The sequence below is a fragment of the Equus asinus genome, chromosome 25 (assembly GCF_041296235.1).
Source record: "Equus asinus isolate D_3611 breed Donkey chromosome 25, EquAss-T2T_v2, whole genome shotgun sequence".
Lineage (NCBI taxonomy): Eukaryota > Metazoa > Chordata > Mammalia > Perissodactyla > Equidae > Equus > Equus asinus.
The window spans coordinates 22,757,501-22,895,999 of record NC_091814.1 but is presented as its reverse complement, the minus strand read 5'-3'; the positions used below and the strand labels follow the sequence as shown (position 1 = coordinate 22,895,999).

The window sequence follows — 138,499 nt, the reverse complement described above, 5'->3', positions numbered from 1 at the left end:
TCTGGGGAGAAGTCAGGCCAAGAAACAGAGATTTGAGAGTACTTGGCATATAACTAACATTTATTGGGTGCTTACTATGTGCCAGGCACTATCTAAATAGTTTATGAATATTTTCTTAGTTATACTCTTAACATCCATATGGGGTTGGCACTGTATTATTACTTCCATTTTAAAGATGAGGAAACAGACAAAATTTCCCCAAGGTCACTCAGCTGGTGAAGGTAAAGCCAGAAGAAAAACCCAGGCAGGCTGACTGCAGAGCCCAAGCTCATTACTGCTACGCTATGCTACCCAGTACATGATGGTATTTAAAGCCCTGGGGCTGGATAAGGTCACCCAGGGACGGTGTGCAGATAAGAGAAAAGGGCACTGAAGTCTTGCAGAATTTAGTTATGTCCCTTCAGCATTCACAGTCCCCTCTGTCTGCATCTGTACTTCAGACAAGATGCTAATTTATCAATTGGATCTGTCTCATCAGGAATGTGCCTGTACAAATGACCAACCCCAGTGTCCAAGCTAGATCAACCAGCTCTTATAAATTAATAAAGTAGCATTCTTATTTATAATTGCTCCCTTATATGTATGGCTGGTTTGAGTGCATCCCCAGAACATTATTTCCCTTTGATTAATTGATAAAAATAGAATGTCCGGACCCGGAGTGACCTTCCAAGTCACTAGCACTCTGTGGGGTCCCACCTGAAGCACCCAGCAGGCTTCCCTGGGCATCTCTTTAGCCACAGTATGTGTCATACCAGGAATTCTGGAAAGTAGGGTTTCCATGTGGCTTGTTGAAAATTCCAGGGGAAATGAAATTCTGAACTGAACATGTTTAACTCAGAATCTCTCTCGAATACTACACGCTGTTTCAGGAGCTATTTACAAGCTTTGGCATGGCAGAGACGCTGCTCTCAGGAAGACCCATGGCAGCTGGGGAATAGCAGGGACCAGGTATGGGCTCTGTGGTCTAGACACGAGGGATTTCCACAAAGCCCTTCCTCGCCTGAGTTTTGAACAACTCATGTGTATAACAGCAGAGCACAGAGGATGCTCCCTTTCTGCCAACTCTCCCTTTCTATTTTATTTTTAGAATGAAAGATTCGTTTATAAGTTTTATCTCAGTTGCTAGCACTGACTTTAATAAAATACCACTCTCTCAGTTCTTCAGGAAACCTATTGCCAACTTCCCAAGGTCCAATGATTTTGATACTCACTTCTTAGCAATTACTTGAATACAGCGTCCTCATTGAAGAGAAAGAGGTTCTTTCTGGTCAAAAAGGTTTTGTGCCCACCCTTTCAAGCAGAAGTTTCCCATGAAGCTGAAATGACATTTTTTCAAGGAAACCTTGCCTGACAGTCCCTCTTGGTTAAGTTCCTTCTATAAGGCCCCATAGCCTCCAAATTCCCTCATTATTTTGATCGCATTTGAAATTATGTGATCCATAACTGTTTGTGAACAAAGACTACATCTATATTATTCATTGCCATATCACCAATACCTAGTATAGTTCCAGGTACATAGAAGGTGCTCAACAAATGTTTGTTGAATGACTAAACGAGTGGAAAACACTGGACACAGACAAGGCAGCTTCCAATAACATCAACTACATGATCATTATGATCTTGAAGGTTGCATAATGATCTTAACAACTTTAGCAAGGAAACCCGAGAACGTATTTCTAAATTATTGACATATGATAATAGTTTACTTTCATTTTATACCCACAGCATTTTATACCCACATTCTATACCACAACAATTAATGTAAGTACTGAAGTACTTTAAGGCATCTTATCTGAAATTCTCAAAACTTGGTAAAACTCCTGAATTTCCTCTGTTCTGTTGGTCATGTCAGCAAGAAATGTATGGCCAAAGGTCATTTATATTGTAAGCTGCTTCTGTAATTTCTGTGACCTTTAGTGATAAAGTCTCACCAGCCTGGCTTTTTTATGTCATTATAAAATGTCTCATTGGATAAGTTAAGAGGGCCATTGAACTGGTTTTGCATAAACTCTTCACCTAAAGGCCATCTCACAACATATTATTTAAGAGTCACATAAATGATAGTTTGATACAGATGGTGCAGAGGTACCGTGTTAGCACATAGGCACAGGCAGAAGACAAGCATTCCTTAACGACAGGGGGTTTTTTCCTTTTCAGCTTTATTATGATACAACAGACAAAATTTTATATATTTAAAGCATACAACATGATGATTTAACATATGTATACTCTGTGAAATGATCACCACGATCGAGTTAATTCACTCGTTCATCATCTCACAGAGTTAACATTTTGCATGTGTATCTGTGTGTGTGGGGAGAATGCTTAAGGTCAACTCTCTTCGCAAACGTTAAGTACACAACAAAATGTTACTAACTACAGTCATCACACTGTACATCAGACCCCAAAGCTTATTCATCTTACAATGGAAAGCTTGCACCCTTCAATAACACTCTTCACTGCCGTAAAAACTCTCCCAGCCAACCTCACCCACATTCATATATGAGAAAAGAAAACATTAACAGGAACTTAAAAGGAGTGAAAACCACAACCGGGGCAAGCCACGTATCTCTTGACACATTTAAGTCCATCATGCAAATTTTCTCCTGTCGCGGTGGTGACAGACCACCAGAACCTCCTCTTCCTCTTCAGTTGGCTTTATCAGATTTCCAGGCTTCACAGTGACACACGTTAAGGGATCCAGGAGAAACAGCATACACTTTCACTTTTTTAATTTTTTTGCTGAATTGCAAGTGCCTACACTGTTACTTTTATTACTAGATCTGTGCCTAGAACTAAGGTCATGCTTAGTTTGACATACTAAGCATAAGTATGACACATAGCACTGTATAAGTTTAAGGTGTACAGCATAATGATTTGATCTACATATACTGTGAAGTGATTACCACAATAATTTTAGTTAGCATCCATCATTTCACATAGGTACAAGAAGCAGGCTGCCCTCTCAGTGCCATCAGCAGCGTGTCAGTCTCATATAGGTACAAGAGGAAAAGAAAAAAGAAAAAATGCTTTCCTTGTGATAAGAACTTTTAAGATCCACTCTCTTAGCAACTTTCAAATATACCATACAGCAGTGTTGACTATAGTCATCATGTTGTACCTTACATCCCTAGTACTTATTTATCTTATAACTAGAAGTTTGTACCTTTTCACCAGACAACTTTTCAGAATAGTTTTAGGTTCACGCAAGGTTGAGCAGAAAGTACAGAGTTCCCATTTGCACCCCACCCCTAACACACGAATAGCCTCCCCAAGTATCATCATCCCCCGCCACAGTGGTACATCTTTTACAATGGATGAACCTACATTGACACATCATTGTCACCCAAAGTCCATAGTTTACATTAGGTTTTACTCTTGGTGTTGTACGTTCTATGGATCTGGACAAATTTATGATGACATGAATCTATAATTACAGTATCATACAGAGTAGTTTCACTACCCTAAAAAATCCTAAAAATCCACACTTTCATTTTTAACCACATATTCGCCCTAGGTGAAGCAGCTGCATGGGCTAAGGATGCCCAAAAGCAAGCAGCAGGGACAGGACAAAACTGAAAAGCTCATACTCCTAATTTTTTACAACCAAAGTGGTCCCCCTTACAGGATATCAGAATATAGATGGTTCTTTTTGAGCAGTGACATCAGTTTGCCTATCAAGCTCAACACACTCACCAAGTGCCATCTGAAGTCTCTCTCTGCCGATGGTACTTACCAGCTCTAGATAATAGCTTACTTCTTTGGGTGGCCTACAACAGGTGACAAAATAATGAAATTTCCCAGTTTCACTAGCCAAAATCCCATGAACTCCTAGAGGAGGGGACAATGTTTGTATCCCACTGCATAGCACAGTGTCCCCCAAAAGCTTGCTGAGATGAAATGAGAGAAGTCAAGGCCTTGCCCAGATTTCCCAACTCTAAACCAGTACCTTCTCCCATTGTTCCATACATACTTAAGTTTGGCATTTGTTGTTATGAGTTCCTAGGATATCATGTCTGCCCTGTCCTTTGTAATAAGGGAAATGGACTCTATTCCCAGCTTACAGAGAAACCGGGGAGCTGGACAGGAATGAATGCTCCCCAAGATCTTTCTACTCTGTGGATGGTCATCTACTACATCTCTAGCAAGTTCCATGATCGTTTGTGCACTAACGCTGTCATAGTTCTCCAAAGGCTGACTTCCTCCCCCCCAGCCTTTCCAGTAATTGGAAGAAAATTTCTATCACATGCTTAAACTAACATATAAAAACCCAGGGGATATTTTAAGCAGCTGGTTTTCAGTTCTGCAGAAGCCACTGAACCGACCCCAAAAAAAGAATTAATAAAGATTCTCTAAGAACTGGGTCTAAAGATTCTGATGTCTCCTCACCAAGGGCCCCAGCCCCAGGTTTTTCCTTGGCTACACATCAAAGGTAAAGGCTGGAAAATCATCACATCTGGGCAGCAATGTCAAGAAGTCCCAGGCATGATCCTGACAATCCACCAGGCTGAGTCCCTGTCTTCAGTGGTATGGGCAGTGCTTCCATGGAAAACACACCCTTTCAGTCAACCCCCCTAAATAGTAAACAACTAAATACCCTCAGTTTCATGGCGAATGGTTGGGATTATGAGTTTTGCTTTCAGCAAAGCCCAAGAGAAAATATGATTCCATAAATCCAGTACTGAGACCTGGCCTTAAATCTATGAATTCCTGGGCCAAGGTTAGAGGAGGTCCATGAGGTTACATACAGACTCCAAAAGGGTCCACAAAGGTTGGCTCAGTGAGGGCGGGAACATATCCACTGTCTTTACCAACCAAGGCACTTCAGTACCAGGCTGGGAACATCAAAGGCACTGAATAAAGGCTTATTATACTGAAAGGTATTTATTATATTTGGCCATTAAGAGCAACAATAATTTCAGAAGCATGCTAGAGTAGAAATTTGATCACACTAAGCGAAAGTTGGCTGTGAGGTAAACTGAAAACAGCAAGTGAAGCTGTAAGCATAGTCACAATAAAGGACAGTCATGAGAACGGGGAATGCAGTTTCAAAGGGAGTTTTTTAAATTTATTTTCACAAGAAAGACTTGAGTGAAGTATCTGATCCCTTTGATATGCCCTTATTGTATTGCTTTTTGTTGTTGTTGTTGTCAATGCCGTTGAGTGGATTCCAACTCCTAGCCACCCTGTGTTCAGCAGAGTGGACCCTGCCTGGTGTTTTGCTCCATCCTCTCACCTTCTGGCTCTGTATCAGACAATGCTCCGCTGCTATTCATAGGACTTTCATGGCCAATTTCTTCAGAAGCGGGTGGCCAGGTCCTGCTTCCTAGTCTGTCTTAGTCTGGAAGCTCCACTGAAACCTGTCTACCACCATGGGTGACCTTGCTGGTATCTGAAATACTGGTGGCATAGCTTTCAGCATCACAGCAACATGCAGCTGCCACAGTATGACAACCAACAGATGGGTTGTAGGGTTCCCTCACCAAGAAACGTTTAACCACTAGACCACCAGGGCTGGCAGCTATACTGTTAGCTTCCTTTAATTCATTGTTCTTTCAATAGTTTTTTTTTTATTGAGCACCAACTACAGGTGAGGAACTCGTATAGATACTGGGAATGTTTAGGTGAACAAAACAGATAAAGCCCCTCCCTTCAAGGAGATTGTGTTATCCCTCTTGATTCTTAAACAAATTCTTTAATTTCTTGAAGGAAAGCTCCCTGAGCTCCTTGGAATTCAGCCAGGGCTCATCTGTGCTCTGCCTGTGAACACACCATGCAGCTTTCATCAGGTTATTTGGTCTGTCACCTCCTGTAGACTGGATCTTCCTCCAGGACAAGAACCTAGTCTCTTGTCTTCGCATCCTCAGAGCCTGGCAAAGTAGGGGGCTGGGGAGAGCAAGACTAAATCCAGCAAATGAGTCAACTCCATCCAGGAAAGCTGACATTTGCTTATTTGTTTGTCTTTAACCTTAGAAGCCTGTTTTTGTGCTAAGCATTTTGCCCAAAGTCACAGAGAAGCTTGGGTTTGGGTAGAGCTGAGCCAAGGGCCCTGATCTCGTGAAGATTCTGGTGCTTGATTACAAGCACAATACCAATGGAACATTTTCATTTTAAATAAATGACTATTGCTAGAGTATTCTTTTGTGCAGAGCCTGAAAGATAAGAGAGATAATGGTAGAAATAAGAAGATACTCAGAAACAAAAGATATGCTTCACGAATTTTTCTTAATGAAATGTGATGAGCTGTCACTGTTGAAATCAGCTATTCCCTGAAATTCCTATGGATCTACCCAGAAAGTAATTTTTCCTTCCTCTTTACCCTGAAAATCACCCTAGGGAACAGCTAAGTGAGTCCTCACATTCCTGTTTCTCTCTTCTCAGAATCAGGGTTCAGAATAAGCAGTTTCCTTTTTCATTCACCCTGAGGAACGAACAGTGGAGTAACGATGAGCTCACACTGCCCCCTACCAGCCCAGCCACCTCCTAACAAGCAGCACATATCCACTCTTTCCTGACTCTCTTCTGCTCCTCCTCCTGTAAAAAAAGAAAAACAACAGAATGCCCCCACAAAAGTCAAATGTCTTTATTTTATATAAAAAAAATTTTTACAGTTTTAGTTCCTATGTTTAAGAAAAAAAATCCCTAAAATTGCCATAATGTTTAGATCCACTGCAAACTGTAAAAACAAGCTTTTTATATATTAAAAAAAAATTTACATTTTACAATTTTCTACATGCATGCACAAGGTCTCAGCTCTGTAACCCAAAAAAAAAGAAAAAAAAATCTAGATCCAACAGTGGAAAATTCTACATTTACAATCTCACTTGGAGGGACTCAAAAAGCCCCTTCCTTTCGCACATAGAAGACATCACAACAATCACACACCAGACTGAATCCATCAGCAGACGCTGCCCCGTGGGGAGAGCAGAGGAAACAGATGACAGACAGACGGACAGACATGACGGAGGGGCGAGGGAGCTCGTCCAGGCCCAAGAGAGAAAGAGAGAAGCACAAACTCTAGGAAATGGATATTTCAGATGAGAGGGTTCCAGGATCCCAACATCTCAACACAGGTACTGTATCAGGGTTTACAACAGGAATACTGGGATGGGATGGGGAAGGAAAAACTAAGGGCTGAAATGGACGGGGATGGGGAAAAAAAAATGAGAGACTGAAAGAAAATACAGTCACAGGCACATAACGATGTTTTGATCAACGATGGACCACATAAATGACGGTAGTCCCATAAGATTAGTACCATATAGCCTAGGTGCGTAGGAGGCTATACCATCTAGGTTTGTGTAAGTACATACCTAATGGCGCATTTCTCAGAACGTATCCCTGTCATTAAGCAACACATGACTGTAAACGAGAATAAACAGAGAGCGTGAAGAGTAGTTTAAGAGAAAGGGACCAATGGGGATGGTGGCAGAGAGGCGAGGTAGGTGAAGGACTGAGGCACAGCGTCCTGGTGTGGAGGGAAGGACAAGCGGTCCAAGGCGATGAAAAGAAAGGCCTAGGAGGTATGGCAGGGATGAACTAGGATGCCATGTAGTTATAGAAAAAAGAACCCTGGAGAGACCCACCCACAGCATCCCCTAAGGTGGTATGGGGGATCAGTGGGGACAATAGGTGGGCACACCCCCACAAGGGAAGAATGAGGAAATCCCGCACGTGATGGGACAGGCCTAGTGGAGGACACAGCTCAGAGGGACTGAGTCAGCTGCACGCCCCACAGCAGTTCACAGCATGAAGACAACTTCCCATATAGGAGAAGCAAAAGACAAACACAGCCATACACTTGACGATCCATCCTGACATTTTAAAAAATAATAATAATAATAATCAAAGAAGACAAAGATACCACAGTTCTGACGCAAAGGACCAAAACACTACCATTCTCAGTCACAGCCCTTAGTGCTTAGAGAGAGAGTTTGGGGGGAAAGAATTTCTTTTTGTTTTAAGAAAAAGGAATGAAAAAATCACAGTGATTAAAAACATGGCAGGTTCTTAAAATAAACACTCCCCCGTCCCTAACCTAGGGCAGCAACTAAGATCCGAAATACTTTCCCTCTCCCCGCCCCAATTCGTTCCTCAAACCACACCACGCCCCACTCCTGCCCACAAAGGCAATCACCCCAATCACCATCCAGGCCCTCTTCTCCAGGATAGTGAGGTATTTAGAAATGTGACCCTGAAGGGACTCCTCTGAAACCAGGTCTTTGAAGAGAAGAAAAGATACCTTCCCGGGACCCCAGGACAGGATGTATTTCACTCAGGCCTATCCAAAACCCACAGCCCCAGCCCAAGGCTGATCTCCAGGTCCTGCCTAAGTCAGCCCCACAACCCACCCCTGTGGGACAAGGTAAACACTGGCTGAAGAGCCCTTCTCTAGTAAGTGGTGGGTGGACAGATGTGCTTTTTCAGAAAGGACAGAAGGAAAAACCCCAACCACTAGGCTCCATCATGCCCAGGCTGCCACTATACAGACAGGACGCCTCCCTGGTAAGAGATCAATGGAGATCATATCTCAGGGGGCACTCCACAAGGCAAGAGCCAGTGAATTTTTCAGGAGAAAGATCGGCCTACAAAGCGGCATTGTGAATTGTTTAGAGGACTGGGCCAGAGGCAAGCTCCAGCCCAGCCAGCAGAACCATCCTCCACGTGGATCCTGGCTGGAGGTATATTCCCCTTGGTTAAAATTACATAATTTAAAGGTGTCTGATCAAAAGGCTCAAATTTACAGTGAAAATATGTATTAGAGGGTCAGCAAATTTTGCTCAAAACGAGACTTAAACTCTTGAGAATTCATATCGGGTGCAAAGACTACAGAAGCTAAATAGGTGAGGGGCTAAGTACCTACAAAAGGCAGCGATCCTGGTCCCTCACCTGGTACAGAGGGAGACCAGAGCCCAGAGAACCAGGCAGGGAATGAAGACGAGGGGATCCTGGCCAGCCAAGGAAAAGAGACCCCTGAGGCAAAGAAGTGGACTTAAGGCAGGGGATGAGGAGGAGCTGCTGGCTCCCCCCCAAAAAGAGATGAGGCAACAGGTCTCCGGAGCTGAGAGAAGAGACAGCGGGACTGGGGGTGGCTGCTGAAAGAAAGAAAAACGTTTGTCTAAGACAACAATGGAGGTTAGGTCAGGGTCTGCAAGCCACTAAATCTGTACAGGAGTCTACATGCCATCCTTCACTGGGAAGGGAAACCTCCCCCACCAAGGCGGGAATGAAGGTGTGGGCAGGTTCAGAGGGTAGGGGTCACTGATGTTCACAGGGGTCTCTCCTGCCCTTCCCTCAGAGGCTGCCTAGGAAGACCCAGTGGCAGAAAGGTACTGTCCCTGAAGGCCCAGGAAAAGTGGTCAGAGAGGGTTTCCGCCTCAGTTTGCCTGCGGTCACATGAGACCATAAAAATAGAAACAGAGAGATGTCAGGCTTAAAGGATGGGATCTTCCCTTGCTCTGAATTTATGAGGATGGGGGAAGAAGGCTCTAACAGCTAGAAACAAATAACCCTAACAGGGAGACCCGTGACTCTGGGACTGTGTGGGAGGACACAGGAGTGCTGTCCCAGAACTCAGGGTTTGTTACGGGTAGGGTGAGTGGGCAAAAGGGGCGGATTCACCCGCTGTCTGGAGGCCGCGGCAAGCTGCTGCGCTGGAGGATTTTGGCACCGTGGCTCTCTGGAGTCACATCTGTGCCTCCCAGAGACAGCCAGTCGGGGGCCATTGGAGAGAACTGCTACAAGAACTGGGGTTCGTGAGTGGGGGCTCAGGAGGGCCCTGTGCCCTTTCAGAAGGACTGTCACCAGGGCAAAAAGGGAGAGAGGCACTGATTCCTGCAGGACCTGGAGTGATTACAAAAGTGAGGGGGTTCCGGGAAAAAGAGAGGGAACTTCCCAGGTACTATTGATGGCAGGACAGTCTCTCCCGGTTCCCGTGGGCTCAATAAGGAAGAGGGGAGGAGTCAGGGAGGGGGATAAGTTAATTCAAGTAAAAAAACCAAGAGCAAGAGGAAGAAGGGCGGCAGGAATGTGGCCTGGGAGCCAAGCTCCCACCCACCACCCTCAGGAGCCCCCCGCGTCTCCCACTGCCCCTGCTGTTGCACAGTCACACCGAGGTCTCGGACTGCAGCCTCATGACAAACTTGTGTGACTTGGGATCCACAAATTCCTCAGAGAGTTTGAAGAAGGGGACCTTCTTGGTGCTGACCACCAGGCTGAAGTCCTGGCGTTTTAAGAGGAAAACGATACCATCCTTGAGCCCGTTGGTCACCGGCTCCTCGCTCACCAGTGTCCACTGTTTGGCCAGCCAGCGTTCCTTGTGGTACTGGATGGTGGGTCCGGCTGCCAGGTATCGCTCCAGGAAGGCCTGGGGAGGGGAGAAGGGGCTGTGTAGGCATCTCTCCCACCCACGTGCCATCCTTCATCCTCCAGGGGCACCACTTCCAAAGACAACCAAGATGTCTGCATACGATCTTAGAATGTCAGAGCAGGAAGGGGCCTGAGATCATCTGCCTCCAACACTTGTTTTATAAATGAGGAAGCGAGAGCCCCCAGAGGTGAGGTGGCTCAGCAGGGCTGGGACTGGAGCAGGCTCTCCTGACCCCTCATCCTCTGCTCTTCCTCCTGCGCCATGCGGTGACCGGGGCTAGCCCCCCTCTTTCTTCCTTCCTCTCCATACAGCTTATACGGTTAGCGCAGAGCAGGTCTGCACCAGCAGAAAGCTAGAGGAGTCATGGTTCAAGAGCAACATCTTCAGTCCTTCAGTCACCAAGGATGGCTCAGGGGAAGCAATTCTAGGAAGCTGGCGATAGAGTTGAGGGAGGATAATGACTCGAAAAGAGCACAGAGCAAAGAACACCTGGTGGAGGTGAAGGGGGTAAAAGGTGGGACTTGGGATCTGGAAATTCTAGAGATGAGAAATAGGTCTCAGCCATTCCCAAAATAGTCCTGAAGCTCCCCGTTCTCCACACCACCTAAGAACATGCAGAGATGGGGTGGATGGGTTAGGGATGAGAGAAGAGACTACAGGGAATTGGAGAGGAGACAGAGGGATGGATGGAGGGTAAGGACAGAAGTAAGAGAATTTGGGAGAAGGAAGGTGAAAAGAAGGGGCCAGACCTGGGGAAAGAGGAAGGATGCTAGGAGCAGAGCGAGCCTACCTTGGGCGTCATGTCATGCGTGATGCAGAATTCAAGGTGCTGCAGGATGCTCTCCATGGTATGGTAAGGCTGCTGCTTGGTGGTCCGGAGGTACTTCTGCATGGCCCGGGCCATGGATGCGAAGATGGCCTGGGCTGCCTCCCGGGGGTCCATTACCTCCCTGGGGTTCTTCTGCTCCTCCTCCTGCAGCCGCTTAATGTGAGTGAAGGCCTCCTCCACCGCCACCACAAGCCTGCAGGACAGGAGAGGTCTGGACTAGGCACCCACTTCTCCTCTCCCCCTGGCTCTGGCCCTCCAGCAGCCTGAGTGAGGTCAGGCCTTTGTGCTCTCCCGAAAGCAATACAAACCCATCTGGAGCCAACGGCTGGGCTTTGGGGGCTGTGTGCATGTGTCTACTCACACGTGCATGTGTGAGTGTGCGTGTGTGTGGAGGGGGGGCGCCTTCCCCCACTAGGGACAGGAAACAGCTATAGAGCTCGGTGAGCCAAGTCCAGGGACTCACAGAGAACAATCCAGCGTCAAACCCAGAGAGACAGCTAGGAACTGTGCTATGGGAAAGACAAGCACTACGTCAAACCCTAGGAAAAGCCTTCTGAAATAAGACCCCCAAATCACACTTCACCAGGTGGACAGTTAATAGATATAACTACATGAAATGACAGATTTCTACTCAACCCTGACAGCATGGGCAACATTAACTAACATCTGTTGGGGGAAGGGAGGAATATGCAAAGAATCTGCTACAAATCAAGAAGAAAAAGGCAAGAACACTATAGAAAAATGGGCAAAGGAGGTGAACACACAATTCACAAGAGGCCTGAAAGGCTGAAAAATATATGAAGTCGTCACTTGCTAGTAATTAGAGAGAGAAATAAAATGTTAATAAGATACTACTTATCCATCAAAATGGGAAAAATTGGGAAGGTGACTATAATCCAAATACTGGTTAGGACGGTAGGAGCACTCTATGAACTACTATGCAGTGATAAGATGTAACACGCTGGATGGGGACAGACAACATGCGCGAACCTCAAAAACATAAGAGTTAAGGAAGAAGCAGGAAAAAGCAGCCAGTTCATATTAAAAGCACAGAGACACACAAACCAACACCACATCTGGAAAGCCAGGAACCTGGGAACTTCGAGGAGCTTAGGATGGGATTCTGGGCTAAGTAAATGTGTGGATCTGCGTATGTCTACAGTTTCTCTGTTTATTCTTTTGCTCTCCCCTCGGCCCCCGAGTGTCTCAGCAAAGTTCCTTTTGAAAAGATTCTTTTGTCTCAGGTGAACCAAGGGACTCCCAGTTACAATCAAGGTATGGGGGAAGGAAAAGGTCCCCTATGGGCCAAGAATGGTGGTAATAGCACAGGAGATCCAAAGACCCTTCGGTAGGGCAGAAGGTAAAGGGGGTCGGGGACATCTCTGGTATCCTTCCCATCAGGAAGTTGTCTCATCATTTCTGAGACCACTGGAGACATGCTAGAATGTCACAGAAATGGGGTCGTGATCTCTGATCTACTGCAGGAGGCGCCAGCCTCGTATAAGAACAGAGAGGGCTGCCTTCCTCCCTGGAAGCCCGGAGATGGTGTGGGAGGAGGGGCAGAGGGCAGGGTGGACGGTTGAGTCCCAAGGCCCTCTCCTCCCCCTCCGTGGAAATCCCGACAGACCAAGGTGGGACGTGGCAGCAGCAGTCACCAAGAAAGATTCTTCGGGCAGGACTGAAGTTCGCATAATAATGTGAACGGGAGAAAGGAAGGCGTGAGAACAGCATTTAAGAATTTACCAAAATACGGGCACTAGAACCTCATTTTCTGCAGGTAAAATTGTACCATCTGCTGAGCAAGCCTCACAGATCTACTGGTAGGACGTCCACCTCCACCAGACTTCCATCCCCTGGTTATTCAATAATCAGTACCTTTTGAAGATACAATTAAAGTGCCAAGTCAGTTGACTTTAAAATAAGGAGATTATCCTGGCAGGCCTCATCTCATCACATGAGTCCTCTAAAAGCAGTTTCTCCGGCTGGTGGCAGAAGTCAGAGAGACCTGCTCCTGCTGGCCTCAAGGAAAAAGCGAACTGCCGTGTGTGAACTGCCAGTGGGACCAGGTGACAAGGAACTGATTCTGCCAACAACCAGTGAGCTTGGATGGAAGTCACCTTGATTTCTCCCCATTAGACCTGGAGGGTCTAGCTCCAACCTGCGCCCAACCCACAGGACTGTGAGATAATAGACATGTGTTGTCCTATAGCACTGAGTTTATGCTCATCTTTACAGCAGCAACAGAAAACAAATGCACACCCCCACCCATATCATCACTGCTCGTCTACTGCCAGCAGTTACAGAAGCCCATTGGCCTTGCTCTCCGCAGCCTATCTACACCCAACAGCACCCCCGCCAGGCACACCCCTCCTCCCCCAGGGACCCACCTGGCCCTCCGCTTGCGCACCCTCCGCTCGTGCTCAGCCTCCTCGTAGTAGTACTCGTTGTGGCTGTTGTCCCGCCTCCGAGCCGCTGCTGCAATCACAGCCCGTGACTGGCCCGTGGAGTTGTTGGTGCTGTTTTCTGCACAGGAGCAGGAGAGAGACGGGATGGTCACTTCGGGGCATGGCCTCGCTTCCCACTCCAGGAAGTCTGGAGACAGCAACCTGACATGAGCAGAGGAAGCTGTGCCCACCCCGCAACAATACCTCCCATTCCCAACCCTCCTGGCCGTTTCTGGGGGAGGCCCAAAGGAAAGCAACAAGGAGGACACCAGAGTGCAGGAGTCCCACAGATGGTCCACCCAGCGCAGGAGGCTCTGGAGCTCACAGAGCCGAGGGCTTAGGACCAGAGATGCTGACACAGAGGAGCCAGATTGGGGGACACAACATAGCATAAAGGGAGAGCAAGTAGAATCAGCAGCTAAGACCAGCCACCTGGAGTCAAGGAAAATGACAGAACAGAAGGGGCTGGGACATGGGCCGGGGAAAGGAGAAAGCGAGGGAAGGAGGGTGAGAAACAGGGAGGGGGTAACTTGGAGTCCTGCTTGGGAAGACACCAGGAGGGCGGAGGAGCAGGGCCGCTCACCCTCTCCGAGGGAATACACCTTGAAGCCAGACACTTTCTTGGCCAGGACGGACTTGGGCAGGTTGAGGAGGGCAGGGTTGTAGACAGGGAAGTCATGGTAATACTTCTCCAGGATCCACACTGCCACGCGCTGGATGCTGTGGGGGAGACGGCAGGAGGGGGAGGGAGAAGGGACAGACAAGGGGCGCAGGGGAAGGGACACATCAGGGCAGGTTGGCAGGGCAGGAAAGGACACAGGACGGGGACAAGCTGCTTCCAAGTACCCTGGCTCAGGGCCTGAGCTCTACTTACCAGGCTCCCAAGCCTTCCCCAGCGCTGGGCCTGCTAGTGCTTCCCTGCCGTGCTGAAGCCCAGGGGAGAAGGGCACTGGGCCTGGGTCCCCAGCCGAGGGTCACCTCATCCCCTCCAGCATCCCCCCAAGATTCCCCAGAGGACCAGGAGGAGTTACCGATACTCTCTGTGGCCTGGGGGGTGGGGCATCCTGCCCACAAGTTTAGAGGGACTGAAGAACTCTCCCCATTATCTCTTCCTCTAGGGGTCCCTCCTTTGGCCATTTCATCTCAGTGACCACTCACTGAGTGCTCACAGAGGCTGTGCCTCAAAGAAAGAGCTGGAAAAGTGATTCCAAAAAGCACCTGTTCACATCCTTCTCCTCTTTGGTCTGTCGCTCTCTAAGATCCGGCTCTCTAACTGTCTCATCATCTGTTCACTCCTAACTCATAACTCCCACCTCATCTTGCCCCAGGATCCTACGCACACCCTCCCATCAAGTAGCAAATGCTGCTGAAAACCTGCTCTGTGCAAAGTACTCAACTCCTTCCCACACAGCCCTCCTAGCCCGTTACCTCCAGGTTCAGCATCCAGCCCTCCTGCCCTGCAGCGCCCCCAGCCTCCTCCCCATGCCCGTTCAGCCTGCTCGCACGCACTCATACCTGAGATGACCGACGTTGTAGAAGCGGCTGGCCCCATCGGTGGAGCGCACGACCTTGAGCGTGAACTGAGGCTGCAGCTGGCGCAGCTCCAGCAGGACCACAGCCAGGTAGTGCACGAAGAGCAGGGCATCCACCAGCGACACGGCAAACTGCACCACGCCCTGGTAGCTGCGCTCCCGGGCATCCAGGATGCGCACGCCGTAGAAGAGCCAGTAGGAGACGACAAGCAGGAAGACGAGCACCATGAGCAGGGCGCGCAGCACGAAGACGCGGGGCAGGGAGGCCTTGGGCCGGCGGAAGAACAGGGCCCAGCTGCCCAGCAGCAAGATGAGCAGCTTGAAGGCCACAGAGATGAAGAGGCCCTCACAGGCTGTCCCGCACGGCTCCAGCTCCTCCCGCCACAGCAGTGGGGGCAGCAGCAGGAAAGCCAGCGGCGTGAGGAAAGACAGCAACGCCAGCGTGGCCCCCGCCGCCACCCCCAGGTGACGGGAGCAGTCCAGCGGGACACTGTCCTCCATGTCCTTGGCGATGCGCGTGAGGTCATCGTGGGAGATGCTGTGCTCTGAGGTGCCCGTGACTACCGTTGTCGTCTCCCCCCAGTTGTCATCCTACAGCAGGAGGGGCCACAGCAGTGAGGGGAAAGGACATGACGAGGAGGAGGGGAAACAAGAGAAAGGACAAGGGAAGACAGAAAGGAAAGCATGGGAGAGGGGAGGAGAAGAGGGGGTAATCAACAAACATGCAGCCATCAAAATATCCCTGAGCTCCACTGTGTCCCCAAGCCTGGCATCTGCAGGGACGGGACGTCTGAGACCTGGGCCATGGGGAGCTTCACACCAGTCAGCAAAACAGGAAAAAAAATGCATGTGCACAGAGAACCCTCAGGGCAGAGGGCACAAGATAGATGCCAAGGGAGCTGCTCAGGCAGTGACTGGGATCTGAGGTCGGACTCGCCAGGCAAAGCAGGCAGGCTTCCAGGGAACACAAGCTGACCCTTACGGGCAGGGGACATGAAGAAGAGACTGAATCAGGGGTTCCCGGCCACAGCCAGGAATTAGAATCACCTAGGGCACTTGGAAAATAATACCAATGCCCAGATCCCACCCAAGAAAGTGTCAACCTTCTTTTAAAAAAAGCTCCCCAGAGGATTCCAATGTTCCTCCAAAATTGAGAATCACTGAACTAAATGATCTCTAAGGCCTGGCTATGTAACCTGTAATCTATGGACCAGCAGTGTGGACATCACCTGGGAGTTTGTTAGAAATGCAGAATTGCAGACCCCACCCCACATCTACTAATCTAGAATCTGCATTTTAACAAGATCCCCAAGAATTGCTCAAACATTAGAATTCTAGAAGTACTGCCCTAAGCTCCTTCCAGCTTTCAGAGCATCCCATGATTTCAGTAGAAGCTAGAAGGGGAGCACCCTGGGGCAAGAATGATGTGAGCTGAAGCTCCCAGAGGACTGTGAGAGAGGGGGATCTGTGAGCAGGAGCTGAGCAAGGCAGGTGAGGCTGAGAACAGCCAGGTGGAGCTTGAGCAGGCCACCTGCAATGCCATGCTAGCAGCAAGCGTCTATCCTCCAGGCACCGAGAGCCACTCAAGGCTTCTGATTAAGGGAGTGACCTGACAACAGCAGGGTGGGGAAGAGAGGAGGACACCAGGAGGAAGGGAGGGCGACAGGGTAAATGATTAGTGCAGGGTGTGCAAGATATGGTGCAGGCTTAGGGCCACTCTAGGCCGGCTCTGCTTGGCCATCTAAATGCTCACAGCTCAGGGGCTGCCTGTTCCTAGAGGCAAGAGGGTGGACAGGCTGAGGTCCCCAGGTGGCCTTCACAGTGTGGTCCATTCAAGCTGTTTCTCTGCAGAGGCTGGAGGCCATGCCACAGAGGAGTCCCCAAACCACCAGTGGCTGTCAGTGCCCACACCCTTAACTCCTGAACAGCCTGGGGATATGGAGTCACATTCTGACACCCAGGGATTTAGGCTACAGGATGAAGACATGGGATGGAGAGTGTAGGAGACTGCCTGGCAGGGTGAGAGTTGAGGAATCTCCTCTCCCAAGGACGAGAGAAGAGTCTGATCTGTAGAAAGTGGACGCACTGACTGCCTTCAGCTCAAGAAACTGGGTCTGCTCCTCACCCTAGTGTGACCCCCAGACATACTGCCTACCCTCTCTAAGGATCAAGGGCTTGGGAACTCCTCCCCTACAACAGGTGAGCTGATCTCAGAGTCACTTCAAGAACTCAGGAGGCCAGGTCTCAGGGAGAAGACGGGGTTGGGAAAAAGGGAGAAAGAACACTTCCCTCAGGTATCAACCTGCACCCCAAACCCAGAAATTCCCAAGGTCAGTCACCGAGATTTCTTGTGAGGAAAAAGGCGCTGGGAGTCTCCAGCATCCTAAGATGCTCCCAAGAAGAAAGAACAGGAGGAATGAGACATGGGCAACCTCAGAGTCATCTCAGATCCTGCCTCTGCCCTATTCCAGGACTGTTCTTCCTCCCGACCTCCCTGCCAGATGAACAGAGCAGGCCACAGAGGTTAGAGCAAGAGCAACCTGCTCACTCATGTCCTGGGAAACTCTCTTCCAGCACCCCTAACCCCCCAGCCTCACCCCTTCCTCTGCTTTTTCCTTCTATTCCTTCCTCACCTCCTTTCCCTAAGATCTAGACAATGCTATCCTACAGGCCCACACCAGAGGGCGCTGGAGTGCCCTTAAGGCTCAAGGGAAACTCAGGGCTCCCACACCGCCAGGCCCCAGTCACCACAGCCCTCCTACTCCAGATTCCCAGCAGGCTAACTGGCTGGCATCTGCCCAGAGGAAGCAGGCAATTCCCATTACACAGCCCAGGTCGCCCACACCTCTCTGGAGATGAGGAAGTGGCTGCTGCTTCCAAAAGGATCTCTCCTGAAATTCCCTGAAATCTACTGAAACAGGGTCCACCCTTGGGACACTAAACAGAAGGAAGTATGACACGAAATGCCCTCCCTGATGTGGCCTCTCCGAAAACACCAGGTTTCCAGGCCCTTCCCCTCTCTGATGGACCTCCAACTTCAAGCTGGAAACACCTGGCCTGGACCTCATCTCTCTCATGCTCACCCGCTCGTCCCCTCGCGTGGACTCGTTGTCCAGCAGGGGCTCTCCAGGAGCCTGGATTGTCACCGACTTGTCCCCACGGCTCCCATCTCGGCTCTTAGAGCGGTGTCGGTCCCGGCGGTCTCTGCAGCAGGAGGCCGGGGAACAGGCACAAAAGGTCAAAGGGAAGACCTGGGTCTTCTCAGCAGCCACGCTCACCCCACCACCCCTGCTCTGCCCACCTCTCAAGTGCCCCCAACCCTCCCTCCGCCACCTGTGTCACCTCCACTGCTCGCCCACCTGTGCTTGCGGGAGCTGCGGGAGTGGCCCGACTTGTAGGAATAGCCCGAGTACTGAGACTCGGTGTCCATGGCGTCTGAACGCCGCGCCTTGTAGCGCTCCAGGGCCACAGGCTGGGGCCTTTTGGGGGGCCCCACAGCCACCTCCTTCAGCACCGGCTTCTTCAGGCCAAGGGGCACCTTCAGGAAATCAACCGTCACCCTGAGGGACTCTATTTTGCTGGACGGGTGGGCTTGTCTCAGAGAAAATCAAGCGACGCTCCTGAGGAGAGGAAGCAGCTGGTTAGGGGTGGCTGGGGCTCCCCGTGGGGTCAGGGCAGAGGAAGACCATCCCCAAACAGCAGCCACAGGAAGCTTAGCCACAGGAAGCTAGCCACCGCCCGAGAATATTCCACCCAGGTTCCTGCTCTAGCCAACAGGCCCAGTTCCTCCTGCCCTGTCTCCTAGAAAGAGCAGCCCCAGACTGTGCCAAGGATTCAGGGTGCAGGGAAGATGGCCAGCAAAGGCCACGCAGAATGACCCAACCCTGGACCCCCTGGAGGGGAGAACCAGGGCAATGCTTTCCTATTCTCAACCTGGAAAACTAAGGCTTGGAGAAGGCAGGTTCTGGCCAGGCAAACAGGCTGGACCATGGGAGACCTCAGAGAGCAGAAAGAAGCTAGCTTCTGTCCAGAGGCTACCCCGGGCCTCTCCTTCTCCCTCCACACATCTTCCCCCCACTCATGACTTCTGAGTGTACCCACAGGGGGCTGCCTATGGCTGTTTCTCTTGGGACCATCTCCCGAGCATCTACATCAAATACACCCATAGTTACTGGCCAGGTTGGGTTAGCTGCTCCCCTTGAGGCTGTGTGTGTGTGTGTGTGTATGCATGCACAATAAGAGGCGGGGGTGAGGGATGGAAACTATGGATAATGTGGTGGGGGTGGGAGGAGAAGGCAAGTAGAAACCATTTTCCAAAAGCCTAATGTCCTGAAATAGGCAAGGTCACAAGTTTATCTGGCTATTCACAGACTGAGGGGCAGCATCTTTCTTCCAGAATTTCACCTTCTAATTCTGCAGAGGAGAATGACCTCTCCTTCTTCCCTCTTCCCTAACTCTCACCCAAATCCTGCACATTCTTCAGAGCCCAGCCCCACCGCCTCATGGAAGCCCCCCACCTACTCTAGCACCCAATGCTATACCTTCCCCTCTGACCCCGACCCCACCAGTAATCATCACTACACACTGAGCACTTATTTCCGATCTTCACTCACTGAGTCATCAACTCCTTCCTCGGCACCTTCTATGAGCCACGTACTCTGCTAGGCCCTGAGCAGACAGTGGTGAGACAGACCCTGAGTTTACAGTCTAACAGGGCAGATGCACACTGAACAAGTAAACAGGTGAGTATTAATGACGAACTGCAGGAGTGAAGGAAGGAGAAGAACACGACGCTATGAGAGACACTACGGGGGGCAGGGGCTACTTGAAACTAGATGGTTCTGGAAAGTCTGAGAAAATGACACCCAAGCCTGAAGGAAGAGCAGGAGATAACTAGGGAGAGTGGAGGGGAAAGCTTGTGGAGCAGAGAATGACACAGGGGAAGGCCAAAGGCAGCAGAGAGCTCGGTGTATTTAAAGAACCAAAAAAGGCCAGTGGAGCCAGAGCAGAGGAGGGGAGGGGGTGTGGGAGGTGAAGCTGAAGAGGCAGCCAGGGGCCAGGTTATTGCAAGGTCCCGGGGGCCAGCGAAGAGGCTAGCTTTTATTCTGAGGGTAATGGGAAGGCTGCAGAGGATTTCAACTATGCAGATATGGATTGGCAAGAGGGGAAAGCAGAAACAGGGAGATGAGTCAGGAGATGACTGCAATCTGAAGGCTCGGATGGGGCAGAGGAGGCGAGAAGCAGCCCAGTTTGAGACATGTTGGTGGTAGGAGCAACAGAATCTAAGGAGGACCGGCTGAGGGGGAGGGGACCGTCAAGATCTCAGGCTTGAGCAAGAGAGTGGATGGGAGTGCCATTATAAGGTAGGGAAGCCTGGGAGGAAGCCAGCTTGGGGAGGAAGCCAATGAGTTCAGCGTCCAGCGTGCTGAGTTCACAGCCGTGAGACAGGCCCTCGAGCAGGCAGCTGGGGGTCAGAGGAGCTGGGCTCAGAAGAGAGCCTGAGCTGGAGATATGGACGGTGTGCAAGGTCAAGGGAATGGATGGGATCACCTAGGGAGAGAATTAAATAAGGGGTCCCGGAGAACCCCAACATGTAAAAGGAGCAGGCAAAAGGGTTGAGGAGGTGAGGCTGGAGGAGTAGGAAGGCCAGAAGAGCCAGAAGAGCGGGCTCTCGGGCAGCCAAAAACTCAAGAGTGTTTCAAGGTGGGAAGAAAATCAGCAGGTCAAGTGCTGCCAAGATGTCAATTATGTTCAGAACTAAAATGGGTTTGCTTTGTGTAGTTGTTATCTTTTCTCCAGCTAAACTAAACCATCAGCAACTTGAGGATAAGAAATACGACTGATACATATTTGTATCTATCACCCGCCCGTGGGCGCACAGCAAGTAACTGAGCCCCACCTAGTAAATGAGCACACCTCTCTGACTCTCAGGAAACCACGACGACTGCTGGGAGATGAAATCGATGCTAAATCCACTCATTTATCCTCCTAACAGTGATTTGGAGGCACTCCATGGCCTAGTGATGTTTGTCAATATCCCCATGTCAAGATAAGTGTGTGACAGAGACACACTTAGTGTGATGGAGACATAATACCTTAACCCAACACTAAACCTTCCTCAAACCCTTTGCCATAAACAGGGCCCTTGTTCATCGCCCTGTCTGCAAATCACACAGTGGGCTCCTCCGCCCTGTCTCCCGAGAACTCATCCTACTGGTTTAGTCCTCAGTACAGTTTACACATCTCACCTGAATCTCTCTTGCTGTGGTTCAGCCTATTCTTTCTAGTTCTAAAAACTGAATTTCACAGGCAGGTTCAAAGACAGCATGTGGGTTAAAGAGTGAGGGGGGAGAAGTAAAGAGGAAAAGGACTGCCATGGGTTGAGGTCTAGACAGAGACACCAGAACTCAGACTCTCCTTAGCCTGCATACTTATATCTGCCAGAACCAACAGCAAAAAGAGCCTGTGGTTTGCACCCAAGGATCAGGGTTCAAAACCTAACTCTCCCACTGACTCACTGTGCAACCACAGGCAAGTTACTTAACTTCTCTGTGCTTTGTAGCCTGGTAGGGTCATCGGGAAAATAGGGAAAATAATGATACATACTTCATGGGGTTGCTGTGAGGATCATGGGTGTGAAAGAAGTGCTTTCATAAACGGCTCAGCTAGTAATTAGTTAAGCAATTAATAGGCTCTGGCTCCAGGATCACTCATGCTCCAATCCCCAGACACTTCCTCTGAGACTTGGGAAAGAGCTAGTATAAATAAATCCTGCTGTTCCTATGACTAAATTAAGAAGTCACACTCATTCACATACACACACACACACACACACACATGCACTCCGGACCAGACCACCACTTCAAACACACCCAGGAGGGAAGCTGATGCCATTGTTTCTCCTACAGATAAATTTCAAGCCAGACAAGGGTGCCAGTCCCCTCCCAACACTTTGTTCTGAGCTGTTCAGCCTAGAGCCCCCTACCTTCTTCCCTGCTGCTTAGCAAAGACCCAAGGACCCTCGCTGTTCCCCTGGACTGCTTCTCCCACCACGACCAGCGCAACTCAGAGTGCCCGCAAAGCACCACAGCATGCTCCTCCCTCCATGCCCTACCAAACAGAGGGGCCAAATATGAATCCAATTTCTGAGACCCTTGCCTGCTATCCCTTCAAGTACCCCAGGGAACGAATCCAAGCATGGGCAAGGCTCGGGGGAGGGATGGGAGGTAAGCAAGGAGAAGGGCAGAAGTTCCCTTGTTGAATCAGTCTCGGCAATCAGGGGTTTGGAGGGTCTCCCGGGTGGGCAGCGTTCCCAGGGAAGAGAGTGGGGGAGGGGAATCAGTGGATGAGATCAACAAGTGGAAATGTCAGAGGCATGACGAGACGGGGAGGGAAGTCCGGACTCGGTGCAGGGCAGGGAGTGCCCTGGTTTGGGGGGTGGGACGCTGTAAATGCAACACGTCCCATTACTTTTCACCTTGCCCCCACCGTCTAAGACACACAAACACACTCACTCAGTCCCCTGCTCAAACTAAGCATGGATTATCTGGGGTTAAAAGGAGGCCAGAGAGGAGAGAGGGAGAGAAGAGAGAGCCTGTCACAAAAAGGAGACCCTTCTCCCCTCCAAAGGCCTTTCAGAAATAAAATTAATGGAATGTGTCTCAGTATCATCCCAAGGGGATTGGGGGGAGGGCTGGGGGGGGAATGTGGGGGCTTTTGTCCCGGCTGCCCAGCTTCTACCACATTGATCACCATGGCAACCAAAGCCCCCTGTTGCCTAGGTGATGGCAGCCAGGTCCTGGAACCCATACCCGACATCCAAAGCGAGGGAGGTTATAGAGGTGGGGGGGTTAGGGACAGAGGGGGAGAGAATGGGGTTTCTCCTCTGGCGGCCCCAGCTTTTGTCTGAGCTCTGGGATCGGGTTTCTTCAGGAAACAATCGGAGGCCTCTGGAAAAAATACACTCAGAACCTGGCAACAGGCAGAAGGAGCAAAGCCCTGGGGTGGTATGGGAGGTATGGGTGGAGGGAGATTGGTGTTGGCCAAAATGCAGACCAAGCCTGGACCCTTTCCCGCTGCCCCACTCAGAGGACCAGCTCAGGTAAATAAGGCCTTGAACGCAGACACAGGCATCCCCATGTGAGGCGTGTGCTGGGACCGTGTGCTGGGACCGATGACCGGAGGGCAGGCGGCTGTGGTCACCACCTCCTTCTCCCACTGCTCTAGCCCAGGGCCACGCCTCCGCCCAGTCCAGCTCCCTCAGGCCTGGGGTGGGGAAATGAAGCAGGGCAGAGATGAGGACAGAGCTGGAGGGAAGCGCTGGGGAAGCCAGGGTGACTCTGCCAGAGAAGAAAAGGTGGGGAGGGGACAAGACACAAACATACACCTAGAAAGGACATCTATCGCCCTCATCTCTACTGAGAACAGGGCTAAAAGTACCGGAGCAGCAGAAAACACTGGGTTGGATTTTAGCAAGGACTTCTAGCCAGAGGGGGAAGAGGACAAGAAGCCAAAAGGTCTCCTCTCATGGGCAGAGCTCTGATAGCACCATTTTTTAAACAAATGGCCTTCCCCTCCACAGTCTGGGACAAGGGAGGGTGCTCCCACCTGGACGCAGGGGAATGGGCATGATCGCCTCTTCAGTGCCCTCTTGCAGAGGAGTCTGCGGACCTTTGCCCATTAAAGGTCTCTGATTCCCACACAAGAGCCAGGGTCTTACTGCACGTGCCCTGTACCCCCTTTTCCACTACAACCCACGAGAGAATGCGGACATGTGGGCGCCCCCAGGCCCGTGGCTCCCTAAGTTTCACCTACCACAATGCTCTAGTATATCAATGTGAGTCCCACCCAAAGTGCTAGATGCCCACCTTTCTGGGTGGCCCCAGGAGTCCCACTTCCCCACCCGGTATGCAAGGAGCTAGAAGTCTATGCAGAGAGACAGAGCACCTTGCCAAGTCATTCAAAGTCATAACTGTCCCTCTTCAGACTCTTGGTTTTTCCTCTTTGCCATGCTACTCCCTAAGTTACATCGATGTGCTCAATCCAGGGCCCTCTGTCAGACACGGGTGGGGGCGGGAGGTGTCCAGTGGGGGGAGGAAACACAGAACCTAACGTGGCTCCCACGGGGGAGAGGGGAGTGCTAGAACTTCTCACTGTGCCCACATCATTCCCCGACCTCCCCTTCTCCCACCCTCCAGGGGGAGACAGTGGATGGATCCACCCAAGTCTCAGCAGGTTCCAGCACTATGCTCAAAGAAGCCTTGAAGGTGCAGCCCCAAGTTTTACAGATAAAAAGGTGGGGCCCCGAGGAAGAAGGTGGCTCGCCCACGGTCACTAGACCTGAGGCAGCTCTGTCTTGGCCTGCATTGCTAGAAAGACCTTACTAACACTGTGACTTTGAGGTGTGCTCCTCCCAGAGGGAGACCAGGCTCCTCCATGAGTCCTTCTGGGTCTTAGAATAGCCAAGACTACAAGGCCAGGAGAGGAGAGCATGTACTGACTCCTGTCCTACCCCCTCTTCTCACCAGTGACAAAGGAACAGACCGGACAGAGCTAAGCCAAGCCAGTAGAGACCAAAGAGCCCCTTCCCCTCAAAGGGTGCTTTTGGCCCCGCCCACCCACCACTCCTGACTGAGGATCCTGATGTTCCTTCATTCATTCCCGTCTAGCCTTGCACCTCAGACAAGCCACCCATCCCAGGAGGCCCATGCTGGGTTTTCCCTACCACAAAAAGAACTAAGGCACAGAATGGGCCAGGACCAGCCCCAGGCCTGGACCAAGAATGGGATGGAGATTTTGTTCCCACCCTCATTTCTGCACCCTGAAAAACGCCCGGTGTCCTTGGGTGACAGGGCTGTCCAGGAGGCCAGAGAGAATGGCTGGATCTCAGGGTATGTGGGTAGGAAAAGCTGGACCAGCGAGCCCAGGAGCTGGCACCAAGTGCCCCGCCCCCGCCCTGCTAACCCAGCACTCTCCCAGGACAGCCCCAGACATGAGCTCACCATCCTTAAAGCCCCAGGGCAGGGGGCAGGATCCTTCTCCTCACGGGGCTGCGTGGCAGGGGAGGGGCATGCTTGGGTCACTCAGGCGCCTCTGCTTCCAGAGCAGCTGCTCACCACCAGACCCCAGAGCAAGGAGCACCACAGGGGAGGCCCCACAGCCTGGGCTCCTGGCCAGGACACCTGAGCTGGCATTCTAACTGAAAAGGAGCTGGGGAAGCCAGGGCCAGGCCCCTCTCCACCTCCTTCCTTAATTTCCCTCCATCTAAGGCAGAGGTGAGGCTGGGTACCCTCATAATCCACAGACACACTTAAACACAGACCCCCACACACGTACACCCACACTCGTATTCCCCCGCTGAAACCTGGAATGGCTCCTGCCTGCCCCACCCAGCTCCACCCACCCTGGCCAGGCAGGTTCTGTAGAGACCTGCTCTGCTTTCTCTCAGGCACCCCCACCCCCACCCCAGTTCTCAGAAATTCCCTGCTCCCCAACACATCATGCACAAGCACACACACGCGTGTGCGTGCACTCGCACATACACCATAGCACCTCCTTCCCTAGCCTCCCCCAGACCCATTCCCAGTCAGTCTGGAAGGGAACGCCAGGCAGGGGGGACGAGTGTGCACAGAAAGAGTGAGTAATCCCTTTGGCATCTGTCCCAGGTGGGGGCCAGAGGGGAGACAGGATGCTAAGCTGGTGAGAAGGTAACCAGGACTTCTAGATGCCTGGATGCTCTGTTTAATTTTCACCAATGGGAAGGCCCACAATTCCCACCTACCAGGCTCTAAGCTTCTTCCTCCCTCAGCTGGGGCAAAGGACTGGCCCCTACCTGCCCACCAGGTAAGCTGTGCAAGAGCCAAGAAGGAAAACAGGCACGTCGAGTTTTCCTCAGGGACAGGAGAAGGTGGACAAGGAGTGTTGACCACAGGCCAACTTCCTGTGCCCTCCACATTCCCACTCTCATGGAAAACAAAAATGCCTCCTTCTCTGCATAGTCTACTATCCCAGGTAGGCCCCAAAAGTCCCTTCCCCAAGAGACCGTCAAAGCCTGCTCACATAGCCCCTGCCTCGGAGAGGAGGTGGAGAGCAGCTACATGGGAAAGGCGAGGCAGCCAACCTTAGGTTTGCATATGGATGGGGAGAAGTGTGAGCAGGGACACTGGCAACTAAGGCTGGTTTGTATGGGAAAAGCAGTAGTGGGCCTAAAGGTGTGAGACACAGTGTGACTGGGGGTGCAGGGGGCAGGCCTGGGTTTCTCCATTCTGAAAACCTTCTCTTCATGCCTCAGCCCAGGGCCCAGATCTGGCCCATCAGCCAGTTCTTATCTGGGAAAACTGAGCCAGTTGAAAGGCCCAAGTACCAACCGACATCCACCATCTTGACAAACCCACCACCTGAGGTTTTCACTCTTTCTGAGGAGTCTCAACATCCCGCATCCCTTATATCCACCACTTCCATTCCTGGAGTAAAGCAAGTGACAAAATAAGTGTTTCTGATCACACCTGGTTGTTTTTTAAGTCACTGCATTCACACGTATGGCTCAGCACCTATTCCTGTCCAACCTCTACTTACCCTAAAAAGCCAGAGCCTCCTCCCCAGATACACACAAACACACTCTCTCCTCTGGCCAGGGTGGGGGAGCCAGGAACTCTCTGGGGGATATTGTTAGGGGATGTGCTGGAAAACTCTACAGACAATGAGGGCCAGGCCCCTCCCAATCACAAACAAGAGCTCCCATGTGTGAAGCGATCCAGCAGAGAGGAAGAGCCCAACCCCAGAGAGGCTCTGCCCACACGGTGGCCCTGCCCCAGGCTGGTGACAAGGTGCTCCTCTTGAGAGACCTCGTTCCTCCAGGAGACTCCACCTGGCCCCCTCGCTCAGGGGTAGACTTCTCTACTCCTCAGGCTGACATCTGGACCCATGTCCACTTTTCAAGAGATGAGAGAATTATTCAGGTTCAAGATTAAAGGCAATAATGAGCAAAATAAGACCTAACTGGAATGCGAGTAGGGAAAGGCAAAAAGAGCACTTTGGGAAATGGAAGAGCCTAGAGACAGACCCGGCACAGCCTCCTGGGAGCAGTGTAATCTTAGATGAGTTGCACACCTTCTCTAAACCTCAGTTTTCGTATCTATAAAACGGGGATAATAGTGCCCACTTCAGAAGGTTAAGAGTTTTCAACTAAATAACGTATACAGACTATCGCAGTCAGGCACAGAATAGATGCTCAATAAATGTTAGTTCCCACCTCACTCTCCTTTAGAGGGTGCACAGCCAATCCCCTCCACTTCCTGTTCCCACAGCCTCACTGTGAGAAGACTCCACCCAGAGTAAGATGGAATCACCTTTGGCTATGGTGTTGGCGCCAGCCCCCAAATGACGCCCCTCTCTATCTTAAACCACACCCCAGCACTGGCAGAGAGAGCAGGCTCTTCCCACTCTCTGCTTCTCTCCTCAGGGGCTCCTGGGTCCCCTGCCTCTCTCTTCCCCTCCCCCTCCTTCCATATTACAGTGGGGCAAGGCCTGGGCTCCATTCACCTCCCACTCTCCCTTAGGTGCTAGACCCAGCTGTGTGTGAAGTGGCAGGGGAAAGGGGCCCCAAGCCTCCCACCCCACCCCAGCCCCCAGCTTCCTCCCACTCTCCCCTCTCACTGCCCCACCCTGATTACCAGGATATCCTCAGCTCTGCTGATTCCAAGCCCGCTTCTCCCAAACCCGTTCCCAGCTGTCATCTCTGTAATTACCAGCCTCGCCAAGGGCATCAGACAAGCACAGCAACACCTCATTTCCAAAGGGCTCCACCATACAAGGGCTCCTACTCTGTACCAAGCAGGGCGGAGGAAAGGGATGGAAAGAGTTTCCCTGACCCACCTCATTTCTCTCCAGAACACAAGAGAGGGTGACAGAGGGCTGCCCACGTCAGACCACCAAGAGGCAGGATAGGGAAGGGAGGACTGCTGGGGGACAAGCGTGAGCAGGATTTACTCTCGGGCCCTTCCTTCACCTCTGCTACCAAAATCTCCCCAGGAACAAGGCTACCCACCAGGAGAGGGTGAGAGGGGAAATTTCGGGTCAATTCAGAGACAGGGGAAGTTGACGCCCAGTAAAACAGGAAGATGGGTACCCACAGGGAGGAGAAAAATGCATACAGGAGGGAGCTGCCCAGGGAAGAGGAGGAAAGAGCAAGTTTATAAGAAGTCCTATCCCCCACCCAGAGCCTGTGAAGGGGCAGTAATACCCCAGGCTCTCCTCTCTCTAATACCTCCATCCTCACCAGCCGCACAGGACAGAGAAACTGAGACCAAATCCCCACTTTCTATTTCAAGATCCAATAATACTAAGCTGCAGGGGTTCACCAACCTCCCCTGATCCTTCTCTCTCAGGCTCAGCTTCTACCTGCGGAGCCCGCCTCCATCCCTTTCCAGTCTGCCTAACTCATCCTTTAAATCCAGCTAAGGTTGATCCACACAGCGGAATATGATTCAGCCGCGAACAGCAATGAAGTTCTGATAAACACTACAACGTGGATGAACCTTGAAAACGTTATGCTAAGTGAAGGAAGCCAGACACGAAAGGTCACACATTGCATAATCCCATTTATATGAAATATCCAGAATAGGTAAATCCATAGAGACAGAACACAGAAGGGTGATTGCCAGGGGCTGGGGGGTGGCGAATGGGGAGCAACTGCTTAATGGGTACAGGTTTCCTTTCGGGGTGGTCAAAATGTTTTTAGATAGAGGTCGTGGCTGCACAGCACTGCCAATGTACCAAATGCCACTGTTTGCTTTAAAATGGTTAATTTATGCTATGTGAATTTCATTTCAATTAAAAAAAAGAAATCCAGCCAAGGGCACTTCTCCAGGTACCTTCCCTCACACCCACCCCAGGGCCGAGCGCTCCCGTTCCATGCTCCAGTGTCCTCCTGAACACACTTCCATAGGGCACACACGGGGCTACAGTGAATCGATGTGTCTATACCCATCTCCCCTGTGAAAGCCCATCTTATTCACCCCTCAATCCCCTGTGCTTCACACAGGGCCTGGCAAACAGTAGGCAGTGCCCAGCATAGTGTGCCAGAAGAGGAGCAGAACCAAAGCCTAGCTCTTCTCCCCAACCCAGAACTCTCTCCCGTAACAATCACCGATCACAACCAGAAGCACACCAGCTACCATTTACTGACGGCTCTCATGTGCCCAGAACCATGTGAAGTGCTCTCTGGATATTATTTCATTTAATCCTCATAAACCGAGGAGGGAGAGCCTATTATTAACTCCATTTTACAGGTGAGGCTTCAAAAAGTTATCTATCTTCTCTGAGGTCACAGAACTAGGAAGTGGCAAAACCAGAATTTAAGAGCAAACTGAAACCCAGGGAGCAAGGCTGCTGAGAGGACTTGGGGCTCCTTGAGGAAGGCCCAGGCTGGGGTTGGAGGATGGTGTCTGAAGACATGTAAGAGGCTGAGGAATGGAGTTTAAGAACCTGCCCAACATCACACCACAATTAAGTACTAGTTCCAACCAACTCTGACGGACTCTTCCCTTTGGGCCTCACAGTGTGGGGAGCTGTTGAGGGAGGAATAAGCAAAGAAGACTGGATCCCCAAAACTCAGAGGGGCTGAGGGCAATCCTGGATCTCTTCCCCCCAAAGCTTCTGCTGGCCAAGTTCACACCCCCTGTAACTGGAAGGACCTCTTGGAAACCAGATGAGCAGATAAAAATCTATCCTGCTCTAGGGCCAGGGTAAAGGGCCCTTCCTCAGACCTCGAAGGAGCAGGGGGGCACACCAGAGAGGTGTGCCTGGGGGAATCAGAGGAAAGAGAAGGCAGGAGCAGGACAATGGGGGAGGAGGGGCCAATGTGGCCACTAGTTCCAGTCTGGAAGTACTTTCAGAGATGGCACTTCCTATTGTCTGACCACAGCTCCTCCTCCTTGGAAGAGCACCCCCACCAGCGTGTCATGCATGTAGAGAGAGTACACAGAGCAAGCAAGGTACTCCAGAAGCCAGAGCACAACATCCTAGAGGCAAGTGCCTCGCTCACCCTAGCAACCCGACCCATCAGACAGATGTCAGGTTGTAGGGAATCATGCGTTTTTCTTTAAGCCCATTCTTTACTCAGCCCCAATCCCTTGTCCCAACATTTTCTAACTCCCACTACTGTTTTCCCGAGGGCCTTAGGAAAGGTGGGGAGTCCTGAGGTCTAAAGAGGGAACATTCTAATTGCCCATGCCCATCAGAGACTCTAACATTCCGATTCCAATTACTCAGAGACCCTAATGGGCATGTGCAATCACAGCCTCAGCTCCAAAAACGGGGTGTCTCCATCCAAACCCTGCCAGCAAGAGGAAAATGGCTGAGAGAGTGAAATGGGCAAACAGTGTGTGCATCCTAAAGAAGGGGATGGCCAGTACCTTTTCTTCACCCAAAAGGGAAAGAACAAGAGAGAGGAGAGGGAAAGGAGGTAGCTGCTGCTTCCCTGGGGAGAGAGATCCACTTCCGCATTATCGTGATCATGAGAATAGCTGCGATGGGTGCCTGCCCCTTCCCCAGCACACGGACCTGTGCCCTCTGGCAAGCTCAGCCCCTAATCCTCACCCTCAGATCTGGCTCACAGACCACAGCGCCATCCCAAACAGGCTTCTCACCAGGGAAAAGGGAAACTCCGTGATAAATCACACAGATATACTTCCAGAAACTCCTGGAGAAACACCCTCCACTGCCCTCCCCAGAGCTCCCGTGCCACCTTCTCAACCCCACGGACAGGGAAGTCAAGTTGTTCCACACCGGGTCTCATCCATCCAGGCACGCTCCTTCCTCTTGCCTTCATCCCAAAGTAAAATCCCAAGACCCCTCGAGAACTGTAGGATCCTGGTGGCAGAGGAGAGTTAGTGGGCTCTGAAGCAGCAAACTCCAAGACATCTTTCCAAGAGAATTGTGGCCTGAGGGGGCTGAACTTGGGTCAGGAGGCCAAGAATGTAGCCTCTTCACCTACTAGAATCCAACTTATGCTGGGGAAGGAAGAAGTCCCTCTTCTGCTTCTCCCTGACTCCTCCAAGCTCCCAGATTCCTCTAGGACTACAACCAGAACCCCTGTTGCCTATTTCCCACAACACACACCCTTTTCTACAAAAACCCACCCCTCCAAACAGACACCTCATGAGATGGCCCACTCACTCCCACCCATAGGTCTCAGATACTTAAGGCACTACCCTCAAACCAAGGCAGGGCCATCCAAGAAGCCTCAGAATCCTCCAGACAGCCCTCCCTTTGGGATCTCTGCCAGGAAAATCTGCCTGCAGAGGCAAGAGGCAGTACCCTCAACACACACTCAAAAACAACACTCCACCTGAGGCAGGCACACAGACTGGTACTTATCCATCAACACAGGTTACACACGAGAGAACACAGATTCACTCACACCTCCTCCCAGTACACAGGTGCACACACACCTATCCAGGTATGCCCCCATTCTGCTCTTACACACTCACCTTGCTCAGTACCTATACACCTCTTTCCCATAAACCCTCCCCAGTTCACACGCATAGACACACCCCCCCTCCCTAGAGCATACGCACAAATACATATCCAAACACACAGCAGATACATGGTCAGCTGCTCCCTGGGTGGACATACACTCAGGCACAGAAAAACACCTACACCTCCAAACCCAGGGCCCACCTGCAGAAACACGCAGCACGTCAAGACACACACACACAAAAACAAAGAATCATGCACACACTGATCCTCCACCAATCCTTTAAAACTCACCAATGCGGAGCCCACAGCCCCCCAAATGGGTAAATATGAGTGGGGAGAGGGATGTCGGCGCCTGTCCCCTGGGCCCCATACACAGCGCTTGAGTCTCCGGCCGCCAGCTCCATCCTCGAGAGCTGCACACACACCCCCTCTACTCTCCTCGGCCAGCTCCCCAGACTCCACATCACACCCTGAACGCATACCTGCACCGTCCCTCCCCACACTCCTGAGGTGTGTATGCACCCCTAAACACCCTCGTCCTCCAAAACCTCCACACTCTGATCCTACCACTGTCTCTCCCCCCACCTCCAACACATACTCCCAGTCTCCGGATTCAACCGGCTCCCCCGGGATCATTAAGGCCCCTGCCCGGGCCCGGGGCCCAGGAAAGTCCCCGGCTCTCCAGGCCCGGGCTCCGCCCCCTCCCCACGCGCCCCTTCCCCTCCCCAAAGTTGGAGGGGGCACTCGGCTGTGCAGTGGGGGAACGGACCGGAAAGGGGTGGCCCCGAGCCCCTTCCCCCATAAGCCACTCCGCTCGCTCCGGGGCCGGGCACCCCCTGGCCCCTTGCATGATTGTCCTCCTTTTCTGTTTCTTTTTTTCTTTCTTTTTTTTTTTTTTTGCAAACTTTGCCCGCGCCCCCTCGGCCCGACACTCACCCGCCGCTGCGAACTGCCCGGTGGGCTCGGCAGGCGCCCGACTCGGCCCGGCGCCTTTGTATCCGCAGCGCTCCGGGTCGCTCCGAACTCCGCGCTCCCGGACGGGCAGCGCGGACGATGGGGGGGTGTTAAGGGGGGTTCCTGAGTCTGGTCACCCCCTCTCCGTCCCAGACCGCTGCCTCTTCCCCCTCAAGGCCCCGGGGGCAGGGGGCCGGGGGGAATGGGGGGCGCTTAGGCTCCCATGGCGGGACCAAGGATCAAGGAATCAGGGATCTGGAATCAGATCGGGAGCCGGCGGCGGAGGGGGGAGGGGGTGGAGGGGGAGGGGACGAGAGCAGAGGGGGTGCAGGGGGCGGGGGAGCGCGCGCTCCCGGGTGCCGCCTCCCGGCTGTTCCCGCACTGGCTGCCCCTCCCGCCGCCGCGTCCATTGTCTGCGGCCCCGCTCTTCCCAGAGTCGCCGCTCCCCCAGCCTTTGGACTCCAGACACCCGGCGGCCCTCCCCGATCCTGGGAATCGCCGGCTGGGCTGCGACCCCGGCCCCGAAAGGTGGCCAAGGGATGCCTCGATTTCTGGCCTTGGCCCAGCCTGCAGCCCCTCCGGGGACTGTTTTTCTCGAGCCCCCCTGTCGGAGACCGAGGCCCCAGACCCCTGGGGATGGCCGTATTCAATCTTTAGGGCCACATACCCGGCTATACGAAATCCAGTGGAATCTGGGACGTGGAAAAATTGATTCTTTCCCCCTAGGGCTGCGAGAAGGGAGAGTCGTCCCTGATTTTAATTAGTGGCGAGAGATGCTCCCCTCTTCCCATGCATACGGGGATTTCCCTGACACCAACACCACCATATCCCCCTGCTTCCAAAAATAATTTAATTACTCCGTGCTCTAGCTGCGAGCGGCGACCGCCCAGTCAGTCTGAGAAGCTCCCTCATTAACACTTTTTTCCTCCCCTCTGGTTTGAGCGTTTAGATTAATTACAAAGGGAACCCTGCCCTGGGGGAGCGGGGGAGGGGGAGACGCTGAGGGCTCCGGGGAGTTTGAATGACCGAGGAGTGGGGCCCTTCTCCCAGGAAACCTCCAAGAGTAAAAATGCGTTCGCCTGTCGCGTCCCTAACCCCAAGCAGTCAAGGCTCTCGGCCCAGGGGTTTCAGATACCTCGGAGTTGAGCGTACTACACCAGGATTATGGGATATCACAAAATATCCGCCATAATTGGAGCATTTCTGCCTTAGAGCATTCCAGAAAACCAGCTGGGCTTCATGAAGTACGGCAATAGACTGAAGCTACCAAGAGTGACCCCCACCATAGTAGTCTGGGCTGTGGGAAGTCCATGTTCCCCTTGGAATGAGTGAAAGCAAAGTATTGTTATATTATCATTAGTATTATTGCTGTGCAACCTGGCACTTACCTAGAATAGTAATCCGTACTTCAAAAGCACCTTCACACACTTCTCCCCCCAGCGGGCAAGCCCCTCTCAACATCTCGACATCCTCCAGCTTCCAATCCTGATACCCTCCCACCCAACCCTGCGATTAAGTCGCAAGAAAACAGACTCTCAGCCTCTATTCCTCACTTGTTTGGGGATTTTTGCTCCTCCCTGATGAAATTTTTTTTCTGAGACTTAATCTCATCCCTTTTGGTCGTCCATTCTAACTTGACCAAAGATGGGGACAGAGCCATCTTCATCTGCATTGTGATGGTTCAAAGAACGAGAATCTTTAGAAACACTTCTCTTCTCCTTCGCCCAAATCTTTGCCTCTCCTCGTTCCCCCTTCCCACACTGTGGGTCAGCAAGTGATTCAGACTGCATGAAATATGCAGAATCATCATTTCAGGTAGCCGAGTACCTGGGTGCATCCAGGGGCTCATTTGCTTGGTGCCTGTCATGTGCGAGGCACTGGGCTGCACTGGGGGATCCCACAGTGACCATGGCAACCAGGGGTATGAGGGACAAGTGGCAGGAGAGCGGGGGAAGGGTAAAGGGAGGTAGGACAAGGTTAGGATGTTCCCAGCCCTGCCCAGAGCACATCCTCAGGGCTGGGTAGCAAGTGTGTAATTTGATACAATATCAGGGCTGCCCTAGCTGCCTGGGCCCCCACTGACTATCGAGCAGTTCAGTGTAAACTGTGTTCGTGTGATGCTAGCCTGTCTCACAGACCTCAAAAGGGCCCAAAGAATAGGAAGCATGGCTTCTGACGCCAGAATTACAGATAATTCTGTAGATTGGCTCCACCTAAAGCTCAAAGCCTGAGTCAGGATGTCAACAAATGAAGACGCCAGGCATCAGATTGGAATAAGCTCTGTCCCTCCTTTCTCCTCTCTGAAGGTGAAGTTGGGGGCTTTCAGTCCTATCTCTGTAACAAAAGCACTGGATTGCAGAGGAGAGGTCCAACATTAAAATCTGACTTAACGTGTCCCACGCAGCAAATCCCTGGACTGCCCTCCACCCTCATCACCAGGATGGAAACCCATCTGGATTTCACACATCCTTAATTCACAGAGTGAAGAAATGGAGACTCAAAGAGGAGACCCATGTGCCTTAGGGCCCAAGGGACCCAGCCTGACTATTTAGGAGAGAGGAGGGCAGGAAGGTGACATCCAACCAGGATTTTCCCAAAGGGTCCAACTGCAGTGATAGAGGGGGTCAGGAGCCTGAAAGACAACAGAGTAGAAAAGGTTGAACTTCGAATGCACAGCTCCTAGCTTTGAGGACACGGGCAAGTTTCTTAATTTCTTTAAGCCTCAATTCCTGTGTATAAAATGGAACTAATAAGGTAGGAGAAGGAATCCCCTCCACGTGCCCACAGTGCCCAGTCCATTCCCAATCAAACTTCTCCTTTTAGGAATCTTACTCAAGGAAGGGGGCTCCCAGCCAAAAGCCAGGACCCTCAGTAAAAGCTCTTCCAACTCCCCCAGCTCGTGGGCCTGAGGCAGCAGGGATGGGACAGGCAAACCAAAGGCCTCTCGGAACCCTAGGAGGTGGAGTCTCCTGGGGAAGATACAAAGGTCTCTAGAAGTGGCAGTGAACTCTCTCCAAAGGAAGGTCTCAGCTACAGAGAAGTGCCTTCTTCCCATGCAGCTGAAGCTGTTCCCAGAGGTCAAGCCCAGACCACGGTGGCAAACATGAGGTCTTCTACTCTGATGAAAAGTAGGGCCCTTTTACAGCACTGCTGCTGAGAGAGGGGAGTCCTTAGTATCTTGCTCAAACACAGAAGCTTCACACCCTAGCGGGACGGCCATCAAAGTTTTTCAGTGTGAGTGGTTAGCAATAAAAGCCACCTCCTGGGTACAGCTGACGCCAGTGATGTACCCACATCTCAGGCCAGAACCCCATCGTCTTGCAGCCCTGCTGATAAAACTGGGGAAAGTTCAACCTCCCAGGATAATTAGAGCTCTTTCCCCAGCACCCATTTTCCTAGAAAGGCTACACTCAGTGCTTACAGAAGTATTTCCAGACCCAGGCTATACTGTAAAATAACTGGATTCTTTGTCACTTGTAGTGAAAAAGAAAATAAATGCAAAAAAAAAAAAAAAAAAAGCCCTTAACTGGTTAAGAACTCTGCAGTGACATAGGATTGTTTTAAGGTGTGTCTCTCTCTCCCATAAGTTCCTGAGCTCTTTGAGAACAAAGAATGAGCCTCATTTATTTCTGCATTAATGGCACATAAACGCCACTAAGTTGGTATTAGTTTCCTTCCATTCTAAATTCCTTCCCTTGGGGCCACCTGGTGGCATAGCGGTTAGGTTTGTGTGCTCTGCTTTGGCAGCCCAGGGTTTGCAGGTTCAGATCCTGGGCACGGATCTTCACACTGCTCATCAAGCCGTGCTGAGTTGGTGACCTTCATACAATATAGAGGTAGATTGGCACAGATGTTAGCTCAGCAACAATATTCCTCAAGCAAAAAAGAAAGGAAGGTTGGCAACAGATGTTAGCTTGGGGCCAATCTTCCTCACCAAAAAAAATAAAATATAATAAATTGCTCCTCTTTCCCCATTCCTCACCTGTCCCAAACTTTTACCATTCCCTATTCATCCAACCTTTATCAAGTGTGAGCTTCCTGAAAGCCCATCCCATTACCACCATCTAAAAAGTTACCTACAATTAAACCAGTGGTTCTCAACATTGTTTGCAGACCATGACCCATCCCAGACTAATTAAACCAGAAACTTCCAAGGTGTGGCCCAGATATTGGCTTTTTTTTTTCAAGTTACCTCAGTGATTCTAATGTGAAAACCACTGAATCAAACTCTTTCTGAGTCCCTTTCCCCTTTCTTGGCAGAGTAAATGCCCGCCACTTCCTTGCCTAGGACTAATCTCTCCAGGTGTGCATTAGATCCTGTCCTTTCCTACCTCCATCCTTCATCTTCGTCTAGTAGACATAAAACAAAATACACCCTCCAGCCTCCTCTTGCTTCAGCCCTCTCTCTCTTTCTTTATCATCCAACCTTCTTAGAAGAGCAGATTCCTCACCACCATCCTTAACCCCTCAGCTCCTTGCAATCCAGCCATCCTCTCACTATCTTTCCTCCTCCTCACTTCAAATATTGATATTTCCTGGAATTTAGCCTTTGGCCCCTTTCCTCCTCACCCTACATGTTCTCCCAAAGGAATGTCATTCTCTCCCATGGCTTCGGTCGCTGCTTACTGACTAATGCTTCTAAATCCAGATCTTTCTTCTGAGCGTCAGACTCATATTTCCAGCTTCCTACTGGACATTTGAATCTGACTAGTCTTTGGCTACTCCTAATGTAATAGGTTTAAAGGGAAGACATTATCTTCTCTCCACCCCCACCCTTATTTAGACCTTTTTCACTTCCAAATTTGTATCATTCCCTCCCAATCTATCTTCCTCCTTGTTGCCAATGTGATTTTCCTGAAAGAGAAATCAGACTGTAACTCCCTCGCCTACAACAATCCAGTGGCTCCCCACTGTCTACAGATGAAGGCAAAACTTCTTGGCAGCGCTCTGTGGGAGGACCTTCAGTGCCTGACTCTGCCCTGCAGCCTTATCTCCTGTTCCTCCCTGTGCATTCAAAGCCCAAACATTCAACACACGGAGATTCAAACTGTGCCCCTCTGCTCATTGTTCTGCCAACTTGGGGCTCCGTTACTGCCTCTGCCTTCACGTGGTGTTTCCTTTGCCTGAATTGCCTTCTCACCCCTTCTCTGCCTAGAAAGTTTTGCTAATCCTTCCAGACTCAGCTGTGTTTTTCTCTTTGACTCCTCCCCAGCCTTCCCAAACAAAGTTAGGTGCCTTCTCCCCAAGAGAGCCTCCTTTGTGCTCCCAGAGCTCTGCATTTTATGACATTATATGGTAATTTCTTATTTACATATCTGTCTGCCCAGCTGGTCTGTGAGCTTCTGAAGTGGAAGAAACAGTGCTTTATTTATCTTTCTACCCCCAGAACTTAGCTCAGTGAATTGCACACTACAATAAATGCTTGTCTAGTGAAACAGAACAGAGAAGAGCCTGAGAGGAGATGAACCGGAATTTCTGATGTTAAAGGAATCTGCTTGTAAATAATAACATTTTGAGGTAAGAAGAGATCTTCCTCCATTTTACAGATGAGGAAACAGATGCAGAGCAGGTAACTCAACTGCCTAAAAGTCACACAGCCAATTAGTGGCAGCACGAGAACTAGAACCTAGGTCTCCTGACTTCTTGTTCAGTAGTCTGTCAACAGACCACATTAACTGAGCATTAATCGTTTCATTTGAAAAAAAGATACAGGGCAATGGCTTTTAGCTTCTGCGGACTTTTGCTCTCTTTAAGACTGTGATGAAAACTACAGGCTTTCTCCAGAAAAACACATATAGAATTTTCCATCCATTTTCAGGGGGTTCAGGGAGCTAGTGGCTGTGTGAGGAATGGTTTGAAGGAAAAAGAATCTAAAAATGGAGAGACCAGTGAGATGGCTAATGCACTAGTTGAGGAGAGAGAGAACATGAGAGCAGGCGAGCTGGCTCCAAGACTATGGGAATAGAAAAGAAAGCTTGAATTTGAGAGGTGACCTGCAGGTGGGATGGACAGAGTTGAGGAACAAGGAGGCATTTAGGATGACTCAGAGGCTTCTGGTATAGATATTAAGGAAGATGCTGGCACCACACATCAAATTAGAGGGTACTGAGAGAGAGCAGGTTTGAAGGGTAGATAATGCACTTGCTTTGACAGGTGTCTCAGGTGTCTGGATGGCAGATGTCCATAGGAAGCTGGCAATCACACAAGTACCTTCCACATCTTCTCCTGCCACTCTTCCTCAGACCATCTGAATGATCTGTTATTCCGGGAACCAAACACATCCTCTCCTGCTTCCATCCCTTTTGTTCACCCCATTCCCTCTACATGGTGTGCCTTCCATTCACTGTCACCTTTACTGAAAATATTTCAAGGTCCAATTCAATTAATATTTTGTCTTTCCAGCCATTCCTGACACCACCAGTTTGACCCACTCTCTCTCTTCTCTAAAATCCCAAATCTTTCTCTGAACCTCTCCCCCATATTTTATATTTTGAATTTCAGTTATTTATGTTATTGAGAAAAATGCAGAAAAAGTTTAAAAAAAGAAACAACAGACAGATAGTACAAATAGATAACAAATAACAAGGTGGAAAATTTAAACCCGACTATATCAAAAAGCACATTAATGTAAGTGGTCTAAACACCCCAGTTAGAAGGCAGAGTTTGTCAGATTGGATTACAAAAGCAATATCTAACTATACAGCACATCTAAATATAAAGACATGAATAGGTTAAAGGTAAAAGGATGGGAAAACATATACCATGCTAACACTAATCAAGATAAAGTTTGAATGACTATATTAACACCAGATTAAGTAGATTTCAGGGCAAAGAGTATTATCAGGAATAAAGAGGGTAATGTCACAATGATAAAGAGGTTAGTTCATCAAGAAGACAACAATTCATGGGGGCGGCCCGGGGTTTCACCAGTTTGGATCCTGGGCATGGACGTGGCACCGCTCATCAAGCCGTGCTGAGGCAGTATCCCACATGCCACAACTAGAAGGACTCACAACTAAAAATATACAACTATGTACCAGGGGGCTTTGGGGAGAAAAAGGAAAAATAAAATCTTTAAAAAAAAAAGAAGACAACAATTCTAAACTTTCTGTACCTAAAAACAGAGATTCAAAATACATGAAGCAAAAGCAGATAGAACTGCAAGGAGAAATTGATAAATTCATAATTATAATCATAAATGTCAGTACCCATCTCTGAATAATTGCTAGAACAAGTAGACAGAGAATCAGCAGATAGAAAGGACTTGAGCAACACTGTCAACTTACTCAATCTAATTGACATTTATAGAACATTCCAATCAACAACAGCAGAATATACATTCTTTTTAAGTGCACATGGAACATTTACCAACCAAATAGACCATATCTTGGGCCACAAAAGAAGTCTTGATAAATTTAGAAGGAATCAGATCATGCAAAATATATTCTTCCGATCCCAATGGTATTAAATTATATATCAATAATGGAAAGATATCTGGAAAATCTCCAAATATTTGGAAACTAAATAAGACAATTCTAAATAATTAATAGATAAAAGAAGAAATCAAAAAGGAAGTTAAAATTTTTGAACTGAGTGAAAATAAAAACACATCATAAAATTTGTGGGATGTAGCTAAAGCAGTATGTAAAGGGAAACTTATAGCTCTAACAGTCTATTCTAGAAAGGAAAAAAGGTTTCAAGTCAATGATATCTGCTTCCACCTTACAAAATTAGGGGAAAAAATACAAATTATACCCAAAGTAAGCAGAAGAAATAATAAAAATAAAGCAGAAATCAATGGAATAGAAAACAGAAAATCAATAGATAAAAATCAATGAAACCAAAAGCTAGTTCCCTGAGAAGATAGATAAAATAGATAAATCTAGCCAGACTGATAGAAAAACAAAAAAAAGACACAAATGATTAATATCAAGAATGAGAGAAGTGACATCATTACAGATTCTAAAGATATTAAAAGGATAATAAAAGAATGTTAAAAACATATTTATGCCAATAAAGTAGACAACTTAGGTGACTATAAAAATCCCTTGAAAGTAACAAAATATCAAACACTCAAAAAAAGTAGATCATCTGAATCACCTTATTGCTATCAAAGAAATCGAGTTGTAGTTAAAAACCTTCCTACAAAGGAAACTCCAGACCTAAATGGCTTGATTGGTGACCTAAATAGCTTTATTTATTTTCTTTCTTTGTTTAAGAAAGAAATAATACCAATTTTACACAAACTCTTCCAGGAAATTGAAGCATATGGAAAACTTCCCAACTCATTATGTGAAGCCAGCATTACTCTGGCGTCAGAATGAGACAAACACATCACAAGGAAACTACAGACCAATGTCTCATATGAACATAGATGTAAAAACTCTTAACAAAACTTTAGTAAAGCAAATCCAATATTATATAAAAAAATAATACATAGTGACCAAAAATGCAAGGAGGATTTAACATTTGAAACATTGAAAACATTTCAAAAGATTGAAGAAAGAAAGACCCCTCCAAAAAAGAAAAGAAAAGAAAATATATGATCATCTCAATATCTATTGAAAAAACGTTTGACAGAAATCCAACGCTGATTTCTGATTGAAAAAAAAAAATCTCAACAAATTTGAAATAGAAGGGAACTTCCTCAACCTGATAAAGGGCATCTACAAGATAATATCATATTTAATGGTGAAAGGCTGAATACTCTCCTCCTAAGTTCAGGAACAAAGCAAGGATATCTGCTCTCTCCCCTTTTATTCAACTCTATACAGGAGGTTCTAGCCAGTGCAATAAGGTGAGAAAAATAAATAATGACATCCCGATTGGAAAGGAAGAAATAAAATTGTTTTTATTCGGAGATGACATAATTATCTATACAGAAAATTAAATGAAATCTACAAAAAAGTTACTAGAACTGATAAGTGAGTTTGGCAAGGTTTCAGGATATAAGATCAACATGCAAAAATAAATTCTACTTCTACATACTAGCTGTAATTGTTTCCTAGGGCTGCCATAACAAAGTACCCAAAACTAGGATGGCTTAAAACAGCAGAAACTTACTCACTCACAGTTCTGGAGGCCGGAAGTCTGACATCAAGGTGTTGGCAGGGCCACGTCCTCTCTGAAGGATCTAGGGGAGAATACTCCCTAGCCTCTTTTAGCTTCTGGTGTTTTCTGGCAATCCGTGCATTCCTTGGCTTGTAAATGCTTCACTACAACTCCACCTCCATCGTCAACATGACGACCTTTTCCCTGTGAGTTTTTATATCATCTTCCCTCTCTGCATGACTGTGTCCAAATTTCCCTCTTCTTATAAGGACACCAGTCCTATTGGTCTAAGGGCACGTCCTACTCCGCATGGCCTCATATTGACTTAATTAATTACGTCTGCTAAGATCCTATTTCCAAATAAAGTCTCATTTACAAGTACCGCAGGGTTAGGACAAAATATATCTCTTGGTGGGACACAATTTAGCTCATAACACTAGCAATGAACAGTCAAAATGCTGAATTTAAAAAATGCCGTTTATAATAACATCAAAAAAATATAAAATACTTAGGGATAAGTCTGACAAAAGACGTGCAATGAAAACTACAAAACTTTGCTCAGATAAACTAAAGAAGACCTAAGTAAATGGGAAGATATACGTTGTTCGTGGGTTGGAGGACTCAACGTTGTTAAGATTTAAATTCCCCCAAAACTGAGCTAAGGATTCAGTACAATCCCAAACAAAATCACAGCAACCTTTTTTTAATAGAAATTGACAATCTGATTCTAAAGTTCATATGGAAATGCAAAGGACCTAGAACAGCCAAAACAACTTTGAAAAAGAAGAATAAAGTTGAAAGACCCACAATATATAAATTCAAGATTTATTATTAACAGTCACCAAGACAGTATGGTATAGGCATAAAAAAGACAAATAGATCAATGGAACAGAATAGGGAGTGCGTGAATAGATCTACATACATATGGTCAGTTGATCTTTGACAAATATGCAAAGGCAAAGCAGTAGAGAAAGCTAGTCTTTTTCATATAGAACAGTTGGATATCCACATGCCAAAAAAAAATGAATATCAATCCATACCTTGCATCATACACAAAAATGAACTCAAAATTGATCATAAAACTAAATGTAAAGCATAAGACTTCCAGAAGAAAACATAGGAGAAAATCTTTGTGTGCTTTTGTTAGGCAAAGATTTCTTAGCTATGACACTAAAAGCATGATCTGTAAAAGATATAAAATGATAAACTGGACTTTCCCAAACTTAAGAACTTCTGCTTTCAAAAGACACTTTTAAGAGGTGAAAAGACAAGTCATACTGGGGAGAAATTTTTGCAAATCACATATGTGATAAACAATTTGTATCAGATCATATAAAGAACTCTCAAAACTAAAATAAAAAAGGAAAGGAAATAATATATAAAAATATTGCAAAGGAAGAAATAAAATTATTCTTTCAATAATGAAAAGATGGGTTGTTCAATAAATGGTATTGAGATAATTGGCAGGGACCAATTATTTGGTATACCACAAACTGAGGAATTTAAATTGATTATAGCAGTTCAATTTTGTGAAGAGCAAAAACGTTATTGTGTTACTTAAAATAAATTGTATGTTTTAAAAAGAAGAAATATTGCGCAAAATTTCAAAAAGGATGAAATAATTTTTTTTCAAGAGGGCACGCATGTGAACAGGCAATTCACAGAAGAATACAAACATCTAATAAGCATACGAAATTTTATCATCAAGCTCAAATAACAAGGAAAATACTACATAAAAATTTGATATTTCCTTTTGCCCATCAAATAGGAAATAAATTTTTTTAAATGATACTAGCCATTGTAATGAAAGGTGTGAAGAAATGTAGACCCTCGTGTGCTGTTGGAAATAGTGTATGTTGATAAAGACTTTTGAGAGGGCAATGTGGAAGTGTCTATCAAAATTTAAAATATACATTCTCTTTAATCCAGCAGTTCCATTTCTACGAATCTATCCTCCAAAAATGCTCACATAAGCACACAAAAATATGCATAGAATAATGTGCACTTCAGAATTATTAATAACAAAAGATTGGAATTAACCGAAACCCCCGTCAACAGGAGGACGCTTAGGTGAATTACAATCCACGGCCTATGCAGAAGTTTAAAAAGTAAAGTTAGTCTATATGTACAGATATAAAAAGATGTTTATAATGTACTGTTAAAGGAAAAGTAACTAGCAGTACATATTGAGTTGAACAAAGTTTAACAGTAAACGTACACTATAATTTTAAATGCACGCACCTATATATTTATATATATTTGTAAAATGTAAATTCTGGAAAGATACAGATCAAATGGTTAATATGGATTACTTCTGGGGAGGGATGTGTAATTCATATCTAAACAATCGGTATGTAGGGCTCATACATTTACTTTTAACTCTACATCATTTAGTTTTATTTGAATTTGTTACAATAGGCATATATTATTTTGGTAATTTTTAAAACACTTTTTAAAAATGAGTAATCCTATGGCTTCCAGATAAATAAGATAAGACACAGTTTCTAGAGAGAAATAACTAATGAGAACCCCATCTGAAACATCAGATGGACTGAAATAGATGAACAAATACATATTCTCCAGGTGAATGGTAGAAGGTAGATGCCAGGACAACTCAGCAAATTGAAATGGAAGAAAATAAAAGTAACAATTCTCCGAATAACCATCATTTATTGAGTTTTGTTATGTGCTAGCACTGGGCTAAGGGCTTTACGTTATCACTGATAAGGAAACAGATGCTCAGAGATTTCAAGTAACTCACCCCAGGTCACACTGAAACCCATTCGTGGTAGAGAGATGGTTTCAGTATAATTCATTGTGAGGAGGGCAATCATGGAGATATGCATGGAAAGCTAAGGGGCACAGGAGGAGCCAAGCTTGAGCTATAGGACAGCACACCAAATCGGAAGGTGTCCTGGAGGAGAGGACAGCTGTGTTGTCTTGAAGGATGAGTAGGACTTACACAGGTGAAGTAGCAGGAGGGATTACAGAGCAAAGGCACAGAAGTAGGGAAGAATACAGAGTGTACCAGGGAGTTCTGAGCTTCTAGAATGTTAGAAGATAAAGTGAGAACGATGGCATGGCAGGTGTGGCTGGACAGACTGGCAGGAGCTGCACCATGAAGGGACTTTCATGCCATGTTGGAGAATCTGGATTTTATGGGTATAGAGCTGTCTCGATTAGATTTGCATTTTGGGTGGGTCACTGACGGCGGTTTGGTTGTTGGTGGTGGTGCCATCTTAGTGACCCTGTGTGCCACAGAACAGAACCCTGCCGGGTCTTTTTGCACCATCCCCTCCCTTCAGGTTCAGAACAGTGCTTCACTGCTATTCACTGGGGTTTCATAGCCAATTTTTTCAGAAGTGGGTGACCAGATCCTTCTTCCTAGTCTGTCTTAGTTTAGAAGCTTCACTGAGACCTGTCCACCAGGGGTGGCCCAGTGGCATAGCTTTCAGCATCACAGCAACACACAGCCACCAAACAGAGAGGTGGTGGGGTTCCCTGACTGGAGGTGAGAGCACTGAATCTCAACCACTAGACCACCAGGGCTGGCTACTGGCAGTCTGGAGGGTAGATTTAAGAGAAAGAAGCCAAGAAGCTGGGAGCCCAGCTGGCAACTGCAATAGTCGAGGTCAGGGAAAGCAGGGATAGTACTGGTGGAAGTACTGAAACAGTGTCAAGTCACATTTAGGAGGCAAAATTGATGGATGTTGAAGATAGATTGGAGGTGGCAGTAGAGGGAAAGAAGTATGATAGCCGGAACAATTGAATGCTGATGGTGCCATTTATTCACGTGAGGAACAGCAAAGGGATAGTAGGGTTGAGGGAAGGAGAGAATAAGGAGGCCAGTTTAGGGTAGGGGGAGGTGGAGATTTCTGGGAGACATCCTAGTAAAGAAGTCCAACTCTTCAGCTACAAATCCAGAGAGCCACCTTCCTTCTGGACAGCTCCATGGGAAAGCGCCTCAATAACTCTTGTTCAACTTGTCCTTAGTACTTTAACACTCGTGCCACTATCCCCACCACAATTCCCTACGAAGTTTCTCCTCCTATTTGGTCTGTTTTGGAAGGTAGCACCACTGTTCATCCAGCCTCCCAAGTCAGAAGCCTGGGAGTTCTCTTCCAGCCAACCACATTTAATAAATCGCCAAGTCCTATTGAATCTAGCATTTAAATACCTTTTCTAAATCTGTCCTCTCTTCCCCATTCCCTCTGCCATTGCCTAAATACAGACTCTTCCCTTCTCTCAGCTGGCCTTGTAATAGCCTCTTAAAACTGTGCCCTGCACAGATTTTACCCCTACTCAGCTATCTTCAGATCTGTCCTTAAAGTGATATTCTTAAAATGCAAATCTGTTGGTGTAGCCTGGTCAACTGGTTTCCCATCACTATGTGGGGAACTACAAGCTCCCTAGCATAACATACAAGGCCTCTCCTGACCTGGCCCCTGCTTACTCCTCCAGGCCATTCTCCATCACTCTCCCGGTCCACTAGTCCTTGCATCTTATGTCCCAACAGCACCAAACTGCTTTTAGTGCACCCTTGCTCACAAAGCCTCCTCAGGCCTCCGTGCCTTCACCTACAGTGCCTTCTCCCTGGACTATGGCAATCTTAGGTAGAATTACCTGGGAAACAGATCTTTACACTCTGAGATTGTATGCAAGAGAGAGTTCTCAAGAGTGCTCTTGGGAACATCTGTTTGACGTGAGAGAAGCTGGATTAAGCAGAGAAAGAAGCTGAAATACAATGTAATTGCAGCAGAGGCCTCTGGCAATCCCACGGGGAATCTCAAACTGGGATAGCCCTTCGTGACTATCCCTGGGCTGGGACTTTGTCACCCTATACCAACCAGTCCTTGCATGCAGACTGCCCCAGGGAGGGAACACAACCTTAGGCAAGACAGCTGTCTTCCTCCAAAGGCAATACCTACAGCGGGATTTGGCTGTGAGTCAACACTCCTGCAGCTGGGGAAGTGAGTGCTCCTGTCCACTGATGAAAGAAATTTATGAAGGGAGGTCTTGGCAGCACATCGCAGAGTTCTCTGCAAGCACCTTAAAGACCTGGCAAACCCCTATTGGTCTTCAAAGCCCAGCTCAGGTTTTGCCTGCTCCCTCCCTCACCAACACTCCCTCTGAGTTAATCCTTCCTTCCTTGCACTACTGCTATTTCTTGCATATGCTTTCACTGTCAGGAAATCGATGTGTTTACCTGTCTGCGTTCCCACACCCCCTCTCCAGTAGATGGTGGGGAGAGCCTGGGTCTGTATTTCAGAACCTAGAACAATGCCTGGCACACATTGGCTATTCAATAAATGTGTGGTGCGTTGAAGAAAATGGGAATGAAAGAGACAAGGTTATAAAAGGAGAAGGCTGGAGTTTAAACGCCAGTAAGGATAAAAGGGAGGTAGCTGGTGGAAAGGCTCTGATCTCAGGGCTCTCCCCCTCCTCTCGCTCCAACTGGGAACCAAGCTGGAGGCCCTGCTTCAGAGAACACAGTCCCAGGTTAGAGCAGAGAAAGGTTCTGAGCTTGGAATATCCAAAGTAGGGCAGGAGCCAGCAAAAGACGGTCACCTGTAAATACCCATGTGGCTGATGGAGCCAGAAGGCAGAGGTCAAACCTAGAGGGAAGGAGAGGAAATTAAACAGTTTCCAGCCTCTGCCCATACCCGAGAGCTGTCTCTCAGATTCCTACATAAAAAATGACTCAGAAACAAGTACCGATGTACACACATACAGCTACCACAGAAGTAGGTGAGCATCCCCAGAGACAGAACACACACACACAAGGACATGAAACAAATGAAATGGGCACAGACAAGAAAAGAACAATCTGAAAATTATAGACCATTAATATGCATAAATGAAACACCTGTGAATTCCAGTCTCTATTTCTCTCCAGTAGACAATCAACCCTCATTCACCTTCCAGAAACACCTGCCAAGAGCCGAATTCTGGATTGTAGGTCCCACCTATCTCCTTCACCCTTTGTCCCCAGTCTGGTCTGGTTTTCTCCTTTTGAGTTTCTTAGCAGCTCCCAGACAGCAGTGGGAGAGTGAGAGCGTTTCTGCTTGTGGTCAGCAGGGGGCAGTGCTCAACAAGCGATAATAAGACCGGCTTACAGAAACTTGCTTAAGGGAGGAAACGAGAAGGAGCAAGAGCCAGAGGTCCTTAGACCAACACAGCTTCTGATCACATCCCCAGACCCAGGTCTCCCTTCTTTTCTGCTTCTTCAGCCCCCTTCTTCTCCTCAGCCGCACTATCTCCAACCTCAGTTTAGCAGATTTCATATTTAGTTCTTTCCAACTTTCCAGAGAAGACTGAGCTAAGGGATCTCCCCCTCGCTGTCCCAGTAGGGTCTTGATCCTCCCGTTCTATCTTGGTTTCCGAGATAGTCAGAACTCCTGAGTTTTTGGTTGAACTCATGACTGATGCTCAGGCACCCACATGAGGAGCTTGATTCCAGGGCCACCTCTCGGGAGATGCAAGCATCCTCACTGGTGCATGACTGCTCTGGTGGAGCAAGGGCTGGATGTCAGGCCCCTTCGCTCTCCTGGCCTGGCACCTTGTGCAGTGCACAAACTGTACTACAGTACAACTGTACAACTGCTACTTACTACCCCTGAGGTACCATTTAAAGAGTATTTATCATGCTGAGTACTGCCAGGATGATCTCATTCAATCCTTGTGAGGCAGGTCTTATTATCTTTCCCGTTTTACAGATGAGGAAGTTGAGACCCAGGGAGGCATGTGGTTTGCTCATTATGGCACAAAGAGCAAAGGTGAGTATGGAGCTAGGACATGAGTCCTCTGGCTGCCAGGTGTGGGCTTTCGCTCCCCTTTAGCACAACACTGCTGCTGCTACTGCTGCTGCTACTGCTGATGCTGCTGCTCTGCCTCCCCTCTCCCCTACTCCTTCTCTACTTGCTTCTTTCTTTTCTCCCCGAACTAACATTCAAGGACTGTGACCTTCCTTCTTTCTTCTGCTCACAATCCTCACCCAGTCAGATTCCAAGAGCTCAGGAAAGGGCACAAAAAAGAGGCAGGAAGATGGTACAAGGGGCCTTCCAGACAGAGGAAGAAGAGAAGGCAAAGAAGGCAAGCACTGCATTGGGGATGGAGAAGGAAGGAACGTGGGTGAAATGAGGGAGTGGAGCCCCGTGCCCAGACTAGAAAGGGGCACAGGCAGGGCCTCCATTGTGTGGGCACAAAGGGACCATATGCCTGGCAGCCTACACAATGTGTGTGTGTGTGTGTGTAGGGGGAGGAGGGGGAGGAGTGGCTAAGTGTTCCCCCAAACCCCTGGGGCCCTGCTGTCTGCTCTGTCACTGGGAGTGGGGTTTGCTGAGAAAAAGGGCAGAGGGGAGCAATTACGACAGACAGGACTGGAGGGTCAGGGCCTGCAGTAACTAGGGATGGAAGAGGGCATGCACAGCTTGAAGGGGCATGGCCATGGATGGGAAGAGGCAGGAAGATGAAAGAGGGGGTGAGGTGCCCGAGCCCCACTTGCCTGGTGCCCTGGAACTGCCCCCCTGCCACTGCCCACTTGCTGGGTTTTGGAGGATGTGAAATGAGGACCCCAAGATGCATCCTCTTCTAACATTCCCTCCCTCCCTCCTCCCTGTCTGTTAGCCCCGGAGCTCTCACTTTCCCCTCAGCCCTTAGCCCTGGACTTCCATCTCCCCGGCAGTCTCCTCTCCCAGAGCCTGGTCCCCAGCTCCCTTCCCCCTCCCACCTCCTTCTTCTCCATCCTGCAGAGGCAAGCGGCAGCGGCAGCCGAGGCCAATTGATTATCTGAAGAAATTCGGAGCTAGCGGTAGAACAGCTGCACCTGCCCCCTCTCCCACCCCTAGGCCCTGAGGGATCCCTGAGGGGAGGGGCCCTGTAGCCTCTTCTGCTTCCAGGGGGGCAGAGCGACAAGAGAGGGAGGCAGGGAGCTCGCAGGACTGTGGCTGCTGCACAGGGGAAGGCACAAAGCACTGGGAGCCAGGGAGGCAAGACACGGTTTCTAATCTCTGTCCCATCACCTTTGTGGACAGCAGTTACCTGCAGTTACCTGCCTTTAAAACAAACGTGTTGGATTCAGCGATTTCTGTGCTCCCTTCCAACTCTTGCCCTTTGGAGTCCTCAGATTCTCCCTGGCTTCAGTTCAGCCCTCCCTCTTGCCAGGCTCTGGGCAGAGCATTTCATCTAATTCAGATTGGGAAGGAAAGAGGTTAAATCCTTCCTGTATGGGAGTTCCTCCCTAAGTCTAACTCAAACCTCTCTTGCTGCTGATGTCATTCTTTGCTCATCAGAGATGAAAATGGCACCCTTCAGAGGCTGAAGCCCATCTCAGCGTTTCCTTCCACTGTGTGCCTTCAGCCTTCTCAGATGACCTTGGAGTTTACCTAGACAGGAGTGTCCTCCCTGTATCCCCACATGTGGCTGAGCCTCCAGCCTGTCTATTTGGACTCCTCCTCCTTGAAGCAGATGCTTCCATTGCTGGACAGCTCCAGGGGTTGCAGTTTTTCTTGGAGTTAAAATCTGTTTCCTATAACTTCCACCTACTAGTCCTGGTTCTGCCTCCTGGGGCCACACAGAATGTCTGTTTTTGTTTCTTCTTTCAATATTTGAAGATGGATATCATATTGCCCCTAAATCTACTCTTGTAAAGACACATATCCTCAGTTTTTAGACTACTCCTTCTGTGATGTAGTCTCCTAACCTTTTACCTTCTTAGCCACAAACTCTGAATACTCTCTAGTTTATCATTGTTCTTGTTAAAATATGAGGTTTATAAGAATGCCATCTGTCATACTGGGTCCTTTCAGGGAGGCAGAGGGGCATTGGCAGTATAGGCTATAAAGAACTTGGGTTTGAATTTTAGCTCTGCCCCTACCGAGCCATGTGACCTTGGACAAGGCCCTCCTCCTCTCTGGGCTTTGGTTTCCTCATCTATAAATTGATTGTAAGGTCCCTTCCAGGACTCCTTTGATGTCCCTTTCAGCACTCCTTTTTATCCCTTTCCCCATTCCTCTGTTAGTCCCAGGTCTTCTATCATGTTCTCCCCAGGATCCTAAGGTTGAGGATCACAAAATGGGCCAAGAACTGACATTGCAAGGAATACTGACCCAGCTCCGAGACAATAATGGGGAAGGCAAAGATTCATGCCACGGCCTTTCTCAGCAGCATGGACCCACAGACACATGTTTAACTTGGGAACTCCTGGGACACTCAGCACCTTCTCAGGCCCATAGAGAGCAGGAGCAGAAGCACAACATCAGAAGGGTCAGAATGTGTCACCTCATGAGGGCCAAGATGGGGGTACACGGGACTTGAGGTGGGAAGGTCTAGGACCTGTGTGTTTTACCCTCCCCGGCACCTCTTTACTCTGTGGCCCCTTCTTCTCTCTGTCTTCATTTAACCACCATACTGAGCTCTCATGACCCCATCAGAAGAGCCCAGGACTCTCAGTGCCCACCCTCCCATAACCTGCAGGCCAGCTCCCCAACCCAATCGAATGATCCACAGCCATACCTGGTGCTAGAACGAGGTCACTTTAATTTGTCTTTTTGTATGAAATCAGAAATGCAACAGGAGGGACTCACACACAGGACACAGGACACAGACCCCTAGGGCCTGCTCTTGGGGGTATTAGGAAGAAGTAAGGGGCACAGGGGAGGGCTGGAGAGAGAAAAGAGGCAGGTGGGACTGCGGTGGGATTGTCTGGGGATGGAGGGAGCTGAGGAAGGATCCAGGAGCCCTGGAGCTGGGGGAGGGGCACCATCCCAGAGGACTAGGGTATCAGGACAGATGGATCTGAGGAAGGGATATGGGTGTGGTGAGCAGAGGGGATCCCCCCACACACCTGCTGTTGCAGAAGGAGCAAGAAAGGGAAAGGAGTAACCAGGGGGAAGCAAGAGAGCCGGCTAGGGTTGCCAGGAGCCCCCTCACTCTACCCCAAAGTGCACAACTCGGCAATAAATAGTAATATTTATAAATAAATAAGTAAATAAATAGATGAATAAATAAATAAATACATAAATAATATCCTTGTAGAGCTAGGAGTTTGGTGTGAGGGAGGAGGGAGCGTGGGAAGTGCAGTGGGCTTGCTGCTGCCACACAAGTCCTAGGACCCTTCATTCTACTGCTGACCCTGGGCTACAGTGAGCAGGTGGGGCTCCGCAACACAGGGGGGCACAGCTGAAAGCAGCTTAAGGAAGGAGGAAAAAATGTAATAAACAGGCCCTAGGGCCAGGAGAGCTGCGTATTCCCAGAGGGCAGTAACAGGGCATTCTCCCTGCAGCTGAGGGAGGAACCCGCATGGGTTTTGCATCTTTTCGTGGTGGGGTGGGATAAAGGAAGCAGAGGTGGGATCTGGCCGGTTTGTTGCCTGGGGCTTCTGCAGATTCTCTGGGCTGAGTTTGAGGACATCATCCCCCACCCCAGGATCTATGTTTCCCTTTCTCCAGCTGCACACAGGGAGGGAGAAATCGAGAGGGTAAGGGTGAGGGGCCAGGGAGTAGGCCAAATAGCTCAGAGAGGGCAAGGCACCCACTACTAAGTAAGATCCGAGGTCTGTATGTGCTAAGCCTCAGGAATAAGATAGAAAACAGGAAATTTTTCCATAATTCTCGGCTACTGAGATGCCCCTCACAGGAGGTACTTCACCATGCACCTCCCTCCCAAGGGCCTGCCCCTCTCCCAAGCATGGCTAGACCAAGAACTCTGAAGGAGCCCCCTCCCGTCCAAGCTCCGCCTTCCTCCCTTCCTGTTCTGATGCCCCCTCCCTCCCCGTGGGCAGGTGAAGCTGGAACAGAGTGGAAGGAGGATGGGAGACAGAGTGGGGTCTGAGGTCTCTGAAAATTTGGACATAGGGGTAGAAGGGGCAGCAGCCCATGAGAGAGCTAGGGGGAGACGCCAAGTGGGGCCCGCTTAGTAAATCCAGCAAGGACTGTACACCGACCACAACTAGCAAACATTTCTACCCAGCTGGGCCCCAACCACAAACTGTAGAAGGTACCCATGAGAATAGCCTGGGGGGGGGGGGGGCTGGGTCTGTAAAAGAAAGCCGCCTTCACCACCGCCGGTGGGCCCTCTGCCTGGGCCTGGAGCCTGTGGGACTCCATGCCGGCGTGCAGGGGCTCAGGGAGGAGATGGCCGTTCTAAGCAGTGAGCGTGAGAAGGGACCCCAGCGAGGCTGGGGAGGAGGGGCGAATCCAGGGCAGGAGACCGCCTGGTTCAGACGTCCAGCACGTGGTTCAGGTAGGAAATGTAGCAGATGGCGAGGCGCAGGATCTCAATCTTGGAGAGCTTCTTGTCCGGGGGCAGCGTGGGCAGCAGCTTGCGCAGCTCGGCGAAGGCCAAGTTGAAGGCTTCCACGCGGATCCGCTCCCGCGTGGCGTGGGCCGTGCGGTACTTGGCCGTGGCCCGGCGCCGGCGCCGCCGCTCCTCCCGGCTCAGGTGCTGCAGGTCCTTCCGGCCAGGCTCTCCGGGCTCCAAGCCCCGGGCGGGGCCCCCGCCTGGCCCCCCAGACCCAGCCCCGTCAGGGCCCGCCCCGCCCCCACAGTCGCTGAAGCCTGACTCGGTCTCCGAGTGGGTGGGAGGCAGCTCCAGCTCCATGCTGTCTGAGTTGAGCATCATGATGGAAGTCCCCTGCCCTGAGAGATCAGGATCCCCTCCCCACCCCTCCCTCTGGGAGCCTGAAAGCTGGTTGTGGGAGGGGCAGGAAGGGCCTGGGGCGGTGGGGTCTGCCACTGAGCTCGGGAAGTCGGGGCCACTTCAGGGTTCCATGGTCAGGGTTCCGGTCCGGTCCGGGAGCCTGGAAGAGAGAAGGGGAAATTGATAGAGTCAGAGGGAGGAGGGAGGGACAGCTCAGAGACGCGGAGGGAGGGAGGAAGCTTTGACCTCGCCAGGAGGGGGAGGCACTGTAAGTGTAGGGGAAGAAACATGGGGAAGGGCTGGAGATTGTAAAGGAGCAGGAGGAAAGATGGTAAGAAGGGAAGAGAATCCAGAAAGTAAGCAACAGAAACGGAGAAGTGATGAGAAGGACACGGGGCGGGATTAAACTGAGCAAGAGTATTAAGGAGCTAAATGGAAGACCTAAGACCATGCAGCTCCTGGAAGAAAACACAGGGGGAAAGCTTCGAGACGTTGGACTTAGCCGTGATTTCTTGGATATGACACCAAAAGCACAGGCAACAAAAGCAAAAATAAACCAATGGGACTACATCAAATTTAAAAATTTTGTGCATCATAGGACACAAACAACAGAGTGAAAAGGCAACCTACAGAATGGGAGAAAATATTTGCAAATCATATATCTGATAAGGGGTTAATATCTAGAATATTGTACATAACTTCTGCAACTCAACAACGAAAAACCAAATAACTGGACTTAAAAATGGGCAAAGGACTTGAATAGACATTTCTCCAAAGATGATATACAGATGGCCACCAAATATATGAAAAGAAGCTCATCATCACCAATCATTAGAGAAATGCAAATCAAAACAAACAAAAAAGCAACGTAACAAGTGAACATAACAAGTGCTGGTAAGGATGTGGAGAAACTGGGCCCTTGTGCCCTGTTGGTGAGAATGTAAATTGGTGCAAGCACTTTGGAAAACAGTATGGAGGTTCCTCAAAAAATTAAAAATAGAACCACCATATGATCTAGTAAAAATAGAACTATGATGTGATCTAGCAATCCCACTTCTGGATATATAGCCAAAATAATTGAAATCAGAATCTCAAAGAGATCTCTGCCATCCCATGTTCATTGCAGCATTGTTCACAATAGCTAAGATATGGAAATAACCCAAACGTCCATTGACAGATGAATGGATAAAGAAAATGTGGCATATACATACAATGGAATATTATTCAGCCTTAAAAAGGAAGGATATCCTGTCACATGCTACCACATAGATGAACCTTGAGGACATTGTGCTAAGTGAAATAAGCCAGTCACAAAAAGACATATTGTATGATTCCACTTATATGACATATCTAAGTAGTCGACTTCATAGAAACGGAAAGTAGAATGGTGGTTACCAGGGGCTGGGGGGAGGTGGGGAGGTGTTGTTCCATGGGTGTAGAGTTTCAGATTTGTAAGATGAAAAAGTCCTGGAGATCTGTTTCACAACAATGTGAACGTACTTAATAGGATATTCTATTATTAGTAGTATATTCAATAGACTGAACTGTACTCTTAAAATGGTAAATTTTGCTGTGTTTTTCACCACAATAAAAAAATTGTTTAATAGTTTGAAAAAGGAAAAAAAAAGTTGAGGAAGACTGGCGCCACAGCTCCAAGAGAGGCTGGCGGTGACTCTCAAGCTTCCCAGTCATGAGGGGAGAGCTACAAGCCTTGGCCCTGCAATCCCCTCCCTCCTAGGGCCCCTCTCCACCCTTGCTGCTTCTCTGTGTTGGGGGTAAGAGGGGATAAACACACAGATTGCCCATTGTAGACCGGACTGGGACATATGGAGCTCAGCACAGCTGCCCCAGCTCAGTCCCTCCCAGCCCACCAACCCCCCCAACACGACCACCAAGACACCAGATCCTACCACTCTGTCCACTAGAATCGGGAAGGTGTCTCCTCTGGCCACGACGCCCCGGCTCAGGACCAGCCCCTTCCTCTAGCTCTGTCCTCAGCCCCCTAAGCCCTTGCCATTTCCCGGCCCTTCCTCCGCAAGGAAGCTTTTGGAAAGGGAACATAATCAACTGTCTACTCCACACCCTCCCAAAGCCCAAGGTCAGTTCAGACATGGCCTGCAGAAGAGGATGTGAACAGCTTCTTGGGGCCACCATTATAGGGCTTGGCTAAAGTTTACTTGTCCCCAGGACCAGAGGAGGTCAGAGTGAGGCAGCAGGAACATGGCCTGGGAAAGCTGAGGAAAGGGCTTTGCTCTGGGGGAGTGTTAAGCAGGAACAGTGGGCCACTCACTTCGTGCTCAGCTGGACTGAACAGCCAGAAACAGAAGCGCTGAGGCTCCTTCATAGTCACTGTTTCCCCTTCCTCACCAGCCCTGGTTCTCCTGCCTGACAGACACCCTCACAGGGGTTAGGACCCCCACCCCCAGCCTTGCCCCACCCCACTGAACAAAAGACAGGCTTAATTATAGTCAATAAACAGTTACTAAGCTCTTGGGTGGGGGTGGGGGGGTGCAAGGTCATCAACATCTGACAACACGTACACCCATAACCATAACACAAAACAGAAGGTGGTTAGTCCTCATATTTACAATACACCCCATATTCCAAAGGAACAACAGGGAACGGCCATAGTGTGGGAGGCCCCAAAGTCAGCACCTTCCAATACATGTTCAGTGCCCCAACTCCCCACCCCCATGCTTCAGGAGTTCAGCTGTGAGGTTCTCAACACATCAATTACAGCCCGATTCTGCCTCTGCCCGGTCCCCATGTTCCTTCATCCCTGATCACTTTGCCATGCCCTCCCTTCCCCTCTATGTGCTCCCAATCTGACCCCAGTCTCATCGCCTTGGGCCCACTGTCCTCCCCAGCTCTAGTCCTGGCGGTAGCTTCCATTTCCCCATCAAGTCCTCACCCCAAAATCCACTTCTGGTCTCAAGGTTCCAGGCTCCGAGGATCAAGGAGAGCAGCAATTCCAAGCATCCAGGATAGGACTTCCTGCCTCACTTCTGCCATCCCCAACCCGACTGAGAATAAATAGGCATAAAGAGTCAAAGGGGAGAAGTGGGGAAGAGGGCGGTGCAGGGACGGAGAAACACACAGCGCATGAGAGAGAAGAACTAGAGGGAGGCTCTGGGAAGGGATATGAGCCAGAGAGTGGGAGGGACACGCCCACCCCTCCCCAGCCATGGTTACCCCTTTACCTAGGAGGACCCTGTGAGGGGATCCAAGCTGGCAGGACGGGGCAGCGTTGACAGCCCGTCTCCTCTGGCTGCTCAGAGCTCATCCGTCTGCAAAGTTAGTGACCAGCTTTCTAGAGGTCTCGGGGGCAGCGTGGTGTGGCTGTACAGGTTCCAGGGCAGATGAGAGGGCTACACATGGTGGGGATATAGGGCCCAGGTGGAGGGTGTGGGCTTGGCCAGGTACTGGAGCCACCCACACTCACTCACACACACACACACACACACACACACACTCTCACGGACACATACACACCTGAGTTGGCCCAGCCCTATGTATATATATGGAGATACACACACACACCCCCAGCTCTCCATTGGCTGGCCCAGGCTCCCCCCCCTCATCAATATTAAACAGGCAAGCCAGGCAGCCATTGGCAGAGGGATCTGGGAACCCCCTCGGGAGCTGGGGGCGGGGGCTGGCCCTGGGGGGGGCGGGGAGTGAGGGAGCAGGGACATCTGTTCTCCATGCATATTTCATAAGCAAGAAATGGAGAGCTGGGAAGGGGTGGGGCTGGGGCGAGAGCCAGGGCAGGATCACAGATGAACCCCTTCAGTCTCCCACACCAGAGGTGGCAGGGACAGAGGCCCCCAGCAAGCCAGGTTTCAGTGCCATGGTCCCATTCTGGAGTCCCAGTGTGACTTTGACAGCCCCTTCCCATGTCTCCATTTCCCTGGTAAGAAGGGTCTTCAAGAAACTGACAAGGAAATCTAGAAAAGCACAAGTGGACAGCTCTAAAACGCAGGAGAGGACCCAAGAGCCCTCGCCCTCACTGTACTCTCATTCTTCACAAAGCTGGTGCCCACCAGCCCCCTTGGCAGGCAGCCTGTGGCTACTGTTCAGGTCCCAGCCCTTCTCACCCTGGAACTCAATCACCTCACACCTTCTTATCCCAGCTTCCATCCTCCACCTACCCCATCACCAGGGGCGGAGCAGGGTCAGATTCCTGACGCGGATCCCACGAGGAGTTTTTCTAGGCTGGCCAGCCTGACCTGACCCACTGGGAATTAGGGGCTCTTAGGAGGTGAGGGCTAAAATGAACGGAGTGGAGGAGTGCAGAGAGAGGAAGAAGGAGGATTAGGACACTGGGGGAGGAGAGAAGGGCAGCCCAGGCAGGCTTGGAGTATGCTGGGGCATCAAAGGAGCAATAAGAAAACTAGATACAAAATTATATGCAAATAGGCATTGATTAAGTTCACATCAATAGCTCAGCTGCCTCCAGCCCATGCATGCATGTGCATGCATGCATGTCTGAGTGTGTGTGTGTGTGTGTTGCAGGGTGGCAGGAGCAGGGACCAAGGGAAGCGAACTGCAGAGAGGTAGTCGGCTGGGTTTCAGTATCTGAAGTTCTCTCCCGGACTCAGCTGTTGAATGTCTTCATTGAAGTCTTCATTGATACTTTGTATCTAAAATGAATCATGGCTGGGAGGGCTCAGACCTGTGTGCTACAGTGAAGAAAGCCCTGTTGGCTGTGTGACCTTGGACAAGTAACTTAACCTCTTGAGCCTCTACCATCCTTTTCCGCAAAATGGGGTTGATTACAGCTGCTTCTTAGGTTGCCATGGAGATGAAGATAATGCATGTAGTGGGCTGGGACCTTAGAAAGAGCACACCCCACCTTCAGGCTGTTGGAGGGATTTGCCATTTCCCTGTTGCTGATGAACCTTTTCTGGACTTTCTCCAGAGTGAGGCATTCCCTAAGGGGAGTCCTATAATTCCTCCCCAAGCTCCCCCATCCCTCCCCACCCCAAGGTCTGGGAGGTGCCAACTCCCACCTGGGCAGGCCCAGACAGGTGCCCAGGCGCCAGCAGATGGGCTGAGCTGGAGGGGAAAGGAGGCTTGGGAAGGGGGGTTGGGGGGGCAGGGGATCAGGTGGCATCTCAGTTCTTGCATCATCATTGCCATGGTGCTGATTAAAAACCAATCTCCACCTAATGAGCCCCCAGCAACAACAATTCTACCTCCCCCACCCTCCTGCCCTCCACCCCATCCAAGAAATTGGGAGACCGAGAGACTCAGGAGAGAGTACCATGGGGAAGAAAGAGATACAGAATGAGTGGGAGATGGAGAGGAAATGAAGGGGGAGACATGGGGAGATAGAGACCCAGAGAGGGAGAAAAAGGATGAGAACACAGTCACTGGGTAGCAGACATGGGGAAGATACAGAGAAACAGGAAGACAGTCACAGGGAGATGGAGACATAGGGAGACAGAGAGAGAAAAAAGAGAGGGTGGGAGCAGAATTGCCAGGTTACCTAGGCTTTGTGGAAGCTCAGAGCTGCAAGATATGGGAGTGTGAGGGGTAGGGACATGGGGAGAGACTTGAAAAGAGGAGGAGACTGTTAGGGGAGACACAGACCTGGGCAAAATCCAGCTATGGAGAAACACAGCTATTCAGGCATAGACTACACTGATCCTGGGAGAGAGTCCTGAGGGAGGCCCCTAGACAGGCTGGAGGCATAGACATGGGGGAGGCAGAGCACAGACAGTTGTGAGGATACGAAAAATTCCCAGAGGCTGGAGACAAGGTGGGGAGACACGATATACAGAACTGTAGAGATGAGGAACTGTTACTGAAACGGGGAGGCCCGGATTCCAAGGATGAGGCATTGAGGAAAACAAGCAGACCTAGAGAGACCCTGGAAGCAGGAGGGATCTGTGTGGGGCAGTGCATGACGGGAGGGAGGAACCAAATTCCTGTTCCCAGCCTCTCTCCTTGTAGGCTGTTGAGTTCAGACTCTTCAGCCCTGCTTCAAACCTCCGTCCTTAAAGCGCCCAGCCCAAGCTGTCCCCAGTGCAGGCTGAGGTTTGATGGTAAAGGGAGGTGAGAGAATGCTTTGGAGACTACCACCTCCTCCTCTGCATCTGTCATCCCGGGATCCTGGACTCTGGGGCCCTCAGCTCCAGTGTTCACTCAGGGCTTCAGTTTTTGCTTCTCAGGGGAGTAGCTAAAAAGATCATAAGCGTGTGATGAAGAGGAGCTAAATGCATGGAGCGGTGGAAAGGACTACTGATTCCACTGAACTTGGGGCCAGAGACCTGGGGCAAGGCCTGCTGATCTCGGATAAGTCACTTAACCTTGACTGAGTGTGTTTTGTCATCTGTGAAATGGGGATAATGTTGCCTTCCTCATAGGGCTTTTGTCACATAACGCATGGGAAAGTGCTAGGTAAACTGAAAAGCGTTCACCCCAACCCCTTACATTTGTGCATGGTGACTTAAAGGTGGCAAGAAGTTTCATACACGCATGTAAATAAGGCATTAGGATGGAAGGAGGCTGGGGAGAGCTCTCGAGTCAGCTTAGGCTGTCAGCAGCCACGGGCCCCAAGGGGGAAGGAGAACCCCACGAGTTGTGGGCGTCTTTGCTGTAAGGAGGACAGGACGAGCAGAGCCTGGGGATAGTGGGGATGAGTATGGCGCTATGGTTTATTGTTATTTTGCATTTAGTTGGCATTCTCTTTTTCAGACTGTTACAGGCTCTTTTCATTTCCACATAGCATTCGAGGTAGTGAGGTAGTTTGTTAGAGGAAGGGGGTTGGTGTGTAAGGAAGACACAGGGGCCGGGGCCCAGTCCTTGAAGGTGGGGGGAGGGCCTGGAGGAGCCGGGAAGCGGTGGGTTTGGCAGGAGAGGGGGTGACATATGTGGGGAGCCCTGGGGACCCAACCAGGCAAGCGGCTGGCAGGGAGAGCAGACGGTGTTAACCCTCACTGTGCCACACTGCCTGACCCTTCCCCGGGAGTGGCCTGTGGCTGGGGTGTTATCTGGTAAGAGACTGGCTGGGTCACAAGAGCAAGGCAGGCAGGAGGAGCCTGGGCAGGAGCTGCTGTGTCCCTGGGTCTTCTTCCATCTTTGAGGTTCTCTCCTTGCCTGCTTCCACATGGTCTCTGTCAGTCTGTCTTTCTCTGTCTCCACCTCTCTGTGCCTCTCGAAGGTGACAGCGGGTCTCCACTCTAGCTAACTAGACAATCTGTCACTCTCTCTGCTGCCAGCCCGGCTGGAAGCCCCCCTTTTCAGCACCCGGCCCCTGAGCCCTCTCTCTGCCCTGGCCCCCTAGGCCTGGTCGTCTTTGTCTCCTAAGGCAGCCTCCCCTTTCTTCCTCACCACTCACCTCTCCCCAGCTCAGAGCCCATCTCCAATCTCATTACGGCCTCCAACCACTGCACCCCCCCAGCTTCTCCTCTTCCCTCCCCCATCCATCTGTCTTCCCTGCAGCTCTCCTCTTTGTGTCCACCCATCTGTCACCACCAGCTCTGGGCCCACTCCCCTCCCGGCCACGCCCGCCTGGCCTTTCTCCCCTCAGGCTCAGTTCCCTCGCAGCACTGGCCTCGCTTTCCTCCTTCAGCCCTGCGAGGCTTCCCTACTTCCCTTCACTAGTTTATTTTTTTCCAGACACTCTCTTTCATCTCAGTTTTTCTTTTCTCCCTCCAGTTTCTCTAACTCCTCCTCAGCTAAGTTGGGGGAGAGAGTGGGGACTCTTGGATCCTAGCCCCCAGCCCCTGAGCAGCCAGCCTGAGACAGAGGCTGGTAACATTTACTCAGGGTTGCATCATCTCCTCAGGCCTCCTGAGATGCCCCTTCACTCCTGCTCCAAGTCGTCCCTTGTTGGGACAGGGCCTACAGCTGCCCTTCTGCACAACAGGGGTGGGGGAGCCCCTCTACCTTCTGCGTGTGGACTCAGGAAGGAATAAAAATCTGACCTGAGGCCCATTTGGACCCTGACCTTCCAAAGGTCTCTGCTTCCCAAGCTTGACTTCAGCAATTCGTGTCAAGTGTTTTTTGAGGATGGAAGGCTGAGTTTTATGTTCTCTTTTCTATCACGTCATGCTACAATCTCCCCAAATTCCTACTGTCCCTGGGTTAGAGGACCTTAAGTGCCCCTCAGGCCTCTGTCTCCAGAGGGAGAACTTTCCAGCTACCTTAGAGATTTCATGAATTGATCAACCCTTGAAATCAGCCCCTGCCCTGAGGAGTGTAGATGAAAGGGAGAAGGGGAGGGAGGCTGCACAGAAGGGGATTGTCAGAGCCAGGCCGAGGGGACCTCAGAGAGCAGCCCCTTGTTTGACTCCACCTTGTACAGATGAGAACACTGGGGCCCAGAAAGGGGGAATGCCCTTTCCAAAGTCACAGAGAGCGCTCGCAGCACGCTAGAAAATCTGGTCCTGAGCTCTTCCCACAACAATGTGGAGCTCCTCCTTACTGGCCCCACCCAAAGCAAACCCTCCATCCTCTGAACTCGGTCAGAACCCGTGTACAGCACTGATTTTTACATGGAGCATATACTGCCCTGCCTGGTTATTTATCTTGTGTCATGTCCCATCCTACCATCTAGACTCTGGATCCTAAGTCTCTAAGGGGAGACACCACATCTGATACCCTTTTATGATGCCGGGACAGAGGGCCTTGCCCATAGCCACGCTCAATAAATGTTTATTACCGCTGTGGCTGCCAGCGCGGATAGAAGAAATGTTCTAGTCTCAGTTCTAATTTGCTGTGTGACCTTGGGCAAACCACATCACTCCTCTGGGCTACTGTTTCTTCCATCTATCAAATGAATTAGACCATACACACAATTTCTAAGGTCTTATTATATGGTCCCTCAAAGAAACGAAGTCGTACTGAATAAGGTGGGATCTTGGTACAGAACACCAGGCTCTGGATGAAAATATCTCCTCCCAAGATGTGCCTTTGGGAGCAGTGACCCAGATGAGGGAAAGAGCATAAACTCTTTACTCAAAGAAGCTGAGGAAGAGACACCAGCTGATAGGAAAGCCTTCAGTCTTGAGGGATGAGGTGTCACAAGAAGTACGGACAGGCTGGGTTGGGGCTGGATGGCCAGTTATTCAACTTTCTAAATGGGTTGAGTGGAAGAGAATGTCAGATGTGCACTAGCAATGGGTAGCAGTAGGGAGGGAGGGAAGCCCTGTGGGAAAGGAAGGGACTGGGAAATGACAAATTTGAGAAGGTACCGAGGTGAGCAAGGCCTAGAGCAAGCAGGAAGAGGGGGGCTAGGAGGTAAAGTTTGTGGCCCTAAGATGCTGTCAGCCAGTCTCATGTGGTCTCCAGGGGCACAGGAGGTACCTGGTGAGGAGCCAGCCTATGGTCTCAGAAAGGGGGGCCCAGTGGGTCATTTGGGGGTCTGTGCCCCTTCCATGGAGCCTCACCTCCCCAGAAGCCATGGAGAGACCAGTTTTTTTGGTTTTGTATTTGTATCGGGGAGGGGAGGTTGTGAGGCAGAGGAAGCATGGAAGGCAGAAAACAAGCTTGTGTTGAGGATTCTTCCCTAGGCAAAGGGGACTGCGGTATGGAGGGCCCTATATCTTGTACCCTTCTTCCTTGCCCACCCCATCCTCTTCATTCTGCCCAACTCTTGCTTCCCTGTTCAGCCCCCTCACTGGTTACCAGCCACTTCCCTGCTTCCAGAAGCTGCCAGCAGGATGAGGGAGCTTACTGCTCTGTCCGCTGGGAGACCTGTTGGCCGAGGGAGGCGTGGAGTCAGCCCAGACGATGGTGGCAGCTGTGCTCAACTCCCGCCAGCACAGCACACGGCTTCTCCAGCTCTGATTGGGAGGGGTGCAGTGGGGGGAAGCAGCGGGGTATATTTCCATATCCCAGAACCCCAAACATGCCCCCTGAGGGAACTTGGAGAGAAACCTGGAGAAAAATCGCCTCCTCTCAGCAGGACTCAAAAAGGTAAATAGCCCAACCAGGAAACGAAGAGGAGTGCTTGGGACTCTGAAAATGGCCAGTTCTTTCCCATCTCTGCTGTCTTCAGGCACGTGGGAGACAGCCTCTTGGCCAGCAGCGAGGGGAGAAGGCTGCCTTCAGCGACACTCCTGCCAGTTCTCTTTCCCCTCAGCTCACTCAGCCACTGCCCACCATCATTAGGTGGTGCTGCTGTACTCCAGAATTTTGTCTCTGTGAAGACCCAGGGAATTAGAGCATTTCCAAACGGCCAAGGTTCTCTTTGTAGAAGAGTCCAAAACCACTGTTGTTTTGTCTACAAAATGCCTGCCATCAACAGAAAGCCCAAACTCCTTAGCATGCCATCCGAGGGCCTTCCTGACCTGGCCCCAGCCTCATCGCCTGCTGATCCTCACGGCTCGGGCACACTGAATAACTTACTGTTCCCAAAGGTGACCTGTGCCTTTTCTTGGCTCTGTGCTCCCACACCTGGGTAACTCTAAATCTCAGCTCAAACGCCTCTTCCTCTGTGCACTTTCTAAATGCCACCCCCACTACCCTGAATTCCTCGGTGCTACCATAGCACTCTGGACATACTGCAATGGCTCCACTGATTACACTAGATTACACCTAGTTGTCAACCTATCTGTTTCTCCCCTCACCCCACCTGGGAGCTACTCAAGGGTCAGGGCTTCATCTCTGTACCGCAGCCCGTGTCTCAGAGTGAAGAAAGAAATGTCTATCAAATACCAAGTGGGAAGAATCTATGCTAACGTCGTTCTTACAAAAGGGAAATCAGAGCTCCCAGGGCTACAAGGAGGCCCTCTTTCAGGACTTCAACTGTTTTTGACAGAACCTTACACCTCGGGCCCTCTGGAGACCCAAGAGAGCAGGTGAGGTAACAATTTTGTGACTTCCAGTCCAGGGTCACTGAACAAGGGGGCCCAAGAGGAAAAAACAGGGAATGGTACAGGTCATGTGGGACAGTTTATTTTAAAGAAATTCAATATTTATATATTTACACACACACGCAAAGGAAAAAAGAAAACAACAAAAATAGATTTTACAGCTTAATAAAAATGACTACGGAGCACTGTGGGCTGAAGGTGGAATACCCACTCAGCAGCACACCCACCCTGATGTGCCACCTAAGGGCCTGGGGACAGGATAATGGGAGGGAGACAGCAGGCTCAGCCCACAGATCATCCTTGTCCTCCTCCTCAGGGCTTTCTTGTAGTTTGTTCCTGGCATTCAACCCTTCATGTCCTTCTTCCTGGTCAGGAAGGTGGTTGTGGACAGGGGGTAGGGGTAGGGAGAAGAGGGAGGTAGAGGGCAAGATGGAAAGAGGATCCTGAAGAAGAGTAAGTTAGGGTGGGGTAGCTAGGAGTCAAACAGGAGCAAGAAGCTTCTATTTGTCATCCCCGAGTCTGGCAGGGGTGAGGAAGAAGAAATGGGGAAGGGGAGATAGGAAGCGGGAGCTGGGGAGGGAAGGTGACCTGTTACCTCTGTCTCTTTTGGGCAGTTCCACTTCTTTATGTTAACCCCAGTCTGAGCCAGGTCCAGAGAGGTTCCAGTGACAAACTAGTGGTTTACGTCCCAGTGGGACAAATGATCTAGGAAGTGAACTGCAGAGCTGGCAGGAAAAGCTGGGGTCCTCTTCAGTAAGAAACAGATCCTGGCTCCCGGGGAGCAATGAAAAGGACATCGGCTTTGGCATTGATGCAGTAGGTGACGATGAGAGAGAAGACAAGGACGCTGAAGCCCACTATCAGGGTGATAAACTGCAGGAGAAGAAGGGCAGGAAAGGAGAGAGGTGCTCTCAGAATTCAATGCAGTTTTGGATAATTATTTGGGGCTGGGAGCCAGGACATCAGAATTTTGGAGCTGGCTCCAAGTACCAAGTACTGAACAATCATAGGCAACATCTCCCCAATCTGGAGACCCAGTGTCCCCATTTGAGAAGAGAAGTAAAGTATTTGTTCTTGCTTCCACCTTGTGTTAGATTTTAAGCATCTTGAAGTTAGGACCCATGACTTTGATTCTCTCGTGGCAATTACATTACTGACTAACTTGTGACAGGTGCTCAATAGATATTAGACTGACTCATGCCAGCTATGCAGGTGGGAAGGCCGGACGGGAGTAAGCTGTGCAAGGGCTACTGAGGGTCCACAGGGTAAGGAGTATCTCTCAGGTCTCCATGGGAGCATATCTCCAAAAAGAGCACATACTCAAATGTCCTAAGGGGGCATGCTGGCTGACAAGGGACAGATCTGCAGTAGGTTTCTGTGGTGCATCTGGGGCAAATGTGAGATGGAAGGGGGTATGAGACAGAGGCAATAGAGAGAAGTCAGTTAGCTCTCTGCCACCCCCCCTCTGCCCGTCTCACCTCAAGCTCTTTGCTGGCTATCAGGAATATCCGGGCGCGGATCTCTTTCCAGCGGCTCTCAGTCCATGTCGAGTACTCAGTAGAGCCCCACTGCCTCAGTTCAAAGGCAGGGGACAAGGCCCTGGCCAGTCGTGCCGTGGAACGCACACATCGGGGGAGCCAGTCTGTCTCGTTGGAATTCAAAGGGCCCTGAACCCATGCGTATTCATACAGCTGCACAGGAAGAGAGGCCACAGCACGGGGCTGAGGTGACCCTCTCTCATTCATTCCCTCTACCTTTTAGATGGTCCGTTTTCACCCAGGCTACTGCTTCTTCAACACTCAAGTTCAAAGGGCTGCATCCCTCCATCCCCCAATCCCAATCCCTTGGAGCCAACTAGACCTGGGAGACCCTCCAACTTTCCCTAGGGAAAGGGGCCCTCTGGGCATCTCCGACACCCACGACCACTCACATCCTTGTTTTCGCTGGGGACTTTACTTGGATCCTGGCACTGCTCGCGGGTAAGGTTGACCACCTGGCCAGTCAAATTTGCCAAGGCATACTGTACAACATAAGTGGTGTTGGTGGGGCTGGAGACAGCAATGTAATGCTGAAGAGGCCCATCACCTGATTGGAGACCAAAGGGAAGGGAGGATTTGGTGGGTGGGAGGTGGGGTGCAGATGGGCAAAGAGAAAAAGCCCCAGATTGGCAAGAGCCAGAGAAGAAAAGGTTAGGGGAAAAGAATCCAACAAATATCAGGGGAAAGAAAGGAAAATGGGGGGAAAATAGAGAGGAAAAAGTAAAAATAAAGGATTAAACCAAAATGATGACTTTTTCTCTATCCCTTTACTTGGCTAAGAGTCCCATTCCCATACCAGGTGCTTACCCAAGTAGGACCTTAGGTCCTGCCTGAGGATAGACTGGAACCATGAGTTGTTGGCTCTAATCAGGAACCCATAGAGCAGGCGGGTAACCTAGCATTGGGACAGTGAGAAGAGAGAACCTTGTGACCTGGAGCCCAGGGAAAAGTTATTAGTGGAGATCCAGTCATGAGGTGGGAACCAGACTGGCTAAACACACTCTAGGGTTGGGAAGATGGTGGCTGGCTCACAAGGATGTGGATGAGGCCCACCCAAGAGCTCTCTGGGGCATTAGGTGTCCTCAGTTGCACGTACAGACATGCTGAATTCCAAAGTTTGGGGGACTAGGCAAGGGACATAAAGGATGGGGCAGCCTGTGTATAAACCGAGGTGGAAAGGAACCAGGGCCCATTTGTCTTACTGTTTGAGGATCAGCCTGAATGGTGTTGCTGAAGTTGGTTCCTCCTGCAAGCTGGTACAGGGCACGTCCCAGCACTGTGGCCACATCTGCCAGGGCCTGTGGTAGGTGAGGAGGAGGGCGGAATGGCCCGGCTCTTCTAACCTCCAACACTAACATTCTAACCATCTTCACTGTGCTCTCCATGCTCCCACCCAGCCCAGGTCAGTGCTACCTTGGCAGTGTCTGTCACAAAGTTCAGGTCCTCTTCAGGGCTCTGCGATTCAGGGTAGTTCACGTTAATGTTCTCAGCAGTGTCGTAAATGCTCTGGTAATAGCTGCCAGTAAAGCCAGTGTGAGCCGTAGCTACACTCAGGGCCCTGCCCCCTCCTCCCTCAAACGTCCCTTATGCAGGAACTCAGTATCTCATTTTTCATCATCCAGGAGGAAGGGAAGAGAAAAAATTAGCATCCCATATTGAAAAAGGTGTGGAGAATGGGGAGATAGGAGTGAGAGTGGGAGTGGCTGGTTAAACACAAAGACTTTTCTGACAGACAAGGTAGAAAAGGTAAAATCAGAAGGCAGGAATCCCTCCCTCCCGGGAGATCTTTAAACATGAGAGACACTTCCATATTATATATCATTTAGGCTGGACACACAGGAGGATGGCTAAGATGACTTTCAGAGAACCTTGTCTGTCACACATTATCAAAGCAATTGTATGATTGCTCCAATGAACATTTCCACTGAGGGCGGCTGGGAATGGAGGGGGATTAGCAGGTCTGCTCACAGACAAACAGTACTACTCTGGGTCCAACCATTCTGACGCTCCTTGGGGGAGCCCCAGGGAGACGGATCTTAGAAGAGGGGCTAAGAGGTGAGCGCTTCCAGCCCTTACCATCAATAAATGTCTGCCCCACACAGAATCCAGTCAGTCACACAGTGCAGTCCAAATGTGCTCAAATGATAAATCATCCCTCACCCCAAAGTGGTGTGGAGGACAGATATGGAGAAGAGAGCTGACCCTATGGACTAGAACTGTCACTGCCCTCAATAAATGAGAAGGTGCTACTTGGGTGGGGTCAGAGAACCAGAGCATAAGCACTTTTACTCAGAAACTCATCTGAAAGAGGGGAAGGGAACCCAGGGGCTTAGCAATCCAGCCTGAGTAAGAAGTCCCTGTTAGCCCAGGGCTCAACTAGGGGTGGTTTAGGGGTGCCTAGGACGAGGAGAGACGTGATTAATAGGGCCTCCCCCTTATCTCTGGAGCCCCCTCAGCTGTAGGGGACACTTTTACCCCCCCACTGAACCACATGCACTTACCACACGGCAAGAACACACTACATTCCACAGATTATAAGTATTGTCTGTGGCACCCTTGGGCAGGCCCCAGACAGGGACAGCCCTCTGTCCTCCAGCCAAAGAAACCCCATCATCATTCGCTCTTGTTTGAGATGATGCCCTCTGCTGGCAGCCCTGGGGAACTCGGGCCCCTGGAGAGCTTGGGAGAGGTGGGACCACAAGCAAGGATGACTGTGCTAGGAAAGGGCAAAGGGTGAGGATTGTTTTCTAAGATGAAAATCAAGTCAAATGAGGGCACCAGGTTAGATCTGAATAGGCCACTGAGCAAAGAACACAAATTGACCTGAGATTTGGGAGAGAGGGGTATGGGAGAGGGGAGAGTGGTGCTCTTTCTTGACACAGAAGATATTTCTCTCTATGGACCCCAGGCTGCAGAATAGACTCTTCAAGAATGAAGAGGATGCAGGCTAGGTGACTCTTACTGGTTATGGAAGACATTTAAGTGGTCAGCAAGAACAACGCCAGAGATGTTTCGAGCTCGAAGAAATCGCTGCAGAGAAGATGGTGGGAGAGGCTTGGAATAATCCGGCCTCCTGAGGACTACGGTAGAAATGCCAGCACCAATCTTCTCCAGTGTGGCCAGGAGGTCCTTCACCTGGGGGGAGAGGGGGATTAACTGATGGGAGGCGGGGGAATGGGAAGCGAGAGGTCTCTTTTAGGCCTGAAATGCTCTCTACTTCAAGTCCCCTGCTTGGGGAGCTGCCTTAAGCCCTCCTAGATCTAAATCCCTCAATCCTTTTAGGATTAAGGCGCTCTGAATTTTCTGCAGGTCCCATCATCCTTTTTAAAGTAGGAAATTAGGGCACAAAGAAGGAAGAGGCCTGTGTCTTTTCATATTTATAGGTAAACTCCACTGTCCTCAGGACTTTGTCTTATCCTTGGTAGATATTTCACTTAATATTTGTTGTGCAGAACTGGAGGGGCAAATAATTATACAAAACTATGCTGAATGCCACCCAGGTAATCCATTCCGTAAGTGTTAGAGGAGTTCAGAGTAGGGATGACACTGAAGCTGGAGTGGCAGGAAGAGGCCTGCACGTAAAAAAGAGGCCTAAAGCTGAGCCTTGAAGGGAGGGAGGATCTTGAACAAGTAGTGGGGAAAGTGGAGGACAATTTGGGTAGGGAGTCTGATATAGCCAGGAATTGGGGAGGGCAGCCCAGAAAATGGGATCCATGGGGCAACAGGGCGAGAAAGGAACTAGCTACTCCCCTGCCCTTACCAGGCAGCCACAGTTTGCTAGGCAGCGAATGATCAGAGAACTACCTACCCCAGAAAGGCAATGCAGCCGTGTTTCTCCTTCAGTTAACACCCAACCTATCTCACAGCGATAGGACCAGGGGCAGGGGTGCCCATATTCTGAGCTGGTAAAAGAAGAAGTGAGGAGGAGAGATGCTCAGATTACCTGCTTCTCTACAGCTTCATTTTTCCGAGACACGGGGTCTGTGTGCATCCAAAGCTCTAGTGATTTTCTTAAGGCCACCTAGGAGGAGGATGGAGAAGTTAACACTTATGATCAGTCTCTCCTTCTCACCCATACCTGGGAGAAAGAAGTGGGATGGGAAGAGAAGTCAAGGGAAGAGGTGATGGTACCTGCAGTGAGGACAATGGAACAACAAAGGAGGAAGCTCTAAGGAGGAAGGAAGGGGTGGAGGACACAAGCTACACACCTGTCCCAGCTCCACGAATGAGTCAATGTTCTCCAACTGCACAGGAAACTTGCCCTTCTCCATATCGTAGACCATTCTGGAGCTGCCAATGTAGTCAAAAGTTTCCTGAGGGGTGGAGATGGGTGGGAGAAGGAACAGAGATTCCCAAGGGTTATGACAGCATCAGTTCCTTGAGGCCAGATCATCAAAGATCTAGGCACGAAGGCTACTGTCTCATGTCATCTCACTGCTGGCCAGCTTACACAGTCATGTGACTTTCCCTCCTCCCTACCCCGCCTCTCAGCTGTGATTTTCCCTCACATGTATGTGTCACAGGACTTCTTGAGTCCAGAAATGGGGAGAGCAGCCTCAGTAAAGGCCTGAGCCGAACATCAGCTGTTATGTGCCTGCTTCTTGCCTCTCTCCCACCTCTGCCAACTGAGCCACGGCTGCTCTTCCTGCATTTGAGGGCCAGGCTGTGATGGCCCTCAGGACTCTTGGGTGGAGGTGGCAGTAAAGGGGTCCAGAGAATAAAAGTAAAAGGATGCCTCAAATAGAGGGATCAGTGGGGGATGGAGGGGGTTGGCAGTATACCAATTCCAGGTCACGATGCAATGGCTTCCTAAAATGGGGGAACCCGAAGGGAGACACATGTAGACATATCCAGAAGTTCTCTGCTGAGTGCTGAGATGTTCCCCAAGCGATAACCACTCCCACCCTTACCATCCCCTTCCTTCCCTGCCATTCCACCCCAGCCAAAGAGTCCTCACCCCTTGGAAGAAGACAAACATGACATTGCGGGGCAGAGTGGTCACATCGGGCGCCTTCTGCAAAGCTTCAGCTGCAGCCAGCTGAGTGACGAAGGAGGCAACGGCACTTTCAGCCCCTGGGGCCACATTCCAGAAAAAGGAACGACTGTCCAACTGGGTACAACAGAAAAGGCAGAGAGGTACACTTTGAAAATGGAAATTAAGACTGGGCCCCAGTTCCCCTCTCCTGTTCCAGTCAAGACAATATTCATGTCCTGGGGCGATGGCTAGAACCCGGAGTCCCACAGCTCGGATCCCTCTCCACTTGAGGTTCCCCATTACAGCAACTCTGAAATCTGATGCCTGAGAGAGGCCTGCCTGCCCTTTTTGTTTCAGCCCTACCCACCCTGATTAGGAGCCAACACTCACCCGGGTGGCAGCAACCACAACCCTGGCGTCAGGCTCTAACATCCCAGATGTATTTATAGGCTTAAGCATGCTCCATACGTTGTAGTCGGACAGGGGGTCACAGACGATTTCTAAGCAGGACACAAACCGTGAGAGATCAACAGGAGTAAGGGAGAAGGCAGCTAAAAGAAGGCATGGACAACTTCTCTGACCAGTGCCCCATGGACTCTGTGAGTCATGTTCTTTATCTCCACTGCTCCAGGCCAGTTTCTCTGCTGCCGTCCTCTTCAGGGACAAGCTGCCTTAATTGTTCAGAACTGTATCCACCTTCCCCACCCAACGCTACGTGCCTGTGCCCACTCCTTCCCTTCCGTGGTCTCTCCAACATTCCCTGGCCTAGTCCCATTATCCCCACCCCAGTATACCCAACGTGCCTCGGATCTGTCCTACCCGGGTTGATGCTGAAGGTGCTCTGGATGGAGCTGCGCCGCATGCAGGTGACAGTGCTGATGACAGCGTGCATGTGAGAGACGAGCTGCATGGCACACAGCGGGAAGGCTGGTGCTGAGCCATTCTGACTCAGGTTGTGATCACGATAGCACTACAAGGGGAGATGGACCTTACTGAAGCAGCTAGCCGCAGAATCCCTTCCACACTTCCCAGAAAGAGAAGGGCCCAGCTTCATCCTTAAGCCACTCCCACATCTACCCCTGAGCTATAGCTGTCCTGGTACTACCACAGGATCTATAAGATCAAAGAGAAAAACTTATCAAGAGGTGTGAAAGGACAGAGACTCAATGACTTAGTTGGGGCAGATGAAATTACCCTACACCAAATGGCCTGGCCCAATGTGGAGCTTCAGCCACTGTTCCTAATGTGATCTGATGTAAAGAGCACCAAACTGGAGATTAAAAATCAAATTCAAGGGGCTAGCCCCATGGTGTAGTGGTTGTTTGGCGTGCTCCACTTCAGCAGCCTGGGTTTGTGGGTTCAGATCCCAGCCATTGACCTACACCACTTGCCAGCCATGCTGTGGCAGTGACCCACATATAAAGTACACAAAGACTGGCACAGATGTTAACTCAGGGCTAATCTTCCTCAAACAAAAAAAGAGGAAGACTGGCAACAGATGCTGGCTCAGGGCTAATCTTCCTCAGGAAAAAAAAATTAAATTCAAGACAGCTTGGACATCTACTCACCAGGTAACTTTGGACAAATCTCTTATGCTCTGTGTGTCAAAATGAAGAAGCTAGACTAGAATTAGAGAATACTAGAGCTAAAAAGAACTTTAGAAATTACTGATCAGAATCTCTCAATTCCTAGTCCAATACTAGGGGTACTTAACTAGGGTTCCACACCTTGTTTTATATTAAATATTCCTTACATTTCTTCCACTCTAAAAGCCTTTAAAGCAGGCAGGAGAGAAATGGGAGAGGGGAATGTGAGAGAATAAACGTCTTGGATCTTCTTGGAGCAACTGTCTTTCAGAGGGTGCACTAGCAGAATGAGACTCCCTCCAAACAGGAGGAGAGACTAAAAAATAATTCTCTTTCTAAGTGGAATTGCCAGGAGCTGGCAGAGACATTACCTGCTTGATGACATTGGTTTCATTTTCATCCTCAAGAAGAAAGATGGGGAAACTAAAGTCTTCATAAGCCAAGCCATTGCCCAGGGAGTTCCACTTTATTGCATTGCAGTGAGCAAACTCCGGCCCATAGGAGTTGGAGTAAACACCTGAAGGGGAGGACGTGGGGACAGGATGTTGGGACAGCAAGCTCTTAGGGACCAGGTGAGGGAGGAAGACTAGGATATCATGAGGTTGGGACTATAACTCAAAGGAGCAAGCATCAACCTATCACCACCTGCAGTAAAATAGACACTGGTGTCAGAGAGCCCCAGGCTGGCCGATTAGGGATCTGAGCATGTGACAAAAAGGAAGAAGGGAAGGGAAGTGGAAGGGAAAGCAGCAGAGGGAAAGGATGAGTGGCAAAGACAAAGAAACACTGTCTTCTGTTTATGAGACAGTTGCTCACACTACACACAGAAACAGACACACAGACAGACAGACACATACCCCCGACCCAAAGACATGAGACTGAAGCAACAATGAGCTTTGGGCGACAGTGGGCGCCCCTGATCCTTAGGGTTTCTTACCAAACCCATCATTGGGACACTGCACACTAGGAGAGAAGCCTGAGGCGGGTCTGGGCTTGGCCAAGGACACTGCAAGACCAGCAATTCGGTGGGCTCTCCCCTTCAGTTTCTCCATCACACTCCTGGAATAGGGAGGGAATGCCATGAAGGAAGATAGGAAGGTTATCAGGCAGCCTGATATCCTGCCCCCAAGGATGGAAACAAATGGAGAATTAGGAGAATCAAAACTGTTGACTCATTTCTTGCCTTTCTGATCTCTAACTTCTGAGTGAGGACTAGGACCCAATCAGAGCTCAGGGTTAATCCCATCTACCCTGTCTCTGAATGACCCTGGGTACCCCTCCTTCCTTCCTGGGGTCCTTACTCACTAGAGTTCCACTTATAAGATCACCCAGATGATTCCTTTTGATGGTGCATCTTTCCTTCTGAGGATCACTCCCACCCACCGCCTAATCAGACCAGGGCAGCCAAGAGAAGTTTTCACTCACAAGTGTGAGGACTATTCACTCAATCGTCCTCTCTCTGGATGTACCTTCCCAGCAGGCACATGAAGCTCTTACCTGGTAAAAAGTGTTCCCTCCAGCAGAACCACGTAAGGGGGGTTGGGGCCATCAGTCAGCACCCACTGCAGGTCCTCTTCCTTCTCTACTACGTGGATAACTCCTGTGTCCCCACTAACGGAAGCTGCCAGCACAGAATGGGTCAAATTAAAGTTCCCACGGTTGACAAGTGTGATCTTGCCTCACTGATTCTGCAGATCGTTTAGCCCCCAAACATGTCACGAGACATGTGGGTTAATGCAGCCACCTCTGGACTTGAACTGAAGAGTTGAATTGCCCTAGCTCCATCTGAAAGCTACCAGGAGGGAACGGAGGACAAAAGAGCCCAAGAAGTCTACTCCTTAGACTTCCTCATTCAACGTCAGAAAGGCTCCGTGATCTTCACTTTCTTGCCCTCTTCCCTCAATTTCATTTAGCCATATATACAAGATTCCAAAACAGCAGACACCAAAGTTTTCAAACCTATATTTTCTCCAGGAAATGGCAGGCTCTAGATCTCTAGCTTGGAGTTTTCGCACTGAATCTTCCTTTATGAAAACATATGTGTAGATTCCCATGGCCTCAGAAGCCTCCCTGGATCTCCATTCCTTTGCGTTATTTGGGAATGACTTTACTTGCTTTTGGCCAGTTTTAGATGAGGTCAATCAAGAACTTTCAGGTCTCTAGACAAAGTTTCCCAACTGATGGGCCTTGAATGGATTAGAGATGTGCTGACATTGATTCCCATCTTCTCTGGGGACCTAGGTTTCCAAAGACCTTAGGCTGGTCACCCCCAGCCAGGAGCAGATTCATCGATTACCCCGGCACGCCCTGCCAACATCATCCATTCCTCTGTGTGCCAGAATGCCATACAAATAACCTTTTCTCTGTGTCTCATGACATGACAAATATTGGGAAGCAGTGCATTAGAGGACGGATGATCCACAGTCCAGAATTACTTGAGTTCCATGTAGCAATACCCCTCAAATCCTTAGTGACCCATGCAGGGACATTCTAAGCTCTCCCCAGGAGTCTTCTCCCCACTCAAAATTGGATGTGTTATTCATAAACTGTTTTAGAGCAGGAGTTCACAACCCTGGCCGTGTATCAGAATATCACTTTGGAGTTTTAAAAAATACAGATACTTGGGCCTTACCTCAGATTTATTAAGTTAAAATCTCTAAAGGTGAGGCCCACGCATGTATTATTTTCAAAACAGGCTACATGTGGTTCTTTATTATACACAGCCAGGCATGAGAATTATGGCTCTAAACCAAGGCACTGAAAACTCAAAACTTGCATGAGACAAAAACTGTAAGTACTTTCAGACTGCCAGCCAAGCAGAATTTTTCTCCCACGGAATCTGGTAAAATCTAGACAGGGAAACAGTTCCCCCACATTCAACTATGTCTTATATATAGTAAATACTTAATAAGTTCATGTTCATAGTGATAATAACATAGATAAATATCAGAATCTGGAATAACTTTAGCAAAGATCTAGCTACCAATGGCAGTTCCAAGTAAAACAAAAGACAACAGTCCTTGCCACAGCATTTAAAACATGGGAAAAGGAAAAGCTAGCCTGGCAAATAAAAAATATGTAACTTCAACTTCAAGGAGGGCAGGAAGACAAGCTATAACACAAGACTGAAAACATCTGGATTCTAATCTGGGTTCCTGTTGGTGACTATGTAGTCTGAAGTAACTTGCTTACTTTCTCTGCACCTTCAATGAGAAGAAGCTTCTCTACTCTTATTCATCTCATACTGTGGGGACGGATTAAAAAAGGAGAGAAAGGAAGGAGAGAAAAGAAAAGAAATCTACATATAGCCCCTTTGAGCACTTTAAAAGGATCTAATAGAAACAGAGCATTATAATCAGAAAATCAAACCTAGGTCTTCTTCTCCTTAATTTTATCATCCTAGCAAGCCTAATGAAAAAGGGCGTAGCTTGCTCAGGATGGACAGATAAGATGAAGTAAGACTTAGAAATAAGTAGGTTGAAAAGGAAACAAGATCTTAATGAGGAAGTGGCCAGAGTCCAGCCCCTCCCCTCTTGTTTCTCTGTCCCGGCACTTCGCTTTATCTCTGGGGGTTATTGCTTTGCCTCCCACAGGGCTGCTTCTCTAAGAACATGCAGCAGAATGACTCATTCCCAAAGAGGATATCTTAGAGCCCAGCTCCAGGAGGATGGGGCCTTTTAAAAGGGGATCTAGCCTTTTGCACTAGAGTGGCATTCCAACAAGACCAGTAGTCTGATCTCAGCTCACAGTGGACTTGGTTCCCTTCTAGCCACAAATCCAATTTAAGAACTAAGTCCAACAAAAAATTTTATTTAGAACTGTTTAGAACCAGTTAACCTACTCCCAGCAATTCCTGTAGCAGGGACATGAGGCAATTAACATAGAGTATCCCTCAGGGAAGGAAGGGTAGAAAAGCAGTAACTGCCACTGTGAGCAAGTCCTTTACTTCCCAGTGTCTCAGTTTTCTCCCACCAAATTGGCAGGTTTCGGGCAATCATACAGTACTGCTCGAACCACACTACTTACTCAGCATCATCAATCAACATCTATTAAAGGCAGTCTGACTTTCAGCTTTGTGCAGGTACATTCTAACCATTTTTACAAGATAAACTGAAATTCAGACGTGACCTGTTTGATGCGGAAGCAGCCAAGAGCTGATTCTAAGTTTCCTGCTTACCTGCAAACTACATTCTGACAGAGCTACTAGCCACAGAACAAAAGCTGAAGAGAGCAGGTTAAGCAGCAGAGGACCTGGGAGTCAACCTTCAGATCACAACTTTTTCCCCTTTTATAGTTTTATAACCACGTTGTTACGGTACCCTGTTTTGGGACACATTTACGAAGCAGGAAGAGAAATCTAAATGTTTCACTAATTCCTCTTGCAACAATTTGGCTTATACAATGCCTTCCCTTCAAATAGTTTACTGCCTTAAAGAAGCCCATTTTGGTTCCAAAAAGATCATTCAGAGTACAGGTGATGACTGGACTCCATCATGTAGTCATCTTCTTTCTCCTTAGGAAACAGTATAGTTTTGTACTTAACCCACTGGCTGGTTAAGAGTCCTGGCTTGGAACTTGTACCACCAGGGCTCAAATCCTGGTTTCATTACTTATTGTCAGGATCATCTTAGAAAAGTTACTCAACTTCTCCAAGTCTCAGTTTCATCATTTGTAAAATGAGGATAAGAATAGGACCTGCTTCATGGGGTTGTTGTGAGTTAAATGAGGTGCACACGTAAGAAGCCTAGTATGCAGCATTTACTAAATGTTAGCTCTTATTAATTACCTTGTCTAGTTTGACAAATGGTTCTCTATCACCTCCAACCCACAGAGCCTAATTTGTGTGTGGAGACTCCCAAGCAGGACTTGGATCCTTATATCTAGGGCAGACTGAAATATCAACAGTCACGAACACAAATCCCAACCTCAACTCACATTGGCAGCCAATCTGATGAGTGGCATTGAGCAGACGAACACAGGGAGCTGTCTTATTTAAGGGGATGTAGATCTTCCTCTCCACTGAGTTTCCCCAGCACGAACCTGATCAAAAGATACAACGTGTTACAGGAAATTGGGAGACATTGGTACCAGCCTCTATCTTGTCATTAGCTCGCTGGATGGCTTGGGTCCATCATACTTTTTAAAAATGGGACTAGTGTCCATTCTTCTCACTTCCTGGGCATGTTATTGGAAAGATAAATGCCCTCAGCTATGCGCCTCAGAGGGTTCCTACAAATTCCACGTAGAGCAATTCACAGTGAAGCTAAAACAGAGAAAACTTGATTTGTCAAAGAAAAGGCATTTAACCGCAGATGTACCAGCTTTTGGTTGCATGGGTGACCACACTTCTGCTTTTCTATCCTGTACTTATATTACTAATTAATTAATAAAAGGATGCCAGCCTAAGAATATAGATTAAAATTAAAAAAATCTTCCTGAGAATTTTTCCAGGGGTCTAAAGAGAACTGGGAGAAACCTTATGCCACACACCTGTCAGTTAATCTAACAGCAGTAGGCCACCTGTGTATGCCCATAGTGTGGGGTGGCTACAGTTTCTCCTTTGGGGATCTTTAAAAACAACGTGAGTTTGGGGGAAAGTATGGTCATGGTTATAATCAGGCATGTTTATGTTTTAGAGCTTGACCGAATAGAAAGCCAGATACCAGAAAATGAACGTGTGTAAGCAAACACTTATGCGCATCATAAATGCCTAAGTTCCTTGAATCATTCTTTCACAGTTTAAACACTCAAGAGTACCCATATCCTATCTTTGTCTCACTTTACTAATGAGACAAACTGAGGCAAAGCACAGAGATGCGGGTTTACGGCGGAATCAACAAAGGAGGAAATGAAGAATCTACTCTCCTAAGCGCCGCACTGCACCCACGGAACCAGGTGCTGCTTTCATCTTTAAAGGTCTAAACGCACTGAGAAGTGAAGCTGAACGCTGACACACGTCCTTTTTGATTGCAGGTGGGGTGACTGGGGCCATGGGGAAAACGAGGCATCCGGATAAAATGGGAGAGAGTCGGGCTGGAAGTCCAGGAAGAGGCCTGGAAGAGGAAATGGGGCGACACAACGTGCCGCGGGGGAGAAAGGACCTTCAGGTCCAGGCAAAGGGGGAACTTCTGTCGTGGGAACGAAAGAAAAAGGATTTACCGGGTGGGGGGACAGAGGGGGAGCGGGAACTAGAAGGGAGACGGCGCCGCTCGCGGCTGGTGCGATCCGGAGGGTTCTCCTTACACACTGGAGCTCACGGGCGGGGGAGGCCTCACCTGCCAGTAGGACGCAGAAAGACAGAAGGCGAAGAAGACCCTGACTTCCCGGGTCAGCCACAGAGCCGCCCCCCGCCGTGGCCATCTTGCCTGTGGGCTGAGCGGAAGCCTCGGTTCCCCTCTTGTCCGTCAGTGGCCTCTCTAGGCCAACACTGGCGCCGTCTCTGTGGCCTGGAGCTTCTCGGACCGGAAGTTCGTGCCCGCGGAGCTTCCGGGAGCCGCGGCAGAGGGGCGCTGACGTGGAGGCAACCGAAGGGCGGCAGGGAGTGGCGGGGCTCGGATTAGCACCTTGGAGCCCGAGGCCTGAAGGATGTTAACCAAATTCGAGACCAAGAGCGCGCGGGTTAAAGGTAGTGGAGAAGAAAAGGGGCCCTATGGAGGCTGGATGTCAGGGGTGGCGCAGTCACGGGGGAAGAGAGAGAGAGGGTTGACGTGCGGGCGGAATTGGGCCCACCTTACGAATCCAGAGGAAGAGGGGAGGGAGGGAGGTTAGGCCTGGCAGGCGGTTCTCCAGTCCTCTTTTCTTTGTTGTGTCCATAGGGTTTGAGTGCTCCCCACTTTTATTCTTTTGCTCTCAAGGCCCTGTGACCTGTTGGCTTTTTGATGACAGTGTTGTAGGGAGTGACGCTGGGGATTGAGTCTCGACCTCCTCCATTCGCATCTAAGTCAGCAGCTTTTTCGGAGAGAGCACTGGCCACCTCTCTTAAGGAGACCTTGCCTGCACCATATCAACTTCCAGTGCCTCCACTGGGCTTTAGTTCCTACTTGAAAACAGGACATTGAGGCCTGTAACCCCAATAAAATCTGAACTTGATATGTTTCCTGGATAAAATGTAGGAAACCTAGTTAAATGTGAATTTCAGATAAACAAGGAATAATTTTTTTAGTATTCGTTGTTTATCTGAAATTCACATTTAACTAGGAACCTTTATTTTTATTTTCTAAATATGGCAGCTCTAGAGCTTGAGTATCAGTGGATGGAGGTGGAGGGCAAATGACTGAAATCACTGTAGTAGTCTCCTAGAGCGATAGAATGGGAAAGGCAGACAAGTAAGGTCTCCTGAGACTTGGAAAATATATCTATCTCGAACATTTAATGAGATGTAGCATAGCAAAGTGCTTAGGATCTTGGTGTTTGGAGTCAGATGGGCTTGCATGCTTTGGAATCCTGAAACATCCACTAACAAGGTCTAAGACCTTGGGCAACTTACTTAACATTTCTAAATCTCTGCTTTCTCATCTGGAAAATGTGAATAATTAACATTCTCTTATAGAGAGAATTAAAATGAGAAAGTATAAGAAAACTACTTATTATAGTGCCTGACGTAGACTCGGTAGCTCGAATACTGGAGGCCATTATTAATGTGAGAATAGATTCTGAGCAGTTTCTAAATCTCATGAGAATCTTGATCATGAAGAGTGCCATTAGGAATTCCCAGATGGTTGAAATGGACCTTCATAATCCTTGAATTTTCTCTTCTGCTCCTAATGTTTTATTGGGCAGTAGAGAAGGAAAGTGGGGGAAAAAAAGATGTCAGAATATTTGAGTTAATGTCCATTAATGACTATTTCTATATATCATAAAGGTAAAAAATGAACAATCTAATGGGAAAGCAAACAAGTAGGAGAATGTAAATGTTCAATAAAAGTAAATGAAAATATTCTCCACTGTACTAGTAATGATAGAAATGCCAAAAAATAAAAAGTGAGAATACCTTATTTTTGGTCTTAGATTAGTAGAACAAGCAGATAACTAATAATGTCTCACATTGGCCTACGTGTGCAAAATGGGTACCTTCAGAAACTTGGTGAGACTGTATAATTGATACGGTCTTTTTGCCATCATATAGTATGTACCAAAATGTTAAATGCACATACCCTATTCCTGAGCAATCCAACTTCCAGTTCTTTAACCTAAAGCAGTAATAATGCAAATAGGCTAGATTATGTGTAGAAGTATCTTCATTGGTACAGTTTTCTGACAGACTAAAGTTAGGGGGAAAAAACCTTAAATGCCCACCAGTAGAATAATTTTAAAATGTGGTACGTTTGAACCTTGCAGTTTTTAAAAAGAATGAGGTTAAGTTTATACGTACTTAAATATAATGAGATCCATGATATATATTTAAGTGAGAAAAGAAGTTTGCAGGACATTATAATGTTATCTTCATTTTCATAAAATGATTTGGTCTGCATTAAATATCTGAAAGGATACACTCCAACTGTTAGCAGTTGTGATTTCTGTGGACTTCCATTTCCAGTCATAACAGAGTAACAGACCAGACTTACCTTCCCACCTTAAACAACTGCCCAACTAAACAGAATGTGGGAAATGAAGGTTTTCAGACATTGGATGATAGGCAGTGAAGGAGAGTGATTCTTGACAGAAGGGAGATAAACAAGATGAGTCCTATGATTGTTTTAGCTTATTACCCGCAGAGAGTTTCCAGGCTGCAGTATAGGGAGGCAGGAAGAGGCCTGTGGTCTCACTGAGGAGACAGAGTTTTGAGTTCAGGGAAGCCAAGACAACTAGAGTTTGCTGGGCGAAATACCAGACAAGAGGGAGCTGCACAGAGAACCCTGGATTTCTGTAGGGGATCCTGTCAGGCCTTTGAGTACTAATCTGCACGTGCATCTGAGGAAAAGCCCCAAAGCATGGGAAAGAACCAGTGGAGAGGAGAAGGCAGAAGCATCCCTGGCACTCGCATAGAGCTGGGAATAGCTTGTGTTCCTAGTAGCCAGAATGGAAAGCCCTCCTAATACTACAGAGCATCATATAGAAACCTCAGATGAGTATTGCCTTAATAGTGGTGCCAAATTAGACCTAAACTAAAGGCTCTGGATCCCCACCCTAACAAAACTTAAAAGCAAGCCTCAAAAGATCAACTGATTCGAGTAACCTAACTGCATCCTAAAACAAAGTCCAGCAATATTTAAGGACTATAACAAAAATCCAGCACCTAGGGGCTGGCCCCGTGGCCGAGTGGTTAGTGGTTAAGTTCCCGCGCTCCGCTGCAGGCGGCCCAGTGTTTCGTCGGTTCAAATCCTGGGCGCGGACATGGCACTGCTCATCAAACCACGCTGAGGCAGCATCCCACATGCCACAACTAGAAGGACCCACAACTAAGAATATACAACTATGTACCAGGGTGCTTTGGGGAGAAAAAGGAAAAAAATAAAATCTTACCAACAACAACAAAAAAAATCCAGCACCTAATAACAAAATTCATAATGTCTGGCATCCAAAGAGTGAATGTATGAACCTTGGATTAACCTAGCTGTTTCTTTTTCTTATCATAATTGATAGGAGGTGACATTATAGACCTTACTTAGCTCATTGAATCATTCTCTGTTTTTTTCCCAGGGCTCAGTTTTCACCCTAAAAGACCTTGGATCCTGACCAGTTTACACAATGGGGTCATCCAGTTATGGGACTATCGGATGTGTACCCTCATTGACAAGTTTGATGAACATGATGGTAAGATAACAGTTTTTAGGAAAAAGTGAAAAGTGATGTAAGTATTTATTGTCTTCTGGAGTAGATTAGACCTTCTTTAGGATTAAAGAATGTGGAAGGGATAGAACTAAAAAATCCTGAATAAGAATCATTTTAGAGATTAGGAAGCACAGCTGTTTTTAACATATATTGCCTGCCTTCTTCCCCAGGTCCAGTACGAGGCATTGACTTCCATAAGCAGCAGCCACTGTTTGTCTCTGGAGGAGATGACTATAAGATTAAGGTACAGAGGGTCTGTCATGACTGGGAGTAAAGGACAGAGGGATGTGGCATTTGGGAATTCTGGAAGGGACTAAAACCCGGGCGATCTCATTCATATAGAGCTTAGGCTTTTGACAGTGTTGTTCAGAGCACTTATCCAGCAAACATTTATTGAATGCTTATTGTATACCAGACAGTTTTATTTTTTGGGAATTCAAAAATAAATAAGAACTGGTCTCTGTTCTCAAGGAGCTTTTATTCTAATGGAGGAGATAAATATATGCCCAAATAATGGCATATACAGTTTGGTGAGTGATACAGTAGAGAGATAACCAAAGTGAAATAGAGAAGGACAATCCAGGTTCAAAGACAAAAAGGCATGACATAGCTGGATACATTTGAGAAACTCAGATTAGTTTTGTGTGGATAAAATCTGGAGAAAAGATGAGAGAAGGGGCCAAAGAGGAGAAGGGCCAGATCATGGAGTACCTGTTTGCAGTGCTCAGAATTTTGGATGCTATCATACAGACGACAAGGAGCCACTAAAGGGGCTTAAATGGAGAAGTGATATCAGATTCACATATTTTTTTAAAGGATTACTTGGGTGATAGTATAGAGAAAAGATTGGATGAATTGGGTAAGACTGGAAGTAGAGATATTATTTGGAGCCTGTTGTATAAGTCCATCTGAGATGAACAAAGCATAAGCTTAAGCAGTAGCATTCAAAATGGAGAGAAAGATATGGATATGAGAGCTTAAGGAAATGAATCAGTAAGTTTGTTGGGTGGATGTTGGAGGGATGTTAAGGGGAAATAAATGAGGTGATTTTTATTTGTTTATCTCAGGCTTCTAGCTTAGGTCACTAGGTAGAAGGGGTGCCATTAATTAGGAAAGGAAAAACAGCAAGAGTAGGTAACAGTTTTCTGGAGTGGAGGAGGATGGTGTCTTAATCTGTCTTAGTTAGTCTAACAAATACCATAGACTGGGTGGCTTTTAAACAACAGAAATTTATTTCTCACAGTTCTGCAGACTGGAAGTCCAAGAGCAGGGTGCCAGCATGGTCAGGTTCTGGTGAACGCACTCTTCCAGGTTGCAGGCTGCTGACTTCTCGCTTTGTACTCATATGGTAGAAGGGGTGAGAGAGCTCTGTGGGGTGTCCTTTATAAGAACACTAATCCCATTCATGAGGCTCTACCCTCATGACCTAAGCACCTTGCAAACGCCCCACCTCCTAATACCATCACATCGGGCATTAGGATTTCAACATGAATTTTGGGCAGGACACAATCGTTCAGTCCGTAGCAGATGGGTAATGAATTCCATCTTGGCTCTGAGGGACAGTCTAGTGGAGATATGTCTGCACTATAGATATATTTGCAAATTGTCATCATGAAGGAGGGAGCCAAAGCAGAAGTAGTAGAAGATATCACTCAAGGATTATGTTGAATGAGAAGATAAACCATTATTTAGAGATCGAGGAAGTAGAGTTAGCATAGGAAAGAGTGATTTGAGAGGTTGGAGATGAACCAAGAGGAGGAAGCAGAAGGCTGTTGGACGCCAAGGAAGGAGAGAATTTTGGCAAGGAGAAAGTGGTCAGAATAAGGTAAAGACCAAGTAACCTTTGGATTGCTTAATTAGGAGGAAATTAGTGATCTTAGCACCTTAATGGGAAGTAAGGAAGCAGAGACAGAATATAGACAATTCTTTGACTGTAATAAAGACAAAAACCAGAGCCAGAGGCTTTGAACCTATTAAAAAAATCAATGTTTTCTCTATTTACTTCCACAAGTCATTTTCTTTAAGTATGTGTATCTAACCAAATCAGTGAAATTTACTTCATAAAGAAGGTAAAGTCTTGGGGCCAGCCTGGTGGTGCAGTGGTTGAGTCCACATGTTCTGCTTTGGTGGCCTGGGGTCCGCTGGTTCAGCTCCCGGGTGTGGACATGGCACCACTTGGCAAGCCATGCTGTGGTAGGTGTCCCACATAGAAAGTAGAAGATGGGCACGGATGTTAGCTCAGGGCCAGTCTTCCTCAGCAAACAGGAGGATTGGCAGCAGTTAGCTCAGGGCTAATCTTCCTCAAAAAAAAAAAAGGGTAGTCTTTTTCAGAAGCTACGTCAGGAAGTTATACAGCAGAACTTAGGTGACAGACAAGAAAACTGACAGCTGCCTGCAGAGAAAAGAGGCATTGGAGTTGTAGGAAGGACAGTTCTTTCTGTTTGCTAGATTTTAGGCACTGCCTCCTGGCGGGGGTGGAAGCTCAAACCACCTGATAGACCTTAAAGCTCGTAAGGATATCACTTCATTGTAATATTTCTAGTGAAGTGTTATTTATGCTCATGACCATTGAATATCGAGAATGGTTATAATCTGTTTAAGAAAGGAAAGACTGAGTAGCATTTTTAAAAAGGTTTTTTCTAAAGTCATTAATGTTTTTAAAAAAGAATTATCTTCTGTTTATATGAAATATCCAGATAAGCAAATCAGTAGAGACAGAAAGTAGATTAGTCATTGCCTGGGGTTGTTGGATTGGGAGGAAATGCTAATTGTCTTAGCCAGCTCATGGGTTTGTATCATGTATGTCATCATGCTGTCGTTTTAACTTACATTTCTCTGCTGAAAGGAGGATTATCTAGAAAAGTCATGTTTATGGACCATCATATTGTTTGCGATATCCATATAAATGTAATATTAGTATAATTCTGATTTACAAAGAGTAAGACAGGAATCCCCAAATGGCCAGAGTCTAAAAACCCCATGAGTCTTTAAAGAGTCACAGTTTTGGAGTTTGGTAGAGGACTATAAAGGAGTCAAGACAGTTTGAAGCTAGAAATATGGAAGTTTAAAATGCTGAACTCTATATAAGGGGAAAAATACTAGTTATAGAATTATGTTTATGGTATGATTTAATTGTGTGAAACTCAGACCCCACTGTGTACATGTATATCTATTTATAGGTGATTTGAAAGATGAAGGAGAAGGTATTAGAATATTTTCACTTTTCGTGTTATTTACCTTTTCTCATTTCTGTACATACATATTGAGCACCTACTAAGCATTAGCTGCTATAGTAGGTACTAGAGTGTAGTGTGAAGCCTGATGGATGAGGAATCTGCCTTTAGGGAGCTCACATTGTTGTTCTTTTTTTTTTTTTTTTTTTTGCTCAGGAAGATTTACCCTGAGCTAATATCTGTTGCCAATCTTCCTCTTTTTGCTTGAGGAAGATTGCCCTGAGCTAACATCTGTGCTAGTCTTCCTCTATTTTGTATGTGGGTCTCCACCACAGCATGGCCCCTGACAAGTGGTGTAGGTCTGTGCCCAGGAACTGAACCTGGGCCACCAAAGCTGAGCACACCAAACTTAACCACTGGCAGGGACGGCCCTGGGAGCTTAAATTCTTGTTTGAACAATCATACTAGGGTTGTGTGAGTTTCTTACAGGAAATGGTAATACTTTTTGTAATTTACAAAAGAAAATTTAAATTTTTTTTTTCTTTGAGGAAGATTAGCCCTGAGCTAACATCTGCCAATCCTCCTCTTTTTGCTGAGGAAGACTGGCCATGAGCTCACATCTGTGCCCATCTTCCTCCACTTTCTATGTGGGACACCTACCACAGCATGGCTTGCTAAGCGTTGCCATGTCCGCACCCGGGATCCAAACCGGTGAACCCTGGGCCGCCAAAGCAGAACATGCGCACTTAACTGCTGCGCCACCGGGCCGGCCCCTAAAATTTTTTAGGTAAAAAGAAAGAATAGTAACAAATTGTCTTGGATAGAGTCTAAACAGGTATTAAATGTTAAAAAAGAATTAAAAAGGCGTTTGACCTCTTATTTTCGCACTTTTCAAGAGGTTTTCTAGATGGGACACGTGAGCTATCTTACATTTATGGTCCTGGTTTTAATGTCTTCTTCAGTTGTGTCCATTGATGCCTCTTGCTTCAGTAGTTGGCTCAACTTCATATCTGAATGTGATGTTTTTCTGCGCAGCTCAGCCTAACTTAGCCATGTAGTGTTTTCCATGGCAATAAGATAAAGTCCGTTTGCCTGATAGATGAGTACAAACCGTGAATGTTTGGGCATTGTTTGCTACCAAGTTAAGAGTGTAAGAGAAGATGGTGCCTTATGTTGTGCTATTGTTTTCTTTGGAGTCATGGTATCTGCCCTACTTTTTTATCCTGAGCTAAGGTAAAGTGCTAAGGGGTCTGTATTCAAGCTAAGAATGCAACTATGCAGTAGAAAGAAGAGTTTCAAGTTAAGTCCTGGATAAGCAACTTGTGTCATCTTATTAAATAGATGGTTTCTCCCTAAAGAAAAGAAAAACCTTTCCATCGTTTTATCTTCAGTTTTTCCCTAACCTTGCCTTTTTCCCCTCCCCACATGTTGTTTAGCTGACACGTATTTTCATCCTGGGTCTTTTTCCCTCCAACCTTAAACAAGACTCCCTACCTATTTAGAAGTGTGAAAGTATGAGTCCAAACTTGTTTATTGAGAAAGCTGAGCCTTTCAGACGCTCAAGGCCCTTATGTCTTATTCCTTAGTTGGATCTCTTTCTTTGCAGGTTTGGAATTACAAGCTTCGGCGCTGTCTCTTCACATTGCTTGGGCACCTAGACTACATCCGCACCACCTTTTTTCATCATGTAAGTAGCCACGGTGGCTCTAGTTCTAGAGCGTTCTTCAGTTTCCCAGGAGGAATCCTCTGCTTGCTCCTCAAGAACCCATGCTTTCGTAACAGAACTGTTATTGGAGTGGCTCTTTAGGATCTATGTAGTGTTGACTTTTCTGTTTTGTTTCCTTCTACAAGGAAGGACTCAGGTTATATTGAGTTTAATTTAATTAGATTCACTGGACTGTGAGGAAGGCATTGATTCTCTGTCAGGAAAAGTGCAGATTTTATTTCAGGTTTTCTGAGCTAGCAGACAAAAGTTTGCAGGCTAATCCCATGTGGGGCATTATTAAGTAGGTGTGTCTGGAGGAAGGCCAAGGTAAGATGCCATTTTGACGAACTAGTAAATATTTTAAAGCATTAATATTCATACGCTTTTATCCTAGGATTTTAGGGTCTAATAGAGGCTGCTTCCTTAGCCAGGCTTACTACCTTCTTTGATATGTCAGATATCATAATAGACAGATACTGAGTTATACGTTAGAGACTCCCAACCTCTTAAGCTGCTTCCAGCCTGACTGAATCTATTATTCTATGCTACTAGAATTATCTTGTACTATTCCTTGACTCTCAGTAAACTAAGTCTCTTGAATTAAGTTAGAAGGAATATAATGAAATAAACTAGAATTTCTTGGCTAAGTTTCCTTTTTTAAAATTTAAAAAATTTTGGGATAGAATGGGGTAGAATGATTGCAAAAATTATAACTGAAACATTTGAAAATGATAACCACTCAGGTAGTCTATTTGATGGGGACTCTGTCCCCATCAAAGAGGACTTGCTAAAGACTCTTGCCTAGTACAAGTTGCCATCTAGCTGGAAGGTTGTGGAAAACCTTATTTTCTTTTATTTTTTCAGTTCAATAAATATATGTGTGCCTTGTACTTACTAAGTTCTGTGCTAAATACTGCAGATACAACTGTGAATGAGAAATGCTTTTCTCAACAAGCTTATAGACTCTAGAAGGGCTAAATTGTTTTTATATGTTGCTTTCTGCTTTGGTTACTGAGACTTGGGAACTTTTTGAGACTAAATGGTCTGACAGGGAGAAGTCAGACTATAAAACAATATTCCAATGCTAGAGTTAAAGAGAGAAGATCTTTTCACAGGATCTTAATTTACAAGATTAATTATGCAAATATAAAGATACATACACACACACGTGAAAGTAAATGTAAATATTTAATAGTATAATATTATACTTTGAGACTCTATTATGCCTTTGTCTGGCTTCCAGTCTTAAATCTTATAGGTGAAAGTGCCAGTGTTGGGAAAAGCTTGTAGAATGGTGGGGAAGAGAAGACAACTAGCCTGATAAATGAGAAGCAGTAGTACCTCTGCTAATAAAGCTGAGACGTTAGTCAATGGAATGGTCCTTCTAAAGAGAGAAATGGTTACAGGAGCCTGAAGGAACATGTTTGTTTAATGTTCAAACCCTTTGTCTGGAATATCTTTCAGGAATATCCATGGATTCTGAGTGCCTCAGATGATCAGACCATCCGAGTATGGAACTGGCAGTCTAGAACCTGTGTCTGGTAAAGCAGGAGACAAAGGGCTCAAAGAGTCTTCATTCTTTTTAGTTTTTTTATAGTCAGCTTTTCTTCAGAACAATCATCTCTCTTCCCTAATGGGCTATGTGTGCTGATTAACTACTGATTGTATTTGTAAGATGCTTTTACGTACAAAATGATAAATGTAAAGGCAATCTCATTAGTAATGTTTAAGCCTGGATTTTCTCATTATTTCTTACCAGGGAAAGGAGATCACTTAGCTAGGCTTTTAGAACAAAACTTTTAGCTAGGTTTTAGTTCTGTTTCCATGAAACCTGAATCAAGGTCTAGACCTCTGTCCTGCTTTGTGTTTGGGTCTAGAGCTTTCCATGAAGATGTAAGGATCATTTATAATGATGCCCTTTAAGAGGAATACCCCACTAAAATCTAATAGATAGTTTCCAGTATGAATTACTAAAATTCCATTTATTTTGATATTTTAATATCTTTAATCTGAGAGGAGAGTTGTGCAATCTCAGTTCTCCTGAAATTAGTAATATTTAAATACTAAAGCATTAGAAGCAAGAAGACAGCTCTTGTTAAAACAGCTGAGCTTGTTAGGATAACTTGCCTTTGCCTCCAAAAAAGTATAATTGCATCTGCATCTGTTGAATGTGGAGAATGGTATTTAGCTTGTAGGAGTCTGTTGATTCCTGCCTCTAATTTGGTATTGTCTTTCTTTTCTCTTCTTGCAGTGTATTAACGGGGCACAACCATTATGTAATGTGTGCTCAGTTCCACCCCTCAGAAGACCTGGTTGTATCAGCCAGCCTGGACCAGACTGTGCGCGTTTGGGATATTTCTGGTGAGCTGCCCAAGTTCAGGGGACAACTTAGTCATGTCTGGCGCAAAACTGCAATTGCTTAAAATAGTGAATATAGTTGGCCTAGAACAGGAGAATTTAGACTATTCTGTTCTCATATAATAGGGTTTCTGGGGTATTAAATCTGCTTTGATGGTTTTTCATCTTGGGTTAGTCCCTAAGAAAAGTAATTGCTCTAGAAAATTCATGTAATTTGAAGAAAATTTCACTTTTTAGTTAGATCAGTTTTTAGTTAAAATCTATATACTATTGGGAGTATTTGATTAAGAATCAAGCTTTTCACTAAAATTTGAAAAATCACATCTTTGACAGAAATGAATTTTGAGAATAGATTAGCACAGGGAAACAGGACTCTTGGATCCTATGGCCTCATTTAGAAATAGGAAAATCTGTCTATTGTATTTCTTCTAGTGTAAGCAGCATAGAGAGTAGGAGAGGGATTTTTATGTCCAGAATACCTTTTTTTTTTGAAAGATTGGCACCTGAGCTAACATCTGTTGCTGGTCTTTTTTTCTTCTTCTTCTCTCCAAAGCTCCCCAGTACATAGTTGTGTATTCTAGCTGTAGGTCCTTCTGGCTGTGCTATGTGGGACACCGCTTCAGCATGGCCTGATGAGCAGTGCCATGTCCACACCCAGGATCCAAACCGGCAAAACCCGGGGCCGCCAAAATGGAGTGCGCAAACTTAGCCACTAGGCCACGAGGCCAGCCGCCAGAATACTTTTTAATGGGCAGACTTCTAGAACCAGAAGTTAAAATAACTTGTAGATTTTGGATAGTTGGGATAATCCCTCCTTTCAGTTTATGTATCTTGATTTTGCAATAAGGATTTAAATCTTTAGTGCTGTATAGAGGAGATGTGAGGAGTTGCTAAGCAGAGAATTTAAATGCAGAGAAAGGACCTATGAGATGTACACGCTGGATAGATGGAAGTGCTTTGTTGAGAGTTGGAATAGGTACATGGAACTTTAAATGCTGTGGTTCTCTGCCCAGTTAAATTTACTTATCACTTGCTGAATTGTCTCTTTCTATTTGTTGTTGCCTTAGAAATTCTTGGAGTTTGGGTTCTCTGAAGGGTCAGCGGCTAGACTACAAAACACTGTTTTCATTCTATAAAAGGAGGGGCCTCTCGTAGGTCCTTGCCTGGTTCTTTGTGGTAATAAGAGTCACCCTTCTGCATTGTATTGCTGAGGCGATAACTTTTCCCAACACCTCTGTGACATGTGGGCTGGGGCAGTATGGTACTTGCTGTACCATTCATGAACAGCAAGTTGAAAATTTGGGATCCTGGGTGCAGCATTTAGAATGTTGTAATAGCGGTTAAGATTCATCTAGCAAGAAACAAGCCAAGGGGAAGATGAGGACAGTTGGAGAGTAGAACCTATAGATTGTGCTGTCTTTGCAGTTTTCGAAAGTTCAGAATTAGGAGGGAACAGTATAAACAAGACTGTATTGGAGATAAGGTTGCTGTACTCTCTTTGCTAGGGCTTTTGCCATTGCAGTTTTTCGTTAGACTGGCTAGGCTTTTTAAGTACACCCAGATGTGACCAGCTGTGCCAGCAGGAGGGGTTAGGCACAGGCTCTGTGAGCCTGTGCCCTGTCCTCACCGTTAGTACCAGGGAGCTTACTATTCACTCTCGCAGTAACCTAACTGTGGCTTTCCTGTTTTTCACTGTGTGCACATTCAAAGCACCCTCTCTGTCTCAGGATATAGGAGCCTGGTGGGGTTGGGTCCCAGCTCATCCTGTTCCAGCTGATCAGGAACAGTTATTTAGAATAGCCTTTCCCAATTGGGGTTCTGTGAGAGAATTAAGGCTACTCAAATACTTTGAGTAAATATTTTCTCAGTTTTTCTAAGCATGGTATACAGGTAATGCCATTCTAGATCACAGAGAAGTTAATTTGTTAACATGCATAAAGTGATGCTTTGGCTATTGGGGCTTAATTCTTTCCTAGAGCACCAGGTTGAGAAGGGCCTTATACTGCTCCAGCCTTAAGAATACTGTTTATGCCACCTGATGCTAGCACCTCGGGTTCCCTGTGGCCTAGCTAAAGCAATTTGGGGCAGTTAGAAGGATGGATTCTCACCGGTGATCATGAGATGTCCAAGGCAAGAAAGCCTTTTCTTCACTTTTATAGAAGGAGAACAGTTTTGCTTCAGAATTAAGGCCCTAAATCAGAAGAGAGGGAGAGAGTGTGACTCCAGTTGGGGTTTATGCTTTTTCTTGAATGTGTAAAGTGCATGGATTACTATATAATAACATTGCAATTGCTATATGTACTATGTGTGATATTGAATGTTTTGTGCTAATTTGCTGTGCTAATGTTAATGCTCTCTTTGACATTTCTAAGTGTTTTTCTTTACTCGACATCTCTCTTGACTTCCAATAACCCCTTAACCAGAGTGGAGGGAGATGCTTTGGTATTTAACCAAGTGGAAGGAGCTTTTGTGTTAGACTTTGCATTCTTTCTTTTTCTAGAAATCAGCATACTCTTTTAAGTTGGGTTATTTTTGCCTGGATTCAAATAAGTCTGAACACAGGAAGAGGAATTAGCTTTCAAGTCTGTTGGGGACCAGAGCTAATATTTCCAAGAGGGAAAAAGTTAGTTCTGAGCCAGACAATGAATATCCTCAAATTTAGAAGACTGATGAAAATTAGAATTTTTCTGAGTGTCTCCCTTTGAAAGGGCACACTCTGAGTTAGGTAAGCAATGAGAAAACAGAGATCTTTGAAGGAAGATCTGTCTTCTTGAAATGTCTCCCATGAGGATTAAGCCCCACAGGGCTTAGTTTAACCTGAATCTTTTGTGTTAGCCTGGCAAAAAATATGTGATTAGAAGGGAATATATTTACAACCTAGATGTAGAAGATAGATTACTTTTTTAGCTTGAGCTTACAAGTGAACTGACGGTTAAATTATTTTAATGTGCTTACACCTTTGCATGTCAAGCTCATGTAATTCAGGCTTAATCTTTGAAATGACTACTAAAAAAGTATTAATTTGCTGCCAAATCCTGTCTTCATCCCTCTTTTTACTACTTCCCCTGGTCCCCATTGGGAAGCGTGTCAAACTGGTCCATTCTGAGAGTGTCCTCCTCTCCCTCTGGATTTGAGTAGCTGCTGTAGAAATTTTCCATCTGTCGTTCAGTCCTAGAGAGTGGCTTGTCGAAGGCTCAGATATTTCTTCTCTAAGTATCTTTTCACTGCCTGTCACTATTCATCTGTCTGTTTTTGACCTTCCCCTTTTTCTGGATCATTACAAGCAAGCACAACAAAGGCTTCCATTCTGTCATACAGCTTTCCTTTTAATGTGTTTGTTGAAGCTTATTGGAGGTGAAGTTCCTCACAGCTGTCTTTGTATCTTTCTTTGAATCTGTTTCATACACCAGACTCATTAGAAAAAGTTGACAGATCCTATTAAACGGACAAGTGAAATAAGTGAAAGGAGGCATCTCTATGATAATGTATTTATGAAGCTTTGGGAGAGTGTATTTTTTTTTAAAAAAGCATTGGCTTTATTTCTCTCTACCTATTGGCTAAATGCTCATCTTGGACAGGGGACAAGATAATTAAAACTCTTTGTGTCCTTTTAAGTACTTGCTTCTCCGATGCTGATGTTTAGGTGCCACTATAATATAAGAGGGATATTGTAATTTTATAACAATGAAGATAAATACGATCATTAAATTTAAATTTTTGTCTTTTCCTGCAGATGCTAAAATTTAGGCTTAAAACTACTTAGATTTGGGGCCAGCCCTGTGGCTGAGAGCAGTTAAGTTCGCGTGCTCCGCTTCAGCGGCCCAGGGTTTCGCTGGTTCAGATCGTGGGCGCAGACCTGGCACCGCTCATCAGGCCATGTTGAGGCAGCATCCCACATACCACAACTAGAAGGACCCACAACTAAAAATATACAACTACGTACCAGGGGGCTTTGGGGGGAAAAAGGAAAAATAAAATCTTGAAGCCACTATGTTTAAAAAAAAACAAAAAAACTACTTAGGTTTTATTTTCAATGATAGTTTTTATTTCCCCCCATTATAGATATTTGTGTTTTATTTTACAAGTGCCAGGGGCTTTTGTCTTCCTCTTTTCTCCAAAATACTTCAAAAGATAGGATTTTAGTTCCAATTCTATTTTCTCATCTATGAGCCGGTATAATTATACCTGCTCGCCTGTCTCAAAAGATTATTATCTGTATCAAATTACATAACATGTTAGAGCGCTTTGAAAACCACAAAGTGCTTTTCAATGTAAGACAGTAGTATTGTTATCATAATTTCGGTTCTGGCTATAGCACAAATAATCAGCTTTTAAAGATGTAGTAGAGCCGTAACTGTGGGTCCTATACAAATAAGACTCTTCTTATCGTGGTGTCTTTTTTCCATTGTTTTCCTCCTGGTGAAACTAGCCTCCAGAACTTTTAATCACAAAATACATATATTCAGATCTGTAACTAGCCTTTTAAGCAAGAGCTTAAAAGGACATGACAGTTTAATTTTTTGTCCCCCACCCAAGGGTCGAGTGAAAGATATGAATACATTTTTTGCATAGTTTTTAGTTTTACAGTATCTTCCACCAAATAGCTGTTTTTATATTTAATAGGTCTAGTTTCCTTAACTTCTTTGGAAGTTCCTTATGAGTTGCCTAAAAGCTCCCAGACAGAAACAGTGAACTGTGGCCTCCCCAAATGGCTTTTCTTTTAAAATTTTTTGCGACGGTGGAAGAAAAGTTGCCATAGATTTCATAAAGTTGACAGTGGAAATTGAATGTTTACCATTTGAGGCCACATTTCAAGACTTTGAAGAATGGAAATGGGCATTAGCTCATGTAGACAGCTCTTGAGGTGAGGTTTGCGGAAGAAGTAGTTAGCTGTGTCAGAAGTTTGGATTGTCCTTCTTTAGAAAGAAATCCCAGTAGTGGGTCTGTTAAGTATTAAGGGTGGGGAAGATAGTGAAAGTACTTCAATATTTTGAACATTTTTAGAAAGAAATAGGAGCTCTTGAGTTTCTCTTCTTTTTTCAGTCTCCCTAAATTTCTTTTTCCCTTTTTCTTTAACGTTAGTCTATCATGGTACCTTTTGCTGCTCCTGTTACTGGGCTCTTTTTGGTAACGTTATGTTTGCATCTTTCATCCCACTCCTTACCCGTTCAAAGGTCTAAGGAAAAAAAACTTGTCCCCTGGTGCAGTGGAGTCGGATGTGAGAGGAATAACTGGGGTTGATCTGTTTGGAACTACAGACGCAGTGGTGAAGCATGTTTTGGAGGTATTTATCTCTACAGCCAGTGGCTGGATATGTTGTCTCTCCAGGGGAACTGACACTATGCCATTCATTTATTCATTCCTTCAGCAAAGATTTATGCAGTGCTTATTAAGTGCCAGGCACTGTTTGAGGCACTAGGAAATAGAATAGTGAGTGAGCCAACAGAAAAATGAAGCTTATATGCCCCCTAAGGGAGAGTCATGTTGCCTTGTAAACTCAGTGGGGAGAGAGGGAGAAAGCAGGCATAGACTCCATCACCATCCTAAAGCAGAGCCCATTCTCAAGCCTTTCGCAGTGATATAGGGATGGGATGGTTAATCGGTTATTGAGAACCAACCCCTGTGTAAGTAACTTGCATGTATGGTGGAAAAATAGAAAAGCATAAGGGAAAGAACTAGTTTTTAAGAATATCTAATTTAATCCTCACAGCTGTCCACTCTAGTAGATATTTTAAACCTCATTTTGTAGATGAAAAAACTGAGATTTAGAGAAATTAAGCAATTTACCAAAGTCTACATGTATCTAGTAAATGGAAGAACTAGGCTTTCAACTTGGATCTGTCTGACTGCAAAATCCAGGTACATTTCATTATAGCATGATACCTCTCAAAAATACTGCTAATTTGAAATTGCCTCATCTATGATTCTTTTACAGTACAGAATACAACTATATGAAAAAGGTATAAGGTATTTTAAAATCAGCAGTTTTTAAGATTTTTGGTCTGAGGACCTCTTTATACTCTTAAAACTTATTGAGGACCCCAAAGAGTTTTTGTTTATGTGGGTTATATCTGTCAGTTCTTACCATGTTTGAAATTAAAACTGAGAATTTTTTAAGATATGAAATATGTAAGGACACATTCCATTAGCCATCAAAGCAATGATATCATCACATGTCATGTAGCCTCTGGAAAACTCTACACCCATGAGAGAATAAGAGTGAAAAAGGCAAATAATGTCTTAGTATTATTATGAAAATAGTTTTTGACCTTGCATGTTTCCTAGAAGGATCTTGGGGATCATCCAAGAGTTTCATGACCACGCTTTGAGAATTCCTTCATTAAGTTATAATATTGGTCTTTATTCTTGAGATGTTAATAATTAATTGGGGAAATAAGATATAAGTAGAAAAGTAACAAGACAAGGCAATATATCCCAAATGTAAATGAAGCTGGATTTGGGAGTAGAAAAATTTGGGAATTCCCATGAGAATTTAGGGGTAATACTGGATAAATTGACATGGTAATGCTCATGTTCAAATGTTAGAGCAGCATAGTCCCTTGGGTCTTTTCACGTGAAGAGTAAAAATTAGAGACGTCTTTTATAACCACCAGCATAATCCATTGGTTTGCTTTGAGTAGAGGATATAAAGCCGTTTTAGAAGAACCGCTTTTTTTTTTTTTCCATAGGGTCATGATCGTGGAGTAAACTGGGCTGCCTTCCATCCCACTATGCCCCTTATTGTATCTGGGGCCGATGACCGTCAAGTGAAGATCTGGCGCATGAATGGTGAGTCAACCAGTGACAGTATCACCATATCATGTCTAAAAAATTGACTGCTGGCCAGCAATGTGAAGAAGCCAGGTCTGGACTCAGTGACCCATCTTCCTACCTTTGTTGGTTGTCTTATGCTAATCCTGAGAGCATGAAAATTGCCTCATTCCCTTTTTTCCTGTGATGGCATCCTGATTTTGAACAGTATGAACATAGTTAAGAGTAATAATTCATTCATTCAACAAATATTTATTGAGAACTTACTTTGTATTAACCATTGTCCAAGGCTCTGGAGATACAATAGTGAGTAAACCAGATAAAACTTCTGTCCTGTGGACCTTAGGTTTATTCTATATGGCAGCTAGTGACAAATAAAGCAGGATAAGGGATAAAGAGTGGTGGAGAAGAGGTGCTGTAATTGATAGGAGGGTCAGAATGAAAGAACAAAGTAATATGTAAAGATTCAGAGGCTTAAATGAAGAAAATTGCCCAATTAGAAAAAAGTTGCTAACTTAGCATTATGTAATAGTACCTAGCATTTGGTTAGAGTATGTCATAATTCCAAATCCCAAACTTATAGTAGTAGGGGGTTGTGATGACCTAATTCTTTTTTGTCCTTCAGAATCAAAGGCATGGGAGGTTGATACCTGTCGGGGCCATTATAACAATGTGTCTTGTGCTGTCTTCCACCCTCGCCAAGAGTTGATCCTCAGCAATTCTGAGGACAAGAGTATCCGAGTCTGGGATATGTCTAAGCGGTAAGGAAGTTTCAGTGTTGTGTGACCAAACCCAAGGGAAAGCCCCTTTCTCTCTCTTTCTCTCTTTTTAAAACTTAGATTAGAACACTTCTGTTTGTTTCTCATTGTCTTCAGCATGTAGAAAAGACAAATCATATATTATGAAAACTTGAAGGCACCTAGAGATCAGCTAACAATTACAAATTTTCCATCAAATAGAAATCTCCATGTGTATTCTTTTTCTCCTCTAAATGTAAGCATGTTCTTCTGTAGCTAGATAAATAAGAAATATGAAATGAAAGTAGTATAGTAGAAAATTATGATGAATGGGAGGAATTGAAATATCAAAATAATAGAGTCAGGTTGAAGTTTTCTCTTTCTGTTCCCCGGTGTAGAATTTATCATGACTACCTTTTACTTAGGATATACAGTTTACAGTCCTTGATTTAATTTTTTAATCAGCTTACCACACAATACTCTTGTATGTGATGGGCTGAAAATTCCTCAGAAATTAATATTTTTTTGTGTGTGTACCTTTTGCTTTCCTAGGACTGGGGTTCAGACCTTCCGCAGGGACCATGATCGTTTCTGGGTCCTAGCTGCCCACCCCAACCTTAACCTCTTTGCAGCAGGTAAGGGCCATTTCTTCTTTCTTTTTCCTTGTTTTGGTTCGAAGTTTATAAGACTTGAGAGTGATTCTCCATTAACTTTGTCTCCGGTAAATGTATGGTAAGATGACAAGGAGAAATAGAATTCTCAGAGCCAGGTGGTTGAAGCTTTTCTCTCTCTCTCTCTTTTTTTTTTTTTTAAAGATTGGCGCCTGAGCTAACAACTGTTGCCAATCTTCTTTTGTTTTTTTCTGGTTTTTTCCCCCAAATCTCCCCAGTACATAGTTGTATATTTTACTTGAGGGTCCTTCTGGTTGTGGCATGTGGGACACTGCCTCAGCGTGGCCTGACGAGTAGTGCCAATGTCCACGTCCAGGATCTGAACCAGTGAAACCGTGGACTGCTGAAGCAGAGCACGTGAACTTAACCGCTTGGCCATGGGGCCAGCCCCTGCTTTTCTCATTTTATTTCCTCTTACCTTTTTTTCTTTTAAAGATTTTATTTTTCCTTTTTCTCCCCAAAGCCCCCCGGTACATAGTTGTATATTTTTAGTTGTGGGTCCTTCAAGTTGTGGCATGTGGGATGCCACCTCAGCATGGCCTGATGAGCAGTACCATGTGCGTGCCCAGGATTCGAACTGGCGAAACCCTGGGCCACTGAAACAGAGCACGCGAACTTAACCACTCAGCCACGGGCCCTTCCTCTTACCTTCTTGGAGTAGAATTCTTTTAGTGTTTTCTCCACCAAGATCCGTTTAACACTAAAGCCCATTCTCTGATTAGTTCCTAGGAGACATAAGAGGCTAATACTAGACAATTGCAGTTCTCAGACTGAGGAGCTAGAAGCTGAGTTTTATTCTTTCATTTAGCACATACAAACTGAATGTCAGGCCCTAGTCTGGGTGCTGATGTTATAGCAGTGTGTAAAACAGTGTCCCTGACTTTATGGAAGTTCTATTTGTAGTATTTGTATTTACTATAAAACAGTAAATATTTAAAACAATGTATGGTGAGAAATGCTTTGAAGAAGAGTTAAGCAAAAGTAAGGGAGAAAGAGAGGGATGAGTGTGGGGTCGGCTACTTTGTAGCAAGTGTTTAGGAAAGTGAAGGGGAATGACAAATGCGTTGTCAGTGGGAAGAGCAAATGCAAAGACTGTGATATGAGAGATGCTTAGCACGTTTGAGGAACGTCAAAGAGGCCAGTAGGAGCATAGTGAGTAAAGAGGCTAAGTAATAGGAGGTAAGAGCAGGCCAAATTCTACATTGCCTTGTAGGCTATGGTTAGAATTTAAGATTTTATTCTGAATGAGTGGAAAGCCATTGGAAGGTGTTGCCTAGGGAAGTGACATGATCTGGTTTATGTGTGGAGAGCAGAGTAGGAGGACAAAGATTGAAGGTTTCTCTAAGAGATGAAAGATGCTAGTAGGGAAAAAAGCCAAACATTTTTTAAAAATAGAACCAGAGGGGCTGGCCCCATGGCCGAGTGGTTAAGTTCGCGCACTCTGCTGCAGGTGGCCCAGTGTTTCGTTGGTTCGAATCCTGGGCGCGGACATGGCACTGCTCATCAAGCCACGCTGAGGCAGCGTCCCACATGCCACAACTAGAAGGATCCACAACGAAGAATATACAATTATGTACAGGGGGGCTTTGGGGAGAAAAAAGAAAATAAAATAAAATCTTAACCAAAAAAAAAAATAGAACCAGAAAGACTTTTTAAACTAGCATCCGTTTGTTCAGCAGCTACTTTTATGTTCTTATAAGCTAAAGATTGTGGAAGGATGGAAATTACTGTAATTTCTGCCTTCTCGGAGCTCTTGGTAGAGTGGAGGTGATAGACCTAAACAATGCAGTGCAAGATGGTAAGTGCTATAACAGAGGTTTGTATAAAGCATTAGCAGAACACAGAGGAGCATGTCTAAATGTGGTAGTGTGACAGAGTATTAGGAAAGGATTCACAGAAATTTATTTGAATAAAGATTCCAAGAATTGTGAGAATTTAAGCAAATAAAGGATGCATTTAGTTGCCTGCTTGGTTTTTGGCATACATATACAATCCTCATCCTTGTGTATGCAGCTTTCTTTCTTGCCTGCAGCTGATTCTTTCTCCTCTTCTCCCTGTGCCCCAGGCCATGATGGTGGCATGATTGTGTTTAAACTGGAACGGGAACGGCCAGCCTATGCTGTTCATGGCAATATGCTGCATTATGTCAAGGACCGATTCTTACGTCAGTTGGATTTCAACAGCTCCAAAGATGTGGCTGTGATGCAGTTGAGGAGGTAAATCAGACTTGTTTCTTCTCTCCAAACCCTCACTTGTCACCATGATACAATACCCACAAACTGGACTCTGTTCTTTTAATGGTATTTTGGATCTCATCTGCCTGTCACAGATGGAATCCCTATTGGCTGAAGCTGCTGAGTTTAATCCTAGGAGTATGGTGAGCAAAGAGGTGGCCGTGAGGAGAATGGGAGTTCCCCTGTTGAGAATGCTAGTGATCCTGTGGAGAGGAAATTATACTGCCACAGTTTACCAGGTCTCTTGCAAACCAGAGAAAGTTTCGTGGTAGAGAGTAGCCAAACATGGTGACAGGCCTTTTTGCCGTTATTCGGTATTTTTGTAGCTCTTCTTTGCTTTCCAGCAAAATGCACACGACTCTAAACCAAAATATATGTCTCTGGAAACTCTTAACTCTGAAGATACCATAACCTCTGGGATGCCTGGCAAAAGGAACTGTCCTCTTGGAAAGCCAGCTGCATCAGCATGCTGAAACATTCATGGTGGCAAACTTTGGCATGAGGGTTTGATAACCACCCTCCAGCATCACTACAATAAAAAGATGGGTTTATGTGAACACTCTAAGGGACAGGAGAAATTAGCCAGAGACAAATCACATCATGTTACTCTGTGGTGTCCACTGCAAATATGTGTAGGAATTTGTACCCAAGAAGAACCAGTTCCATTCGTTACAGTGAATCCTAACCCTACCTACTGTTGAATAATTTGACTTGTACTAGGGTTTGCTTTTTTAAAACTCCTCAAAGCTAGATAGGGAAGTCCCTAAGCATTAAAGGAGAATAGATACAATATTTTTTTTTTTGAGGAAGATTAGCCCTGAGCTAACATCTGTCACCAATCCTCCTCTTTTTGCTGGGGAAGACTGGCCCTGAGCTAACATCCACGCCATTCTTCCTCTACTTTATATGTGGGATGCCTGCCACAGCATGGCTTGCCAAGCAGTGCCATGTCCACACCCGGGATCCGAATCAGCCAACCCCGGGCTGCCGAAGCGGAACGTGTGCACTTAACCACTGCACCACTGGGCTGGCCCCTACAATATTTTTTTTTTATTCTTGACTATAAAAGTGGTGAGTATATGTGTAAAGACTGGATAAGTAGGAGGTATAGGAGGAATTCCTTTCTTCTAGCCTTACACCTCTTCCCTATTTTCCCTTTTTTCTATGGATATCTCTAGTGGTTCCAAGTTTCCAGTGTTCAATATGTCGTACAATCCAGCAGAAAATGCCGTCCTACTGTGTACGGTAAGTAATCCGTGGAGTCCTCCTAGGATCTCCCTGCTTCCCATAGGTCTCTTTTTCATGCCCTTTGTGAATCTCTGATGGCTTCTTAGAAGCTATTGAGTGGTCGTTTTGAGAGAGCTAACACAGTAATCAGAGGCTGAAACCAGGTGGACTTCAGTTGTCATAACCATGTTAAGGGTTTGTGGACTTACATCTTTCATAAGGCTAACAACTTCTAAACTTAATGAGCATCAAGATGAATGACCCAGATCACTAAAAGTAATTTGAGAGTTTAGGACTATATTCTATGTAAAGGATCCCTTATGTTGATCCCTCCATTTGGGTGAAAACAGTAGAGCTGGTTTTGAGTGTGGTTCCTTTCAGTGGTGTTGCCTTCGGGGTCATAAAGTAGCCCTCCTCATTTCTTGCCATACAATTTGAGGGGAAAGAAAAGAAATGATATTTTAACTTTAGTGCCCTGTTTTCCAAGTTAAAAATAATGAAAACCTGTCTTTCCCCATATGACTTCTAGTGTCTTATCCTGGTCCTTCTTCAGTATCTTAATAGTCTTTCCTCCTGGCAATTTTCTTTAATGTCTTTTCTTTGATGTCTTTTTTTTTCCCCCCTTCAAACAGACTTTTAAGTTGATGAGTATACTCAGGTGGAGCACCAGAATATTAGGGTCATAGTCTGTTAATTTGTGGAACAGAGAGCAATCCTTGCTTTCATTCAAATCATATCTGCATCTTTGGAGGATGAAAAAAATAAAGTGACATGAATGCTGAGTTCTTTAGCCACCAGCCCCACAGTTTTTAGCTGTAGAAATATTCAAATGACCTCCAGGTGAAGGGTGAGAAAAGTATAGTTTCAGATTGTTGTCTGTGCAATGGGACTATTTTCTCTGTCAGAATAAACTGCTGTCTTGGATTTCTCTCACTAACAATTTAATTTGTCCCTTTCCTCTACAGAGAGCCAGCAATTTAGAGAATAGTACCTATGACCTGTACACCATCCCCAAGGATGCTGACTCCCAGAATCCTGATGGTAGGCGTTCTCTTTGTCTACCCGACTCTGCTTCTAGCTCTCCTCACCCACATCATCACTCCTCTTCGAGTTTTTCACATTCCATCCCCAGGCCATAGCCACATCACTCATGTCTCTTGGCAGGTGCTGCTGACAATTGCATCAGAGACGACCATGGTGTGAAATATTCATGTTCCTCCTCCATTTTATTACTCCAGCTAGATATATATATTTTATAATTTGGTTATTAGAAACTCTCCATTTTCTCTTTCAGCACAGCATGTTGTCCTAGTTTATTGTCAGCTGATATGACTTTCACCCTGGTAGTTTCATTTATTTAAAAATGTGGTTCCAATCTTGCACTGTCTCATCCTGGGACTAGGAATTTATGCTCTCCCATCCACATCCAGATTCGATTTGCGTCCTTTTTGCATGTCAAAAAGATGAGGCTGCTAACAGCCCCACACCCTGCCAGGGATCCCAGGATCCAGCTGAGACCCCTGCCTACCTCTTCCATCACCACCATCCCTTCTTGATGTCTTTACTACTAGAATTTGCAGACAGAACATTTTCAGAATAGATTTGAGTCTTGCTTATGCTCCTTCCAGTTCACTTCCTCCAGTTGCTTTATAGGTCAGAAGTTTATTCCTTGGGTCCCCACTCTTATCAGCATTCTTTCATATTTTAGACTCCACTGACAAATTCTGAGAAATATTTTGCTAGCTCTGTCCCTATTGCAGGTATCACTGTGTCGTTATTGCTGCTAATACGATTGACTCTCTTTTAAATGTGATCATGGGAAGAAGAAAGAAAATCTATATGGCTTTGGTATCCATAAATTGAGTTGCCCCTATAAATTAATCAGTTAAGTCATTTCTGAACAAATTTTTTGATTTGTTCCCTCTCTGCCCACCCCCTTGCTTTTTTCCCCATCTGTTTACAATTAATAGAGTTTAAAATAGCTTAGTTTTGTTTTATTACCACTTTTATTTTCTCTTCTTCATCTTTTAAGGTAGGTAATACTTAGTATAGGAGTAAAGCTGCAGCCTAGTGATGGGCAGCAGAGAGGAGGAGGAAGAGAAGAGAGCAAGAGGTTGAATAGCATGGCTCCCCAGTCCCTGGAAAATGGGAGTGTTGCTTGTGATAAGAATTAGCTTTCTAAATTGCCTGTCACTCCTAGGTGCCAGAGAAGTACAAAGCAAGGCTGACCAGCACGTTCTGTCCAGTTTTCTGCTGACACTAATAGATAAAAGAGTATTTCAGTACATCCTTCTGTGTATCCCCCTTGAAGTTTCCCAGAGAGTGGAGCCCATTCTGAATTCTTCCCAGCTAGTGAAATGTTTGGGAACTGAGGAACATTTTGTAACTTTCTTCGGGGTAATAAGAATGATTTATTGATATTTACGGAGCAACAGCTTGGTGCTAAATACTGCCCAGTATAGAGCTCGCCTGTCAAAATTTAGTTGGAAGCACTTTGCCCCACCCTGCTCTAAGAGGAGGTCTGCATTTGCATGTTAAAAGCAGCAGAGCAGCTGCGTCCTGGGGAGGGGGCTCTGTCTCCACTCCAGCTTGTTGAGGTAGGAGGTCCAATGACACTGACAGGCTGCTTGCAGTGTGCCACAGCTTGGCCAGTGAGGCCCTGCTCGTTAGCTTGATGGAGTACGCTGTCTCCCATGATGGGCGGTCCTTCTGCCAGTACATGGTGTTGGCTGAAATGCAGCCACTTGGCCTGGAGAACAGAGGCTTGGCAGGGGTGGAAGTTGGGAGTTTGGAGGGGACTGATGGGGAAAAGTCACTAACAATAGCCTCAGGTTATGGCTGAATTAGTTAGGAAGCAGCTGAACTTGCAAAGCCAACATGGAAGCCAGCAAGACTGGCAGCTCCATGGCACCTGGCTTTGTCACCTGCCAGTGGCTCACCACATGCTTCCGCCCTTTGATTTTGTTTTTCTCAGCTCCTGAAGGGAAACGGTCCTCAGGCCTGACAGCCGTTTGGGTTGCTCGAAATCGATTTGCTGTCTTAGATCGGATGCATTCGGTGAGTTAATACTAAAGGGGATGCTAATTTGGGGAATGTGATGGCAGTGGCCTGTGTATTGCAGAATAAAGAACATTTTTATTCCCTATTCTCCCCTGAGCATTAATGATCATGTCTCACTTCTACCTCTATCCGTAGTCACACCTAAGGAAAAAAGGCCTTAAAATTGATTTGATTGGGTCGATGATCACTGTGGATCTGGGCTTAAGAATCAAGCCAAAGTTACTCTTGACAACACAGGAGCCAAAAAAAGCATCAAATTTGAAATAGGTGGGCTGGATGAGTAGATCCTCCTCCTTATCCTACTATCCTCATTTGTGCTTCAAGTGTAATAGGTGCTAAACAAGATAAGCAAAGCTCTCAAAATATTTAACAAGATTTGAGCCCCAGAAAGTGCTGGTCTTTCTCTCTGGTTGATCGAGGAATTCAGACTTTAGTTGGACTTCTCAGGATGTTTCAATTGGAAAAAAAACAAAAAAAGAGCTATCAAGGCCCTTGGAGAGGAGAGGATCTTGGCTGGAAAGGTCTACCGGGAGTGGTGATTGACCCAGACAGGAAAAAAAGATACTTTGTTTATTGAAGCTAAGGAACAATTGCTGAGGGATGTTGTTAGCTGTTGTCATCTTATACACACACTTCTCTTAACCCCACCCTTGATACTCATTTCAGCTTCTGATCAAGAATCTAAAAAATGAGATTACTAAAAAGGTACAGGTGCCCAATTGTGATGAGATCTTTTACGCTGGCACTGGCAACCTCCTGCTTCGAGACGCAGACTCCATCACACTCTTCGATGTACAGCAGAAGCGGTAACGTGTCAGGTGCCCCTAAGCAGATAGGCACGTAGTGGGGGAGAGTGGGTATCTTTACTGGGAACTTTTTTCCCCCAAGTGAGTTTGCCTTGTGACTTGGCCATTTCTTGTGCTGTATAACTCCAAGACTATAGCCACTTTTTTCCCCTCTGTGATCACTCTCCATCCTGTACATATACACTAGCTTTACAACGAGGGGTTTATTTATTACCTGTTTTTAGAGTACTTATCTGAACAAAGAATGCTCTAAGGACTTAGAATGATAGGGATACAGAGATGAATAACACAGTTCCTGTACTTAGAAGAGCTTGTAGTTCAATGGCGAAAACAGGCATACACAAATCCCTAATAATACATGGGAATGAGGGGCAGAGAGTTGGAAAGAGAAAGTGTCCAGTGTGAGCCAAAATGTTTAAGTCACTGAACTACAATACAGAGAATGCTTATTTGCTGTTATTTTAAGAAATTGGGGTTTACATTAATTTGGAGATGAAAAGAAAGTAGGTCATAACCTAGGTCCATTCATGTTTACTTTTCTCTCTCTATCCCAGGACTCTGGCATCTGTGAAGATTTCCAAGGTGAAATATGTTATTTGGTCAGCAGACATGTCCCATGTAGCACTACTGGCCAAACATGGTAAGTCTTCATTATATCCGCCCTGATTTAGAGACCAGTCCTTCCCTCCCCATCCCTGCCAGTCTACTTCACTCACCCTGTCCAGCAGAGCACTCATGCCCTTTGCCTCTTACAGCCATTGTGATCTGTAACCGCAAACTGGAGGCTCTATGTAACATTCATGAGAACATTCGTGTCAAGAGTGGGGCCTGGGATGAGAGTGGGGTGTTTATCTATACCACAAGCAACCACATCAAATATGCCGTCACCACAGGGTAAGTTAATTATCTGAATACAGAGTGAGAGAAGGTGCCTTCTTGAAATCACTGTCCTGTCTCAAGGGATGTAACTGAAGTCCTAAACTTTGGTCATGGAAAAGCTTTGTCTGGCGTATATGTGCTAGGGGCATCAGAATATTCTTTCTTAACTCTTAAAACTGTAAAATATGACACAAATATAGAAAATTACATAGATTGTATATAGGGAAAATAGCAAGTGGTTATATAGTGAACATCTGTATGACTGCCACCCAAGTCAAGAAATAGAACAGTCTTGACACTCCAGAAGCCCTTTGCCACATGGTCCTTATTGATCACAACTCCCTCTATTCCCCACCCTAAGATAACATTATTCTGACTTGTATGGTAATTTCTTCCTTGCTTTTCTTTGCAATTTTACCAACTAGTGTGTGTCATAAAATATTTAATTTTGCCTGGTTTTAAACTTCATATAAATGAAATCATACTGAATGTATTATTTCATATTTTGCTTCTTGTGCTCAATGTTTTGTTTAAGATTCATCCATGTTGAGCTCGAATTTATTTATTTTCATTATTGTGTAATATTCTATCATATGACTATACCACAGTGTATCAGTTCTACCCTAGAAGGATATTTGAATGATTTCTAGGTTTGGGCTATTATGAACTGTGTTCTTTTAAACATTCTTTTACATGTATTCTGGTGCATACGTACATACTTTTCTCTAGGGTGTCTACATAGAGCAGAACTGCTGGGTCATAGAGTATGTGCATCTTCACATTTAATAGATAATGTGAAACTGCTTTCCAAAGTGGTTGTACCAATTTGCACACCCACTAGTATTGTATAAAAGTTTCCATCCTTGTCATTCTGACTAACACTTGCCTTTGTCAGGCTTATTTTTTTCTATCTGGTAGATGTGTCATGGTATCTCATTGTAATTTTACTTTTGTATTCTCTGATTCCTAATGAGATTGAGCAACTTTTCATTTGCCCATCCATCAGGATTTCCTCTTCTGTGAATTATGTTCAAGTCTGTTATCCATTTTTTTTAATGAGTTATCCTTGTAAATTATAGGAGTTCTTTCTATATTTGAATATCAGTCCTTTTTCAGGGCTATGTATTACAGATATATCTCCTCCCATTGTATACCATGTGTTTTTGATTCTCTCTATGATACCCTCTGATGAACAGAACTGCTTCATTTTATTTCAGAGACATTGCTATAGACTTATTAATTCTAGTATTTTATTTGGATTTTCTTTACAAATAATAATGGCATCTGTGGGTAATGACAATTTTGTTTCTTCTTTTCTAGTACTTATACTTTTATATATTTTTCTTGGCCTACTGCACTGACCAGGATCAGCAGCACAATGTTGAATAAACATGGTGATGACAGACTTTTTTGACTTGTTCCCAATTTAAAGGGCAAACTTTCAGTGTGTTGGTGTTATGTAAGCTTGCTGTAGATTTTTTTGTAGATACTCTTTATCTATTAAGGAATCTCCTTGGTATATCCTGAGTGAATATTGAATTTTATTAGATGCTTTTTCTGCATATACTGATGTAGTCATACGATTTTTCTCCTTTCATTAATGTAGTTAATTAAATTGATTTTTTTTTAATGTTAGACTGACATTGTATTCCTGATACAAATCTAACTTGGTCATGATGTTTTATCTTTTTCAGATCTTGCTAGTTTTATTTTACTAATATTTTGGTTAGGTTTTTGCATCTGTGTATATATATATATAAGTGAGATTGGCCTATGATTTCCCTTTTTCTGTCCTTGTCAGGTTTTGGTATTGAACTTGTGCTTATTTCATAAAATAAGCAAAATAATATACCTTATTCTGTTCTTTTAATGAGTTTGTATAAGATTGGAATTAATTCTTCCTTGAATAGGTGGGTTAGGATTTGCCAGTGAAGTGATCCAGGCCTGGGGCTATCTTTATAGGAGGATTTTTTATCTGATTCAATTTTATGTAATAATTATAGGACTATAGGGGTTTTCTATTTCTTTTTAGTCAATTTGGTAAATTTTATTTTTTTCAGAATTTGATCACTTTTAAAAAGTTTATGCAGAGGCTGGCCCAGTGGCACAGCAGTTAAGTGCACACGTTCCACTTCCACCACCTGGGGTTTGCCGGTTCGGATCCCGGGTGTGGACATGGTACCACTTGGCAAAAGCCATGCTGTGGTAGGTGTCCCACATATAAAGTAGAGGAAGATGGGGATGGTTGCTAGCTCAGGGCCAGTCTTCCTCAGCAAAAAGAGGAGGATTGGCAGCAGTTAGCTCAGGGCTAATCTTCCTCAAAAAAAAAAAAGTTTATGCATATCCTCATTCTGGAGGCTCTATAGTGATATCCTCTTTTTCATTCCTATTATTGCTATCTTCTCTTTTTTTTTTTCCCCCCCAAAGATTTTATTTTTTTCCTTTTTCTCCCCAAAGCCCCCTGGTACATAGTTGTGTATTTTTAGTTGTGAGTCCTTCCAGTTGTGGCATGTGGGATGCCACCCCACATCGATGGCTCGATGAGCGGTGCCATGTCCGCACTCAGGATTCTAACCAGTGAAACCCTGGGCCACCAAAGCAGAGTGCACGAACCCAACCACTCAGTCATGGAGCCAGCCCCTCTTTTTTCTTAGTTAGCCTCACAAGAAGTCTGTTAATTTTATCCAGAGCTTGCTTTATTGAACTTCTCTGTTTTTTTTTTTCTATTTCTTAACTTCTGCTATTGGCTTTATTATTTCCTTCTAAGTACATTCTTTGGTTTTACTTTAAAAAAGAACAATAAAGTTTTTGAGATGGGTACTTATTAATTTTTGGTCTTTTTCCTAATGTACGCATTAGAGCTCATTAGTTTTCAGTATTTTTTCTAATACAGTATATGCATTTTAACGCCATAAATTATCCATCAAGTATTACATTAACTATACTCCTAAGTTTTAGTTTGTAAACTTTTTATTTTCATTCAATTTAAAATATTTTTTACTTTTCATCGTTTCTTTGTGCCTCAGAATTATTCACATCTACCCCTCTCTTACTTTCACTTATAGCTTATAAGGAAGAAATTAACTGTCCATAGTGGCCTAGTGATTATGTTTCAGAACTTAAGATTTAATTTTTAGGTCTGATTCCTGTAGCCATGTTTATTAGCTCCTAGAGTAATAGCTTATGAAGAAAGATCATACCATCTGCCTCATCTTTTCCCACTTCATACAAAAGAATAAAATAAGTAAATATGACATTTAGTTCTCATTTTTGAAATCACTTCCCATTTATACCACTGTTCAAATGACACTTAAAACAGTAATGAGAAGATAAAAGGCTGTGTCCTAGGCTTTTTCCATTTCTGTTTATTTTTTTAAAGATTGGCATGTGAGCTAACATCTGTTGCAAATGTTTTTTTTTCTCTTCTTCTCCTTCCCAATGCCCCCCAGTATGTAGTTGTATATTCTAGTTGTATGTCTTTCTCGCTCTGCTACGTAGGACCCCACCTCAGCATGGCCTGATGAGCGGTGCTAGGTCTGAGCCCAGGATTCAAACCAGTGAAACCCTGGGCTGCCGAAGCAGAGCACGTGAACTTAACCACTCGGCCACAGGGCTTGTCCCTTTTTCCATTTCTTTACAGGCTGGATTTTCCCCTCACTTGCTGAAAGTTGTGCTCTCTAACTCCTGTTCTTAGGGACTATGGGATCATCCGAACTCTGGATTTACCCATCTATGTCACACGAGTGAAGGGCAACAATGTATATTGCCTAGATAGGGAGTGTCGTCCTCGGGTGCTCACCATTGATCCTACTGAGTTCAAGTTCAAGCTGGCCCTGATCAACAGAAAATATGATGAGGTATGAAATGAGAAAGCATACCAGGAGTACTGAGAAGAGCAACACTCCTTTTTACCTATAAGTGATCTCTGTTTCCTGCCCTACCCACCCGCACAAATGTCTAGGTACTACACATGGTGAGGAATGCCAAACTAGTAGGCCAGTCTATCATTGCTTATCTCCAGAAGAAGGGCTATCCTGAGGTGGCACTGCATTTCGTCAAGGATGAGAAAACTCGCTTTAGTCTGGCACTGGAGTGTGGGAACATTGAGGTGAGAGAAATATGTTCATAAGCCCCATATCGTTGTAGAGAAGTTGTGAGAGGGCTAGGGTGGCATTGGGAAGGCATTATTCTGTACTTGCTTTTTTAGCCAGTATGATGGAATTAGGGATTTTTTCAGTTGTTTGCTAGAACCATCTTCCTGTGGCTGTTTGCCCATCTCCACTTTTCCTGTCTCTGCTTCTGCCACAGCATTTCTACTGTTGTTATCATGCTCACTTAGTCTGAATTCAATAACTACTAAAGCAGGAGCAAGATAGTATGGAATTTGAAAATCTTGTTATGTCCTTGAAGTTTGACTTGCTGATTGACTGCTTAGACAAAGGAGTACTTATTAAACTTTGGGACCTAGAGTCTATAGGCATTATTTTTAAGTGGGGAGAGGGTTTAGGAAAATTGACTTTCCAGTTCCGAATTTCCTTCTTTTATTATTTCTTCTGTCTTTCCTAAAGCCCCTGTGGATCTTCAGGCCTGGCAAGTAGGAAATAATGTAGCTAAGCGAGAATCAGCCCTATGAGATCAACTACTACTAGGAGATGATTTTGTTGTAAAAGTAAATTTCTGAGGAGGATGATAATGTGATGTGATGCTTCTGTCTGTGGAGCCAGAGGGATCCTATTTATTGATAAGATTTTCAATAGGATTGGACTGAATACTGGGAGTGACTGAAAGTTTAGAGAGTTCCTTGGGAGATTTATTTAGACACAAACACTTTGACTGTAGTCCCTGGTTTTGAGTCACAGTATTCTCCAAGCTGTTAACTTTCATTCTTTAGATTGCTCTGGAAGCAGCCAAAGCACTGGATGACAAGAACTGCTGGGAGAAGCTGGGAGAAGTAGCTTTGCTACAGGGGAACCACCAGATTGTGGAAATGTGTTATCAGCGCACCAAAAACTTTGATAAACTTTCCTTCCTATACCTTATTACTGGCAACTTAGAGAAACTTCGCAAGATGATGAAGATTGGTGAGGCCCCAGAAACTAAGAATGGGAAGAGAGGTCCTTGGGATAAGGAGGAAGGCAAATAGAGGAGAGAGAGAACTTAAGAGAGAAGACCTAACTTAGTCTCTCTTATTGACTTGGTACAGCTGAGATCCGAAAGGACATGAGTGGCCATTATCAGAATGCCCTATACCTGGGAGACGTGTCAGAGCGAGTACGGATCCTGAAGAACTGTGGCCAGAGTAAGTATCTGTGCGGGACTCACTAGCTCTGTTGAGGCCTTAGGAAGTATTTTCTTTTCATAGTATGTTATTCATGTATAGTGGTGAGGTATTTCCCTGCATTGGGCATTTTCACAAGAGACAACATTCTCCTACCATGCTCAGAAGACTTTCTTCAAAGTCAAACAGAGATACAGCTAGAATATTCAGACTGGCCAAACACACTTATGAAAATAGTTAATAGTCATGAGATTTTAAAAGGTCTTGGAGCAGATACCCTAGTAAGTTGGTTGGGTGCCATTAGAATTTTATTCTTTTACTTAAAGTTTGGAGGTTTCACTCATTTATTCTTTTATATATTCAAGGGATATTTTTTGAGACCCCACTATATACTAAGCATTGTACTAACATTTGAGATATGTTTGGGAACAAGAAAGGTGAAAGGTGTGGTTTGCACCAAGGTGCCGGCAGTGAAGGGGTCAGCAGTGGTCAGATTTGGCATTTATTTTAAAGGTAGGATCAATAAGATTTATTGAAGGACTGTATGTGGGATGTGAAGGAGAGGAGTCAGGGACAATTCCAAGGTTCTCGTCAACACTGATGATAGATCTTAAGGACAAGCAACTGTATTATTTATCTATTGCTGTGCAACAATTTATCCCAAAAGTTAATAGTTTAAAACAACAAAGATTGATTGCCCTGGTTTGCGACATGGCTTAGCTGGGTGCCTCTGGCTCAGAGACTCTCATGAGGCTGCAATCAAGGTGTTGACCAAGGCTGCAGACATCTCAAGGTTCAAGTTGGGAAGGATCCAGTCCCATGCTCACTACGCGGCTGCAGGCAGTCCTCAAGTCCTCACTGACAGTTGGTTGGGAAATGTCAATTTTCTGCCATGTAGGGTTCTCCATGGGACAGTTCACAATATGGCAGCTGGTAGCAAGTGAGGACATCCAAGATGGAAGCCATAGTCTTTGTATCCTAATCTTGGATTAGCAACAGTCTTTGTATCATAGTCCCATCACTTCTGCCATGTTCTGTTCATTAGAAGTGAGTCAGCAAGTCCACCCCACACTTAAGGGCAGGGTTTATGAATACCGGGAGGCAGGGATCTCTGGGGGAACATCTTGGAGGCTGCCTACCACAGCAGTATTCGCTTGGAAATGTACCTATACCACAAAGTCTATTTTCTCTGCAGAATCACTGGCCTATCTCACAGCTGCTACCCATGGCTTAGATGAAGAAGCTGAGAGCCTGAAGGAGACATTTGATCCAGAGAAGGAGACAGTGAGTCTTTATTTACATGAGCGTCTCTCATTACAGGATTAACTCTGAAATCTTTGGACACTTTAGGCTTACAAATGTCACTCTCCCACCTGGTTACAGGGAGAGGCAGAGAAATAAACGGGATCAGGGGAGGCTTCGTAACTTTCCCTATGTGATCCTTGAGAGCTATTTGCTTTTAAACTTCTTCCACCTTTCAGATCCCAGACATTGACCCTAATGCCAAGCTGCTCCAGCCACCTGCACCTATCATGCCATTGGATACCAATTGGCCCTTATTGACTGTGTCCAAAGGGTTCTTTGAAGGGACCATTGCCAGCAAGGGTAAGTGCCCACTTCCCCTATAGCTTTTTTGTTGTTTGTTTTATGAAGCACTGGCCTAGAGAGTACCATCAGCTTTTCTGTCCTTTTCATCTGTACTTTTTTCTGTGTAAAGGGTCAAGGAGCACTGAGTTGCCAATCAAAGTCATGGCACAGTCTTAAAACTAAATAAAAACATTACGAAGTCATTAACATTTGGAAAATAGAGGGAGGGGAAGAGAGGGATTTGTGAGTCCCTGTCTCTAACAACCACTGTTAACGTTTTAATGTGTTTCCTTAGGTTTTACCATATATGTAATCATATTCTCCATTCAATTTGTATCATTCATGACATAAAATCTTAAGGTGCAAATTGAGGCTGCCTCAAATTCTGTCATGTGGGTATATGCAGATGTGTGCTCCCATCCTCCTCCCCCTGCGCCCCCCCCCCCCCCCCATTTTCTTGGATTTGTCTACTAAGTCGTTTCTCCTTACTAAGAGCCTAAATAGATCCTGGGGCATTTTGTGCTCAGCCCTACTCTTTCCTCCATCTGCTCTCACCTACCCTATGTCCTCATGCCTTGTACACACTGTAGTGGTGGTAACTTAGCAAAGATCTTAGCAGGAAATTCTATGAGGTGGTAGCCAAAGGCTGGTAAGTGAAAAATGGCTTAAGAGGCAGTTTTTGGTAGCAGAAATGCCAGTTGTTTTCATCTTTTTCTGTTCCTTCTCTGTGAAACTTATTACAAGTTAGCGTAACATATATACCACAAAAATAGGTAATAAACAAATCAGTAAGTGGACAAAACCTTGGCACCTGCTTTTGTAAGAATGCACCTTACCTGCAGAGGAGGAGGCCATGTCTCAGACTTGCCTGTCTAAAACCAGCTCCTTCCTGTTCCTTCCCAATGTAGGGAAGGGAGGAGCACTGGCTGCTGACATTGACATTGACACTGTTGGTACTGAGGGCTGGGGAGAGGATGCAGAGCTGCAACTGGATGAAGGTAAGAATGCTGTTCCAGGACTGTTCAGGGCAGATGGGCTGCCTACATTGGGATAGGGTTGTGGACAGCTCTGCATGGTTCCAAACCGTGGGACCAACAAGGTTCCCAGCATTTTCCTTTCCTTTGGCTAAGATTGTGTCACTACGCAAATCTATCTTGAACCTGGATTTTCATTACAGATGGATTTGTGGAGGCTACAGAAGGTTTGGGAGATGATGTTCTTGGCAAGGGACAGGAAGAAGGAGGTGGCTGGGATGTAGAAGAAGATCTGGAGCTCCCTCCTGAGCTGGTATGTGGAATTCTTAACCTTTTAAGGTTCTCTCCTTTTCTTCCTCTGGAAGCCAGTGTCCCAATTGTCCCCAACCTGTGTCCTGAGACCCTCCTAATCTGATGCTTATCTCCCCTTTGAAAGAAAGAAGAATGAGATAATCAGGGTTGTGCCAGTGGCAGCTTCTGAAAAGGCAGCAAGCTTTTTTGTCTGATTCGGAGCTTTTGGTATAGCATTTTGTTACTGGTAAAGCTGCTCCTATTTTGAGGGTCTTTTCCTACAACCACCACCCCTCCTCCCTAGTAGAGGCTGGGAACAAGGTAAAGGGCTGTGTTTAGATTTAGCAGAACAAAGTGCTTGAATGGCTTAAAAAATGACTCACTTTTTGTTTTTCTCCTAGGATATACCCCCTGGGGCAGCTGGTGGAGCTGAGGATGGATTCTTTGTGCCTCCCACCAAGGGAACCAGTCCAACTCAGGTAAGCAGGGAAACATAGCCCTTTGGGGATGAGTGTTTCTGAGCTGGCTATACTTGATTAATGTGTAAAGAGTATCCATACTTTTCTACTACAGGTATAGGGTAGGATAGTTTGGGAAGAGAAGGGGCAAAATTTCACTTAGCTTGAGTTTTCTGTTTCTTGTTAGATCTGGTGCAATAACTCTCAGCTTCCAGTTGATCACATCCTGGCAGGCTCTTTTGAAACAGCCATGCGGGTAAGTATTAAAGTAACCTTGGCTCTTGTTGAGTGAGCCTCACCCGGGGTCACAGGGAGATGGTTGACTCATTTAAGCCAAATGGAAATTATCCTACCCACAAGGGCAGAAGTGTGTATATTTATCATGGAAGCCCTTGGTCTTGCCTGAGGAAACCTGCCTCATAAGGCCTTCCTCTTACATGGTTTCTGCTTGGCCTAGTAATCTCAGAAAGTGGATCCTTCCAGCCATCTTCCATCCATTTATATAGCCTGCTTTCTGGCTCGCATCAGTGAAGTTAGCACCCCTTCATGAATGGGTGTATGTTTTGAACACTAAGCCATGTGTTATATTAATAATAACAATAACAATCACCACTGCAACAACCAGTAACGTTTATTCAGTGGTGACTGTGTGCCAGGCACTGTCCTAAGTGCTGTATAGGTATTATTAAATGATTAAATGTCCTATAATTGAGTGTAATTTACTGATGAGGAAACAAGTACAGAGAGGTTAAAACTAGTTTTTAAGTGGCCAGGCCAAAATCCTTATGTTTCTTTCCTCTTGTATTCCAGCTCCTTCATGACCAGGTGGGGGTCACCCAATTTGGCCCCTACAAACAACTGTTCCTACAGACCTATGCCCGAGGCCGAACCACCTATCAGGCTCTGCCCTGCCTGCCCTCCATGTATGGCTACCCTAATCGCAATTGGTAAGGCCCCTTGCTTCTGGCTTCTGAATGTTCCAGCTTGGGGTAGATATTTCAGATGGTCAGGGACCTCAGGGACAGTCTGAATTGTCCCAGAGCAGAGGTCTCCTAGTATGAAAAGATCTTCAGCTTACCACGTGTGAGGTCTGGTTTACACCTGTTGCATCCTGTTCCCCAGCTACTTTCACAATAGGGTGGTTGTGATCATGTTGCCAGAAAAAGAAGTTGAGTCTTAGTGGACTCCTGACTGTCCTCTTGTCTTCTCCCTACTTTTCCCTTCCAGGAAGGATGCAGGGCTGAAGAATGGGGTACCTGCAGTGGGCCTGAAGCTTAATGACCTCATCCAACGGTTGCAACTGTGCTACCAGCTCACCACAGTTGGCAAATTTGAGGAGGCTGTGGAAAAATTCCGTTCCATTTTACTTAGTGTGCCACTTCTTGTTGTGGACAACAAACAGGAGATTGCAGAGGTAAGAGGGTCTAGCCGCTTGTCCTAGTTGTGGGCACCCCTGCATTCTTGCCTCTGTACCATGACTTTCCTTTGCCCCTCTCTCCAGGCCCAGCAGCTCATCACCATTTGTCGTGAGTACATTGTGGGTTTGTCCATGGAGATAGAAAGGAAGAAGCTGCCCAAAGAGACTCTGGAACAGCAGAAGCGCATCTGTGAAGTAAGATCTCTGGGTCTCTGAGCAGTACAGAGGCATCCTCCCCTTCACCCTCCAATAGGTCTGAAGTCTTTTAATTCCAAACCCAGATCTCAATCTGGGGTGTAAGAGAAATTGGGGCCCATTTTGGTGAGGAGGGGAGGTATTTCTCCACCTATTTTTCTCATCCCATCCGTCCTCCATACTTAGGAGGAACATGTCCTCTCTGCTTTATTTATAGTCCTGTTTTTGTTTGTTTTGTTTTTCGTGCTTGTGTAGCAGCTTATAAATGACTTATCTCAGCTGTGGTATCAGCCTGGCATATGTTCCTCTTTCTGTCCACCAGATGGCAGCCTATTTCACCCACTCAAACCTGCAGCCTGTGCACATGATCCTGGTGTTGCGTACAGCTCTCAACCTGTTCTTCAAGCTCAAGAACTTTAAGACAGCTGCCACCTTTGCTCGGCGCCTGTTGGAACTTGGGCCCAAGCCAGAGGTGGCTCAACAGGTAGATGGAAATTCCTTCAGTGAGCATAAGGGAACCAGATCTGCTCTTACACAGAGGGAGTAGAAGACCAAGGTCCTTGCCTCTGAAACAAAGCACTGAATAACAACATTCAACAAAAAGAGCCAAGAGAATGCCATCCTCTGTTTACTAACTGGCATGAGTGCCTTCTTTTATTCCTGGAAACTGAATTAATAACTTATTCAGACATGGTGCCAGTGTGAGAGTGACCTGCAACCTGGAATAGCTCCACTATACCTGAGAATAACCCCATTCCTGTCCTTAAGCTCCAGATATCCCATTACCACCACCACTAACCTCCACATACATGTCCCATTACTTGTGTTCTCCAAAGGCATTCTTCTTGGGCAGTGAAAGCCAGTTTTAGCCCTTTCAGGCCTGACCCCAATAATTCCCAGACTTGGTGGAGGAGTATGGGTCTAGATCCATGGAACCACTTTATCATTGAGAAGGGGAAAGCCTGACACAAAAGGAATGGTGATTGTTACCCCTTCACTTAGGTCCTGTGCAGAGAACATATTCTGTATTGACTCAGTACGATTGTATCTTGCATCAAAGATACTGCTAAACCATGGTGATAAGATTATTTGAGTTGTAGTGTACAGCTTTCAGTTCTCTTAAATAAAATATTCCTTCCCTGCCTTAGACACGCAAAATCCTGTCAGCCTGTGAGAAAAACCCCACGGATGCCTATCAGCTCAATTATGACATGCACAACCCTTTTGACATCTGTGCTGCATCTTATCGGCCCATCTACCGTGGAAAGCCAGTGGAGAAATGTCCACTCAGTGGGGCCTGCTATTCCCCGGAGTTCAAGGGTCAAATCTGCAGAGTCACTACAGTAAGTACTGTCCTCAAATTCTAGGATATTGAGGGAAGAGGGAAAAAAAGAAACAGTTGGTCCTGTCTTTCTCCTGTATTTGCCCTTAGTTCCTTGAGGCAGTGATACTGGAGAAAGCTCGAGCTTTTTCCTACTCCTAGAGGTAACAAACAGTAACAAAACATTCTACTGTGCTCATTGAAGAGTTGAGGGAGTAAGCTTTCTAGGTTTCTCACCCTCACAAATCCCTAACTTTTTCCTCTGTTTCCTCTTCCACAGGTGACAGAGATTGGCAAAGATGTGATTGGTTTAAGAATCAGTCCTCTGCAGTTTCGTTAAGGCTCCCTTTGTGTGTGTAGGGTCAGTCACCATATTTTCCCTGGGAGAATGAGTCTCTCTGTCCTTCTGACTCCCTCTTCCTCAACTATCCTTCAGATTGTTGACATTTAGCTCTGCCTGCCCTGAAACCTAGTGCCCTTTTCTCTTCTTCCATGGCTAATCGAACTGTCTCAACTTGATTTTTTTTTTTTTTTTTGCTCCGAGGACCTCTCATCATCTCAAGGTGACTACAGTTGTGGTCACCCTTGGCCTTGCCTTCCCAGCTTAGATCTTTGAAGAACAAATGGAAACTCAGTGATGAACATTTGTTTAGTAAATTCCTTTGAGATTTATCCTTTCCCTCCCCACCACCTTTGTATCCTTTTTGCTAGGAAGGAGCAGGATGTAATAAATAAGATGGCATCTTTTACTCAGTCACAACAAACTCTTAGCCGTTCCCTATTTTCCTTGGGCATTTAAATTCCCAGGCAGGTACCCTCTCTGTGGCTAGAAATGAAAGTCAAGTAGTTTTCCAGAAATGTACATCACTTTTTATTGATTTGTTCTTTACAGCCATTGTTCTTGTGTTTTGTTTCTCACACTAAATAAAGTAAATTTCTATGAGAGTTTCATGGCTTGCCATTTGTTTCCTGGACACTCTTATGTTCCTACTTCCTGCATGCAACTGCCCCACCAAAGCAGTATCTTTCCTTCAATAATTATTTTTAATTACAAAAGTAATAAGTACCCATTGTTTTAGAAAAAGCATACGTTTTTCATAGGATATATTAAACTGCTTGAGAATTGTAGAAAGCAAGTAGCTCCCCTATTCCATTATTGACTGCAGCCTTCTATCTGTTGCTAATTATGGCTAGTATTTACTGAGCACCTAACGTGTACTTGTCACTGTTCTAGATGTTCTATATGTAATATATACTTATAAGATTAATTAATAATACATTGTATATGTTACAGGGATTACATTGGCAATGCAGTATTTGCTTGTCATGTGCTAAGACTAATTGGGTAGAGTGATGTACTGTGCCTTTAAAATATGTATTTTTTCATTTTAATTTCATGTTTTCAATAAACAATACACTCATATAGTTCAAAAATCAGTAAGTGTAAAAACCTGTTCTGTGATTTTTTTCCTCCCACTCCTTTCCTCTGCCACCCAGTTCCTTTCACCTTTCCAAAACAAGTAAGTACCGTTGTTAGCTTCTTTATATCCTTCCAGAGATGTTTTTATCTATAGGCAAACAGATATGAATGTTCTTCCTTATGCCCCTGTTATACTTAAATGGAAGCATAGTATTTAATGATTTTGCACCTTGTTAGTTTTTTCACTTAACATGCTTTAGAGATTGTTCCATATCAGTATATTAGAGAGCCTCACCCTTCTTTTACTTCTCTGCCTATGTGCCATTGTACAATTTACTATAGTTTATGTCAGTTGCCTTCTTGTTGATGGATATTTGGGTTATTTCCAGTCTTTGGCTGTTATAAATAGTGCTGCTATGAATAACTTGAATATATATTGTACAAGTGGGGAAAGTATGTCTGGAGGATAAACTAGAAGTGTAATTCCTGCTTCAAAGCGCACAGGCATTTACATTTTTTTAGTTTTAAGAGTTGCTTTCTTAAACGTAGTATCCCCAAACTAAGCCTGCCTTCTCAAAAATTTGCATACTACTTTGATAACACTTTCTCAAGTTATAAACATTCTTTCTGTAAACATAGGCAAGTTGCTGATAAATTTTGGTAAAAAAACTCTTTTTGTAAGTTTAAAAATTAAATTACAGAATTAATTTTACATACAAATGTAAACATTATTCTGAACTGAAGGATATGAAAAAAGTGGACAGTCCATGCTTCCTGAAGCTTATGTAATTGGGGAAACAAAATGGATATAGGTGAAATAATGTGAATACTAGGTAAGAGTTTGAAGTTGGTCATTAAACAACGGAGAGCCATTAATCCTTAAGCAAGAGAGTGATATAAAGAAAATGCTGTAAAATACTGTTTTGCCACAGTGTTCACATACATTAGAAAAGCAGATGAGTAAATCCTGAGATGAGGTGTTGGGAGTATCAGTAGTAAAACTATAAACGCAGAAGCAAGTGTAAGAAATAATGCAAAGGAAGAATCCTGCTTGTTTTCAACCATCTCAATTCTCTCAGTTGCCATCCAGTATTTTCCTTGTTAACATGCTTATATTACCACATTAATGTAAAGTCAATAGAAATACCTGTAATGTGTCTGATATAATTATAGTCGTATTAGAGATAGACATGTAAGCAGTTGGGAGTTGAATGAGAAAGTTAGCCTGGAATTGATTATGTTACAGATGTTGAGGAGAAAGAGGTTAATCAGGGAAGGATTAGATTATAGAAGTTTAGAATTGAAAAGGACCTTAGAGTTCCAACTTCAATGTTACATATTTGTAATCTGAGGCCTACAGTGGTAAAGGGTTTTGAACAAAGTAACTTAGTGACAGAGTTAGGATTGAAATTTAGGTCTTACTCCCAGTTCAGAATGTTTTCTTCCAATCACAGCGCTTGTGCTTGGAAGAATAAAGCAGATTTTGCACAGCTATGACTTTAAAAGTATGTGCTCTATCTGGAAGGAAAGAGTAAGTACCTAATTTGGTGCTTAGCACAGTACTCAAGTGTGTGTTTAGCAAGCTAAGGATGAAAGCCATGAAGTGGCTTTTCAATTAGATGTGATTTCTCTCTTTTACACTTTATAGCACTTTATTCTTACCTCTTTTAAGACACTTTCCTTGTGCCATGGTTACTGTACATATGTCTAATCCTACCTCCACCCTAATCCCCAGTCGCCTTCCCTACAGCAGGGGCTGGTCCTAATTTCTCTATCCTCCACTGTGCCCAGCACAGGATCTTAAACAACAGACAGTAGATGCCCTCTAAGTGCTTAAAAAGATTTGTGTCTGAGGCAGTTGGTGCATTCTGACAGATCTGAATAGCAGAACAATTCCAGAGGAGGGAAGGAATGTCTAGAGTTGTCTCTATCTGAGCCTCCCCCAGCTTCACTCAATTGGAGGTTGGGTTCTATATGGAGAAAAGGAGATAGGTCAGGGAAGGTAGGTCTATTACTAGTACTTTTTTTTTGAGGAAGATTAGCCCTGAGCTAACTGCTGCCAATCCTCCTCTTTTTGCTGAGGAAGACTGGCCCTGAGCTAACATCCGTGCCCATCTTCCTCTACTTTATATGTGGGACACCTACCACAGCACGTCTGCACCCGGGATCCGAACCGGTGAACCCTGGGCCACCAAGAAGCGGAACATGCTGCACCACGGGGCTAGCGCCTATTACTAGTACATTTGAATTGCCCTCTTGCTCAGTCCAAAGTCCCAGAGTCCCTTTTTCTGCCTGATTTGATTCAGCTAACACTGAGTTCTGACGAAGTTCCTGGCACTATCTCCTTTAGTCTGTCAATCCTAATGGAGAATTGGAAATAAGAGATATCCACTAGATTCTGCAGAGAAATGTGCCTCGTTAGGGTCTAGGAGAGCAAGGAGTGGCCAGTGAGTGCCTACTAAGTTTCAGGCCCTAGCCTAAGAAGCAGGGGTAGAGCAGTGAAGACAACAGATGAAAATCCTTGCTATCATGGTGCTTGAACTCTAGAGGGGTGGCAGAGACGAGAAATAAGTAAAATACATAGTGTAAAGTGTTGAGAAAAAGAGGGAAAGAGGGTAGGAAGTTTATATGTATGTGTGTTGGAAGGGCTGCGATTTTATTTAGTGAAGCCAAAGAAGGCATTTCAGAGACATTTGAGTGAAATAATGAAGGAAGTGAGAGGAGAATAGAATGTTATGTGCTATAACTGTCTTACTGGTTATACATGCACAGCTACTGGTATTTTTAAGCAGTTTGTCCCACTCTGGCCTACCCACAGCTCAGGAAGAAATAATGAAAGATCCACTTCTCTAGATAATCTGGGAAGTTGAAAGAAAGGAGGCCAGGCCAGTAAGAAACCTGGCAGAAGATAACAGAAAGTTCTCCTCTGTTAGTTCAATGGTTCCTGGAGAAAGGGGGGGAAAAAATTCCGAGCTTCCTGTCCCTTTAAAAATGGCGGTTCCACAGAGGCCCACAATACCATTGGTTGGCAGAAGGGGCGGGGACGGGGTGGGCGCCGGCGCCGTGGAGTCCCACCTCCTACGGCAAGTGGGAGGTAACAAGATGGCTGCCGCCGAGGATGGCTGTGGTGTAGGGGCCGACACGGACCAGGAATTGGAAGAGCTCCTGGAAAGTAAGAGCCCGTAATGGGAGAGGCCGAAGGGGGCAGGTGTCAGGACCCATTCCGGGGTTTCAGTGCTTGAGATATTTGGGCGGAGCGAGAGAAGCTCTCTAAAGGTTGGACGGGGCCGGAGGGTCTGACTGCGACCCCGAAGAAAATCTCTGGGTCTCTCTCTCCTTCCTCCGCGGCAGGAGCTGGGGAGCTCACCTCGGGTCCCTGAGCGGCCCAGCCTGTTGATTTCCCGCCGGAGGAGAAGCAGTAACCCAGAGGACGGTGTTTCACGATCCCGTCCCAAACCCCCCTTATTTTAGGTTATTAGTAAGTTCTTGAAGTCTAACTTCCTTCCCGCTAGCAGCAACACTCGGTCCTTGGTGAGCAGCGAACTGGACACTCACGGATTGCTGATATTAACTGTTAACAAGCCCGTAGCGCGTCCTTCTGTGCACTGTCCTGTCCTCCTTAACACAAAAGACTTCTTTCCATCTCCCAGTCCTTTCACCTTTTTCTCACCTGGCCCCTTTCCAGTTCTTTCATCAGGTCAAAACTCAAGCTGACTCCCTTCTCACTATTTTGAAAAACTGAGAATGAGAGGCCTCAGGGGAAGACAGTTCGCCCTCTTAAAGAGGGCGGATATTCTTTCTTCCTTAGCCCTGTCCTCCATTCTTCCTTTGGTTTCTTGCCCAGAGTTGGGCCAGTGTCCTCCTCCTAGGCCTGGCAAGCAGAATGGTGGTGAGGACACAGGCTTTTCAGGGAAGAGGTGAATATTTTTTTTCTCTTGCCCAGTCACAGAGTGTGGGCAGACGGAAAGATGAACAGATTGGGTGAGGAATGTCAAGTGACTCTGAATTGGCATATGGTTATCTGCAGAGATAAGGCCAGAGGGAGTACCAGGAGCTCTTGGGAGCTTAGCTGAGGAAGGGTTAAATTGAAAGAGAAGAGAAGAGAGTTTAATGCTCTCTGGTGCAGTGTAGTGTGGAGTCCCTCAGTTTGTGCTAGTGCCAGGACCATGGGAAGCTGGTTGGGACATCTTGTGGCTTCTGCCTTCTTGCCAAAGATTATTCTCTTTAGGGCTCCGGAGTGATTTCAGTGGGATTAAGGACATCTGCGTTCTCTGCTCCTGTTGGATATTTGTATGGGATTTTTAGTGATCATTAGAGTTTGGCAAGGAAGGCACTGTGTAGATGGAGATGTTTCTGCAGAATCTCTTTTAACTCTCTCCTCCCAGCTCTGAGAGAGATGCTTGTTCTCCCTCAAGGGCTTTCTTCCCCTTCGATCGCAATAAATTAGGTAATGGGGAGGAAGAGGGAGGCTTATGGAGGAATGGGCCAGGAAAGGGAGACTCAAAACAAAGGAGAAAACTTTAGGGAAGTTGGCAGTTTGAAAGATTATTCTTTTAATGCTTTGCCCAGAAATCCCCCAGCATTGCATCCTCATCCATCCCCAACACACACACCATGTCTCTTGTCTCTGAAGGTGCTCTTGATGATTTCGATAAGGCCAAACCCTCCCCAGCACCCCCTCCTACCACCACGGCCCCTGATGCTTCGGGGCCCCAGAAGAGATCGCCAGGAGACACTGCCAAAGTATAAATTCCACCCACTTAAGGGAGGGGGAGGGCATGGGCATGCAGCTCTGAGCAGAGGTGGGGCAGGCCCCTGTGGGCCAGAGGGAGGTGAAGGGAGGGTTCCTTGGCCTCACATAGCTGAGTGCTCTTGCAGGCCTCATTCCTTGTGAAACAGGGACTTGAGGTTGAGTGGAGGAATCTCAAAGAAGTTTCCTGAGGAAAGAGCAGATTTAAATAGTTGGATTGGGAATGCCACTCCATATCCTTCCCTCAGTGGCCAGATGCCTTTCTTGCTGTCCTCATTAAGAGAGGTAGTTAGAATGTGCAACGGAAGTGGGTAGGAGGGAAGTACTGCATTTCCCAGGGCCACTGCCTGTGGCTTCTGTTAGGGGCCAGGTGCAGTGGGGTGCTAAATAAGAGATGTATTTTGACTACCCCTTCCTTGCAGGATGCTCTCTTTGCCTCCCAAGAGAAGTTTTTCCAGGAACTGTTTGATAGCGAGCTGGCTTCCCAAGCCACTGCAGAGTTCGAGAAGGCAATGAAGGAATTGGCTGAGGAAGAGCCCCACCTGGTGGAGCAGTTCCAAAAGCTCTCAGAGGCTGCTGGGAGAGTAGGTGAGGAGGGGGCCCTAGACAACTGGAAATAGCTGAACAAACCCCTTAAGTCATTGTTTCTTGAAAACACCATAATTCTTCGTAAAGTTGATAGCAATCATGATATCATTGCCATAGAGTGGGGTGAGGAGATGGGAGGAGGGATGGGACCCAGTTTAATGAAAGGGATGAGCTAGGTTGGAAATTAATAGAAAAGATGATTGAAAACTGATCATTTTAAAGGTCACAGTGTTATTGTAGGTGTCATCATGGGGAACAAGCTGACACACACTCCATTTAGGTAAGTCGAAATGACTATGAAGATAATCATAGCGTATTCAAAGATTGAAGTGCTAGTGATTCACTAGTAAGTGCTCCATATCCAAGCTGGTACCCGGGTCGGTCTAGGTAAGTAAACAGGTAAAATCCTAAATGACCTTGGCTCTTTTAATCTTTCCTAGGCAGTGATGCAACTTCCCAACAAGAATTCACTTCTTGCCTAAAGGAGACACTAAGTGGACTAGCCAAGAATGCTACTGACCTTCAGGTGAGGGGGAAGAGGTAGGGGACCATAAGGGGCCCAGTCCCAGACTCTTGACCAGCAGAGTCTCAAAAGACAGACTCTCTTGGATATCATCTCCAGTCTGTCCCTGCTTCACTATTTTGCTACAGGCAAGTTTAAATAGTTCTTTCCATCTGAAAGGGTGGTAACATTCCAAGAAGGCAGTGTGCTTGCTCACCCTCCTGTCCTTTCTAGAACTCAGGCATGTCAGAAGAGGAGCTGACCAAGGCCATGGAAGGGCTGGGCATGGATGAAGGGGATGGAGAAGGGAACATCCTCCCCATCATGCAGAGTATTATGCAGAACCTACTGTCCAAGGATGTGCTGTACCCATCACTGAAGGAGATCACAGAAAAGGTCTGTGAGCTTCTGTTTCTGCTTTTCCTCCTCATTTTCCACTGTATCAACTTCTGTGGGCTACTTTCTGCTCAGAGCCTGCAGAGATAAAGTAACTCAAGTGCACAAGTCCCATCTGTTTTTCTTCCTTTACTTATTTGGAGTGAGGAGGAGTTGTGTCTCTAAGAGAATAAAGCTACTGCACTGAGGATAATTAAGGTAGAAAGGGAAATCCTTCAGCTCTAGTTTTCTGTAAATTGGTTCAAGACTCTGTTGTCTGATCAACCCCTTTTTGCATTTCTTTTTTTTTTTATTAAAGATTTTATTTTTTTCCTTTTTCTCCCCAAAGCCCCCCTGTACATAGTTGTATATTCTTTGTTGTGGGTCCTTCTAGTTGTGGCATGTGGGACGCTGCCTCAGCGTGGTTTCATGAGCAGTGCCATGTCTGCGCCCAGGATTCGAACCAATGAAACACTGGGCCGCCTGCAGCGGAGCTTGCGAACTTAACCACTTGGCCACGGGGCCAGCCCCTCTTTTTGCATTTCTAACTTCATTCATTTCTCCAACAAGGTTTCGCTGAGGGTTTACTGGCTTTGTGCTAGCAACAATTTAAAAGTAGTTTAAATGATGGTTCCTGCCATCAAAGAGCTTGTAGTTTTACTGAAGAGATAAAATATTGGAATAAAAGTTTTTCAGTGACACATGGTTAAGTGTGGTTAAGTGTATGGTTATGTGTGAAATGAATAGTGTAGACCAGGAGTCAGCAGAGCAGGGTCTGGGTGGACCAAATCCGACTCACAAGCTGGGAATGGGTTTTATATATTTTTAAAAGCTTTAAAATCAAAATAAAGGAAAAAGAAACCATGTGTGACAGAGACCATATGTGGCCCTTAAAGCCTAAAATATTCACTATTTTCCCTTTACAGAAGAGGTTGGCCATTCTCTGGTGACCACAAATGCTAGCATAGCCAGGCTATCTGGGTGGAGTCAGTGCTACTTCTCATGCTGAACTTGCTTATTTGGCTCTTCTTCTCTGTTCCTCTCCTCTTCATATTTCATTATTTTTCATATTTTATTGTCTTTCCTTGTCCATTGTTCGCTTAATTCCTCCCCACCCATTCTCTCTTTCCGTAGTATCCAGAATGGTTGCAGAGTCACCAGGAGTCTCTTCCTCCAGAGCAGTTTGAAAAATATCAGGAGCAACACAGTGTCATGGGCAAGATATGTGAGCAGTTTGAGGCAGAGACCCCCACAGACAGTGAGGCCACTCAGAAGGCTCGTTTTGAGATGGTGCTGGATCTTATGCAGCAGGTAAGGCTTCCTCCTGTCGTCTGCCCACTGATGCTGTCTGCTTAGGTATTCAGTGGAGGAGATATATGGGAAAGAAGCTACACTGCCAAACCCAGTTGGAGGAGGGAGCACAAGAGAGACCATACAGCACGGTCCTCAGGAGAAAGCAGAGAGACCATAGCTCAGATTCTTCTTTTGAGCTGCTATGTTGTTTTCTGGGATTTTTTTTTTCTATCTCATGCTCTTTTTCTTTATTTTCCAGCTACAGGATTTGGGTCATCCTCCAAAAGAGCTGGCGGGGGAGATGGTGAGTATATCTTCTAGATTTTAATCTGAGCCCTAGCTTCTGGGATTCTGTAACCTTTAGTGATTCCACCTAGGATGGTAATTGTGGCTACGGGGGGATGGACCTTCAGTAACTCTAACCTGAAATATGAGCAGCTATCTAAGTCCCTTCATCTCTTCTCCAGCCTCCTGGCCTCAACTTTGACCTGGATGCCCTCAATCTATCGGGCCCACCAGGTGCCAATGGCGAACAGTGTCTGATCATGTGAAACACTACACGTTTTCCTCCCTGATTCCCAGCCATGGGGAACATCTGGAGTCAGCAGAACCACTGGGAGCTGAGGCAGGAGTGTCGTCTGCAGGAGCGGTCTGCCCACTGCCCTCTGTCATCCCATCCAAGATTGTGCCATACCAGCTGAGGGTTTTTCTGTCTTTCTAGGAATAAGGTGTCTGTTCTGCAGGCCATTTTTGTGAGCCCTATTCTTCGTGGTTTGTGCTGCTAACAAAAGCCCAGCTACCCATCGGGTGAAGGAAGGCATGCCTTTTGGGGCATACACCTCCTTCCCTCTCCAAAAATAATATTATATATGGCCACACTCATGTTCACCTTTGTACCCAGGGTCTTTGTGCCTTGTCTCTACTCCCTTTCTTGGAACTGGGAGCAGGGACAGAGTCCTGGTATTCTGTATTTCTGTAGTTCTCTTGGGCAGGACCTTTGGGAATGAATGGGGAGAAACTTAGCCTGGGCTGGGGCTATAGGTCTGTCACCATGCCTTCTTGCCTTCAGACAGACTGTTCTGAATTCTCAGAAGGGAAAGAAAGTGGGGTTTTTGCATCTAATCACAATGGTGTTGAAAGAGAAGCCCTGGGATTCTCCTCTCTCCAGGTGCTGAGGCCCCAACTCCCTGTCCAGCCTGCGAACTCAAGTCACTGCCCTGGTTCTTTCTACAGTGCTGTGTGATCTGGGTGAACCCAGCTCTTGACCTTCCTTTCCCCCTGCCTCTCCTCTTGTCTTCTCTCTTTTTTAAATACCTGTTTATTTCAACCTTTCTCTGAGCCCAAGCTGTGACAAAGAAGGGCTCTTCCTGTTTTCCCTCATCTAGTCCATCCACCACTCTCACTGGACCCCTCTCTCCCTGGCAAACACATATAATTGTAGTGTCAGGTCTAGGAAATGAATGACTGTTCTTCCCTAGATACATTCTGGCATATTTCAGATGTCTGATTCCTTTGAATCCTGTCCCTTAATTCAGGGAAGTGGCTTGGGAAGGGGAGTGGGGTGCATACTGGGTCCTTTTTCCTGACTAATAAATATTGTAAGTGAGGAGTGTGGCCTGTTTTTCATCCAGGTCTTTTTCTGATCTTCCTCAGCTTCCATAAACTGCAGTATGAGGAATGTTAGCAGACTAGTTCTGCATAACATTATAGTGCTGGGTTCCACACCCCCACCCTTTCCTCAGCTCAATCTCTACCTCTGTTGACAAAGGAGACTGAATGGCCATCCTTCCTTATTTCCTCTCAGTATTTGAATCTGGGATGCCCTTCAATTGATAGGGTATTTTAACATTTCACATTATTATTGTTAATATTAGTAATATCTTGTTAATATGTTTTCTAAATTATTTTTCTTTGAGCTGACCTTGCTCTTCTCTATGGGAGCCAGTGGATCTATGGACCTCAGCTGCCATATGTTGGTGGACAGTCTGGTCAGACCAGCTGGCTGTCCCGGTTTAGCACTCAGAAAATAACTACCAGAGAAAATTCACATTCATCATCTGAATCACTTTGAGCTCCTGACATGTCACTTTTCCCTGGGTTAAGGCTTTTCACCCCTTAAGATCTCACACATTCTGTGGTATTGGCAAGGAAGGTAATGTTCTTGAGACCTCAGGCTGCTAGGGAAGGTCCAGCTACTGTGTCTTTTCAGAGTTTGGAAGAGCCCAGGTCTGAATCTGAGACTCCTCTCCTCTGCAAGAGATGGGAAAAGTACAGGCTGACTTATGATGAAGTCACAGGGCCTAAATGGCCAAAATTCTCTCCTTATGGCTCCAGCCAAAAACTGGACAAGGATAGAGAGGAGGAAGGGAGAAGAAAAGGGCCCTGCCCCTTGAACAGTATGCCTACTGTCCTGTCAGTTTTCTTTTATAAGTTCTCACTTGTGCTGGCCTGGCCAGGGCTTACTCCAGGAATCTGTTAAACAGATGCCCTAGTCTGCTTTAGTTTTGTCCCCAAGTCACTCATTTTCATTTTAATTGAATGTGAACAAATTGACCTCAGGTAACTCTCCGTTCCAAAAACACCATCTGAATTATTCTAGGACTTGTGGAAGGATGGAGCAGTCCTTCTCAGACTGTCTGTGGTAAAGGAGCAGGTGTTTTGTTTTATAAACATCCAGTCCTTTGTACAACAATGTGTGTTCCTGTTGCCCATGACAAGTGTGCAGTTCCCACTGTGCTATCCACCATGCAAGTCTGACAATACCCGAACTGACCAGCCCTTGTTCAGCAGGGTGAGTCCACTGATCATGTGCTTGGATATCACAGCAGTGTCAAAATGCTAAAAAGTTTCTAAACACTCAATTTCTAACTCATCATATTGCAGACTGGTAAAAAACTGTCGGATTACCTTTGAGCACTGCTTTGAGGCCCTCCTCAGTCTCTGCATAGCTCCATTAGCCAAACTGATATATTTCTCTACTTGTAATTCTCTCCTACGTGAGAGTTGCCTCTACTGAGCTTTTCTTCAACAAGAGTGTGTCACTGTAAGGACATCTCTAGTATTTTTCTAGCCTTCCCTTTCTGCGCTTAAAAATAACCATTACAGGGCCCAGCCCAGTGCCCTAGTGGTTAAGTTCATGCACTCTGCTTTGGTTGCCTGGGATTCTCAGGTTTGGATCCTGGGCTCAGACAAAGCTTAGGTTTAAGCTGTATGAGAAGTATTTATGGTGTTCTCAAACTTTAAAGGAGGTGCCCTTTTGTTCCAAAATTCTGTAAGAAAACAAATGTGTGGTTGTTTGGATGGTTTCATGAATTAAGAATCAAATTTAAATAAATTTTGTGATAATAGGGACATTTTCTTGTGACTCTAGAACATCATAGCATGGGCCCCCTGAGGTGCTTTTAATATGCTGTTGAGATGGCTTTGGGGAGCTTGAGAGAAACAATGGCCCACAGTAAATGAAGCAGAGATGACAACCATATGGGAAGTGATCAAAAGGCTTAGAGGAAGTAGGCATGCAAGAATGAATGTATATTATACTGAACATTTTTCTGTAAAGGAGAGGCTCTAATGAAGGGGTCACCAGCATCTTTGAGAAGTTTAGAAGTGGCTGTCTTTGTGGATGGAGGCTGATGGAAGGGGATGTTGTTTAAGAACTGGTTTCTGTGGTAGCAGTGGGGATGATAGGATCCTGGCATAGCAGAGGCCAAATGGCAACACTTAACTCTCAGAAGCAAGGTGGGTAAATTTCCATAAGGGCAGCAAGGTCAAAGTGGAAATGGCTAACGGAATGTGGGTGGTCCTGCAGACCAAGTAGATGGGCAGCCAAGGAGAGTATTGATTTATATATAATTAAGAGAGACTACAGATGGTTGAACAGAAGACTAAGGCCAGTAACTTCACTGAAAAGTCAGGATTCCTTGCTCAGTTTCTAGACCTGAGACAATTCTCAGACTTAACATATCAATTGAAAGAGCCATTTAGTTAGTTAACCATACACTAGGGAAAGAAGAATTCTTGAGTTAGAAAACAGGGATACAATGTTTGAGTTGACACTGATACCCAGGGAAACAAAGCACTGCCACAGCATCTCCCCTCCTTATACCCCCCATCCCACCCCATTACAGTAATGAAATATGTGGTCAGATGATAAATGGAGTGCTGGCTCAAATCTGTCTCACAGTGCATCCAAACGCCCACTTTATGGTCATATTTCCAGTTTCTAAATGTATAATCAGAATGGACATATTTGGCAGTTGGCAGAAAGGCCAAGTAGTAGCCCCTGAAACTCTACCCCACCTCTGCCAAGATAGTAAGTAAAAAATAATATTGCATTCTGGGGAAAATGGCAGAGATTCGTTCCACCCTTACAATCTTAAAAGGATGCAGGGATGTTGGTCTCCATATCATTTCGTTTCACCTGTCTGACCCTTGCAGAAACTGGATGGCCAAGGTGGATTACAACGTACTACTGCAAACTCAAGCAAGTAGTAGTCCCAATTGTAGTCCTGTGTTAGATGTGTTTTCTTTACTAGAGAGAGTGACACAGCCTCTGGTATAGATATGTGGCTATTAATATGTACTATCTGGTCCTTTACAGAAAGTTTGCTGACGCCCTGGTCTAGTAAATATGTTCTTTCCATACATACATCGTACATACATCTTTTCCTTACATGAGGAAGGAGTATCAGAAGCAGTTTGCATTTGCAAGTGATGACAATGGCAACAGTATAAGTTCACAGTCTTGATCTAGAGCTATGTTAATTCTCCCCCTCTCTGTCACAGTAGTCCAAAGGGACCTGGACATTCTGCAGAATATTACATTTATTTGCTTTATTAAGCTTATGCTGATCAGGTATTAAGGATATGCTAATCAGATCTAATGAACAAGCAGTGTCAAGTATTTTGGATTCCTTGGTAAGACACATATACTCCAGGGGGTGAGAGAGAAATTCTGCAGAGATGCAGGGCCCTGCCACATTGGTTAAGTTTTTAGGAGTCCAGTGATCTGGCGCAGTCTGGGACATCCTCTCTAAAGAATAGGATAAGTTACTGCATCTTGTGACTTTTATCCCAGGAAAGAAGCACAGTGCCTTAGTAGGCCTCTTCCAGTTTTGGAGGCAGCATATTTTGTACTTGGGAATGCAAGAAAGGCCTCCACAGCAGGTCCAGTCTGTGATACAAGTAGCCTTGTGTTACCACACCAGGTTCATTTTTGTCCACTGCCCGGAAAGCCAAACGCCGAGATGACGAGAGTGCAGCAGAGAGAGGGTTTTAATCACAAGGCAGCCATATGAGGAAGCAAGAGCATGAGTCTCAAATCTGTTTCCCCAGAAATAGGGACTCAGGCATCTCTATGGGATGGGGGACAAGGTGATCTGAAATGTGGAGATAGGTGATCAGAGATGAGGAGAGGAAGGTAATTGATGATCTGCGCAAGTGTAGTCAGACTCCATGCCTCTTCATAGGATGCGCGCTCACAAAATGGTGGCATTAGCATGATCTGAAGGGGGAGTTTTAGCCTTCTGACGTCAGAAGGTTGCCTATTGGGCATCTGCATGGGCCCACTTGGTGAGTTGGTGGTCTCAACCGACCTGGAGCGGACAAAGGGATTCTAATTCCTGAAGAACAGCTCAAACACCCATTACCATGGTGACCCAGGCTCCAGGGAGATGTTATCTAAAGGAACCTAGTGGGAGTCAGATAGCATATTGCCTAAACAGCACAGTTATCAATGGGTGGGTTAAACAGCTAAAAGCTATAATCAGTAATTGCAAAAAGGAAAAAAACCCTGTAGTTCCTAGCTACTTAATCATCAGTGGCTGTTTGCTGGTTTCACTTGCTGCTTGGGCCATATGACCTGGAAAATTCTATGGTACTAGAGGTATCTGTGTTAGGAGAACATGCTGTGTGGATTCTCGGGCAGTCCACAGTAGGAGAGTTCCAGCACAGACCTCTAGGGTTCTGAAGTAAGGTGACGCCATCTTCAGCAGAGAAAGTTTCACCATTTGAAAAGCATCTCCTGGCATACTCTTAGGTCCTGACAGAGACTCAGTACCTAACCACAAAGTATCAAGTGACTGTGTGACTGCTTGCCTGTATAACCAGCTGGTCATTGTCAGACCTGCCAAGTCATAAGATTGGGTGGATACAATAGCAATCCATCTTACAATGGAAATGGTACATTCGGGAAGAAGCCCAAGCAAACTTGGTGGGCACAGGTAATTTAAATTGAACAAGGGGCCCCAGACCTCCACATTCCCTACATCTGTTGCACTGATACCTTTCTCTTAGGTCATACCTACAGCAACATAAGAATTTCTTCAACCATTTGACAGAGGAGGGAAAAAAATCCAAGTCTGGTTCATGGATGGGTTGGCTTGATATGTTAGGGCAAGCCAAATATGGACTACTGCTTCTCAACAGCCCCATCAGGAGTGGTCCTGAAGGACAATGAGGAGGGGAAATTCTCTCAATGAGTAGGGCTTTAGGCAATGTACCTGATCATCTGCTTTGTCTGGAGAGAGAAGTGGCCTAAGGCAAGGATATACATGAACTCAGTCAGTGAGCTGGTTGGTAGGGGCCCAGGAGCAAGATAGGAAAATGGGGGAAAACAGGGTCTGGTGAAGAGCATTTGGGTGGATCTGTGAGAGTGGGACTTAAAGTATTCACTAGGAAAGTGCTAAATAATAATCAAATAGACAGGATGGTTTCAGGACACCCTGACCTATCCCAGTTCTTGCACAGTGTGCTCACGAATAGAATCACCATGGTAGCAGAGATGGTGGCTACTTTTTGGCCTATTAGCGTAGGCTTCTCTCTCACCCAAGGCTGACCTAGTTACTGCTATTTCTAAATGTCTGACCTTGTCAGCAAGAAAGAGCAATGCTGATCCCCTAGTTCAGTACCACTGCTCAAGGAGAACAACCAGCCACTTGCTGGCAAGTTGATTACATTGAACCTTTTCTATTCTGGAAAAGGCAACAGTTTATTGTGATCAGGACTGATAGATATTTTGCTTTGCCTATCCTGCCTAAAGTGCCTCAGCCAATACTGCCATCCAAGAACATCCAATATGTTCTACTGGCATGCGGTCCTACGTAATAATGTCTTGGAACAAGGGATCCACTTAATGGCAAAGCAGGTGCATCAATGGGCACGTGACAGTGGGATCCACCTTTCCTACCAAATGCCTTTCCATCCAGAATCTTCTGACCTGGGATGAGCTTTTGAAGGTGCATTTGTGGTGCCAGCAAGAATGGGGTGCTGTCCTTTACAGTATAAACCTACATGACCTTAATAGGGTGCTTTATCCCCAAAAGGTAGAATTCATGAGCTCTGGGACCAAAGGGGAGAAATAGGAATGACCGTATTCAGCATCACTCCCAGTGATCCACCTGAGGAATTTGTGTTTCCCATCCCTGCAACTTTAAATTCTGTGGGTCTGGAGGTTCTGGGGCCCAGAAGGGGAATGCTTCTACCAGGCACAACAAAAGTCTCAGTTAACTTAAAGATATGGCTGTCATCTAGTCACTTTGGTCCCAATGCCAGCAAACTATCAGGCAAAGAAAGAAGTTACCATACTGTCTGGGATAACTGATTGTTCGTCATGAAGAGGTTGTACTGCTGCTACGTTATGCAGAGAGGAAAGTGTTGATGCATGTATGATCCCTGGCATATCTCTTGGTCCTCCTATACTCAGTTTTAACTGTAAATGAGTAAGTAAACAATTACAGCCTGATAAGGGCATGGTCTCCAGGGGCTCAGAACCTTCAGGGATGAGGGTCTGGATTACCCCACTAGATAAACCATCTAGACTAACAGAAGTGCTAGGCAAAGGATCTAGAATGGGTGGTAGAGAAGGGAGATGATGAATATTATTTACAACTTTGGGACCAACAGCAGCAACTCTTCTTATAAGTGTCCCCAGAAATTGTAACTAACCAGAATGCTGGAGAACCTGCCTGGATAGAGTGAGCTTAACATGCAAAGCAAATGGATCTGAGCAATGCTAGAGGTGGACTGCAGTAGACATTGTTGGTACCGTATCGAGATCCCCATTAGCAGGAAGTGTGAGTATTGGCTACTAATAGCTCACAGCTGCATCTTCATGAGAATTGCCCTCTGTGCCAACAGGAGCCACTTCTGGAAACTCTTGGAATGCTTTCCCAGGGAGAGCACCCCAGCCAATGTTATGATGTCAGTTTCTGCAAAGAAGGGATTCTGATAGGGATTGCATTATCAGGGATGATATGCAATCAGTAATTGTCTTATCAGCAAATGATACTAGGGTACAAAATTCCTTCCCCCTTTCCTCAAGGTGGGACATATGTGCCAAGAGTTCCCAGTGGAGCTGAACCCATATTTTTGCCTAACTTTTTCCCCTGTCCTATCTTGCTTCCCTCACTCCATTCCAGATTTTCCTTGAGAGCATTTCCTCAATAAACGACTTGCACAGAATTCCTTTCTCCGGCTCTGCTTCTAGAGAATCCAACGTAAGATAGGAGAATAGTTGTGTCAACTAAGAGATGAGAATAGGAGAAGTTTGAGTTTGACAGAAGGCAGAGCAAAGGTGAATTCAGTTTGGGAATGTTAACTTGCTCTTGGTTGGAATAGAAGGGAACATTCTTAACTTGACAAAGTGAATCTCTGAAAAACCTACAGCTGACATCATACTTAATGGTGAAAGACTGGATGTTTTCCCCTAAGATCAGGAACAACACAAGGATATCAGCTCTTGCCACTTCTAGGCAACATTGTGCTGGAGGTTCTAGCCAGGGCGATTAAGCAAGAAAAATGAATAAAAGGCGTTGAGATTAGAAAGGAAGAAATAAAACTGTATTTGCAGATGTCATGATCTTATATATAGGAAATCTTACAGAATCCACTGAAAAAACGTTAGAACTAACGAGTTCAGCATGGTTGCAGGACATCAGATTGACATACAAAAATCAATTGTATTTCTATACATTTGCAATGAACAATCCAAAAATGAAATTAAGAAAACAATTCCATTCATAATAGCATCCAAAAGAATACTTACGGGGGCAAAAAGGGATACTTAGGAATAAATTTAACAAAAGAAGTACAAAACAATACTGTGAAAGCTACAAAACATTGTTGAAAGAAGGAAGATCTAAATAAATGGAAAAACATTCCATGTTCATGGAGCAGAAGAATCAACATCAATGGCAATACTCCCCAATGTAAATGGCAGTACTCCTCAAACAATCTCCAAATTCAACGCAATATCTATCAGAATCCCAGCTGACTTTTTTGTGGAAATTGACTAAATTCTAAAATTCGTATGGAATCACAGTGGATTCATAATAAGAAAACAATCCTGAAAAAGAAGAATAAAGTACTCACACTTCCCAATTTCAAAACTTACCACAAGGCAATGGTAATCAAAACAGTGTGGTATTGGCACGATAATATACATAGATACCAATGGAATAGAATTAAGAGTACGGAAATAAACCCACACATGTACAGTGAACTGATTTTTGATAAGGGTGCCAAAACCATCCAGTGGGGAAAGAATAGTCTTGTCAACAAATGGTGCTGGGACAAGTGGATAGCCATATACAAAAGAATGAGTTCAATCCTTACCTCGCAGCATATACAAAAAGTAACTCATAATAGATCAAAGACCTAAAAGTAATAATTAAAACCATAAAACTTTGAAGAAAACATAGGGGTAAAACCTTAGTAACTTTAGATTTGGCTAAGGATTCTTAGATATGACAACAAAAGCATGAGCAACAAAAGGAAAAATAGATAAATTGGACCTCATCAAAATTAAAACGTTTTGTGCTTCAAAGGACACCATCATAAAAGTGAAAAAATCCACAGAATGGGAGAAAATATTTCCAAATCATATATCTGATAAGGGACTTGTATCTAGAGTATATACTCTCTCGATAATAGACAACACAATTTAAAAATGGGCGAAGGATCTGAATAGACATTTCTTCAAAGAAGACAAAAATGCCCAATAAATACACGAAAACATGCTTGACATTGTTAGTCATCAGAGAAGTGCAAATAAAAACCACAGTGAGATACACTTCACACCCACTAGGATGTCTAGAATCAAAAAATCAGATATCAAGTATTGGCAAGGATGGGGAGAAGGTGGAACCCTCATACATAGCTGGTGTGAATGTAAAATGGTACAACTGCTTTGAAAAACAGTCAGTTCCTCAAATGATTAAATATAGAGTTAACTAAATGACCCAGCAGTTCCACTCCTAGGTATATACCCAAAAGAAATAAAGTCAAACATGTCCACACAAACTTGTACGTGAATGTTTATAGCAGCATTATTCATTACAACCAAAGGATAGAAACAACCCGAATGTCCATCAACAGACAAATGGACAAACAAAATGTAGTCTATCCATACAGTGGAATAATATTTGGCTATAAAAAAGGATTAAATACTGATAACATGCTACAACATGGATGAACCTTGAAAACATTTTATGAGACCTCTTGTTCTCTTGGTTTTTTAATTCTTTTTATTTCCTGGTTGCTCCTTTTAAATAAATGTTGCTGGATTTTCTTTCTCTCTGACCTCTATTTCCTTCTCTCATTCCTCTTCTTGTGAAAGAAGCCAGTCACAAAAGGCCACATACTATATGATTCCATTCATGTGAAAGTCCAGCATAGGAAAATCTATAAAGACAAAGTATATTAATGGTTTCTTAAAGCTGGAGGGGGATGGGAAGATAGAGGGGTGATAGCTAAAGGTACTGGGTTTCTTTGTGAGATGATGAAAATGGTTGAATATTGACTGTTGGTGATGGTTGCACATATCTGTGAATGTACCCAAAGCCATTAAATTGTACACATTAAATGGGTGAACTGTATGGTATGTGAGTTTCATCTCAATAAAGCTGGTTTTTAAAAAGTGCCATTAGCTATCAAGTATGTGAGTCTAAATCTTGAAAGAGAAGCCTGGGTTGAAAGTAAAGACTTGAAGTTTAAACTGTGAGAATGGATAAGATCACTTTGGAAGAACACGTAGAATGAAGAGAAAGGGAAGCTCATGAAATAAATGGTCAGAGAGATATAAATGGAACTATGGAATATAGTGTCACAGAAATCAGTGGGATTGAATATCTAGAAGGGGTAATGATCATCGCAACCTCAAATGCAATAGGAAAGCTCAAAAGAAGACAGAGAAGATTTGGTGGTAACAGCAATGGATTTGGTGATAACAGCAATGGTGTTCAACAAAGCAGTGACCCCAGAAACCAGGTGACAAACAGGGAGGATTTTATCTCATAGCTCCGTTAAAATCATTCTTGTCAAGGTCTTAGATAACTTCCATGTTCCCAAGTCCAGTGGTCAATTTCTAGTCATCTTAACCTCAAACTCTTAAACAGGAATGACAGTTTATAGTGCCTTTCTTGAAACATTTAAAAAATTTATTTTATGAGACGTCTTGCTCTCTTGGTTTTTTAATTCTTTTTATTTCCTGGTTGCTCCTTTTAAATAAATGTTGATGGATTTTCTTTCGTTCTGACCTCTACTATTTGGAGTGCCTCAGGATTAGAGGGCTCAGTTTACAGACTGCTTCTTTTTTCTTCCACATTATGGGTACTCTCCATTCTGTGACTATCTATACCATTTATACCTTAATGACTCCCCAATTTATACCACCAATTGTCTTTTTTTCCTATGAGCTTCAGATTCATATTTCAATTGTTTACTCAGTAGCGCCATTTGGAAATCTAACAGGCATCTCCAGTTTAACATGTCTAAAATAGAACTGGACATTTTTTAAAAAAAGACTCCTCCTACCCCTGCCCCCCCAGAGTTCTATCTCCGTAAATGGCATTACTATTATCCTCTTACTCAAGTCAAAAGACCTGGGATATCTTGACTCCATATCTTGCACACCATATTCATCTATTAGCAGATCACCTCTGCCACCTGCAAAGTACATGCAGAATCCAACCCCTTCCTACCACTTCCACTGCAATACTAGTCTTGCAGGTCTTCTGCAATAGCTTCCTAACTGGTCTTTCAGCTTCTATTTTGCCTCCCTGCGGGCAGTTCTCAAAGAATCAACCAGAGTGAATCTCTTCATTTATAAATCAGACCATGTCATTCTTTTACTCAAAACCGTCCATGGCTTCTTAACACTCTTAGGATGAAATGCAAAGTCCTCTCCTTGGTCTGTAAGTCCATAAGTGATCTGGCTCCCATCATGTTTCTCCTAATTTCATACCTTGTCTTTTGCCACACTGGCTTTCTTGCTGTTCTTTGAATACATGAAGCACATTCCAGCTTCAGGTCTTTTTACCTTGCTGTTCCCTCTGCCTGGAAGGTTCTTTCTCCAGTATGTGTGACTCACTCTCTCACTTCAAAATCAAATGCCCCTCAGCAGAGGGGACTTCCCTGAACCCGCTATGTAAAAGAGCACCC

General features: G+C 46.0%; 5 protein-coding genes across 8 annotated transcripts; 2 read left to right on the top strand and 3 right to left on the bottom strand.

Annotated features, from left to right (window-relative positions):
• Positions 1-6,560: 6,560 nt before the first annotated feature.
• VANGL2 (VANGL planar cell polarity protein 2) lies at positions 6,561-32,888 on the bottom strand. Its single transcript, XM_044758245.2, has 8 exons — positions 32,590-32,888; positions 18,534-18,794; positions 18,258-18,378; positions 15,158-15,765; positions 14,226-14,362; positions 13,586-13,721; positions 11,160-11,391; positions 6,561-10,366 (listed from the first exon to the last, which is right to left on the bottom strand). Exons 2-8 carry the CDS (start codon positions 18,602-18,604, stop codon positions 10,106-10,108), a joined length of 1,566 nt encoding a protein of 521 aa, XP_044614180.1. The 5' UTR covers positions 18,605-18,794; positions 32,590-32,888; the 3' UTR covers positions 6,561-10,105.
• Positions 32,889-51,178: 18,290 nt separating this feature from the next.
• NHLH1 (nescient helix-loop-helix 1) lies at positions 51,179-58,443 on the bottom strand. 2 transcript variants are annotated; one of them, XM_044758675.2, is made up of 3 exons: positions 56,496-58,443; positions 56,207-56,318; positions 51,179-53,455 (listed from the first exon to the last, which is right to left on the bottom strand). In XM_044758675.2, exon 3 carries the CDS (start codon positions 53,275-53,277, stop codon positions 52,876-52,878), a length of 402 nt encoding a protein of 133 aa, XP_044614610.1. In that variant the 5' UTR covers positions 53,278-53,455; positions 56,207-56,318; positions 56,496-58,443; the 3' UTR covers positions 51,179-52,875. The 2 variants fall into 2 exon arrangements, with proteins under 2 accessions (XP_044614610.1, XP_070353498.1); XM_070497397.1 differs by lacking the exon at positions 56,207-56,318.
• A 5,744-nt stretch (positions 58,444-64,187) lies between these two features.
• Positions 64,188-78,628, bottom strand: NCSTN (nicastrin). 2 transcript variants are annotated; one of them, XM_014848352.3, is made up of 17 exons: positions 78,496-78,628; positions 77,156-77,260; positions 73,718-73,841; positions 73,158-73,279; positions 72,592-72,737; positions 71,454-71,604; positions 71,025-71,134; positions 70,617-70,769; positions 69,868-69,972; positions 69,603-69,680; positions 68,622-68,794; positions 67,073-67,175; positions 66,862-66,957; positions 66,467-66,554; positions 66,052-66,206; positions 65,600-65,812; positions 64,188-64,994 (listed from the first exon to the last, which is right to left on the bottom strand). In XM_014848352.3, the coding sequence occupies exons 1-17, from the start codon at positions 78,578-78,580 to the stop codon at positions 64,872-64,874; spliced, it is 2,130 nt and encodes a 709-aa protein (XP_014703838.3). In that variant the 5' UTR covers positions 78,581-78,628; the 3' UTR covers positions 64,188-64,871. The 2 variants fall into 2 exon arrangements, with proteins under 2 accessions (XP_014703838.3, XP_070353759.1); XM_070497658.1 differs by having other exon boundaries at positions 78,380-78,598.
• Positions 78,629-78,706: 78 nt separating this feature from the next.
• COPA (COPI coat complex subunit alpha) lies at positions 78,707-118,078 on the top strand. Of its 2 annotated transcripts, none has more exons than XM_070497657.1 (33): positions 78,707-78,845; positions 81,860-81,973; positions 82,162-82,235; positions 86,771-86,851; positions 88,334-88,410; positions 89,121-89,230; positions 94,402-94,511; positions 95,917-96,016; positions 96,624-96,759; positions 97,288-97,370; positions 99,472-99,622; positions 100,819-100,885; positions 101,833-101,908; positions 103,842-103,924; positions 104,594-104,733; positions 105,288-105,373; positions 105,489-105,627; positions 109,307-109,469; positions 109,574-109,720; positions 110,504-110,693; positions 110,816-110,911; positions 112,086-112,174; positions 112,372-112,495; positions 113,386-113,475; positions 113,655-113,764; positions 114,144-114,221; positions 114,388-114,456; positions 115,011-115,147; positions 115,428-115,614; positions 115,702-115,812; positions 116,135-116,296; positions 116,961-117,155; positions 117,414-118,078. In XM_070497657.1, the coding sequence occupies exons 1-33, from the start codon at positions 78,806-78,808 to the stop codon at positions 117,471-117,473; spliced, it is 3,675 nt and encodes a 1,224-aa protein (XP_070353758.1). In that variant the 5' UTR covers positions 78,707-78,805; the 3' UTR covers positions 117,474-118,078. The 2 variants fall into 2 exon arrangements, with proteins under 2 accessions (XP_070353758.1, XP_070353757.1); XM_070497656.1 differs by having other exon boundaries at positions 105,462-105,627.
• A 3,497-nt stretch (positions 118,079-121,575) lies between these two features.
• Positions 121,576-129,410, top strand: PEX19 (peroxisomal biogenesis factor 19). Its single transcript, XM_014848347.3, has 8 exons — positions 121,576-121,725; positions 123,187-123,296; positions 123,726-123,891; positions 124,332-124,417; positions 124,628-124,789; positions 125,903-126,079; positions 126,321-126,365; positions 126,529-129,410. Exons 1-8 carry the CDS (start codon positions 121,656-121,658, stop codon positions 126,610-126,612), a joined length of 900 nt encoding a protein of 299 aa, XP_014703833.1. The 5' UTR covers positions 121,576-121,655; the 3' UTR covers positions 126,613-129,410.
• Positions 129,411-138,499: the final 9,089 nt, after the last annotated feature.

Excerpts from the sequence above, each read along its gene's own strand:
- VANGL2 (XM_044758245.2), bottom strand. The coding sequence starts at position 18,604 with ATGGACACCGAGTCTCAGTACTCGGGCTATTCCTACAAGTCGGGCCAC. Across the intron at positions 13,722-14,225 it reads GGTGTATTCCCTCGGAGAGG|AAAACAGCACCAACAACTCC; the intron begins GTGAGCGGCCCT and ends GCTCCTGTGCAG. Across the intron at positions 11,392-13,585 it reads GTGCGCAAGCGGAGGGCCAG|GCTTGTGGTGGCGGTGGAGG; the intron begins GTGGGTCCCTGG and ends CCTGTCCTGCAG.
- NHLH1 (XM_044758675.2), bottom strand. The coding sequence starts at position 53,277 with ATGATGCTCAACTCAGACAGCATGGAGCTGGAGCTGCCTCCCACCCAC.
- NCSTN (XM_014848352.3), bottom strand. The coding sequence starts at position 78,580 with ATGGCCACGGCGGGGGGCGGCTCTGTGGCTGACCCGGGAAGTCAGGGT. Across the intron at positions 66,555-66,861 it reads TTCAGGCTGATCCTCAAACA|GTTACCCGCCTGCTCTATGG; the intron begins GTAAGACAAATG and ends TCCCAATGCTAG. Across the intron at positions 65,813-66,051 it reads TCCCCAGCGAAAACAAGGAT|CTGTATGAATACGCATGGGT; the intron begins GTGAGTGGTCGT and ends CTTCCTGTGCAG.
- COPA (XM_070497656.1), top strand. The coding sequence starts at position 78,806 with ATGTTAACCAAATTCGAGACCAAGAGCGCGCGGGTTAAAG. Across the intron at positions 89,231-94,401 it reads GCGCGTTTGGGATATTTCTG|GTCTAAGGAAAAAAAACTTG; the intron begins GTGAGCTGCCCA and ends ACCCGTTCAAAG. Across the intron at positions 104,734-105,287 it reads TTCGATGTACAGCAGAAGCG|GACTCTGGCATCTGTGAAGA; the intron begins GTAACGTGTCAG and ends TCTCTATCCCAG.
- PEX19 (XM_014848347.3), top strand. The coding sequence starts at position 121,656 with ATGGCTGCCGCCGAGGATGGCTGTGGTGTAGGGGCCGACACGGACCAG. Across the intron at positions 124,418-124,627 it reads AGAATGCTACTGACCTTCAG|AACTCAGGCATGTCAGAAGA; the intron begins GTGAGGGGGAAG and ends TGTCCTTTCTAG. Across the intron at positions 126,080-126,320 it reads TGCTGGATCTTATGCAGCAG|CTACAGGATTTGGGTCATCC; the intron begins GTAAGGCTTCCT and ends TTTATTTTCCAG.